This window comes from Equus caballus, chromosome 21 (assembly GCF_041296265.1).
Source record: "Equus caballus isolate H_3958 breed thoroughbred chromosome 21, TB-T2T, whole genome shotgun sequence".
In the NCBI taxonomy this organism is placed as follows: Eukaryota; Metazoa; Chordata; class Mammalia; order Perissodactyla; family Equidae; genus Equus; species Equus caballus.
The window spans coordinates 71,917,215-72,039,079 of NC_091704.1; the positions used below are offsets into that span (position 1 = coordinate 71,917,215).

A 121,865-nucleotide genomic window follows, 5' to 3' on the forward strand; every position below is an offset into this window, starting at 1 on the left:
ATAGGGTCTTTGCCATGCAGACCCCAAACTCAACTCCACCCCACTGGCCATATCTGCTCTGGGCTTGACCCTGCTTGGGATTCTGCCAGGGGACAGAGAGCGGGCACCCGTGCAGGCTGGCGAGGGGCCCCCAGGACAGGCCTCTCAGTGAGGTGCTGGGGAGGTCCCTCTGCCCCGGGTTCCACAGGGTGAGGCCAGGCTGAGCCCCACCCCAGTCTTGGATCCCCTGCTTTCTGGATGGGGATGCGCCTTTCTTGGTGCATGTGGGGGCTCCGAGGGCAGCCTCTGCCACGCCCTGTCCTTCTGCCCCCCACCCCAGGGCAGCCAAGCCCCTCCTGCTTTGAGGCTGGGGCATGGGGCCTGCCCTGGGCAGGAAGTTGAAGGGGACGGTGGGCCGCGTTAAGGGCTTGTGACTGTGCTGAGCTCAGAGACTTGTGGGGGGGGGGGGGTGCACAGAATGAGTTAGAAACACCCTGGACCCAGGGGCAGGGAGATGGGCCACAAGCAGCTGTGACGAGAGCAGTGAGGGGCCTTCGACCTGGGGGACGTTCCCTTGGATGCTCTTTGAGAAACTTCGAGAGATGCTGCTCTCTATTCTAATATAGATGTGAGAGACTGCGTACACAAACAGACAGGATGTGCAACGGCCGGACCACCTGTAACAGCAGAATCTGACCAGGACCGGAAGCCACCAGCCCAGAAGCCAGCCCACCATCGACGGTCACGAGCCAGGAGGCCAAAGCAGAACCCCTGTGGCACTCGGCCTCAAACAGCCAGGACTTGGCCAATAACTGACCACTTCCCTCATTTTTTTCCATTTCCCACTCAGGGCCAAAACACTTCCCTAACCCACCACACCGGCCGCCCCCTTCTAGTGAGCCGGCCCTGCCTCCCCAGGCCCACAGCCCCATCAGGGCACCTGCTCCCCGCTCCGGCCACTGTGACGCTCTCCCCTCCTCGGCCTGCCTGGGGGTCTCTGCCACACGCAGCGCCACAGCCAGCCCTGCGGGCACAGCCTCTGCCCATTCGCACTGGGGGCCTTCGCTTATTCCCACCCCTAGCTTCGTGCCTTTTTGGAGGGCGCCCTTGCTGAGATGGGCCTGGGGTTATAGGAATTTTACAGCCGCTTAAAGGTCTGGTTCCACCTGCCCCGGCGGCACGGGTCCCCAGGGAAAGGCCGGGTGGAGCTGAACTGTGGGAGCCATCAGTGGACACGTCATGCCGGGGGGAGGCTCAGAGGGGGCCGGCTGACCAGCGTCCCTTCCCCATGCCACCTCCGGCCTCAGCCCTACCCCCTGCACACCCCATCTCCCTCACACCCGCTGACCCTGCGGCCTTGGAACCTGGGTGGGGGCCACCTGGCGATGGAGCAGTGATGTCTGAGGTCAGGCTGTTCTGGGGGACGAGGAGGAGACACCGAGGGGGCATCCGGGCAGTTATGGCGCTGGTCTGATCTGGACACGAGGCTCTAGGGTTCGATTTCGATGTTTACTTTTCATCATATGGTAGAGGGGAGATGGTAGCTGGCTTTCCCCATGCTTCCTCTCCATGTGTTGCTGGGTTCACGACGGGCAAGCAGCGCTGTGTGGGAGTCTCATGGCCAAGCAGCAGGCCAACCTTGCTGTGCCGCAACCATCACCTGTGGGCCAAAGGGATGGAGCCGGCGCTGGGGGTCATGTGGTCCACGTGCCAGCCTCGGCTGTGAGGGGAACGGGCTCTCAGGTGCAGGGGCTGCGACCTGTCCCAGGCCAAGGCTGGCAGAGGCAGAGGTGGGGCTGCCGTCAGCCCACTTGGGGACCTGTCGAAGGAGAAAGAGGAGGAAGAGGAGGAGGAAGCCTGCCCAGAGTGATGGGGAGTTGGGCGAGGAGGGGGAGGTGCCTTTAAGATGCAGTCGGTGACAGAGGAGGGTGTCGGGGGCTCCAGGTGCAGATCCCAGGGACACCCCCACATCTGAGTCTGGGGCGCAGGGGCACCAGGCTGGAGACTTGAGAGTGGGGTCATCAGCACACAACGGCACTACTGCTGGGTCACTGGACACGAAGTTCCTGGGGAAGGTGGCCCCGGGGCCCAGCGTGTGGGACACGAGGAGGAAGAGAAACACAGAGGCCAGGGGCCGGCCTGGATGACAATCTGCCTCACGCAGTCGTGGGGAGGGACCCCAAGAGTGTAGAATGGTACAACCACTTTGGAAAGATGTTGGCACTTTTTCAGAAAATTAAAGTCCGTCTACTCCATACGCTGGCCGCTCCACTCCTAGGTATTTACCCAAGAGAAGGAAACACGTTTGCACACGGACACCTGGGCACAAAGGCGCACAGCAGCTTTACCCCAACAGCCCAACATGAAACAGCGTTTCTGTCAGTGGGGGAACTGAGTAAACCCACAGAGGGACACCCCACGGAATGTCGCTCAGCGACAGAAAAGAGCCAGCCGCTGACCCGTCGACGGGACAGACAAGGATCCAGTTTATGAGGAGCTTGAGGACAGGCACACGCTGGCCACCTGTGGGGAGGGGCCAACAGGAAGAGGCAGGAGAGAACTTTCTGGGCCATGGGCACGTCTATACCTGTTCTCGGTGGTGGTTACTCAGGTACACACGGTTCTCTAAACTCTGAACTGAACAGTTAAGTCAGCGCACTTCATCTTGGGTAAATTTTACATCAAAAAGAGTTCAAGGCCCCCAGACCCCAGCCCTGAGGGTGGGGGCAGCCCCCCAGCGCCCACTGGAGAGCATCCCCTGGAAGGCAAATGGCACCGAGTCGCCAGCGTCTGCTCGGGGGGCCGGCCTTCAGTGGCCACACAGGACAGACATTCTAACAGAAAGCTCTGCTCTTGCTTGAGTTGCACCCTGGCCACACCTGCCCCTTCCTCAGAGCCCTGGTGTGTCCGTCCTGCGCCGCAAGCATTTGCTCTGCTAGGAGCCTGGCCTGTGCAAGTGACGGAGTCTCCAGACACAGCTGAGCTGGGTGGGGGTCAGGATGCTCCCAGACAGGAGAACCCACAGACAGCGCAAGGCTGTGGGAGCAACGGGACTGCCCGGAGGAGGGGGAGTGAGGGGAAGCTGGGAATGAGCAAACCCCAAGGGACTCATTGGCTCTGGGGGGCGCGAATGAGGCCACCCAGTGAGAGAGGCCTGTGGGCTCCAGGGAAATCACAGAGGGAGGATGAGACTGGGGTGTGTGCAGAGAAGGGGCAGGAACCACAAGGAGCCCTAAAAGCCACATGGGATTGAGAGTTGGTGACAGGGAGCCACTGAAGTTTCTGGGCGGAGGGCAGCCTTAGCAAAGGAAAAAGAAAGCTCCTGGATCAGGGAAGTTATTCCTTATTTTCATCACCACCCTCTGGACCATAAGTGACAGATGCATAAGATGAAAATATTTTAACAACAACAAAAGAAGCTTCTTTGGCTCAGGAGCCTGATAGGCAAAGTGTGGCCTCGTGTCTTCACTCTGCACCCAGTGTCATTTGTTCCCTGCTCCTGTAGCCTGGGCCTCTCTGCATGAAGGCCTTCTGCCTCCTTTTCCTAACTGCTCTGAACCCCCATCTTTGGCCTGATGGGTAGCGTGACCCCATGCCTCCCCCCGCTCAGAGAGGCAGTAGGTAGGTACTGCCTACCATGTGACTTTACCCTTCTCTGAGCTCCTCACACTTCCCTCCTTACAGCAGGCAGCTCAGGAAAGCCACCACAGGGCCTCCCAGCTCCATGCGACACCTCATTTTCTGCAGTCGCTGTACCATGGATGGATGGATGTATACATGGATGGATGATGGATGATGGATAGTGGAAGGATGATGGGTGGGTGGGTGAATAGATGGATGGATGGATGGATGGATGAATGGATGATGGATGACAGATAGTGGAAGGATGATGGGTGGGTGGGTGGGTGAATGGATGGATGGATGGATGGATGGATGAATGGATGATGGATGACAGATAGTGGAAGGATGATGGATGGGTGGGTGGGTGAATAGATGGATGGATGGATAGATGGATGAATGGATGATGGATGACAGATAGTGGAAGGATGATGGGTGGGTGGGTGGGTGAATAGATGGATGGATGGATGGATGGATGAATGGATGATGGATGACAGATAGTGGAAGGATGATGGATGGGTGGGTGGGTGAATGGATGGACGGATAGATGGATGGATTTATGGATGGATGACAGATGATAGACAGTGGATGGATAGATGCATGTATGGAAGGATGGAGGGAAGGATGGATGGATGGATGGTGATGGGTGGTGAATGGGTGGGTGGACTGGTGGATGGACGGATGAGTGAATGGGTGGGTGGATAGGTGGATGACAGATGATAGATAGTGGATGGATAGATGTATGTATGGAGGGATGGAGGGAAGGATGGATGGATGGATGGCGATGGGTGGTGAATGGGTGGGTGGCTGGGAGAATGAATGAATGGGTGGATGGATGAATCGTTAATGGGAAGTAGACTGCCTGTACTGGGTGTATTCTGTCTTAGACTTTCTCAAGAGCAAGTTGTCTGCGACATAAGAAGCCTTTGAGATTCAGACTGCCCACCTGTGGGCAGTGACCAGGCTCCGCAGCACGGGAGGCAGTTTACTGAGGTGTGTAGCCCCTGGAGGCTGGACACGGGCTCTGACACACTACATGCCCCCAAGCCATGGGAGGCACCTCAGGGAGGCTCGGGGCCAGGGTCATCCCAGGCACCCCTCGCTCGAGCAGGCTGAGACGTCCAACCCAGGAAACCCAACCTCTCAGGGGAGCGAGGGGCCAGAGGAGCCCAGGGGATCCGGTCACTGTGCTGAGTGAGACAGCTGGTCAGGTGGCCCAAGTTTCCATGTTGTGTGTCCAAAGTGGGGCAGGGCTCACCACAGGGAGGGCCCACAGTCGAAGGCTGACTTTGTGACCTGGAAGCAACATGGCCAGCATTGGGACTGGGGCTTCCAGGCAGGAGAGCCACCATGGGGGTTTCTGAGCCTTCTGACCCTGGGATCTCCGAGATTGATTTCAGAACCAGGGCAGACTTGTCTGAGGCTGACCCAGCTGACCCACAGCACCGGACACCACTGCTGAATGAGCCCAGATGAGGCCCTCCCACTGCACTGGCCACAGGGTAACAAGCAGACAGGCCCTATACCCAGGGACGGGGTCCCACATCCCCGCCACAAGCCTGACGAGGAGACTGCCACTCTGACTGGGACCTGCCCGCCTGGCTCTGCAGAAATCATCCCCAGAAATGTCTCCTTTTCCCTCAAAATCGCCCCTCACACCTACCCACACAGCTCATCTGCCAGACCTCTGTCACCCGCCCATACCTAAACCCAGCAGGAGCAAGAGGGCAGCACGACGGAGATGGGCCCAGAGTCTCAGCACCTGCTGGCGTCCTTCCAGAGAGGTGGGCACCTGGGCAAACCTGGGCTCCCCTGGGGGCAGAATGGCACGGGGGACGCCATGGAGATGGAGGGCAATGGCCTACCCCCTGCCACCCCCTGCCTCTCCTGGGATCCTGTGTGGTCTCCTCCAGACCCTTGCTTTGGCTTTCATCCAGCCCTACTAAGTGATGATCCCAGCTAGCCTCCAGGGTCAGCCCACCACTCCTGGGGCCAGTCCTGGTGTCTCCCCAACACGCCCTGCCCCATCCCATTCCCCCATGTGCCTGGATCCTTACCTTTCTCTTTCTCCATCTCCTCATCTAGACTAAACTCCTTGAAGTAGTTGCACAATCCTACCTCTGCATCCTCAGCACACAACTCAAGAGAGAGATGCGGAACTTAAGCCAAACCATCATGAGGGTGTGGGGCAAACAATAGCCATTCCAACACTTTCCAAAGAAAAGAAGAATAAGAATTAACATTTGCTGAGTGTCAGCTGCACCACAAGGAGAGTTCCAGGCATGTATCCCTCCCTCCCTCCTTCTATCCATTTATCCATCCATCCCTTCATCCACCCATCCCTCCATCTGCCCATCTACTATGCATCCATTCACGATCCATCCAGCCACCATTCCACATTAATTTCTGAATGTCAGAGGCACTGCACACCATCCTGGGTGCTGGAGCAAAGCAGGGAATAAGACAGAATTGTCCCCTGGGAGAACCAAGGGCCGTGGGCATCTGCCTCTGCCCAGGAGAAGTGTGGTGGGCTGGTAGGAAACATCCAGTGGGCACACGGGGAAGCTCTTGGTGGGCACTGCTTCAGGGTCACAGGAGGGCATTGTAAACAGGGGGAGGGGCACCAACTGCTCCCCCAGGTCGTCCACAGACCCCAGGATGTGCGCCCAGCTCTGCCCCCTTTGTCAGCACAGCGAGAACCCTCCAGCCAGGATGCATCTTTCAGACGGGGCCCTTCCTGACCCTTCCTCACCACCCGGTCAGTCTTCAGTGTGCATCATGCCCTGGCTGATGTCCAGCTTCCCTGCACACATCCAGCACCTTCCATCACACCCCCACCCCTCCAGGCTCTCCTCCAACCCCCTCTCATTGCAACCCTCCTTTGGGCTCCTGATGGCTCTGCAGAGGCCCACGCTGGCCAGGTTGGCCAGAAAGTGACCTGGGTGCTCCAGAGCCCGGGGAGCATCCGGGACTCAAGGACTGGGGATGGAGTGGCCGCTGTGGGACTGCTGCACGTCTCTGCTCACCCTGGCTCAGGGGAGGCGAGGACTGATGCAGGAGGGAGCTGGTCAGCAGATGCCCCTGCCCTGGGTTGGGGGCATTGACACCCCCAGTGGGGCTTTGTGTCCTGCAGCCAGGGGTCCCCTTTTCCGGAGGCAGCACTCTTACCCAAACACCCTCAGTCCCAAGCCCACCCTTCCCCAGGAAGCATCTCGGAGCCACTAAGAGGGCAAGTCTTCCAGCAAACCACATGGCACAGCGAGCTGAAGCGACCCTCATATTCAGCCGGGTAGAGTGGCTTTTCAAAGCAGGCGGGCATCGCCCCTCGAGACCTGGGGCTGCAAAGGAGGCCAGTCTCCTTTTGAAACCAAAACTGTGAGGTGAGCGTGAGTAAAGGCCTTCCCGACCCAGAGGCAGACGTGTCGGCCTCGGGAGACCAGATCCGCCTGGCAGTGAGCGGATCCTTCTCACAGCAACACACACCTGGGAGCCGAGGACGCGCAAACACCAGCTCCGAGCCCGGAGCGTCAGACAACACTGTACAGCTAGGACACACAGACGGCCCATTGTCTCAGCTGGTGCTGGCCGGCTGTAAACTTGGCGCCAAGAGCAGCATTCATTGGAAGCTCACTGTGGGCCGGCCGTTGTGCAATTAACCTCCACGGCCTGAGTCACTCAGTCCTCCTGCTAGCCCCCACAGGAAGGACCACTGTCACCCCCATTTCATGCAGGAGGGAGCTGGGCTTTGAGAGCTTTGCCTCGGGCACAGAACAGCTGTATCAGTAAACTACTGCCATGTGAGGCTGCATAACAAATCACCCCAAAGCTACAGTGATTATTGCTCATCGGTCATCCCAACTCTCCCAGTGAGGCCATGACAGAGCAGGATGGAAACCAGCCCTCCAGTCACAGAGGGGGAGGGGCAGTGGTGACGTCAGCTCGAGTCAGCCCCACTAACCACTTTGGATCCACCCCCAGCTCCACTCAGGGCCCTTCCACACACAGTTCCAGGCTCCCTGAAAGGAGCCTCCTCCTGGAGTCCTGCCCAGAGCAAAGGGGAGCGGTTGTGTGTCTCCTGAGGAGGAGGATGGGGACCATCGTGGGAGCCATGCTCCAGCTGTCCCTTTACCAGCATCCGGGGCTGGGCTGCCCTACCAGGATCAGGAGGGCCACGCACCCTCGCAGGGGTTGCAGAGCGAAAGCCTTGAGGCAGCAGGGCCCTCCCTCCCTCAGGAAGCACGGGACCTGGTGCACACCTTCCCTGCCCGCGTGTGTGGGGGTCCCCAGTGATGGGCCTGGAGGGCAAGTCCTTCCCTGGGACGGGCCAGTGTGGACGTCACACCCTGTGCCATCTCCTTGTGGCGGTCATTGTCCCCCCCCCCCATAACCAATGGGTCACACATTTGCTGCAGAACTCAAGAAACGAATTGAGAAAAACATGAATCTTCCAGGATGTCATAAGCCAGCTGGTTCATTTCAGTCTTTTAGAATACAAGGTTTTTCCATTTGTTTCATTTTTTTTTAGCTTATAGACTTCGTTTTACAGCAGTTTTAAGATCATGGAAAAGTTTAGTGGAAAGTGCAGACAGTTCCCAAATACCTCGCTCTCCCTACTTTCCCTGTTATGAGCATCCTGTTGGAGCGCCACATTTGTACAACTGATGAGCCAATACTTATACCTTGTTGTTAACTCAAGTCTGTTGTAATGTAATTTTCACTCCTTTGTGAACCTGCCTGCCCTTAGTGAGAGAAGGGGCGGCTCTGGTCCAGGGCTCAGAAGACGGGAGGGAGGGGCCAGCAGAGAGCGGGGCGCTGCCTCGGTGGCCACCCGGGGTGCTGCCTCGGTGGCCCCCCAGCTGGGACCTCACGCTCAGCACCATCCTTGGGGCTTCCCCAGAGGCAGCACTGACAAGACAACTGGAGGAATAGAGGGCGCTTCCCTGTCAAAGGGATCCGAGTGCCACCCTCAGAGTCTGCTGACGCTCCGGCTCTGCTCCGGCTCCCTCTTTCCTCTCCAGTCCTGGTCCTGGTCGCCAACTAGCTGTGGGGGCTCCTGCTCTCACAAGAGGACGCTGCCTTTCTCATGGAGGTGATGCGCTGCCTCTCAGAAGCCTGAAACCCAAGTGGGATCCGGTCACCGTTGAATCTGAGCCCCGGGAAGGTCGACCTGCCGCTGGGCGTCTGAGAGGACCTGGATTTTTGCTAACAGGAGAGGGAGGGGATTGGCTTATTCAGTGAAAGGGATTCTGCGTATTTACAGGCGAAACCCTCTGATGGCTGGGGTTTTGTTCAAAATAACACAGGTGAGGGTGGAGGGGACACGTTGGCACGGGCCTGAGCCACAGGTAGTGTGGGCACTAGACAGGACCCCCACCTCGTGCACATTCGGATCCCAGCATGTGCAGAACCGCAGAGGAAAGCTGTGATGGTCCTGCCTCACTGCGCTCACGCCTGGTCCACGACACGGACCCCCAGCTGCACGGGCCTCCTCGCTGTCCCCCCATGAGTGGACCCCTGCCACAGCGCTTGACCACACAGCTCAGCCCAATGGAGGACGCAGCCGCAGGGCCTGGGCCCATCAGCATTCATGGCTCGAACCCTAGACCACACGTACGGCCACGTGTGTCCTCGTGCTGACTGTGGGGCCAGGGTCAGGTTCAGGGAGCCCCAGACAGGCTTCACACTGCTCCGGGCATCACTGCCCGGGAGTGGCTCGGGTGCTCCTGGCTCCCTGGGGCGGCAGGGTCTGCTCTCCCTCCTGCCTCCAGCCGGTTCTGGATCAACTTGTCTTCCTCTGCAAAGGGGCCTGCAAATGAGGGACCTTCCCCTGGTGTGTCACAGACACAGTCACAGGTGCACAAAGGGACAAATGCATAGACATGAAGCCCTGGCCTGTGGTGAGATGACCAAAGATGCAGCAGAGGTCACCTGAGTCCCAACCTCAGAAGCCCCCTCCCTGGACAGACCAGCCATCCCCAGCCACCCACCCTTGAAGGCAGCCATCCCCCAGGAGGGTGCGCAAGCAGGGACCAGCCCCGCAGACGCTGTGCGCTGGTTGTCACCGATGTCCCGTGTGGAGGGGCCTGGCTTCACACACGCCCACCTCCTCCCCACCATCATCTTCTCCGAAGGACAGGCAGCCCACGAGGGCCCAGGGGTCCCCAGGCCCAGGCCCAGCCGGGTGCAGTACGGGCAGAGCAGAGTCCTAGGGGCAGAGCTAGGCTCGGGGCAGCTGGAGAGGGTCGGCCGGGCCCTGTTCTCTGGTCCCTCTGTCTCCCACTTTCTCTCTCCCTGTCTCTCTGTTTATGCCCCCATCTCTGTCTCTGTCTCTGTCTCTCTCTGTCTCTCCCTCGCCTGCCCCTGCCCTGGGGCCTGTCCCCTGCACCCTCCCAAAGATTCTTCCTGGGATTGGCTCCTGGCAGGAGGGGACATTCCCCAGAGACACCCACCTTCTTGAGCCCCTCACAGGAGGCTGCTGGCAGGGGCCCCCGGCATGTGATGAGTCCCCCAGGGTCTCCCAGCGTGCGGGCTGAGGGAGATTCAGCTGAGCAGTGGAGGTAACCATGGACCTCCCTGACCCGTGCTGGCTGAGCTCCCTGGACACCGTGTGTGTGTGTGTGCATGTGTGTATATGTCTGTACATGTGTGTATTATGGGTATGTGTGTGTGTGCACGTGTGTATATATCTGTATGTGTGTGTAGTGTGGGTATATGTGTATATAGGTGTGTGTGTCTGTATGTGTGTGTATCTGTGTGATGTATATAGGTGTGTGTATGTGTGTATGGTGTCTATATGTGTGTGTATGTGTGTGCCTGTGTGTATATGTGTGTACGTGTGGTGTGTGTAGGTGTGGTATGTGTGGTGTGTGTGTATGTGTGCACATGTGTGTATATGTGTTTGGGTGTGTGTATATGTCTGCACGTGTGTGTGGAGTGGGCAAGTGTGTGTATGTGTGTGTATGTCTATATGTGTGTGTGGTGGGGGTATATATATATATATATATATATACACACACGTGTGTATGTCTGTGTGTGTCTGTATGTGTGTGTGTTTGCATGTGTCTATATGCCTGTGTGTTTGTATGTGTGTATGTGCGGTGTGTGTGTACGTGTGTGTGGGTGTGAGTGTGGTACGTGTGTATGGTGTGTGTGGTGTGTATGCGTGTGTAGGTGTGGTACATGTGTGGTGTGTGTGTGGTATGTGTGTGGTGTGGTGTGTGTGGTAGGCATGTGGTGTGTGTGTGTAGGTGTGACACGTGTGTGGTGTGTGGGTGTGTGTATGTGTGCATATGTGTGTAGGAGTGGTACGTGTGTGGGAGTGTGTGCGGTACTTGTGTGGGAGGTGTGTAAGTGTGGCATTGTGTGGTGTGTGCATAGGTGTGGCACGTGTGTGGTGTGTGAGTGTAGGTGTGTGTATGTGTGCGTATGCGTGTAGTGGTACATGTGTGGTGTGTGGGTTTGGGTGTGTGTACGTGTGCATATGTGTGTGTAGGTGTGGCACGTATGTGGTGTGTGTGTGTGTGTCTGTGTAGGGGGTCGCCGTGCCTCAGGAAGTGTCACAGCTCCATGGTGAGGCTCCGGGACTGGGCCCTTGGCTCCGGCTGCAGGCCCGGCGCTGTCTCATGGGACCAGAGGTCCTGAGTGTCTGTGCACCCAGCCTGCTGATCCCGGCCAGTGTGAGTGCTGACTGAGACATGCCCCAGGGCCCCGGCACATGCAGTGCAGACCTCCAGGCCGGTGCACACTGATGAGGGAGCAGCTTTAGGCCAAGAGAGGGTCCCCGGTTCCAACGTGGACTGCAACTCGCAGGGACCCTCTGGGGCCTTGACCTGCAGGTGGCCTGGTGAGGCCGAGCAGGGTGAGCCTAGGACAGCCGCTCTCGTCCAAAGGTCTGTGCAGCCAGCCCTGGAGTGACCCCCAGGGGGTCAGGTCAGCATGAGGGCAGCAGGGCTCCTGCGCACACCTAGGCAGATGACACAGAGGACCAACAGCTCCCACCTGCTCGTTCCCCCCGTGGGTGTGCTGATTGTACGCTGATCCCCTTGTGGATGCCCTGAGCCCCCGACACACCCACGCACATGCACACACACCCTCCGCTGGGCACCTTCTCTCAGCTAGATGACTGTGAGGCTGTGACTTCCGGGGTCTGCTGAAGAGCCACGCTGTGCCGCCACGCCAGCCTGCGGGCTGGGCCAGCGTTGCCCTCCTGAAAGTCAGCCGTCGTATGAGAGCTTTCCTGAGACGTCTCACAGCCAGGACGGCACTTCCACCACCTGCCTGAAAATCCCAGACTAAGGCTCGAGGCTACGCGCTGGACGATGGATGCCACCACGGGACGCCCAGGAAAGAACGTGGGAGGCCCGACCAGAGCCACTGGGGGCCAGGGGAGGAGGTGACCGTGCTCTGTGTCCTGCTGTCGGCACTCCTCAGGGCCCGTGGAACTCTGCCGAGAATCGGTGGGTCTTCCTGTCTGTACATGAGACCTCCATTAACAATTAATCAATCGTGGATGTGTATGTACATAAATAAAGTTAAACATTGGAGGCTATGGATGGGTTACTAGTTGAAGAGATTAAAATCATAAATACAGACTATGTAGAAAACAACGACATCGAGAGAATGCCCAGGAAAGATCGGCCTCAGAGACAAGGCCAAAGCTATTTTCAGAGGAAAATGTACCATCTTCAATGTTTTCTCCATTTACCGAGACATCACGAAGACGGTTTCTTTAAACTCGGTGATCAGATGAAGATGGTAGAAAGAAAGAGTGAAAAGAAGAAATGTGGGGGTGAAGGCAGAACTGAATGACCCAGACCAGGAGGAAGGCAGGGCCGTGGCTCGTTTATCCCCTGATGCTGTCCCCTGCTGTGTGGGGTCTCGTGTCCCTCTGCATTTCTCCCTTATCCAGGAGTTCCCTCCTCCTCCTGCGACTCAGTCATCACAGCCTTCCATCCATCGTCTCCATTTACTGCACAGAGAACTTACCTGCACCAGGCTGCGTTTTTCTGTTTGGCACACGTTAAAGAAGTAACTCGATATTTTGCATCTTTTCTCTCTTGCACTGTAAGCCCACTGGGCTTCTCACGGGTCACCCCTGCCAGGACAGGGAGAGGGGCCTGAGGCACTGAGAGGCATTCCTCAAGGACCTCCCAGGTTAGACGATGCAACCACTGCCCAGGTGGGGCCGCGCAGGCTGGCAGGTGCAGGGAGCCCATCCATCCAGACCACGGTCAGTGCGGGCAGTGACTTCTCTGCAGCTCCAGAGCCTTCCGGGTTCCTGAGACAGCCACATGCTGAGGGACGGGGTAGGCAGAGGGCAAGCCTGCTCCATCAAGGGTGTGGCTGCATACAGAGATTCAGGCATCTTGAAGGGAAAGCTGGAGATGCCGCTGTCCGCGGACAGAGGTCAGAAGGGACTCCGCCTGACGGAGCCTGAACAGAGAGAAGGTCGAGGGATAGAGCCGAGTCCTGGGAACCTGCCTCCTCAGCATGGCTCCAGGCTCCTTGGTCGAGTCCGTCCACAGATGCCTCCAGGTCGTAGGGTGGTGTCCTGGGGCAGAGCACAGCTCAGTGGCCCTTCACCAGCTCTGTGAACTTGGGGGCTTCTGACGACTGACGATGAGCACCAGCGCTGTCCAGTTCCGGGGCCTGCCCCAGTGCAGCTGAGCAAGAGCGCCCACGGCAGGCCCTCGGCCAGCACCCGGCTGCACGGGAGACGCCATGGCTGCTGCATTTCAGTTCAGACCAGAGGGGGAGCTCTAGCAATTGTGGTATTTCATACTGCCCTGGAATTTCTAGAAAATTCCGAAGTAAGAACAAAAGAGGGAAAAGAAAACAGAAGAGGTAAAAACAGTGAAGAAAGACAAAGCAATCATTCTTTATAGGTAAAAAGATTCTTTGCAAAGCCTAGGAGGTCAAGCAGAAAAAACAGTTAAATAACAGAATTTAGAATTCTGTGAGGTGGCAGGTTACAAAAGAAAAACACGAAAGCCAGTAAGGTTCTGTTCTGTTTTTTTTTTTTACAAATCAGCATAGTTGCAAGATCCATTACAGTGCTCACAAGAAATGTGACTACATATGAATAAACATAATGAAAAAGCCATCAACACCATAAAGATGTCAGTTCTCAGAGAGGTTATTTGTAGATTGGAGGCCTTTCCAATCAAAATATAAATGTATTTGGGGGGAAACTTCCCAAAATGATTCAAATATTCATCTTGGGCAAAAAAAAAAAAAAAAAAAAATCAAGGTTCAAGAATGGCCTAGAAAATATTGAAGAATGGGCTGGAGGAGGGGCGGGGCTGCAGTCCCCATACATCATGGAGACCTGGGGCCTGCGGGGAGCCCTCCCAAGCACCCAGAAGAGCCCAAGAAAGCTGTGCAGGAATGAGAAGGGCATGGCCAGGTGTGAGACTTGTTCCCTCTCCCACCATGCGTGTGTGCTGGGGGGGCCATAATGAGAGGGTGGGCCCAGAAAGGAGGCCTCATCAGCCAGAGCCCTGGACCTCTCCTCCTACGTGCGATGCGGCCCTAACACCTAACCTCTCATTCTTCCTCATTAATGGAGCCCCCAAACATTGATGTGCACATTTCCCAGCGTTCTTCAGAGGCAGGCGTGACCATATGACTCAGTGCTGGTTGAGGGGTCAAGCAAAGGTGCCCTGTGCAACTTCTGGCTCGTGCTCTTGGGAGCGGGACTAATTGCCTTCCCCTGTTTCCTCTCTCCACTGCTGGAACACAAACGTGATGGTTGGACCAGGAGCAGCCATCATGGACCATGGGGTGAGTGAGGGGAAGCCATACAAAGCTGACCACTGGCCTCCTGTAAGTCGTTGCTCAGATGTCACCCTCTGCGGAGGCCCTCCTGGACACCCCGCTTACAAGTTCCCCCCTAGACCCCTTCTTTGCCTCTTAATCAGAGCTCTTACGTCTGCCTCCCTTCTAGAAAGTATGCTTCAAAGAGGCAGGGATTTCTGCCTCCTTTTGTCATCCTCGGGGCAATGAATTCAAATATTCATTGAAAGAATGAACGCACAAAACACGTTGAATATGGTAAAGTGCTACATAAAACGTGAATCGTTAGCAATATTAACGTAAGACGTGGAGGAAGCAGTGATTGAAGAAGAGCTGTGGCTGGTGCGTGTGCTGCAGGGGAGCCCACGGAGGGTGGGCCGGTTCTCGCCCAGGCTTCCCTGCCCTTCGGCCCAGGCCGCCTGGCTCCCCAGCGTCACCTCCTCCTCCTGCCTTCCGCCCTCCTGGGGTGTTTCCACCAGGCAGAAGTCTGAGGCCAGCTGCCTGACCTCCTGGGCCAGCAGGGCTGAACCCCCGGTGGTCAAGAGGCCAGAGCTGGGGGGGGACGGGGGACATCAGGCCAGGGTGTCCGGCCCTCTGAACCCCACAGTCCGGGAGGCGTCCACCCGCACTCACTCCAGAGTCTCTGATAGCCCTCAGTGGGCAATCTCAGAGGTCCCGGGGCCCCTCCTGGTGCTGGGGGGGGGTCACCATCCCCAGACCAGAGTGAGATCTCCAGATCTCCACGGCCTGTGCCTCCACTGGACCAGGCCCTGGGACTCTGACCTCTGCCGCCCAAAGGGGTAGGGTATCTCCGAAGACTCACAGGAGAGCCCGAGGCGGTGCTCTTCTCAAAGATCACGACTGGTTTCGAGATCAGGCCTCGCGTGTCTCACGGCGGGCAGGGGACTCAGCCGAGGTCGGCGGCCACGCCTGCCCGGCTGCCCAACGCCCCCTTCCCGTTGCCTGCGCCCGGTCCCTGGGGCCTGCGCCGTCCTGGCCACCTCCCAGATCCCCGACGGTGCAGAGTCCATCCCTCAGCATCCTCCCCAGGTGCCCGCCCCGCCCCATCTCTGCCCCGCCCCTAGTCCCGCCCCGCCGCGCCCTGCCCCAGCTCACCCGGCCCTCCGGTGGCCGCACTGGCCGGTCGCGTCCTGCAGCCTTCGAAGCGCCTGGGACCCTGGAGGCCGGCGCTGGCATTCGGGCCACCATGTCCCTGCGCTTCGTGGTGACCCCCGCGGCCGGCGGGCTGGGGGACGCGGAGCCCAGGCCTGAGGGCGGCAGCAGCCAGCGCCCCGGTCCTCCCTGGACCCTGGACCCGGACCCCGCCGCTGGCCGGGAGCCGCCGAGGGAGGACGCGCTGCCCATCCTGCGCTACTGCCGCGAGCCGAGCCGCTACGGTAGGAGCGGGCGTCCCCTCGGGGCGCGGAGCCGGGCGCGGGGATCGGGCCGCGCGGGAGTGCTGCGGAGGCGCTGGCCTTGGGGACCGCCGCGTGTCGTCGCTCATTGGCAGCGCTGAGGTCGAGCCGGTGCGGCGCGTCCAGAGCGCGCTCCTGGGCGGACCTTGGCGGCAGGCCGACGCCCACCTCCTCAGAGGTCCCGCCCCGCCGTCGGCGGGACGGGGTGTCAGTCGCTGGGGCATTTTCCGCGAGGATTGGTCAGTGACAGCTCCCTGGAGCCCTGTGACAGCACTGCTCCTGAAGCGCACAGCTCCAAGCCAAGTCACATCCCGGTAGGGGGTTTGGGGGGCTTAGAGACCCCCAAGGTAATGCGCAGCTCCTCCTGAATGGGTGATGCCTCCTGGCCCTCTGGTGCCGGCCCCAGGGTCAGTGAGGCCTCTGGTCAGAGCTGTGCTTCTACAGCCGTCCAGCTCTCTGGCCAGCGGCTTGGTCTGTGTCCTTTCCCCCAGTGAACCCCCATGCTCTACCTTTACCTTCTGACTTCTACAACAGCCTCACCTTCAGTCAAACCCTGAGATGAATGAACTGAAAAATGTTGGCGACCACCTCGGTGACCCCTGCCTTGTCCCTGTATGGGGGGATGGATGGACAGTGTCCCTCCTGGCCACTGGCTGCGCACGCGGGTGGGGCGCCCCACAGCCCTGGGTTGGGGAGGATGGGAGAGCAGGAGGGCGGGGTTTCCTGCCGAAAGGAGGCTGGAGCGGAGTCCTCCACAGCAGTTTCTCCCGGTTTGTGCGGAGCTCTCCAGCCTCAGACCCTACAGCACTGCCCGGCCTGCCCGGGGAAGGGGACGTGCAGAGGCCCAGGGCCGCCCAGGGGCCTGGCTTACACCCCGCCTGCTCCTGGGGGCAGATGACCCTTGGGCGCCCACTCACGTGTGGGACTGAGGCCATACCTGGACCACAGCCTCCACCGCTGGGCCGTTGTTGGTCTGAACCACCTGCAGCTTCTCCAAAGCCCAGTGTCCCCGCAGGCCAGCTTGGGGAGTCTGCTCTCCTGGCAGAAGGGCCTAAGGTCTGGCTCCCAGGGGGAAGCTCTGAGCACACGAGTGTGGTGTGCATGCAAAGAGGGCTGGCTCTGAATGTGAGGGCTGAGAGGCACGGAGCTTTTTGGTTCTTGTTCAACCAGGCTGTGTGCTATTTCCCCGAGGGCGCTCTTTAGCTTGATGAAGTCTGAGTGCGTCTTCCCGTGTGAGCAGCGGGCCTCTGTGGCGGGGTGTGCGTGCGCACGTTTTGGAGATGCCACCCTCTAGGACGGCACGTGGGCACAGACGTGGTGGGCGCTGGGTGCAGGTTGCCATCCCCTCTGCTCTGAGCTCGAGGTCAGGTGTGGACGGGACACTTGTCACCCTGGGGGCGGCCGGCTCTCAGGTCCTGCTCCCTCCCCCACCTCTTAATCCTGGGAGCTGCTTCTCCCAGGAGGGGTGTGTGTGGCCCCTGGTGGTCGGCCTGTGTTCTCTGTCCCAGAACAGGAGCGCCCGCTCCGCCGCAGCCCTCTGACAGCGGGGTGGGCAGCAAGGGGGCCCCGCAGACCGTGCTGAGGTTTCCTGCCTGCCCAGGGCCACGGTGCTTTTGTTTTCCTCTGTGAGCAGGTGATTCTGCAGGTCGCTGATTAGCATCAGTCAGAGCAACTAATTATTTCTCGGGTGTTGCGCCAGGCTTCCGATCTGCTCTGAGGGAAATGGCTGTGACAGAGGAAGTCAGCAGACTTCAGAAAGAGCGTGGGTGAGAAAGAGAGGCCACTCGGCGCGGATAAAGCCTTCCTGTGGTGTGGTCTGCGGCAGTGGGGGTGCTGGTTCCCAGACGGTCCGCACCCCCCGCCCCGGGGGACACGCAGGGTGGCGGTCCGGGTTCCTCCCTGACCCCAGCCTGGCCTTGCTCGGCCCCATGCTCCTCCCCGCAGGAACCGGGGCCTGGGGGGGCCGTGGCCTTGCCTCTTGGCCTGAAGATGGGCTCCCAATGGGCACTGTCCTGGCGTCCTGGCGTGGGGCTGTTCTGACCAGCGGGGCCCAGGCCTCGGCACCCCAGTGGGACATGCCTGGGGTCAGGCTGACCGTCCAGGCCCTCCTTGAGCCTCATTCCCCTTTCTGGCCCCTCTGCCTCAGCACCCAGCCTGCCGGCCTGTGCACCTGGGAAAGGGTCTGGTGCCAGGAGACATGCTCAGGTCTCCACTGTCCTTCTGCACTCCGTTGGGCTGCTGACACTTTCATCCTCATTCTGCTGTGGGAGAAGGGCATTGCCTGAGGGTCCTCGATGTGACAGGTGGGAGACAGGGGGCCATGGGGGCCAGGGGATCCCACCTGACTCAACCCCCGACACACCCGCTCCCACCTTCACCTCTTCCTGTGGGCCGGCTGTCCGGGGCTCAGGCCTCCTTCCTCCCTCCCCCCACCACTCCCCTCAGGGGCTGGAGGACCCAGGCAGGGGCTCGCCCGCCCATCCCTGCCCTCTCCTCAGCCCTCCCGTGTGCCGTGCTCCCACCCGCTGGCTGACTTGTGATTGCTGATCGACAGTTGGCTCCAGTGGTGCGGGAGTTACAGGGGCACAGTTCCGACAATCAATCAAACGGTTTTGTCATGCCCACTATGTGAGAACAAAAGACCTATTATTTGACCCTGCCATTAGGACAATGGAAACTAAGTCTGAAAAAGCAAACGCAGGCTTTATTGGCACACCTTGGGTGCTGGGCCAGGCTGTGAGCACCGCGGGCGCTTGTCCTGGATTGCCCTTCACCTCCAGGCACGCGGTGCGTGATGGAGGGAACTTGCTGATCCTGGAAGACCCCAGCCTCTCCACACACGGGCTCCTAAGGCTGCGTCAGTACCCTCCCCATGCAGCTTACAGCTGGAGTGGGGACTCAGCAGAGTCTAGTCATCGACTTGGCCCCTGAACCCCCTCCCCTGAGTGAGTTTGGTTGGGGGCTTCTGCATAGGGGCACGGTGCAGTGGGGTCTCCCTTCTCTCTGCTGGGGACAGGAGCCCACGGTCACGACGGCTCATGGCTGAGCTGCATTGCTAGCTCTGTGGAGGCCGGCGTGGCTCCACACTGGGACAGGCGCAGCCTGCTGTCCTTCACCCATAGGAGGCAGGTGACACTGTCTCCAGGTGTGATACCTGCCACCCTCGGCGCGGCTGCATCCTGCTGGCCGTGTGCACAGCGAGGGAGCAGAGACGAGATGCCATGTGAGGTCACCCTGGAGGCTTCTGGTCTCATAGGAAGGATCCAGCCCACCACAATGGGGCTGCTGTATCACAAACAGTTTGGGAGGTTCCAGAAGGCGAGCGTGGCTAAACCTTCGCTCTCCCTTCTCTTCCTCATAGAGGGATGCTGGGGAGAGGCCCCGAGGCAGTTCCTCTGGTGGGATCATCAGAGGGCATCCCAGGCCCAGAGTCAAGACTGGAGATGGCTGTGCCCCACAGTGGGAAGGGCGGAGGATCGGGGAGGGTCCCAGCCTGGAAGGGGAGCCTGTACCGGAGGCTGCCCTGAGAACAGCGACACAGCCAGCTCGAGGCCATGGGAGGAGGCAGCCTGAGGAACACAGGCCCTCCCCCTCCCTTCTCCCACACGCCCCCACCCCGAGAGCCACACTCCTCGGAGGTCAGCGTGGCTCCCAGGGTCCCGACTCCCCTCAGCCACCTCTGTATCTCTGTGGCCTGGGGCGGGCTGCACGTGAAGCAGACTCTGAGTGGAAAGATCTGGAAGTGAGGGCAGTGGCAGGGGACTGTGGGTCAGGGTTAGTGAACAGTGGCCTGTCACTTCCATGGGCCGTCTGGGGGGCGTCTCATAGGGCCAGCAGGAGGCCGTCTGCATGGGCCGAGGGAACACGAGGACTAGACAGCTCGTCCACCTGAGCAGCAGGAGCCGAGGGGTCTGGTCTGTCCTGCCTGTCCGGGCCCTGACCCTCCTGGGTCGGAGCCTCACTGTCTCGCTCCTGGTGCCGTGCTGGGTGGGTCTGCGGGCCTCGGGGAGCGGACGGGGTCCTCACGCAGATGGGCTACGGAGAGGTCAGCCTGCTCTGCCTCCCGCCTCCGTGGCCGCCTCTGCCCTGCTCTTGGGGAGGCTGGGGCAGCCCTGGCCGGGTGGACCTCTGACCCCAGCATCTGCCGTGTGCATCTCGGGGTCTCCACGCTGCACTGAGACAGAGGCCAGTGTCCAGCCCCTGATCGGGCGGGGGGTTGGCCCTTGTGTTTCTCTGAAGCCGGTGTTGTTATGGCTGGTGGGGCCGTCAGAGTCCTACAGACCCTCACGATTATCCCTGAGGTTGGTGGTGCAGGCCTCTGGTTCAGAGCGCTCAAGCGAGTGTGTTTCGTGTGTGTGTGTGTTGTATGCATGTGTGTGTGTGTGTGTGTTCTGGTTTGCCGTTGCTCAAGGAGGAGTTGAAGAGTCAACCCCAAGCTTTAGAAACTGCTCCAGCCGGAGGACAATGGTGTGTAGGAGGCACCGGCAGGCGCAGACGTGAAGGGACGCAGCTTCTAGTGAGCTGGGCTCTGGGCACCCGGAACGCTGTCCAGCCTCTGCCAGGAGCCAGAAGTGAGGCCCCAGCTCTGACACTTCTGTCCCTTGGGGAGCTGGCTCCCCAGGTCGCCATCAGTGACGGGCCCTCTGCCCGGTCCATGGACCCCAGGAGAGCCCACCTCCCCTGAGAAGGGGTGACTGCGCATTTTGCACGACTTCACGTGTCGGTCATCACTCCCTTCAGGGAGTCGGGCCACAGGTTTCTGCTCAAGGTAAGTTCCAGAGAGAAGTCCTGTTTTGTGGCTGAATCTGGTGCTCTCTGGTCAGGAACGGGGCTTGGCTCTGCACTGCCTGTTCTGTCTTAGCTGCCCAGGAGGCAGCCGAGCTGAGGTCCAGGATGAGACCGGCCCGGCTCTGGTGTCCGAGAACCGCCTGCTGGGCAGACTCTGTTTTCCCTTTGCTTAAATATTTGATGGAGCACGACCCGTGTGTTAGTCTGTAAGCCGCCTCCAGCTCTCCAGAGCAGTGCTTCTGTCCAACGCTCGCGGGTTTGTCACTCTGCTCCCAGAGAATTCTCTCCTTGCTGGAAGGCATGGCCCTCGTTTCTCTCCTTTGCTCCTTAATGTTCAGTGTGGCTTCGTTTTCCACGGAGGGGTCATGGGTTTTGAGGCACCAACTCCCTTTAGACATCAGAACTTTCTTTAAGTGAAAGCTTTAACATCCAAGTGAGAGAATCGCAGCTCGGTCTGCCCATCCCCATGCGTGGTCAGTTCACAAACAGGGGAACATCTGTGTTCGGGCAGCCACCCCTATGACCTTAGCCCACTGGGCGGCTGTGAGGGCAGGTCAGGATCCCACAGGGGGCTGCCTGGGGCTGTCCTTCTGCCCAGGAGGCCCTCCTGCGCCCTGTGGGTGGCACCCTCCCAGGGCCCCCGCTGCCCTGCCCTGGCCTCCTCCCACCCAGGCTCTGTCCCTGTGAGCAGGGGCTGCGCCGTGCAGGCGTGGGCTCAGGCTGGGGTGCGGCTGTGTGTCCATGGGTGGTGGCTACTACAGGAACATGTTGGGGTGGTAGCAACAAGCACGAGAGTGAAAAATGCAAAGGACACGTGGAAAGACCACCCACAGGAGGGGAGCTAGCATGTGCAGACCACGCATCTGATCAGGATTACGTCCAGAATGTATAGAGAACTCCCACAGCTCAACAGCAAAAAATCTACCCAAATAAAAATAGGCAAACAGGATGGCCCTGGTTGCCTAGTGGTTAGGTTCGGTGCACTGCACTTTGACCGCCCGGGTTCTGTTCTGGGGTGTGGACCTACACCACTCGTGTGTCAGTGGCTGTGCTGTGGCAGTGACTTACACACAAAAAGAAGAAGATTGGCAACAGATGTTAGCTCAGTGAGAATTTTCCTTATCAAAAAAAGAAAAAGGCAAAAGACTTGAATAGACATTTCTCCAGAGAAGACACACGAATGGCCAGTAAGCACATGGAGAGATGCTCAATATAACAGATCATCGGGGAAATGCAAGTCAAAACCACCATGAGATACCCCCTCACACCCGTCTGAGTGGCTGCTATAAGAAAAACATAGACAACAAAGATGTTGATGAGGCTGTGGAGAAATAGGGATCCCCTGCACTCTTGTTGGGAGTGTAGACCAGGGCAGCCGCTGTGGAAAACAGGATGGTGTTTGCTCGGAAGTTAAGGCAGAATTACCACGTGGCCCAGTGATTCCACTCCTGGTATAAACCCAAAGAGACTGGAACAGACATTTGAACAGCCAGGCTCTCAGCAGCAGCAGCAGCAACAGCCAAAAACGTGGAACAACTCAAACGTCCGTTGACAGGAGAATGGATAGAGAAGATGTGGTCCATCCACGCAGTGGAATATTACTCAGCCTTGAAAAGGAAGAAAATTCTGACACTCGCTGCAATGTGGATGGACCCTGAGGACAGGATGCTGAGTGAAATAAGCCAGTCAGAAAAGGGCAAATCCTGTGTGATTCCACTTATGTGAGGTCCTTAGAAGAGTCAAATCCTTAGAGATAGAAAGTGGATGGTGGGACCAGGGGCCGGGGGGGTGGGGGGGGAGTCGTTGTTTGATGGGGACAGTTTCAGTCTGGGAAGATGAAAAGTTCTGGAGACAGACGGTGGGGATGGGTGCACAACAGCGTGAATGTGCTCCAAGCCACTGAACTGTACACTTGGGAATGGCTGAAAATGTTAAGTTTTATGTTACATATATTTTACCACAATACGGAGAAATACCGAAAAAAAAATGCAAACAGGAGAGAAGGGCAGAGGGGGAACTAAATTCGTCCCCTCCCCCGGCCCATTCCCTCTGGAGAAATTAGATTAAATCAGTTCACGCCATGTGGCTCTCCCAGGAGTGGTCATTTTTCATCTGAATTTCTCTCTGCCAGGTGAGGGTTCAGACGAGTTTGGGCCTCTTGCAGAAGGAGTTTCACTCCAGGGACCTTCCCGTTCCAAATAATACCCCAAATAATACTTCCTGGGCTGGTCCTGGGAGGAGAGAGCAAGCCGCCGGCTGGCTTCCTGCCTTAGGATTCTGGGAGGGGGCTCAGGCCCCTGGACTGGCTCCTCCTCTGGAGACCAAGACGGTGTCCTTGGCTCTGTCACCCTCCTGAGTGGGGGGAGGGGCGGCCAAGGCAGCCGTGCCCCCGCCCAGGCCCCCCTCCCTGGACGCCGTGGGGAGGGGTCTTGTGGACTGGCTGTCGTTTGTGCCCAGGGCCGGCTCCCAGCAGGCTGCACAGACCCTGTGTCCTGGCCACTCGGCCTGCGGCCCCCGCCTCGCCCTCTGGGTAGTCTCCTGGGGACCCTGGAGCTGGAGGCCGAGTCCTCCCGTTGGCAGGAAGGGCAGCGCTGGGTGCTCGGGGGCGGCCACTCCCGCCTGCCGGGTGCCTCCTCCTCAGCGTCCCTGGTGCCTGCCCTTTGCTCAGGGTGGGCGGCCCGTCCCAGGAACGGGGAAGGCAGTTGCTGCCCGAGCTTCTCCCTCAGCATGCAAACGCCTTGGCTTCTGCCTCGGGCGTTCGGAGTGGGCCTGGGGGTTGGGGTCCCAGCTTCATGTTGTGGAGGGGCCTGTGCCCCGCATGTGATGTGAGTCCAGCAGCCTGTCATGGTCCCCTTGGTTGACATGCTGTGTCTCGGCCACGGGCAGGGAGCGTGCATGTGTGTGCATGTACGTGTGTGTGCGCGTGTGTGTGTGTGTGTGTGCAAGGCTTCTCCCAACCCTGGAGAGCCACCATCACAGACTCTTCACAAGGGACAGTTTGCAAAACCACGCCCCGTCGTCACCTGGTTCACATCCATGAGCGAGGGACACATGTGCGCCCATGGTTTCCACGGTGTCCTCAGAGCTGGGCAGACATGACCCCAGTCCTCGCCAGGCCCGGGTGGCCGGAGCCTTCCTTCTGTAGCAGCCGACACGACCCACCCCGGGCCAAGTGGGTCCTGTGGGCATCCAGCGCCCCAGAATGTTCCCCAAAGCCATTGGGAGCAGCGTCCCCAGTCCACGGCGCTTGCTGCTGCTCTTGGTGACATGGAGCCCATTTTAGTGGTTGAACAAATATTTTTCTTTTACAAATAACCATGAGCTGCAGAAACTCTGCCATGATTCAGAGACGAGACACAACCAGTGTTCTGTCGCAATATTGCTAAAAATGGACAAAACAGCAGGTTGGGTTCTGTTCCCCATTTATGCAGATGGTCATTTCCAGAAGGCTCCCACCCACGTTCCTCTTCATTTCCTGTCTTTGAGTTTCTGCGCCCACCCTCACCCCGTGACCTGGTGACCTGGGGGCAGCTGCAGGCATGGCCGACAGTGTTTACACTGAGCACCGTGGTGAGGGCCGTGCGTCCGCTCCTTGCTCAGTGTCCTACAGATTCCCACGTTCCTGCCTGTCAGTCAGTCGTCACCCGGCGCGGCCCCCCACCCTGCGCCCCCACCATGGGGGGCTGAAGGCTCCTTTCCATCCTGGTCAACTTCCTGCCTCCGGACTGTGATGATGCTCAGGCCAAGAACCGGCGGGCGGGGCGGGGGAGGGCCTGGCTGCTGGGCCACCGGAAAGTGTGGTCACAACCCAAGACTCCAGAGGGTCTCGCTCAGATGGGCTGCTCCACGGAAGATGGGCTCTGGGCCGGGCCTGGCCCAGCGGCTGGACACGGCCATGAGCAGGTGCCGGCCCGGTGGCAGCGGAGCCTGTCGGACTGGGTGGCCCTGCTCTCCGGCTGCCCAGCGCCACTGGGACTTGTCTGTGGGGCGGGCGCCCTCTGATGTCCCTATGCATGGCGACGGCAGCATGCGGGGCCTGCCCGGGAGTCAGCCTCCCTCCCCTGCAGCCCCCTCCCCTGGGCTCCGCTGCACCCTCCCCCCAGGGCCACCTGAGCCCTCCCCTGGGGCCCCGGCTCCTCATTGCCTCTCGTTGCCTGGAGACCCGAGCGCTCCTGTCCCCCTGGACCGGACGGCGCAGAGCCGGCAGCACCACCATCCTGAGCAAAGGGAGGGCCGGCCACACCGCCTGGGACCAGATGGCGCAGAGCCGGCAGCACCACCATCCTGAGCAAAGGGAGGGCCGGCCACACCGCCTGGGACCAGATGGCGCAGAGCCGGCAGCACCACCATCCTGAGCAAAGGGAGGGCCGGCCACACCGCCTGGGACCAGCCAGGGGAGACCTTCCTCATGAGGAGGACCCGGCCGAGCCCGCACAAGGCGGTGGCCCCCTGCTCCTGGGCAGGGGCTGCAGGCTCCCAGGGGCTGGGGTCTGGCCCGCAGCTGGCACAAAGCAAGACCCCGCCTTCTGTGGACAAGGCACCTCTCGTTGGCCCTCCGGAAAGGGCCGTCGGGCCCCCACAGAGCCAGCGCCCACTCCCACCTGGCCGCCTGCCTGCGGGGTTTGACCCCCCTGCAGATCCGGCCTGGGCTGCGTGACCCTGCGGACTTCACCGAGTCCCACAGAGGAGCGGGCTCAGGTCCTGGTGGCCAGCCCTCCACTGAGGCAGCGATTCCCCAGGGTCTCCGAGCACTGCTGGCTCCTCTGAGGCACCAGCGACAGAGACGCCGTGAGCCGCTGGGTCAGTGCACTTGGAGCGTCTGGGCCGGAAGCAGCTCAGCTGCTGTCGTCCTCGCCTGGCGGCTTCTGTGCATGGAGACAGGGACGTCCTGGGAGGCAGAGGTGCAGGTGGCACATTCCCGCACGTTCCGACAGGTTCCCCATCTGCGATCAGAGGTCTTCTCAGCTGACCGCTTCCTGGGACTGGTGGCCTGAGGCGCACGGGCTATGGGGATGTGGAGAGAGCACTGGACACTCACCATCCGCCCAAGCGTGTGGAGCGTCAGAGTGTGATGCACGCTGGGTGACAGGAAGCGGAGCTCACAGACACACAATAACGTGCCTATGCCCCAGACAAGCCTGCCTGTGGTGGGAGGAGCCTGGATGCCAGTGGTCAAGCGAGGCTGCGCTGCCCACCAGGGAAGGAAGGTCGTGTGGACACCTGCCAGGGCAGCATGATTCTCTACCCTCGGCGCCCACCCCCAGGGACCACCTGTCTCTCTGGGAGCGAGGCGGTCCTGCTGTCCCGAGTCTTGGCCAGACCAGACCCTGCCCCTCCAGTTGGGGGTGGGGGCCTTGTGAGAATGAAGCTGAGCCCCGGCTGCATGGCCTTCCCAGTGGCCTGCCCCATCGTGTGATGCCCTCAGCCCCCGCCCTGGGCGTGTGTGGGGGCCACGGGTCGCAGTCACTGGGACATCCTGTCACCAGCCCAGCTCCCTTCCGTGGGAAGGGAAGCCCGGCCAGGCTCCTGCAGAGGCCAGGGAGGCGCTCTGCCCACCCGCGGACTGAGAGAGTGTGAGGGGGACCGCGTCAGCCAGGCCCACGAGGGTGAGGACGGAGCCCAGCTTTGGGGACCACTGGGGCCTCCTGAGGTGGAGCTGCTCCCATGCCAAGGCCCACCTTAAGGTGGCTGAGGGGCCGTCCCGAGCAGCCCTTCTAAACTGGGGACCGGGGCTGCCCCCTGAAAGGCCGGGACGGTGGGGGTGCCCAGGGGACAGAGCGCAGTGGATCCCCTGCCTGGGAGCCACCCCCTCAGGCACCTGCTTATGACCAAGCGCTGGGAGGAGCTGGCAGGAAGCCGTGCCCTTGGGGGAGTTAATGGAAGTGAACTGTGGCCCGAGGCTCGCCGGCCTGTCTAACCGTCCCAGGCCGCCCCACGGTGTGCAGAAGGCTGCAGGGGGCTGTGGGTGTGGACCCCTGCTGGGACTCCCCTCCCTGGAACCCAGGTTTGGGCCTGAATCCTGTTTTAGTTTTGAGGTGAGTAGTGGGCTGAATGATGGCCCCAAAAGATGTGTCCACGTCCTGACCCCTGGTGCCTGCAAATGGGACCTTATTTGGAAAAAGGGTCTTTGCAGATGAGATTAAGTTAAGGATCTGGAGATGAGGAGGTCGTTCTGGGTCATCCGGGGGGCCCCAAATCCAATGGCAAGTGTCCTTATAAGAGACACACAGAGAGGAAGAAACAGACACACAGAGGAGGCCACGTGATGATGGATGCAGCTGGGCCAGCGCACGCTTCTCTGTGTTCCCCGCCGGTCTGTGGGTCTTGGCCAGCACCTGCAGAGCTCTTGCGTGGGCCCTGGGTGTGAGTGTGGTCGTAGAGGGAGAATGGACACCACACCCCGTCACATCCCCTCGGTGGCCTCTGCGTGCCTGCCGTCCACGGCTCTTGCTTGTGCTGCTGCTCTGGACTGCTGGTCGGCCCCACGGGGCAGCACTACTGTCTGCGTCTATAGGGATGGAGGGAGAGCGGCCCTCAGCCCAGACCCCAGGCCGTCCTGGAGCACCCACCCTGCAGCCCCGGAGCCCGGCATGTCCTCCCGGAGCGCCGGAGGTGCCTGCTCGGAGCCTCGTGGGGAGGAGGAGGAGGCTGGACCCCAGCTCCGCTCCTCGGTGGCCCTGGATCCCAGCAGGATGATCGCTGTGTCCTGGAGGGAGTGGACGGCGGAGAGGGGAGACTGAAGAATGACGGACAGGAGGAGCCTACGGAGGCAGGGACCTGAGCAGGGAGTCCAGCGCCAGGAGCAGACCCAGCGCCAGAGTGTGGGCTGGGCGAGCGGCTGTCACCCACCCGCTGTCCTTCAGCCGCCAGGGAAGAGCAGGGCCGGGCGGGTGCCAGCTCCTCAGCAGCCTGAGAAGCAGCCCGGGAGGAGAGACCCCCATTCGCTTCCCTCGACCAGAGCCCCTCTGGTGCGGACACCTCAGGCAGGCCTCCCTCTGGGGTCCCTCCGCGGAGCCAAGGCCGGCAGCCCTGACTGCGCCTCGCCATGCATCCATGGACGTGGCCGGGCTGCAGGGCACAGGCTACAGGGAGCCTCGGCAGGGCCTTGTGTGCTCGTCAGTCGGTGAGTGCTCTTACAAGAGCAAAGGTGCCCCCGAGCTCCAGCTCAGAGTCAGCGGCGCCCACAGCGTCTTGGCTGTCCGCCTGCATTATCACCGCAGCCCTTTGAACTTTGCTCTCACTTGGTGGCACGATTTGCTTGGAAGCTGGGTTGTGACTTTAAACCCAGCATGGGGTGAATGTTTCACCCGGACAGTTCCTTCAGGGGTGGCCGGACGTTCTTGATTGTGACGTCAGGATCGGGGGCCACAGGGGTCACCCGAGGACGTGGCAACGCGGACCCCTGCCCACGGGGCCGGCTGCTCAGCTCGCGCCATCTCTCCACCCTGGTGCCCACAGCGCGGGTGTGGACTCAGCAGTCTACAGAGCAGGCGGCGTGTCCTGGGGGCAGGGCATTGCTCGTCTCTCCCGCGTTTGTTTGAAGACAGGATTCTAGTGGGTCCAGTTCGATGCCGCTCACTTTGGCTGCTGTGCGATGGTGCTGTTTGGCGGCTCCGGGCTTTTCCTTCCTAATCGGCTGACAGGGCTGGTGGAGGAAGAGGCCTCACCCGCAGCTGGGCCCCTGGGGTGACCCCTCCACCCCCGGCACCCACAGAGCTGTGAGCTCACCCGGTTCTGGGAGCACATTTGCCAAGCGTCCACTGAGCACAGAGGTCTCCAGGAGGAGCGGCCCCGACCTTAGGGAGGATCAGGTCCTCGGACGGGCCCCCCATTTCCATGAAGCCTGCTTGACCCAGTCGGGGCACCTTGACGGGCCACCGAGGCCGGGGGGTTGTGGGGTCAGGAGAGGCCCCTGAGGTGGAGGTTGGCCCGGGGTCGGGGACGGTGATCTGAGGAGGCCAGGCAGGGCCAGTGATGACAGCACGGTGGGTGAGGGCAGTGGGACTCCGGACTGGCTGGGGTTCCGGGAGACCACCCAGCACGCGGAGTCAGCAGCTCCAGGCCGCAGTTTCGTGGCGTCACGTGGAGGTGGTGCCTCTCCCAGGAGTGGAGTCCTGCGTGGGCTCCCTGAGCCCCAACACCTCCCAACCCAGACGAAGGACGTGAGATTTAGTGGGAATGAGCAAGTGTCCCACAGAATCGTCTCAACTATTTCAGAAATGTGTGGGTCACCTCCCATGTGCCAGGCCCTGAACTGGGTGCTGGGAGTAGGCCTGGTTCAGACCTCAGTGCCAGTGTCACCTCCTCCTCAGTCCTGACCGTGGGTTCCAATGACTCACTAGTGTGAGCAGGAAGGGCCTCAACCACAACGGCCACTTTCAGGAAGAAGTGCTCTGAGCTGCCCAGATGCCCAGCCCAGGGACAGCAGTGCAAAGGCCCTGGGGCCGTGCAAATTTCAGGACGGTGCCACAGAGATGAAAGAAGACTCCCCCAGTGTGAACGGGCAGAGGCTGTGCCTGCAGGGCTGGCCGTGGCACTGCGTGTGGCAGAGACCCCCAAGCAGGCCCAGGAGGGGAGCATCACAGTGGCCGGAGCGGGGAGCAGGTGCCCTGATGGGGCTGTGGGCCTGGGGAGGCAGGGCCGGCTCACTAGAGGGCGGTGGCTGGTGTGGTGGGTTAGGGGAGCATTTTGACTTCTGTTTGGCCCTGAGGTGGAAGCCGGGCAGTCGCTGACCAAATCCCGACCCTCTGGACCCGCCATTGCCAGGCTGTGGTCTGTCCTCCAGGCTGTGGCTGCAGAGGTTGTGGGCCAGGCTCTGCTGTCCTCTGTGGTCCGGGGAGGCTACCCAGGGAGCGGGCTCTGGTTGTTGCTGGACTCAGACGTTTCGTTTGTTTGCTTTCAGATTTCTGGGAGGGGACGCACATGGCCATATGTGGAGGGGGTGGGTGACCCTGCAGTGAAGGCAGAGTGAGCTCCACGGGGGGAGCCCCAGGGGAGGTAGTGACCTCACATGGACCTGAGATGTTGCTGGCCGTGCACCATGGGACGTACAGTGGGTGAACTGTGGGGCGTACTGTGTGTGCACCGTGGCACACTGTGTGTGCACTGTGGGGTGTGCTGTGTGTGCACTGTGGTGTACTGTGTGTGCACTGTGGGGCATACTGTGTGTGCACTGTGGCTCACTGTGTGTGTGCTGTGGGGTGTGCTGTGTGTGCACTGTGGTGTACTGTGTGTGCACTGTGGGGCATACTGTGTGTGCACTGTGGCTCACTGTGTGTGTGCTGTGGGGTGTGCTGTGTGTGCACCATGGTGCACGGTGGGGCGTACTGTGTGTGCACTGTGGCACACTGTGTGTGTGCTGTGGGGTGTACTGTGGGGTATACTGTGTGTGCACTGTGGGGTGTACTATGTGTGCACCGTGGTGCACTGTGTGTGTGCTGTGGGGTGTGCTGTGTGTGCACTGTGGGGCATACTGTGTGTGCACCATGGTGCACTGTGTGTGTGCTGTGGGGTGTACTGTGTGTGCACCGTGGTGCACTGTGTGTGTGCTGTGGGGTGTACTGTGTGTGCACTGTGAGGTGTACTGTGGTGTACTACGGGGTGTACTGTGTGTGCACTGTGAGGTGTACTGTGGTGTACTATGGGTGTACTGTGTGTGTACTGTGGGGTGTACTGTGTGTGCACTGTGGTGTACTGTGTGTGCACTGTGAGGTGTACTGTGTGTGCTCTGTGAGGTGTACTGTGTGTGCACTGTGAGGCGTACTGTGGTGTACTGTGGGTGTACTGTGGGGTGTACTGTGTGTGCACTGTGGGGTGTACTGTGTGTGCACTGTGAGGTGTACTGTGTGTGCACTGTGAGGCGTACTGTGGTGTACTGTGAGGCGTACTGTGTGTGCACTGTGGGGTGTACTGTGTGTGCACCGTGAGGTGTACTGTGTGTGCACTGTGGGGTGTACTGTGTGTGCACTGTGAGGTGTACTGTGTGTGCACTGTGAGGCGTACTGTGGTGTACTGTGAGGTGTACTGTGTGTGCACTGTGAGGTGTACTGTGGTGTACTGTGAGGTGTACTGTGGTGTACTGTGGGGTGTACTGTGGTGTACTATGGGTGTACTGTGTGTGCACTGTGAGGTGTACTGTGGTGTACTGTGGGGTGTACTGTGGTGTACTGTGGGGTGTACTGTGGTGTACTATGGGTGTACTGTGTGTGCACTGTGAGGTGTACTGTGGTGTACTGTGAGGTGTACTGTGGTGTACTGTGGGGTGTACTGTGGTGTACTATGGGTGTACTGTGGTGTACTGTGAGGTGTACTGTGGTGTACTGTGGGGTGTACTGTGGTGTACTGTGGGGTGTACTGTGTGTGCACTGTGAGGTGTACTGTGTGTGCACTGTGGGGTGTACTGTGTGTGCACTGTGGGGTGTACTGTGTGTGCACTGTGAGGTGTACTGTGTGTGCACTGTGAGGTGTACTGTGGTGTACTGTGGGGTGTACTGTGGTGTACTGTGAGGTGTACTGTGTGTGCACTGTGAGGTGTACTGTGTGTGCACTGTGGGGTGTACTGTGTGTGCACTGTGAGGTGTACTGTGTGTGCACTGTGAGGTGTACTGTGTGTGCACTGTGAGGTGTACTGTGGTGTACTGTGGGGTGTACTGTGGTGTACTATGGGTGTACTGTGTGTGCACTGTGAGGTGTACTGTGGTGTACTGTGAGGTGTACTGTGGTGTACTGTGGGGTGTACTGTGGTGTACTGTGAGGTGTACTGTGTGTGCACTGTGAGGTGTACTGTGTGTGCACTGTGGGGTGTACTGTGTGTGCACTGTGAGGTGTACTGTGTGTGCACTGTGAGGTGTACTGTGTGTGCACTGTGAGGTGTACTGTGTGTGCACTGTGAGGTGTACTGTGTGTGCACTGTGGGGTGTACTGTGTGTGCACTGTGAGGTGTACTGTGTGTGCACTGTGGGGTGTACTGTGTGTGCACTGTGAGGTGTACTGTGTGTGCACTGTGGGGTGTACTGTGTGTGCACTGTGGGGTGTACTGTGTGTGCACTGTGGGGTGTACTGTGTGTGCACTGTGAGGTGTACTGTGTGTGGAAAATGGTGAACGGTGTGTGCACCGTGGAGTCTTGTCGGGTGCACCGTGGCGTGTGCACTGTGGACTGGCACTGGGTGCACCCGGCCGCGTCCGCAGAGAAGCCCTTGCTCTAGGGCGAGGGCCGCAGCCTCACTCAAGGGAAGGCAGATGTTCGGGCTCGCGGCAGAGCCATGTCAATGGAAACCACATGGACGTGTGGGCAGCGCACGAGGTTTAGAGAATTCCTGCTGGCCGGATGTGGGAAAACACTGGGAAAGACATGTGTGCTGGTTTCCTTGTCACTCTGGGGCCTCGACTGTCCCTCTGTCGGTCACTGGCCTCCTCAGGATGGAGGGTGGAGCTCTGTTCTGGGCAGAGGTCCCTGTGGATGCTGAATCACTTGCCGATGAGCAGCATACCTGGCCAGGCGGCTTCGTCACCAGAGGGGCCCCCTGAGGGTGTGAGGAGCCGCTTTCACCCCGCCAGCCAGGCACACGGCACCACTCGTCACGCAGCTGGGCCCTCGCCGCCGTGGAGAGCCTGCTGGCCTGGAGAATCCTTCCTTCTCTTCCATAGATTTGCCGAAACGATAGAAAAACACACCCAGACAGACGTGCCCTTTGCCCTTGTCCTCGCTCCAGCCCCTCCGGAGCAGGTGGACACTGGGGGCCGTCCAGATCTGCTGCTGCCTCTTCTGTTGCAGGGGGTCCCCCTTCCTCGTCCAAACCCACTGCCCCTCTCTCAGGCCCAGCCTCCAGCTCACCGTGGTCCCAGGTCGCACCAGAGTCACCGTAGGTGAAGCAGCCCCACACCCCCGGCCTGGCCTCCCACCCAGCAGCCCCACACCCCCGGCCTGGTCTCCCACCCTGCAGCCCCACACCCCCGGCCTGGCCTCCCACCCTGCAGCCCCACACCCCCGGCCTGGCCTCCCACCCTGCAGCCCCACACCCCCGGCCTGGCCTCCCACCCTGCAGCCCCACACCCCCGGCCTGGTCTCCCACCCTGCAGCCCCACACCCCCGGCCTGGCCTCCCACCCTGCAGCCCCACACCCCCGGCCTGGTCTCCCACCCTGCAGCCCCACACCCCCGGCCTGGCCTCCCACCCTGCAGGGTCACACTCGTCCCCCTGCACATGGCAGGGACAGGCGTCCAGCAGATGCCCAGGGAGGCCACATACCGTGAGTGGAAGACCAGGACAGTGCCGGGCGCTCCATGTGGGGGCAAGGCCCAGATAAAACGTGTGTGTGTGTGTGTCTGTGTGTGTGTCCATGTGTGTGTCTATGTGTGTGTCTGTCTCTGTGTGTCTATTTGTGTGTCTGTGTGTGTGTGTCTGTCTGTGTGGGTGTGTGTGTCTCTGTGTGTGTCTGTGTGTCTATTTGCGTGTCTGTGTCTGTCTCTGTGTGTGGGTCTGTGTGTGCGTGTGGGGCCGAGTCCTGGGGGCTGACCTGGCCCAGGTGGGGAGCTGGCCGTGCCGCACAGGTTCAGGTGTCAGGAGGGGCTGGAGCCCGAGTGGGCTGATCAGTGGAGGCCGTGGGGCCTCTCGCAGGCGGGGCTCGGGGTGAGGGAGGAAGCAAGGTGCTGGCCTGGCTGAGGCAGGGCGTGAGGGACGTTTAGGAGAGAATCAGGGGTTCCTGGGTGGCCGTGTCGGGGAGAGGAGCCTGGGGTGCTGGGACGCAATGCACCCCCCCTGCACAAGCCCGCCGTGGAGTGGGGATGGGCTGTGGGGACGGGGCCAGGGCAGCTGGCGGACGCGTCCCTGTGGTTGTGGGTGCCAGAGCCGGGCCGAGGCCCCGCTGAGCTCTGGAAGCAGGAAGAACCTCTTCATGGCTGCTCGCTGTCACAGCCAGCTGGACCAGGGGCTGCGCAGCCACAGGGCACTGTGGCCTGTCCCTCTGGCTGCCTGTACAGCACACTCCGTCCATCTCTCGGCCCCTAAGGGCAGCTCTCGTGGCCTTTCTGGACGTGGCTCACACTCGGCCCGGCCTGGCTGTGGACCCCAGGTCCCACTGTCCCCTGCGCTGCTCTGGGCCACCTGTGCACCCTGTCCTGGTCCCTAGCCCATGACAGTGGCCTCTCTGCCATGGTGGCCGTTGCCAAGGACCGTCCCTGGGCCGTGGGAACTGAATGTTTTGTGGACCTGATACCAGAGACGGGCTGGGAGATTCCAGAAGCCCTCGTCTGAGTGACGTGGCCTGTCCCCTCACACGCCCGTGGACCCTGCAGGTGTGTGCTCCCCAACGAACCTCTGTCTGACCGTGGGCGCGTGGGGCACCTTTGCCGTCAGAGCTGGGTCCCCAGGGAAAAGGCGCCTTTCTTCCAGTCCCACCGGTGTGTCCTCTGGAGAGAGAAACTGCAGCAGCCGCAGAGAAGGACGGCCGCTGCTCCTCTCTTCTCCGCAGCTGGTCCGTGCTCCCTTCTCTGGGCTCGGTTGCTTCTCATCAGCGGCTGTTTGCCGAAACGGGATCCGGGACAGAGCTGCTGTGTGGACCGATGAGCCAGGCCTGTGTGTGTCCTTGGGACCCAGGCCAGGCAAGGACATGGCCGACCCCCGCTGTCCTAGTGGGCAGGACCCCATGCCACCCTGCGTGGTGCCAACATGGCCGCCAGGCTGTGGAGGGACGTCCCAAGTCCCCCGTGCTGGCAGGGGTCAGGAGCGGCTCCTCCCGTTTCATCAGCACGGCCGTGACAGAACTGGGAATCAGCCTCGAAGACGTGGGCCCAGTTGTCCAGCCAACACTGTTTTTCATGCATGGAAATATTTACGTGAAAAATCCAACAAAGTTGTAAATTGACGTCACACTTGGGTACATGTTTACAGCCTGGAAACGAGAGAGGCGTCCTGTGTCCTTCCTGTCGCCAGGGAGGGACGGCACAGCACTCAGGACTCAAGAACCGTGGGCACAGCCTGATGCCCCCGACAGGACAGGCGGGAGGGCCATCCATCTGCATAAAGCCGGGACGTGCGCACAGCCCCACGTGCGGCTCCCACTGACGTGTTTGTGGGGGTAAAAGTGCAGGGGCCTTGTGGACAGAGAGACCTCCCGTTCAGGACGGCGGGGTGGCAGAGCCAGAGGGGCCGGAAGTGAGTCTGCAATGTTCCTGTCACTTCTCTAAATGTTGGAAGGTGAGGCGGATGCGAGAGCCCGCACAGGCGGTGTCGTGCGCTGTCACACCAGCACAGGCGAGCGCCCGGGCCTGCAGCTCCGCTTCTCCCACGAGGCTCCAGGAGTGACACATGGCTTTGCTCCCAGGCCCCCGGCACTCCCTCCGCCTCTGATTGTCTCCCAGACCGGCTCTCAGGTATGCTTCCAGCGCTCTTGTGACGAAGGCTCAAGCCTGCACAGCAGGCAACGTTGTCCCCACGTTCCCTCGCCTCCCGTCCCTCCCAGAGGTGGGTCCCATGACCCCCGCTGTGCAGGTGGGCAAACCGAGGCTGCGAAAGGCTGGTGTCATCCCTGAGCTCACCCTAGGAAGTGGCAGCCCCAGCTGGGCTGAGCAGGGCATCCCGAGGGCTCCCACAGCCCGCCTTCTCCCAGACGGGAGCACAGGGTGCAGGGTGGAGGGCGGGCAGCTTGGCCCTTCCTGCTGGTGGCTCACGGAAGGCGCTGTCATGCATGGGGGCGCCAGGGGAGCCCAGAGGAAGAATGTCCTTCCCTCTACCTCCTTTTGTGTGTTCACGTCCCTTCTCAAGGCCACTCTGGGTGTCAGGCTCTGGTCCTGGGGAGGGGTCAGCTGGGTCCTGGGTGAAATGAGAGGCCTGCAGGGTCCACACGCCAGAGACCGGGGGCCACCACACTGACTGCAGATGCTGGACGGCAGGGCCAGCTCAGGGGTGAGGAGGCCAGGCCTCCTCGGAGCCTTGGGGACACCGGACTGACACAGGCCTCTTTCCCCGTGAGCGTCTGGGACACCCTGCCGGCTGTGGGCTGGGCTCTTGCTCCTGTCATTCGATGTCCCCTGCACAGCCCTCTTGGGCTGGGCCAGCCTGTTTCCCTCCGAAGCTGGGGGGCCGTGGCTGTTTTGGGGGCTGTCGTGACTCCCCCAGTGGGGGCTGTGGTTTGCCTGATAATAAGGCAGCTACTCCACCGTCAAGGCTGTGCGCCACCAGCGGGCGACTCGTTTGCAGGCGTTCCAGCACCTCCTGCAACCATGTGTGGGCCTCACTGGCCCCCGCAGACCTCTGGCCTCTTCCTGGCAACACATGTAGCATTGAGCTCCTTTACTGTGGTAACATGCACGCGGCACAAAATTTGCGTTCTTAACCAGGTTCAAGTGCACAGTTCTGCGGCATTCAGCACATTCACACTGTTGTGAGCCGTCCTCTCCAGAACTTTCCGTCTTCCCAAACTGAAACTCCGTCCCCATTAAACACCAGCTCTTCGTTCCCCTCCCCCAGCCCCTGGAAGCCACCATTCCGCTTTCCATCTCTATAGACGTCACTCCTCTGGGGACCTCGCATAAGTGCAATCACACAGGATTTGTCTTTTTGTGACTGGCTTATTCCACTTAGCATAGCGTCCTCAGGTCCATGCATGTAATAGCGTGTGTTAGAATTTCCTGCCTTTTTAAGGCTGGATCATATTCTATGTGTGATTGGACCACACTGTGCTCATCCATCCGTCCGTCAATTCATGGACGCTTGGGTTGCTTCCAAGTTTTAGCTGTTGTGAATAATGCTTCTGTAAACACACGGGTACAAATACCTTTCCGAGACCCTGCTTGCAATTCTTTGGGGTATGTCCCCAGAAGAACTAACGAGCATTCAGGGTTTTTTTAATGCACTAGACGTGTAGCTGGACGGGACTAACAGTCTGGTCTGCCCAAAGCAGCAGCAGCCCAGGAGCTCCAGGGGCGGTGGGGCCTGCTTTAGACTGAGAACACGCCGTGATGCTGAGGCTGAGCAGAGTTGGGGGCCGCCGGCGAGCTGTCTTTCAGCTGCACACGAGCACCCTGAAGTCGGGGGAAGGGCACACAGCAGTCGGAACGGAGCCTTCCCACCGCCACCACAGCCTCCGGCCAGCCTGTCCAGGTAGTTGCTGCCTCGGTTGGTCAGGGGTGTAACTCGGCTCACCTGGGGTCACCTGGAAAAGTAACTACAGAGTACAGCTGGGCGGTGGTCTGCGAAGCCCTCAGTGCTTGCTGGGCCCAGCCCCCAGCTCTGACATCTTTGAGGTCCCACAGCAGAACTAACCCTGAAACCCCAAGCTGAAGCTGGGGAGCCTCGCCAGGCGGCTCTCCAGCCTCCATCACCCTCTTAGGCGTGGCCACTGTGTGGACGCTGGTCAGCGCGTGTCCACAGCCGCAGGCCTGGCTGACTCCTGCGGGCGTCCCTGACTGTCCTTGCACCCCAGAACCTGCCCTGGGGGCACCTTGCCGGGGCGCCCTGGCTTTTCTTGCACGAGGTCCCGTTGACGGTGAAAATGGTGTAAACATGTCCTACTTGCTGTGCCTGGCTCTCGTCTAATTGTCTCCCAGGGGACACGCAGGCTGCAGTCCCAGGGACCCCGTGCCGAGCTGGTGCATCCCTGGGAGAGGCAGGTGTGGGGACTCGACTCTCAGGCTCACCTGGGATCCCGAGGCCACTGCCCCTCAGGAGGTCATGGCGAGCTTTGTCCACACGCACTCCCTGTCTAGGGCAGGGCGGGCAGAGCAGCGAATAGCAACATAGGACACTTGTTAAATTTAAGTATCAGGTACACACAAATAATTCTCAGCACAAGCAATGTTTGGGACACACCATACCAAAATAAAATTCAGTGTTTATCTGAAATTAGAGTTTTACCAAGTGCTCTGGGTTCCCCTGGTGACCGACATCGGGGGGCCCTTAGACCACAGACGCTGCCCTAGAGCCGAGTTTAGGACGTGATGATGGCCCTGGGTCCTGGAGGGGAAGAGGCTGGGGCCACGCCCAGTGGAAGGGACCGGAGGAGACACATGGGGACCTTGGGACAACCTCAGAGAGCTGGGGGGTGGGCCAAGGGTGGTCCAGAGAGCCGACGGGGCTCCTCCCCCGTGGGATCTCCACGGAAGGGGAGGGGAGGGGAGGGGCAGTGAGTGGTGCTGTCTGCACAATGACGGCGCCCGGCCCTGGGCCGGTGAACCCTGGTCCCCGACGTTGCTTTTGGGAATCTGCTCCTGGGGGCTGCACCACCCGTGCCCCCAGGTGATGGTGAAGGGAGCCCCTGCCCACCAGCGCTCCTGGCTTCCTCCCAGCCCTCTGGCATCAGGGTCTGTGGGGTCCCCAGGCTACAGGGCTGCGCCCAATGTCCTGGCCTCCAGGTGACCGTCGAACGAGTGACGGGACGGCCAGTAGGGGGCGGGAGAGGACTGCCGGTCGGCTGTGCCGCGGGACCCACAGGGGAGCAGGCGCGGTCAGACCTGCATGGGTCCCGACCTGCTTCAGCCGGTCTCCTGAAGGGGTGCCCCTCCTAGGTCACCCCTGAGGCCTGGTCCACCATGCTGGACCCTGCTCTCCCCCCTCGCTCCTGTCAGGTCCTGCAGGAGGCCACGGGTTCAGGGGTGGAGTTCCAGAAGCTTCCAGCCCAACCTCACAGCCCCACTCAGAGACCCTCCCCATCCTACCAACCCCCCCAGCCTGGCCCCACCCCCATGCCCCGGGCCTGCAGCAACCCCCAGACCACCCTCCCCAGTCAGAGTCCTGCCAGGGCCCCCCGGCTGCCCTTTGCTGTGCCCCACCAGGTCCCCCCGCCCCCCCGACCCGGGCCGCCCCCTCAGACTGGCCTGGGCGCTTCCATCGGCCAAGGAAGCTGTGGCCTGGGTCCTTCTGAGCTCCACCTCCCCCTCTGCCCGCCTGGGCCCATCCCCGCCTGTCCCCCCTCCCGTCACCCTCAGTGGCCCTTGTCTCCTGCCTCCTGGTCCCCAGGCGGGGTCTCCCCTTGCACTTGTCCAGGTGTGTCTGAGGCTGCCCATTCAGGGAGAGATGGAAACTTGTCTGCGCCCGCCTGCCGGCCCGGCTAAGGGGACACCAAGCCGAAGGCTGGGTGGGGTGGGGGCCCCGGTGTGTCCCTCCTGGGTGGCTGGAGCCTTGAGCTGAGCCCCCTTCTCTCCCTCCTCCAGGCCATCCTCCTGCTCCCCTGCCCAGACCTACAGGGCCCTCTCCCACATGTTGGGGCTCAGTGCCCGGCCCCCCAATTTTGCCCCTGAGGCCACAAAGACCCCTCAGCTGGGCACCCCCGTCCACACTCACCACGGGGCACTTCCTTGCAGCCAACCTCACCCAGGGGACCCACCAGTGACCTGGCCAGAGCAAGTGCTGTGGCTTCCGGAAGATTCTGGAGGGTTCTGGCACTGCCAAGGTTGGCCACCTTGAGGGGGCAGAACAGTCACAGCTGCAGCTGTGACTCCTGTAACCAAACGAGGACAATTTTAGGTGACTTTCGGCATATTTTCTGAACCACATCTGGAAATAAAATCATGGAGGGAACATCGAGGCTTCTTGGGTTTTAACTTCCTTTTTTAGGGGAAAGTGGAGATGTGGGCCTGGGCAGCCCTGCGCGGACGTCCCTCCCTCGTGGGTGGTCTGACCCGGGCCCTCAGCTCAGGCCAGGGATCCGGTGACCGTGAGAGCGCGGTTCCCTGAGAGTGGGCGGTCTCCAGCCTCTGACGACAGCAGGGCCGCTTTTCCTCTTGATTCACCAGATTTCAGCCGTTTTGGCCGAGAAATGACACTACACCTCGCAAGTGTTTGCGAATGTCGTCCCAGCCAAACTGCTTGTTTCTTCGTGTTCACCATGTTGGTCACGCTCACCAGGGTTGTGCCGTCAGCGACTCCTGGGTGTCTGGTGCTCCTTCGCATGGCCAGGCCCCTGACTAAGGCCAGTGGCATGCTGGCCAGTCACCTGGAGGCCACCCCTTCCCTCTGCTGGGGACCCTGGGGCGCTGTGGCTTCTCCGGGTCAGTTGGGGCCCGCATACACAGGAAGGGCTGGAGGGCAGTAGGGGAGCCTAACTCCACCCCTCACGACCTCCTGGGAGTTTCCTGGGCCCCCTGAGCCTGAGGTTTCGGGCTGACTCGCCCCTGGGATGCTGTTGGTGGCCCTCTGTCCCCTCCCCCCGTGCTGGGGTGGGTGCTGAGGCTGCAGGAGACCCCACCCCTGGGGAAGAGAGGCCGTGGGTGTCAGCCCTCAGCTTTCACGGTGTGGCAGCCTCACAACCCGGCAGTCCCTCCCGACCTTGGACTTGCTTGAAAACGTGCAGGCTTTTAAAATTTGGTTTTGTTGTTGTTGTTGTTTCGAGGAAGATTAGCCCTGAGCTAACTGCTGCCAATCCTCCTGTTTTTGCTGAGGAAGACTGGCCCTGAGCTAACATCCGTGCCCATGTTCCTCTTCTTTATATGTGGGACGCCTACCACAGCATGGCTTGACAAGCAGTGCAATGTCGGCACCTGGGATCCGAACTGGCAAACCCTAGGGCACCGAAGCGGAACGTGCGCACTTAACCACTGCGTGACCGGGCTGGCCCCTAAAATTTGTTTTTTAATTGTGGCAGAATATACAGAACATAAAATTTACCATCTTAAGCGTTTGTAAGTGTGCAGGGTGGGGCATTAGGCACATTCACTGTCAAGCAGCCATCACCACTGTCCCCTCCAGAACTTTTCCTCTTCCCAAGTGGAACCGTGTCCCCGTGAGACACCGCCTCCCACCCGCTCCAGCGTCCGGCCTGGCGGGGCCTCAGTCTGCACCGAGTTTACCAGAGAGCTGGAGTCCCGTGGCCTGTCTCAATATTCCTGCAGGCCTCAGTGCTGCTGGTCCCTCCTGCTGCTCTGTCCATCCCCTGCCGTGCCTCCCCCGCCACCCCCCCACAGACCCTCCAGGAACATCTCTGGGACGTTCGCAGCCACCGTCCTGCTCGCTCGCACACACGTGACTCGGCACCTTGTGTCCTTTCCCGCCTCACACGTCCCTGCTCCCCCAGTGCCTCCCGGCTCAAATGTGGGGATTGCTCCCCAAGACACAGGGATTCAGATTCCCTGTCCCTTTGGAAGCACAGGGCTCCGGGACGGCACCCCCGGCCAGTCGGCTGGTGTGGCCGGTGGCCACAGAACCCGGCTGTGGCATGTTGGCCCAACAGACACTTCCAGACCTGCCTGGTGCCACCAGGAGCGTCTGAGCTGGTGCAGGGTCTCTGCCTCATGGAGGAGAAGGCACAGCTTTCCCTGCAGCCTGGGGGGCCCAGGTGGTGTTTGTACCTCCTCCACCCCGAGCCCCCGCACCCCGTGGCCACAGTGTGGCCTGGTGGTGGCTGTGGGAGGCCCCCTGGGGAGCTGCCTTTTATGTTCAGGAGTCATGGCTATACCCCAAGAAAGAGCAGAGCCCTGAGTGGACACACTCACGCGCACACTCACACTCACACACATGCACACTCACACACAGACTCTCACACTCACACACACTCCACTGCAGCTGGGTAGGGATTGACGGGAACCGGTGGGCAGCCCTGTCCACCTCCCGCCTCCCGTCTCCCACCTGCAGCCTCCGGCAGGGCTGATCTCGACAAACCCTTTGTGCTCTCGGCCAGCTCATTATTCGTCAAATACTTACCGAGCACCGACAGCCGCTGTGTCACGCCATAGAGGGCAAGACATGTTTCCTGCATCTGAGAAGGTTTATTCTAGGACCCTCCATCCACGAGATGAGGAAGAAAGAAGACTTTGGGGCGTCCACGCTGAGATGGCTCCAGGGTTGCAAAGACTGGCGGGCGGCGGCTGGCGGGAGGTGCGGGTGTCCCAAAGTGGCCTCACTGGTCCACCTGGGCTTGTCTGCGTGGACTTTCTTCCTCTGGAAGAGATGACGTAGGGTTCCACTCGCCTCTCTGACCCCATGGGTTCTAAGCGGGAGCTACGTTATTCAGGTTTATGTCCTTGCTGTGGACAGCAGAGTTTATTCAGGCAGCTGAGACCAACTGCCTGGGATTTACTGCCTCTGGGTCAGTGCTGACCTGCCCAGTCGAGATCACTGGCATGGCCGTCTTCAGCCGCACTTGGTCCTGTGGTGACGGGACTGACAGCCGGGAACCAAAGCTGCCACCCTCCAACCACTGTGCTCCCCGGTCTTGCCTGGTGGATTCCTCCATTTCTAAGTAAACCTGCACCAGAATACGGCACAAACAGCTGGAAGCACACAGTCCTACGTTTACTGCTGCTCGCGTGATCAGAATGTGGTCACTGGCACGTGACCACCCCCGGGTGAAAAATAGGACATTACAGCCCCCGAGGTCATAGCATTGTAGATCTTTTCATGGGGTGGTCTATCTCATTGTGCTTGTGTCTTTCCCGTCCTTGATGACAAATGCTGATGCTAAAGAATGAGTTAGGAAATATTCCTTCTTTTTTTAATTCTCTGGAACAGTTTAATATAACTGATGTTATTTCTTTCTTAAGCGTTCGGAAAAATTTGCCGGTGAAGCCATCTGGGCCTGAATGCGTGTGTGTGTGTGTGGGTGTCTGTGTGAAGGTTTTAAATCATGGATTCAATTTCTCCATGAGATACAGTACTATTCAGAGCTTCTATTTCTTCTTGTGTAAGTTTTTGTGGATTGTGTTTCCCAAATAATTTATCTGTTTCATCTGTAATTTCAAAATTCTCACAAACTTATTCATAATATCTTCTTACCATCTGTATCAATTTCTTAGAGCTACTGTAACAAATTGTCACAAACTGGTATCTTAAAACAGCAGAAATGTATGATCTCACAGCCTGGAAGCTCCCAGTCCTAAATGAAGGTGTGGGAGCTCCCTCCGAGGCTCTAGGGGACCACCTCTCCTTGATTCTTCAGCTTCTGGGGCCCCAGGCATCCCTGGGCTTGTGGCTGTAGCACTTTAACCTCTGCCTCCATTGTCCCACGACCTCCTCCCTGTATTTCTCCTCTGGGGTCTTCCAAACTCTCTCTCCTTTTCTTTCTTACTTTTGTGAGGAAGATTAGCCCTGAGCTAACATCTATGCCCATCTTCCTCTTTTTTTTTGTACGTGGGACGCCGCCACAGCATGGCTGAGGAGGGAAGTATGTCCAGATCTGGGATCTGAACCGGCGAACCTCAGGCCACTGAAGCAGAGCATATGAACTTAACCACTACACCACCTGGCTGACCCCTCCATCTCTCTCTCCTTTTAAAGCCACCAGTCATATTGGGTCAGGGCCCACCCTCACCCAGTGTGACCTAACCATATCTGGATCACATCTGCAGACACCTTGTCTCCAGGGAAGGTCGTACTCACAGCTACTGGGGTAGCACTTCCCCATATCTTTTGGGGGACACAGTTCGATCCAAAACACCATCTTTGTAATTTTTGCAGGATCCGCTGTGGTGATCCTTTTGTGGTGTGCTTTTTTTTTATCGAGGTCATAATAGTTTACAAAATTGTGAAATTTCAGTTGTACGTTATTATTTATCCGTCACCATATAAATGTGCCCCTGGTAACCACTAATCTGTTCTCTTTGTGTGTTTGTTTATCTTCTGCACATGAGTGAAATCATATGGTGTTTGTCTTTCTCTGTCTGGCTTATTTTGCTTAACATCATACCCTCAAGTTCCATCCGTGTTGTTGCAAATGGCACAATTTTGTCTTTTTTAATGGCTGAGTATATTCCATTGTATAAATATGTCACATCTTCTTTATCCAATCTTCAGTCGATGGGCACTTGGGTTGCTTCCACATCTTGGCTATTGTGAATAGTGCTGCAATGAACATAGGGGTGCATATGTTACTTTGAATTGTTGATTCAAGCTCTTTGGATAGATACCCAGTAGTGGGATAGCTGGGTCATATGGTATTTCTACTTTTAATATTTTGAGAAATCTCAATACTGTTTTCCATAGTGGCTGCCCCAGTTTGCATTCCCACCGGCAGTGTATGAGGGTTCCCTTCTCTCCACACCCTCTCCAATGTTTGCTATTTTTCGTCTTGCTGATTATAGCCATTCTGATGAGTGTAAGGTGATATCTTAGTGTAGTTTTGACTTGCATTTCCCTGTGGTGACTTTTTCCCTATGCACAGTTTTAGCTGCATCTGACGAGTGTTGCTAGGTTGTATTTTCACTATCATTTCCTTCAAACTATTATCCGCTTTCATTTGTGGTTTCTTCTCTGGCCCATTGCTTTCCTGGAATGTGCTGCTTACCTTCCAGACGCCTGGGGGTTTCCTGGTCGTGTCTCTGGTTGATTCTCAGTTTCATTCCTCCGGTCAGAGGTCCAACTCTTTATTATCCCCTTCTTGAACTCGGTTGAGATTTGCTTTATGGCCCAGAATATGGTCAGTTTTGCCCCGCGTTCTATGTGCGTTTGGGAGGAATGAGTTCTCAGTTGTGGTGCGCGATCTGGTGCCTGTCCGGTCAGTCTCGTTGCACGTGGGCTCAAGACTCCTCTCTCTCCTGCTTTGTTTTGTGGACTTGTTCTATCGGTTACCTCGAGAAGTGCCTGAAAGTCTCTGACTATCTGGATGGAAGGCTCTCTACCTCCTTTGGGTTCTGCTGGTGTTTGCCGCGTGGGGTACGTCACAGAGCACAGGGCTTCCAGGTGCTGATCCACCCGTCCAGCCAGTCGGCGTTAGGAGAGTCTCTTTTCTTCTTGCCTCCTCTGGTATGAGCGCGAGTTTTGCGCTATTGGCGTAGATCTGTGTAAACCAGCACTTTCGCTCCTTCCCCCCCAGCACAAGAATCCATGGCTCGCCCTTGGGCAGTGTTACTGCTTGTGTGGGTCCACTGTGTTTCAGGTTTTGCACGTTACTGTCCACGCCACATGGCCTGTGCTGTCTTATCCAGTCAAGTTCTCGCCCACTTACCTGCACCCTTGTCCTCTGGACGATTCTGCGTTTCTGTGCATCGTGCATCTTGCCTTCAGCCTGGGAAGAGTCTCTTAGTCCTGTTGGTGTGGAAATGTGTCTGTCTGTCTGTCTTGCTCTCATTTTCAGTGGCTGTATTGACTGGTGTGGAGCCGAGGTTGCTTGTCATTTTCCTTGTGCTTTTTTTTTTCTATTTTTTTAAAGATTTTATTTTTCCTTATTCTCCCGAAAGCCCCCCAGTACACAGTTGTGTATTTTTAGTTGTGGGTCCTTCTAGTGTGGCATGTGGGATGCCACCTCAACATGGCTTGACGAGCGGTGCCATGGCCACACCCAGGATCCCAACCAGTGAGACCCTGGGCTGCTGAAGCGGAGCGTGCGGACTTAACCACTTGGCCACGGGCCGGCCCCTCCTTATGCTTTCAAGAGGTCGTTTATCATCTCCGGCCTCCACTTCTGTGTGCCCACCTCACACAGGCACTGTCCTGGCCCCAAGCTCAAGCTGCAAATCTTTTCTGTTTCGTTTTCTTAGCATGCCTACCCTTTCTCCCCCAAAACCTCCGAGTATAGCTCTTAGACAGTCCTTTCGACCTGACTTACTTCTCTCTGTGTTCTGTGCTCGTGGGCACCTGTGTGCGACCTGCTTTGGGGCTGTGGCGTGGTCTCTGGAAGGATCAGGCTGTAGATTTGAGACCCCCATGACCTGGGGCTCCTTCAGTGGCGATCACAGCTTAGTTTTTAAATGTACTTTTAACTCACTGCCCGAGGGAATAGAAATTAACGACTTGCTTATTTACACAAAAAGCGTTCTCTGCAGACAGCAGTGGATCTGGCTGCTCTGGAGTCCGACTCTCTCACCAGATCAAGCCAAATATTTAAGGTTTGAATGAGGTAATCACGCCGGGAGCTAGTCGTCCCACTCAGAAACCCTCCATCAACATGCCTCCCCCTCTCTCCTCTTGATGGACTGCAGGAAAGTCAAGAGAAAGAGGCAGATTTCAGTTCAGTTTGCCAAACAGAATGTGAAGTTTAGAACTTGAGGCGATGGCTCAGCCGGGTTGGAGAACGTTTGGCAGAGTCAAGGGCAGCTAAGCCTGCACGCGCCCGCCGGCCACCCCTCCCCAGGTCCACGGCCGATGGACACGCCTGCGTGCGCCCCAGAGACCCGCGCGGGGGCTCAGCCCAGAGGTGCGCGGCCGAGCCTGGCGGTGGGCAGGGCCTCTCCCGGGCCTCGGTCTTCGGCGGTTTGTCAGGACCCGCCGGTGTGACCTTGGGACAGGCCGTTGGTCACCTTATCTGTGCTGTGGGTAATAATAGGATAGAAATCGCCGCCCTGGGCACCAGAGTGACCTGCTTATCTCCGGGCAGCTGTTTAGTTTAAACGATTGTGAAGTATTTTTGTCTCAGCAATGCTGGCACATGCCAGGAGCGTCCCGAGGAAAGTCAGTCTCCCTGCCTTCTACCCGCCCCAGTCCCTACCGAGATGTCTGCTGTCCCCCCAGAGGGGTTTGTGCCTGTGTGTGCACGTGTGTGCACGTGTACGTGATGCTTTACAAAAATGGTAGCATACTTTAAATGCTTTCGTTTCTGACTTAAGTATCTACCCTGGGAATTGTCCCACATCACCCTACACAGAGGGAAATCATTGAGTAAAACAAAAATTCTTCACACTGGCCGAAAGGTGGAAACAACCCAAGTGTCCATCAACGATAAATGGATCCATAAAGTGTGGTCCATCCACACCGTGGAATATTGTTCAGCCTTAAAAAGGAAGGAAATTCTGACACCTGCTGCAGCACGGATGGGCCTCGAGCACATGATGCTGAGTGAATAAGCTGGTCACAAAGGATGAATCCTGTAGGATTCGGCTCATAGGAGCTCCCTGAGCAGTTGGATTCGTAGACAGAAAGAACGGTGCTTCCCAGGGGCTGCAGGGGGATGTTGTCTAATGGGACAGAGTTTCAGTTGGGAAGACAAAAAAAGCTCTGGAGACGATGGGGGTGATGTTGCACAAGAATGTGGTAAAGGTAAACTGAGGCATATTAACATTTTTCAAGAGTTTTTCTGAGCAAACGTGGCGTCGCCGCTGGCAGAGGTGGTTGGGAGGCTGCCCCGCAGGGCGAGGGGAGGGGGTCTTGCAGAGAGGGCTCGGGAGCAAAGCAACAAGGTTATCTGAGGGGCCAGAGCTCCAGCGGCCGGCCTACTGGGGACCACAGCTCGCCGTTCCTAATGGTGCTCTTAGCTCAGTGACTCTGCTCAGGCTCTGGTTTGCTGTTTGGACCGAGGAGCCGCCTCGATTCATTACATTAACAAATGTGAATGTGCTGCATGCCACTGGACTGCACACTTGTAATAATTTCATCTTGTATATATTTTACCACAATTAAAGAAAATTAATTTTTTTGAAAAAGGAAAGCAAAGTCAAAACAAGTCGACAGTTTGTTTTTTGTGTGTGCATGTGTGTAAGATTGGCCCTGAGCTAACATCTGTGCCAATCTTCTTCTGTTCTGTATGTGGGATGCCGCCACAGCATGGCTTGATGAATGGTGTGTAGGTCTGCACCCAGGATCCGAACCCACGAACCCTGGGCTGCTGGAGCTGAGCACATGAACTTAACCGCTGTGCCACTGGGCCAGCCCCCATGAGTAGACAGTTTTTGACGTGCACCTGAGCTTGGTGCTGAGGAAGGCAGGGCAGCCCACAGGGCAACAGTGACCCCAGGGACTGCATCCCACGCACAGGGATGGCAGGGCACTGATGGGTGAGACAACCCCCAGGGAGGTGCTTTCATCCTCACTGACCACGTTGGCCGAGACTCCCACACTCAGCAAGTTTGGAAGCCACATCTCCCCAAATCTCGCCCACTCCTCACCGCAGCCCCTTGAGGTCCCATTCTCAGAGGTGGACGCTGCGGTCAGCCAGGTGACGGATTCCAGGCTGACCCAGTGACCCTTCCCCACGGGGACTCGGGGAGGGTGTGGGGTCTTGGCGGCTCCTGTTCCTAAGGAACCCAGTAGGGACCGTGCTGGGATGAGAGGAGCCAGGACCCGCCCAGGCCCTGGGGCAGTGGTGCCCCACCCTCGGCCTTCCCCAAGACCCCTTCAGGAGCCTGGGGGAAAGCTCGTGACCGCTGGCCTGGGGGCCAAGCTGGTGTGGCGAGGTGGTGGCCCCTGCCCAGGGTTGCCTCGGGGGTTCCCAGGGGTGTCACTCACTGAGCACAGTGAGCCAAGAGAAGGAGCAGGAAATAAGCAAGGGTGGGGGCGGTGGGGGTCTCGCTCCTGAGACAGCTCCAGCCTGGTTCTGGCCCCTGCTGCTGCGGCCAGGCAGCGCCCTCCAGCCGGTCCCCTGGGGGGAGGAGGAGGGGGCTGAGTGGTCATTTCAAGGCCAAACTCAGCTGCCCTGGAGATGAGGATCCAGGGCACAGACCCCTGAGTGACCAGCTGAGACGTCCCGAGCAGACACTGGCCCCAGAGGAAGGAGGCATCCTCCCGACCCCAGTGTCTTCTGTCCACTCGGTGCAGTCCTGTCCTCCCAGCGGCAGCTGTCCAGGGACAACACCTGCAGTCTGCTCCCTCGGGCCTGGTTCCCGAGCCAGCTCCTTGCGGGGGCCTCCCTCCCTCCCTCAACTGCCCTCTCGCCCCGCCCACTGGCTGGGGCCTCCTTCCCCCCAGTGCCCGCCCCTGGCAGCACTGTGCACGGTCTGCCTCTGTCCTCAAGGCCTGGTGACCTTTCTCCTAGACCAGATGGAGGCCTTTGTGTGTCCAGGCTCGGTCACGGTGCCCAGCACGGAGCTGGCGCTCAGGGGTGGAGCCTTGAGGTGATGAAGGAATCGGTCAGTGAAGAAGCCCACCCTTCCCTGGGAGCCGCAGGACCCCCCACCCTCACGCGGTGCCTGCTGGGGACACACTGCCCTCCGGCCATGGGACCACAGCACTAGCGCCCCTTCCCGGGCCGGGAGTGCACACAGCTACACTTTCCCAAGACAGCCTGTGCTGACTGTGAGGTCGGCCCATGGACGCGTGTCCAGGGCTCAACCCTCGGGGCCTGGGTGAGGTTCAGATAGGCAGTAGGCTCCCGTCCCAGGAAAGGCATCACTCCATCCTGGCCCAGGGGACCAAGGACACACCAAGGCTCTCAGGGCTCCTGTCCTGGTCCCAGTCCCACCACTCGCTGGCTGTGTGACATCTAACAGGTTACTTAGCCTCTCTGGGCCCCACAGAATGGGCATCATTCTTGTGCTTAGAGAGGGTTGTCTTTTCCTTTCTTCATGACTAGTGGAGGTGCACACACAAAGACTCAGAATAGCGACTGACAGGGTGGTCATTAGTGACCGTCCTGCTGAGAGGGCTGGGGCCCAGAGTGGGGGATCTGCACACAGAAGCCTGGAAATCAGCTTCCCCTCCCCAGCGAGGCTGTGAGCTACGTGAGGGGAGCAGATGGAGGTGCCCCGGCTCTTCTGTTGGCCTCGGCGCAGCCCCCGTTGGTGCCAGATGCCCGCTGGGTTGAACAGGCCACTGTCTGGAGACAACCTGGTCCCCTGGGCTGGGGACGGGGGCGCCTTGCTGGGGACTGTGTCGGCCAGACGTGGTTCTCTTAGGCCCAGGTGGCTTTATGACTGAAGAGCATTGGCTGGCTTATCCTCCGTCTCTGTGGACAGGAGGCTGTGATAGGTTCGGGAACTGTGGGGGTAACTCAGGGGACGTGGAGGTGCACTGGGGGGCTGGGCCAACTGCGCTGCTCGCCTTCACGAGGCAGGACTGAGCCGTGTGCATGGGGGTCAGCGCGGGCTCACCCCGTGGCAGAGGTCTGCTCCAGCCTCTCCTTCCTGGGAGGTGTGGCCGGCCTCAGTGAGGTGCACACGGCAGTCCACACCCAAGGGTTCTGTGCCCGTGGATGCCGTGCAGCCCCATCCAGGTCAAAGCAGGGCCCCATGTGCACCCAGCCCTGCCTCTTGCTCACCAGGGCCGCCGTCCTGATGTCTGGCCACGGACTGGCTTTGCCTGCCCTGGAGCTTCAGGTGGACAGGATGCACAGTCCCTCCCGCTCACAACAGTTGGGAGCCCAGGTGTGTTGCGTGCGCCCTGGTTTGCCCTTCGTCGTCCTGGGCGGATCCGCGTGACACTCCTGCCCGTTACCCAGTACGAGGATGGGTGTGTGCGTGGTTTCCAGCCCGGCTCACATGAACTTGCTGCCGTGAGCGTCCCCGGGCGCGTCAGCAGTGCGCCTACCCTTGTGTTGGGTGTGAATTGCTGGGTCGTGACAGACGTGCGCGTGGGTTTCCGAGTGACTGTCAGACAGTCTGTGGAGTAGCTGCCCGTTTCCCACGCCTGGCCGTGTGGGGTCCTCACTCCGTGCCCTCGCCCACACCTGGCCAGCTTGCAGTGGTGGGCGTTCCACGTCCCCCTCTGGAGCGTCTGTTCACATCTTCGCTCTTTCTCTCAGGCTTTGGCTTTTCCTTGTCGATCTGTGGGCCGTCTTCATGGACTCCAGATGCCAGCGAGGCTGGCTGTGTGGACGGCAGTGGTCTTGGTGCACTGGGGCCCACTTTCCCGCTCTTCACGGTGTCTTCTGAGGCACAGAAATGTCTACATTAGTGACGACCCTCTGTCAGTTTCCATCTGTGAAGAGTGCGTTTGAGCTACGAAGGAATTCTGCAGCCATCGTTTTTAGTGTAAATCTGTGTTTTGCAGCTGCTGACTGCAGGCTGGGCTCCTGCAAGTGTGGGGCCTCCCGACGGCTTCACGTCACACCCCAGCCCAGCCCAAGGTGCCCACCCACAGGGTGTCCCGTGAGCCTGCCCAGGGGACCCATGGCACTCCGAGGGTGAAATGCGAGACCAGGCCAACACCATCCGTCGGCTGAAAGGCCCCGAGCTGATGTCAGTAACATGCAGTCAGTCCCAAGATGGTGGCCTCTGACAGTCTTTAGGGGGATGGAAGGAGGGAGCAACCTGTATGTCTGCGAGGTCCTGCGGACTGGACTTTGGAGGGGGGATGGAGCAGCAAAGGGGAGCAGCTGGGTCTGAAGGGAGGTCAGAGGCCCCGGAGCCCAAAGCTGGACTATCTGTCCCCACCCCTCCCAACACAGGAGAGCTCGGGGCTGGCCCCTTGTGCCCATTCACTGGAACTCTCAGGGGAACTCCAGAGGGAACAGGGTGTGTTCCCAGCCTGCACCCTGACACAGGGCCTTCCAGAGAAGGGTGGGGCCTGCCCTGCCCACACCGTGAACCACCTTGGGCCCAGGCTGGGGCTGGTGCAGAGGAGGCAGAGCCACGGCAGGGTGGGCAGAGACGTGGCCCGAAGCCCCCTGGCCTGACAGTTACAGCTGTGCCTGACCACTTGCCCCGGGCCCGTGCGCCTCTGGGAGGGGCTGAGGCCCGGTCACTGGCCCGCAGGGCCCTGGACACTTGACTGTGGGTGAGACATGCAGCGTGGTAGCTGTACAGGGTCGGGAGTGGATGGAGAGGTCACACTGTGGCCAGGGCAGCTTCAGACATTTCCAAAGAGGATTTGAAACATCTGCATCCCAAGCAGAGAGGTGCTGGCTCCCAGAGCTTCCTGGGAGATGACAGCCCTTTGAGGGGTCTGGGGAGCACCATGTGGGTGCAGGGAGACAGCGGGTCCCCACCTGTGCCGGGGCTGGCCAACGGGTGAGGGCCTGCCAGGCATCTGGGAAACGGCTGTGGCCCCAGGAGAAGGGGTTTGGGAAGACGGTGTTCCATCCCAGGTTCCTAGTTACATGCTTTCAAAACACTGCGGGTGCTGCAACCATGAAATTCTTTTTTCGATTATTTTATTGAGGTCGTATTGGCTTATAACCTTGTATAATTTCAGGTGCACATTCCTACATATCAGGTTCTGGATAGACGGTTCATGCTCACCACCAATGGTCTAGTTTTCATCCAGCACCATATGTGCACGCCCCTTTCCCCTTTCTCCCTCCCCACCCTCCTCCCATCTGGTAGCCACCAATCTGTTCTCCTTATCCTTGTGTTTATCTTCCACATAAGTGAAATTTTAAAACGTCAGGCTGATGAGGAACGTGTTCTCAGAGCTTACCAGAGACGTCTGCCACCCCCCATGTCTCATGTCCAGAAGACCGTCTTATGTTTTCATAGATGGAACTCTCACATATCAGATTTTGGTTTCACCAAAATAAGGCAGGGCCCTCCTTTCGGGACCAATTATAAAATGCCGCTCCGCCCTCTTCCCTCTCTCTGCAGCCCCGACCTCCCAGTGCAGTCACCACCGGAACATTCCATCAGGCGAGAAGGTCTGGTGCGCTTATCACTGACAACTGTGTAGGCTACTTATCTGTTTAAAATTAAAGCAATTGGTTCTTGCAGTCACCTGGGGCCCCCGGGGAGCTGGGGAGCTTCCAGCGCTGTCCCCGGACAGCTGGGTGCTGGGCCGGCCCCTCCCTGCGCTGGGGACGCTGAGAGCCCACATGGGCTGATCCAGGCCCATCACTCTGCCGGTTCAGCAAAGCAGGCCAGAGGCCCCCCAGCCACCTCCCTCCTGTGGAAGAAATCCCCAGAGCCGTCGGTGTCTTCAGGGAGAGCTGCTTATTCTGAGCGCGGTCGTCTGGGTTTCCCCTTTTCCAGACCACAGCAGTGGACCTGACCAAGCCCCTTCTGGCCGGGTGAGGGCCGGTGTTTTAGCTCCCTCCCTCCTTCTCCTGGTGGGACGACCCCCAGTCTATGGGTGGCAAAGTTACCTGGAAGAGCTTTCTCTGGCCTCACGGTTGAGTTTATCCAGGCTGGCTCTCCGGGCTCAGTTACCTTCCTTGACCACCTCTGTGGTGTCACTGCCCCGAGGATTCTGCTGGGCCCGGTCTGGTCGCTGTTCTGCTTCGTGCTTGGCTTTCCTTTTCTGCATTTTTTGGAAAGGTCTTTGTGGGGTTCTCGGATGGCGCTGAAAGGTTTCTCAGGGTGGGGTCTTCTTATCTCTCATCAGGGTCCCTGGGGCCTCCTGGAGGGGCACCGGCAGGAACCTGCTTCTCTGGTGTTGGCTCCCCAGGCCAAGGCTGCACCCCACCCAACCCCCAGGCCAAGGCTGTGACCCCCTGCCCCCTCCCCAGGCCGGGGCTGCCTGAGCCTCGGAGGGAATGTGAGGGCTCCAGGGCCCGAGTTAGTCCCAGGTTCACCCTCAACTCAGAAGGGTCTGAACCTGTGGGAAGTCTGCACGGCCTTTTCCCTGAGCTGACAGCAAACGTTTGTCCAGGATTTATTTGAAAAGAAGTAAATGTGGATGTAGACCCAGAGCTGGAGGCAGAATGGAGGCGGGTGTCTCCGCTTGAAGGGTTGTGAGGCCTCCAGCAAGTTCTCTGATTCACCAGTGTCCCAACAGTGATGCCAGAGCGTCATCGTGCGGGATTCCCAACCGCACCTGTGGGGACAACGTGAGGGAGGGACGCTGTGCACACACGGCGGGAGACCCCAAGCTGGGGGGTCAGGAATGAGGATGGGGACCCTACAGCCTGCCCCTGAGGGTGTCCAGAGGGCTTTGGCCTAAGACGAGGCTCTGCCATCAAGGATGACAAACCCCTGTGGGCTCGAGTCCTTGCTTTCCAAATTCTGTGTCCTCTTAACATTATTTACTTTTCTCAAATACAGGACAAAGCCCAGCCAGGTTTCTGCTGAGCTTGGCTGGCAGGATCCCACCTTCCTGTCTTCAGATTCAGCCTGTTAAAAACAGGACAGCGGGGCACTTAAGTTGCCACGCTCCCTTTCGGCAGCCCGGAGTTTTGCCGGTTTGGATCCCGGGTGTGGACATGGCACAGCTCACCAGGCCATGCTGAGGAGGCGTCCCACATGCCACAAGTAGAAGGACTCACAACTAGAATATACAACTATGTACTGGGGGGATTTGGGGAGAAAAAGGAAAAACAGATCTTTAAAAAAAACTAAGACGACAGGCCCCAAATGGAGTCGCTTAGGCTGAGCCCTGGGTCACCAAACTGTGGCTTAATACCTAACTTAATTACAGTTCCGACCTCTCCCAGGACTGGAGTCTTAACCCGGTCAGTCGAGGATGACCTGGTCAGCACCAAGGAGGTCAGAGGCCTGACAGACACCCGGCAGCCCCTAAAGGAAGGTGACCTGCACAAATGATCTGCTTTCTGTGAGGATGCCCTCCTCCGTCCCGCTCCCTCCGCCCTTGTCTCATTCTGCAGCTCCTTGGGGCTCCTTTCTGCCTGCTGGACGGGACGCCGCCCGATTCATGAAGCGTTGAGTAAATACAGCCCGTGAGGTCTTTACATTTATTCAGTTCATTTTTGGTTTTTAACAAACCTCACAGGTACCTGAGAGCCGTGTGCACTGGGGGATCTGCTCCCCGCTCATGTGCCCGCCCGGATCCAGGAGGCAGAAGGGCAGGGTGGGCGGCCAGAGACTTGCCAGCCCTGGACGTCCTGAGCTGGGGCCGGGCAGAGCAGGGCCAGCTGGCAGCAGGATGTCAGAATAGCTCACCAGGGGGCATTGAAGGTCGTGGAGACAACAACAGTGTTTTCAAGATATGGATATTTGTCGCTTTGAAACAGGAGCTTTCGCCTAGGGTTGCCAAATGATCTTATTTTGAAAAATTTCAAACCTACAGAAAAGCATGAGAATAGTGCGAGAACGCTTATGTGCCCACGGCCCCATAATGGCCCTGTGGCTGCCCCTCCCCTTCCAGGCTTCTCTTTGGCCCCTTTTATCTGGCAAGTCCTGGGTTTCTGTTTTTGCATTCTCAGGTGACAATGACGTGCCTGAGGAGCCCAGGCCATTGTTCTGCAGAACCACAGGCCCGTTGGGTCCTCAGGGCAGGTGGCCTGCCCGCCCCTCCTCACAGAGGGAGAAGTGTCCCCAGAGCTGGCTGTGGAGGGGCTGGGGGCGGGGCAGGGGGCCGAGGTCAGGTGGGGCCTGGGGCAGAGGGGCTGGATGGGGTCAGGTCCCAGCGGCCTCCCTCCCCTCTGGCGCGGCGGGGGGCATCTGCTGTCCCTGGGGCCACAGCCCCTCTCTGAGCCACTGCACGTGTGGCAGACCTGGGGCCTTCGGAGACCACCCTGGCCCTGACGGGCCAGGAGAGAGTCCAGGTCTCACAGGGCAGGAGAGACTCAGGCCAGTCACCTCCCTTCCCAGGCTTGTTCCCTGCGGGCCTCACACCCCACCCTGCTGGAAAGGGCTTGCTGTGCCCTTTGTTCTAAAAAAACAGCTTTAGCTGTAGGTGATGGGCCGCCTTCCCCTCCTCCTCCTCCTCCCCCTCCCTCTCTTCTTCCCCTCCTCCCGTCCCTCCCCCATCTCTGTCCGTCTCCTTTCTCCCTCTCCCACCATGGGCTCTCCCTGTGGGCTGAGCCCTCAGGGGTCAGAGCAGCAGCAGCCATGGGGGCATCGTCTCCCCTTCATGGTGAGGGTTGGCCAGTTCCCCAGGACGGGCGCCAGGCCAGCAGGAGTGTGCACCTGGGCGGAGCCCAGCCCTTGGAGGCTAAAGGTGGCCAGCTTCCGCTGAGAAGTGGTCTTGGGCCTCTTGGAGCCTGGCCTCGTCCCTGGACCTGGGGCCCTCCACCAGCCCTTGCAAGCTCTGCTCATAACTCCCCCACCCCACCCCCAGTGGCGGCAGTAACTTTGGGTGGCAATCAGTGTCGAGTCTGCAGGAGCCTTTGCGGCTGAGGAGAAGGCCTGCCCCGCACCCACATGGCAGAGGTGCAGGAGAGCCTGTCAGGGCCTCTGCGCCCAGGCCCACCCTTCAGGACACACTCCTGGGGTTTGCAGAGCAACGCAAAGCCAGCCCCTCCCTGGGAAGGACTCCTGGAATCTCTCTTATCTTTTGGGGGGTGGCCTGCCCCCCCTCCATACTGCCTGTTGGGAGAGGCAGCTGACAGCCCTGACTTCCACCATCTGGCACTCCTGCCCCTTCCACGGCCGCGGGTCCCCTGTGGACGGTGGGGTGTGAGGGTGGACAGGTACATTCCCAGCCATGCCCACCTGAGAAGGTGACAGTGCAGAGGGGTAACCCGGCCCACCCTACCTGCTTCTCTTTTGTCTTCACTGGAAATGGCTTTTCTGAATCTGGTTTTACATTGTTTGGTTGTTCACATGAAGACAGTACGGAGCCCAGAGTTAACCATCAGGCGCTCCAGGCCTTTAGGTCTGCAGAAGGACGCACAAATTTTCCAGACTCGATCAGACCGTGTGATCATTCTGCTATCATATCTTGCGACCATCTTTGCCCACACCACCTCTATTTCTGCTTTATTCTTGTAAGACGGCTTTGGGGTGATTCACTGCACCCAGGTGCCATTACATCTTGGGCTGATTTCCCTTTGGTGGATGTCTGGTTGTTCGCTGGTGCTCACGGAACTCACTAGGAGCTGGAAGATGCCAGGCCAGGGCATCCCGTGCGGGCCAGTCGGCAGCCCCGCCTCGCCCCGCCTTCCCTGCGCTCCTCCGCAGCTTCCTTCCCTCCACCCCCTGCCTAACCCCTCTAGCCGACCAGGAGCCAGCGGGGTGGGGGGCAGGGAGCATTCCCCTGAGCGACAGGGATGGGTCTGGGGTCCGCGGTGGGCGGGGGTCCTGTCTCAGAGCCCCGGTGACTTGCGTCTACCGGGTCATGTCCCTGTGGACCGAGCTACCAGAGCAGCAGCGCGCCCCCGCCCCGCCCAGGGCAACCATGGCGCCCTCGTGCAGGAAGCGCCCTCGCTGGGCCACTCGAGGCTGAGCCTCGAGCCGCGCAGGGCGGAGGAGGGACCCGATCCCCGCCCGGGTGGGCAGTCCACTCTCGGGAGGCGGGGCCTGCCCCGTGAGGCGGGGGCGCCTGATCCCCAGGGGGAGGGACAGGACTGGGGTGCTGAGGATCACCGCTGGGGGAGGGGCGACCCTGGGGGCCGGGGGCGCGCGCGGCCCGGCGCAGGCTGGGGGAGGGGCTCCGCGGGAGGAGCCCCGCCTCGCGGCGCGCAAACTTTTCCAGGGCCGCGGGGCCGGCAGGTGAGGTCACGTGGGCCGGCCGGGGCGGGGCGGGGCCGGGCCGGGGGGCGGGCCCGGGGTGGGCGGGCCGCGCGGACCCCGCCCCTGCGCCCAAGTCCGGCGGCGCGGCGGCAGGAGCGGCGGCTGCGCCGGGCCGGAGCGCGGAGCTGGCCGAGCGGCCGGGCGAGTGGCCGGCGCGCCATGCCCACCAACTTCACCGTGGTGCCCGTGGAGGCGCGGACGGACGACGCTCAGGACGAGGCGGCCGAGCAGACCGAGGCGCCGGGCCCCCCCGAGGGCCGCGAGCCCGACTGCCCGAGCCCGGGTGAGCGCGGCCGCACCTGCCCGCCGGACAAAGGCGGAGGCGGGTCTGCGCGGGCCGGGGCCGGGGCGGCCGGAGGCGGAGGGGAGGGCGGCCGGAGGATGGGGCGCCGGGCCGGGGAGGCTGTGGGGCTGCCTTCCACCTTTCCGCACCCTCTCCCCCTCCCCATCCCCTCCCCCTCCCCCGGGGCCCCCCCACCAGTCCGCGCACTCCTCGCCAGTTCTCACCACTCTGCCTCCTGCGGGTCCCCCTCGCCGCCCCGCGTGCCTGGACCCCTCTTGCCTGCAGAGCCTCCTCACCAAACTTAGTCCTGGGGGCGCAGGGCGAGGGGGTCCGCCCCACAGGGGCGCAGGAAGCCCCTTTTTCTCACGGGCAGGGTGGAAAAGTGGGGATGGCTGAGAGGGGGGAGACGCCCAGGGGTGGCTATGGAAACAGGGCGGGGCTCTCCCTCGGCAGGACCCCCGGCCCTGTGCCCCCTGGGTGGTTTCAGCCGGCGGAGCCCTTCCTGCTTCCTCCCAGGCCTGCCCTGCGGTGCTCCCGCGGTGGGGCAAAGGGCCGGCCGGATAAGCCCCGGCTGAGATCCGAGTTCTGTGCGCAGCCTGGCCGGGACAGGCCCGCTCCCTCATGGGGTCATCAGCAGGAAGGACAGTGGGTCCCTGGCGGGGCTGGGGGGGACACGGCCAGCACCCACCAGACCGGTGTTTCAGGCCGGGGTCCTCCTCGTCCTCTGTGTTTCTGGAGTCAGGAGGTCTCTGGCACTTTCGTTTTCTCTGGGGGCCCTTCCCTGGGCCTGTTCCCTCCGTCCTCTCTTATCCAGGCTCCATGCCCCAGCCTCTCTGAGCCAAGGATGGGTCACCCTGAGTGGGCGGCTTCCTCTGCTGTCTCAGCTACCCTCTAAAAATGGGGTACTGAGAGGAAGGAGTCTGGTGTCCCCCGCTGGGACCTACCCACCCCCCTGTGACTTAGGCCTCACTCCAGCGTTTCAGAGGAGGCTCCGGGCCCCAGGCACCTAAGGAAAGGGGGTCAGTGGAGGTGACAGGTCCTGGGGCAGGTCCCGCACAGCCCTCAGATCCTTGGAGCCCACTGCCCTGGCGGGAAAGGCTGCGTCCCCCTGGGGGCACCGTTAGGAGCCCGCTATGAGGGTGCTGTCCTGAGGAGCCTGTTGTGAGGCTCCTGCCCCCTCCGTTGGGTGTCCCTTCCCGTGGGGCGAAGCGCCCACTCCGCTTTCCTCTGCATTTGGGTGCCGGACTGGTCACAGCTGCCGCCTGGCTCGAGAGCTTGAAACCAGGCGGACAAGAAGGCCGAGTGGGAAGTTCAGGCTTTCTCACCACCGCTCTGGTCCTGAGCATCAAGGATGAGCACGCTCTGGGTCTTTCTGGATAAGCCTCGTTCCCAGAGGACGCCCAGCTGCCCTGCCCGGGTGTGCGGCTCCCTCCCTGCTGGCCCCTCCTTGATGGACCACAGTTGATTTCTTTCCAGACCTTGAGTGGCTTGTTTTGAAGCCCAGGATAGCTTACTCTCACTCATTTTCTCGTCCTCCTGGGCCGACCAGCTCAGCTGGGCCCTGTGGCTGCCTGGAGGGCTGTGCATGGCCCAGCAGGTCTGGAGCCCCCAGGCCACTCTCTCTGAGCACTTGGGCTTTCTCAGCCCTGATCCCCAGCAGTCCCTCCTGAGGGTTTGTCCAGAGTCTCTGCCTGTGTGGTCTCAGACGCAGGAGCCGGGAGCGCAGGCAAACGCCAGCTGGGGCCTCCTGCGGGCTTTCTACCCGACCCTCTCCCCTCTGAGCTGAGCTCGGGACGCTGAGCTTGAACCAGGACCAGGATGTTTGTGCTCGACACGCTTCACATCCCCTTGGAAAGAGACGGCAGCAGGGGCCCTCGGGAGCCGGAGCGAGTCGTGGGCGGGTGTGGTGGCGTCTGCCCAGCCACTCTCTCAGTTTTAACACAGTCCGTCAGACCACGGCCGGTGCTCAAGATGCTGTGTGATGAGCGCCTTGTCACCGGGATGACGAGGGGGAGCCTGGGGAAGCAGCCGCACACCCTGCTTGTTGGTGGGACAGCCCCGCAGGAGCCGGAACAGCTAGGCTGGAGCCCCTTCTGAAGGCCTGCTGTGTGGGGTCCCTGCGCCGTGGTCCTAGGCCAGTGACCACACGCTCCCATCACAGCATTTCAGGGGCTCGCTGGAGTTGCTTCCTGACTCCAGGGCTGATCTCAAACCCCACAGGGAGGCACCTGGCTTTCTAGGCAGGCCTCTGGGTGGTGGTGTTGCTGGTGATGAATCAAGTTTAGGGAGACCCTCCCGGGGTGTACCTGGTAGCCCCCAGGCTGTCATGGAAATAGGAATGGGATCCCGGGGTTAGAGGGCAGGACGAGCGTTTTCTTACAGAATGTGTGCTGAGGGTGGGTGGGAGGCGAGGAGGGGGCGGTCCCCTCTGCAGGCCCACCTGGCCTGACCCAGAGCTTAGTAAGACGGGCCTGGTGGCGCGAGGGCCTCATGAACCTGTGGCACGCAGAGCTGGAGTGAGCTGGTCAGCTGTCCTGGGCCTGCCTCTGCCTCCGTGTGCTCCAGGCCAAGGCCTCCCTGGGAGCTGTGTTGTCAAGTGCACTGTGAAGTCAGGTTCATTTCCAGGCCACTGGGGGCCCCAAGCACCGTGGTGGGTGGCAGTGTGGCACTTGGCGATGCGGAGCATTGACTTGGAGCTGCCCCCGCTGCTCTGACCTTGGCTCTGCCCGCTAGCAAGCCTGTGGTTGGCTGGCTTCAGAGGCAAGAAGACCATGGGCCTTTCCCCAGGCGGCGCTGTAGGGAGGCCTGCCTGGAGGAGCTGCTCCCCCTGAGTGAAAATCCATCAGGCAGGGAGCGGGCTGGCGTGGGACATGGAGGCCAGGGCTGCTGGCTTCAGCCATGGACCGGCCCTCAGGCCCTGCTGCCTCCATGCTCCCTGCCCGCGCAGGGGGCTGTATGTTCTGGGGTGACGGGTTCGTAATTCCCGAGGACGGGCGCTACGCCCTGAGTGAGGGCACGCTTCTGCTGTGATGGGGGGAGGGTCTGAGGTGGCAGGACTGTGGGCTCCGTGTCCCTGTGCTCCTTGATTCTTTGTTTCTCCGTGGAAATAGTTAGAGGGGAGGAGGCCGGAGTGGGGACGCCTCCTTCCTGACTTGCGAGCACCCTGGGTTTTTAACTGGCTTCGGGCAGCCCGCCTGTCCTCACTGTCTCTGATCAAGTCTGGGTGGAGCTCCCACGCCAGGCGGTGCTGATGTGTCCAGAGGCCTTGGGCAGCCTGTGTTCGACCCTGGGCTGGGGCTGTAGGAGGTCTGGGTGTCTGGGAAGATGCTGAGGCTCGGTCCCCAAGGGAGGTCCACCTGCAGGGCTCAGTGGGGCGGCCCTGGGGGGTGTACAGGGCCCGCAGCCCTTGGTCTCCCGCCCCCGAGGGAACTGCGTGCGGCTCTGGCTCCAGCTTCCTCTTCCTTCGGTCGCTGACCTTTTGGATTCCTTTCTGTGATTTCACGCTACAGCTCAGCCCCTCTTGGTCACCCAGAGCCTCCTCCCCACCTTCTGTGAAGGGAACCCGCGTCCCCCGGCCCCCTGACCCAGGTAGTCCTAGGGAGCGTCACCTTTGTCCTGCAGGGGTACAGGCATGGGGCAGGCTGGGCAGTGCTTTGTGAGGCCGTTGGCTGGGCCAGCTCAGGGGTCACAGGGACCCCTGAGGCTGTGACCCCAGGCCTTGAACAAGCTTTCTGCTGGTGAGCGTGGCCGCTGCTGCCGCCAGGATGACGAGAGCCTGGGTGCGAAGCTGGCCTGCTGATCCCGGAGCTGGGATGGGATCTGGGGAGCAGTGCGGCTGAAGAGTGGATCGGGCACGCGGTTCCAGGCTCTGTCTTGCTGGGCGAGGACTCAGGGCAACAGCCTCATCCCTGGGTTTCAGGAAGGAGGGGATGCATCACACCAGCACGGGGATGGTCTGAGCAGGAAGCACAGGTGGCACCAACTGTCCCACCAGGTGGACCCTGGAGCTGGAGTCCATGTGGCGCCTTCTCCTCGGGAGTGGCTGCAGGTGGTCTGGCTTGTGGGTGTCGTTATGGGGGACTTGGTGATATCACATGGGGCACAGGGCAGGCTACCAAACGTGTGGTTTGTGGACCAGACTTCACTTTTAAAGGCAAAGGATCAAAAGGTGATTGGACCCACACAGACGGAGTGTGGCCGTGAGTGCTGGGAGACAGCCATGCTCGGCTCTCCCCACACCTGTGGGTCCCAGACCGTCTTGAAGTGGCAGGTCCTTTCTTTAGAAATCTAGTGGAAGTGACTTAAGTCCTGCTGAGCCGTGTGTGCGCGCATGTGTGTGTGTGTGCACATGTGTGTGGGTTCCTGTGTGCCTGTGGGCACTCGTGCATGTGTGTGTACACACATGCCATCGTGGGTGGCAGGGCTCGGTGGTCACCAGCATTGGGTCACGTGCTGTTGGGTGTCAGGGCGTGTGTTCTTTTCCTCTCCGCCCCCCAGTGGATCCTGTCTGGTCACATGGTGGGGCACTTCCTCCTGTGGTGCCCGGCCGTCGTGGGCTGTGTGGGTGGTGGGGAGGTCCGTCTGCCCTCATGTGATGTCTGCTCCTGGCTCACACACCCTTTGATCAGTTGAGGAGCTGCGGCCCTTGGACCCAGCTCTGTGGCCTCTTCTTCTGGAAAGTTTCCCCTCTTCCCGCCCTTGATGCTGTGCTGGGGTGGGTGTCTGAGCTGTGGATGTCAGTGCTGGCAGTTGCTGCTCAGGGGCAGTCGCTGTGAGTTTGGGTGTGGGGGATGCCTCCGAGGGCCCAGCCCCAACGGCAGCCCCCCGACGGCCTGGGTGGGCTCCGGGGCCACTGGGCGCTGGGTACCAGTGGCTGCAGTTTGTCCTATGAAGGTTGTGGAGTGTCCAGCAGGCTGTCCCTCATGATCCTGGGGGGCTTTAGTGAACAGAGCAGTCTGCTCTCCTCCTGGGGGGGCCGGTGGTTGCAGGAGCGAGCACGTGGTTTGTGTGGTGGGGAAAATGGAGCCCCTTGGGGGCCGGTGTCGGGGTGTCCTCAGAAGAGAAGCTTGTGCAGGACTTGACTAGGGACAGTGGTGGCAGAGTGGCGAGGACGTAGGGGTGGGCCTTCAGACGTGAACCCCAGTCCTGTCTACCTGGATGCCATGGGCCTCAGGGCCGTTTGGTTCTGACGCCCCTGGCCGTGCGACCGGCTAGACCGGCGGGCTCTGAGCTGCATCCTCGCGGTGTGGGTGGGGGCACCCTGTCGCTGGGAGGGGTGAATGCTGGAGCTGCTCTGTGAGGGGGAAGCTACTGCCCCCCTGTTTCTGTCCATAAGGCGGCCAGTGGCCTCCACTGGGGAGAGGCTGGCCCTGCAGACAGAGCCCCTGCTCATGCGGCCACCTCTGGTGACAGGGGCATTTGGACCTGTGGCTGTCCCTGTATCGTGTGCTGGGCTTGGCTGTGCGTGTGGACCAGTGGGAGTCAGACTGTCCAATGGTGACAAACTTGAGCAGTCTGCCCCCCCAAAATGCAGCCCCCCACACATTTCATTGAGTGAAATACTGTGGCCTGTGGGTGACCCTGGCCCATGGCGGGGGTGCCTCGGGGCAATGAGTCAGGGCCTGAAGCCATGAGCACTGAGCTGGCCCTGGGGAATTCCACAGCAGCCTGGAGCCAGCTGGGGCTGGGCGCACTGCCCAGTCAGGGGGCAGCACCTGGCTAGCATAGGGGTACTAGGCGGCCCCCAGCAGAGTGGTCGGCCGGGTTCTATCTCTGTTACCAGGGGAGGAGGGGGCCCTGGAGGCCAGCAGGCCTTGGATGTGGAGGGGCAGCTGTGCTGTGTGTCCTTGGGCATGTTAACCCACCTTTCTGTGCTGAGCAGCTCTGTGGGGCCAGGTGGGCCTGTGGAATTCCCTGCTGGTCGCAGTGCCCCGATGGGGCCTGCACGTTGTTGGTGTCCTGTTTGCTGATGGAGAGTGGGGGTCCCCCTTCTCGCTCTTGCCCTGAGACCTGGGAGGGACCGGGAGCCACGTGGCACCATCTGTCCCTCCTTCAGTGGTCGAGGCTCAATTGAATCTCAGGGTATTTCCTTCAAGTAATTGGTACTTAGAGGCTTGGGGCAGGCCTATTCTGTGTCTCTGGGGGGTGTGGATGCAGTTCTTCTGGGGCCATTGGAAAGAGGGGGCTCCAGAGAGGGTGAGGTGCCTTGTGTGGCAGGGAGCTGGTCAGAGCCAAGGCCACTGGGAACCCTGGTGGTGGTGGGCTCGGGGTCTCCATTTGCTGCAGCTCAGGGCATCACAGACCATGCTAGGGACGGCCGGCAGCGGGCAGAGGTGTTGGTGTCAGGTCGGACCCCGCGGGTGAGCAGGCAGCTGTTGTCACCTCTGTGGTCACAGGAGGACCTGGCAGTGGAGGGCAGCCTCTGTCCGGGCCTTTGCCCGGCAGACCTGGGGTTGCGGTCCTGCGCCAACCCAAGCAGGTGCTGGGACCTGACCAGGTGACTCGAGTCGGCCTGGGCTCTGCACTCGGGGAGGGCTGACCTTGGGCAGGGGCACCGTCTGGGGCCGCTGGCCTCGGGTCCAAAATCGAAAGCACACACGTGGGGAGTGATGCGCGACGTCCAGCTGGCGCTCGATTGATTGTGTTTGAGCTGCCAGCCGGCCGCCCAGGTCTCCCGGTATCAGCCATGGTGGGGTATGAACTTTATAAGCGTCCCCCGCTGCCCACGTGAGACTGCAGGGCAGAGTTTGCTGTCGAGCGTTGAGTATTGACTCCCATTCCGCAGCCGGGTGCTTTCCATTTCCACAGGTTCCATGATCCCAGCCTTCCAGTGGGTCCTTGGAGTCATTTGTAGCCACAGCTGCTTGGTGGGGGGATGCAGGCGGCTGCAGGCAGTTCTCGGGTGTGGGCCGCCCGGGGCCTTGAGAGGGAGACTCCTCCGCTGCAGGGCGTGGGAGCCCTCGGGTCGAGGGCCCCGTGACAGTCAGGGGCCCAGCAGGGCCTGGGGGTGTACGGCACCCAGGAATAGATGAGCTGGTCTCTTGGGCAGTGGAAGCTGGGCCTGGCAGGTGGCTGGCTGTGGGCACCTGCTCAGGACTGGCCTGCAGGGGGCCTGGGCTCCCTCCTGGGGGACACTGGGCAGTTTTGCTGAATGGAGAGCACAGATCACAAAGGGTTAACACCTTTCTTTTATGAGAAGGGGGAAACCGCCTCTTCAGGGTAGAGATCTGGTCTGTGCAGATAAGCCCGGAGCCTCAGCAGGACGAGCCGCAGAATGAGGTGTCCCAGCTGCATGTCCATGGCTACTGGTGCTGTGTGGGCCCTTGAACTGCCTGCCAGGAGCCCCGGTGAGTGGGCCCGTCCAGGTGGCCCCCGTGGCAGGTGGGGGGACAAGTGGTGTGCGGGCCCCATCCAGGTGGCCCCCGTGGCAGGTGGGAGTCTGCAGGGCTGTGTCCCTGGCCAGGTAGGGTGTAGACTGTTGGTGCAGGGTCCCCCTGGTGTCTCTGGGCATCTGTGTGGAACACGCCTCTGGCCTCCATCGCTGGGCTCCTGGCCTCGGGTTTGTTTCCTCTTTCTTTCCTCGGGCAGTTTCTTTTTGAGAAACAATTGGGAGGAGGAAGTGCCGTCTTTGAGTTACATGTGAGTCTCGGGTGGATGCTGTGATTGAGGGCAGGTTATTAATTTCCTGCTTTCTGGGTTGTTCTCGAGCGGGGTCCTGCCTGCCCTGGTTCCACGTGACTTATGGGGTCTCCGTCGGGGGTTGGAGAGGAGAGCCTGGCGCCGCCTCGGGCCTGTGTTTACCCCGAGAGTCAGAGTCACTTTCAGTTCTGCACTGAAGCTCCTCTCAGCCATTATGCTGCGTTCTGAAGCCGAGCCCGGGTGGGCGTCCACACGCATGCCTGCACTCGGTCAGTGCAGGGGCCGTGGCCTGGCGCCCTCTGAGGGGGTAGTGCGCATGCGTCCTGTGCACGTCAGCCTCTGCTTGAGTGGACACAGCCACCCCGGGGTGGGGTGAGGCCCCGAGGAGGACCCCAAGGCCCTCCCTCTCCTGGAGCCGGCCTGTCCCAGAGGAGGCTGTGACCTCTTGTATCCGCGGCTCCGTCTGGTTGTGGCGCCTGCGGGGCGGCGCCCAGATGGTCACTGGGGAGGGATCGAGTTGAGTGGAAATCAGAGGAGAGGAGCGCCAGGTTGTTCTTGGGTTTCTTCTTCATCTGACGGGGGGTCTTGACCACAGCCGGACAGGAGCCTGTGTTGGTAACTGGAGCCGCCCCACGAGGCTGGGGGTGCTCCTGCCCCCTGCCCGCCACCTGCCTCCCCGCCTTTGCCCCCAGCCTGGCTGGCCCCGCTGTCCTGAGCCTTGGGTGTTGGGGCACAGCATGGCGGGTCCTAGTTCCTGCCCCCCAGGCTCGGATCCCTGACGAAGGGAGGTCAGCCAGGAGCCGCAGGCAGCCGTGTGACCGTGTGGTGTTGGGGAGTGGGGTTCCCCCGAGCCCACTCAAGGCACGCTTCTCCCAGGAGGGGGCACTTCCTTCAGACGGAAACCCTCGGAAACACGCTCTTCTCTTGCGAAGGAGCTCTCAGAGCTGTGGTCCCCAGAGGTGCCCCGTGTGCATGTGTGTGTGCTCCCTTGTGTTCTCTGTGTCTCTGTGTGCCTGGGGGCATGTTCTGTGTCTGTGTGTCTGCACTCACGTGTGTTCTCACGTGTTCTGTGTGCACTCACGTGTGTTCTGTGTGTGCTCACACGTGTTCCGTGTGTCTGCACTCACGTGCGTTCTCTGTACTCACACGTGTTCCATGTGTCTGCACTCACATGCGTTCTCTATGTGTACTCACGTGTTCTGTGTGCACTCACACATGTTCTGTGTGTGTCTGTACTCACACGTGTTCTGTGTGTGCGCACATGTGTGTGGCTGGCTGCTTTGTGGGGATTCCCGGCCGTTGCTCCTGTTTGCCGTTTCTGTGTTGGTGCTTAGTAGCCGAGTAACTTCTTGTTTTCTGGACTGTGCCAGTGTCAGATTTAAAGAAGATATGCAGCAGGTGTGTTTTTGCCCAGGCTGTTGGGACCGAGGGCCCTTCGCGTGGGTCCTTGCACCTGGTTGGAAGGGGCCGCCTCCCTTCAACGTCGGAGCCTCCCTGCCTCCCTCCTCGGAGTTCCGCAGACTCCCTATGAGTTTCCCGGGGCCGTGAGGCAGTGCGGGTGGTGATGGTGGCCCCCAGGGATGGCCCTGGTTGGTGGGGGAGCCCGGGGGTCGCACCTGCGACCAGGCGGCTTTTACCGCAAGGTGTGCAGCCCCTCAGACCGGCGAGGTGCTCAGGGCATCTGCAGATTTCGGCTCACGCCTGCTGTCGTGGGAGTGCTGGGGACAGAATGCGTGTGATGCTTCTGGAAGCAAGGGCCGTGTCCCTGTGGGAGAGCAGGACCCACCTGCCTCTCCAAGCGGAACGTGCTCCTCTGAGGCGCTCGGCTCTGGGGCCAGCCCGCCGCCAGGCGCACGTGGCCATCGCTCCCGTGTGCGCGTTAGGACACACGCCCATCCCGCATCACAGCCCGGAGCGGAGACTCGACGTCAGCCTTCAGTGGAGGGCTTTGTTGGGGCAGAGGAAGCCAGGCGGGTGGGTGGAAGGTGTGAGTACAGGGGGAAAGGACTTAATTTGTCACTTGAGAGGTTGACACGGAGGAAGGAAGTTGAGGGGTGCCTGTAGGCGTCTAGTCTTCCCCGTGAGGCGGCAGTGTGACCCCGCAGGGCTGCGTGGCAGGCTCTTGGAAGGCACCAGGCGCCCGGGAGCACGTCCCACGTCCCCATCCTGTCTCTGAGTGATCCTGCCACTTTCCTGGAGCCCAGGATGGGAAAGGCTGGTCAGTCCTCCCAGAAGAGAGTCTGGAGGGAAAGACGCCACAGGACGCAAGTGGCCATCAGCTGCGGGGGTTGGCGTGGTTCTCGTTCTCTCAATATTTCCTCTGTTTTTGCCACAGAATGGGTTTCTGTTTCACCGGAAACTTGCTATTGAAGCGTGGGAGCGCTCGGCCCGAGCGTTTGTTTTTTTCCTGGCTGAATGCAGGACTCTCCTCAGCTGTGCCCGCTGGGATCCACTGCCTGGATTGCCAGGTTGCTCAGTTTCAGGTTCCCGCGTTGATCCTGGCTGCAAAGTATGGAGGGCAGAGGGCAAGGGGAAGGGGTCATTAGTTACCCACTATGGTCGTGGAACCTAAAAATGCTTCATTCCCGCACTTACCTACTTCAGAGAGCGCCGGCCGTGGGGAGGTGGCTTTATGGGGTGCTGTGGGCTCCGGCCTGTCAGACCTGCCCTGAGGTCACCGATGGAACTCCGTTCTGCTGGAGGCACCTGGCAGCTCCGGGGAGGATCATGGGCCCCCCGTGGCCAGCGCCTCCGTGCAGGCCCCTCTGTGACCCACGTCTGGTGTCAGCGCTGGTGAGCTGGGCAGACTGCCCGCGCTCGATGGCAGGAAGGGGCGATCGATGGCTGCTGACGTTGGCCTGCCCGGCTGACCCTTGGGAAGGCATCTGGCTCTGAGCCTCAGAGGTCACTGTGTTCCTCCCTCGGGAGCCATTCTGGGAGGGATGGTGGTAAAATCCGAAATGCAGGCCTGGAGGAGGACGGGGTAGGGGCGGAAGCTGGCACCTCTGAGGGAGAGGAGATTGCAGACATGCGGGAGGCTCGCGGAGGCTGTAACTGGAGAGGGAGGGAGGACGTGGGGCACTGGGGGCCACTCAGGGACGCTGCCCTTGGCGGGAACTGGGGCTCTGACCCAGTGTCTGTGGCAGACCACGGGATCCGGGCTCCCAGGCCATGCAGGCTCTGCTTTGGCCTGGAGTCCGGGCAACCTCCGCTGAGTCCTGCAGCCCCGCCTGCTTCTCTGACCCCGGGCCGTCCCCTCCCACCCCACAGAAGATCCTGCTGTGTTTGCTCGGTGACGACAAGGACACTCACGCGTCCTTCAGGGACACCGACCGCAGTGCCCTGGCTTGCCTTCCCCCCCCCGAGTCTCAGTGACTGGAGTCAGGCTGGGCCCTGGGGCAGCCGCTCACTGCTGGGATGGCGCTGTCCCTGGTCACCGCCTGACGGTTGCTGATGTCGGAGTTAAGCTTGCATCTCCGGGGCCAGAAACACGGGCAGCAGAACTGCTGCAGCAAAAACCGATTGAGGGTGAAAAGAGGCTGTTGGCTCCTGGGGGCCGGGGGACCTTTCTGGGCTGGTGGGGTGCTGTGAATTCTGACGGGGTCGGTTCCACAGGGTGTCAGTGGCTGCTGTGCCCTTTGAGATGCGCCAGGCCTCGACTGGACGGGAGGGTCCATGCTTAGAGGGGCAGCCAATGCTGGCAGGGGACCTGGGCTTCGTAGAACATCCGCCAACTTTGCTGTGTGTTGGGACGTTTTTGTAATGAAATGGCGAGGTGAGGAAGGGACCCGTGGCTTTGTCTAGAGCGTGGCCCACCACTGCCTTCAGGGGAGGACGGTGCTGGTCAGGGCCGCCCACGCTGTGCCCACCCTTCCTCCTGTGGTTGCTTCCCGAAGCCCTGGGCTCTCGACTGGCAGACGCCAGCTGTGTGGCCCATTCCTCGGGGGCTCGTCTGTGGTCTCGGGCTGAGGCGTGGCTGCAGCTCTGGCTGGTGATCCTGGAGTGCCCAGCCTGGCCCGGCTGGAGCCGTGACCTTGGGGATGGCTGGGCTTCGGGTGCCGGGTTTAAAGGGTGCCACGAGCAGACATGCTGCTGGAACTTCCCTTATAGACTTGAAGGAGACCGGCAGGTACGTGTGGTCACGGCGACCCTGTCCTGCTGCCTTGAGGAGTCGCCGTGAGGTGCTGGCTTCTGCTCGATTCTCGGGGCTGGAAAGCCAGCGCCCTGTGGGGAGGGGCCTCTTCAGGGAGGGGCTTTACTCAGGCCCTTCCACCTGCCGTGAGATGGGGCAGAAGCGCGATGGCTCCTCAGCTGGGAGGATGCCCATTGGGCCTTCCTGCTCAGAGCCTCCTGGGCTGGCAGGAGACTCGCAGGTAGCCATGTGTGGAGAGCCTGGCTGCTGGGCTTGCTGGGCTCTGCAAGCTGTGTCCGGGGGCCGGCCGCCTACTTTTGTCAATAAAGTTTTATGGGAACGTGGCCCTGCCACTTGTTCACACATTGTCTTTGGCGGCTGTGAGTGGTGGTGACGGGACGCTGTGGTCCTTTACAGAGGAAGCTTGCCCACCTGCCGTCCAGACAGGCGCAGCTCGTGGACGTCGGCCTGTGAGTTAGGCCACCCTTCCAACCAGTGTACCGACCAAGCGATTCGGGCAGGAGTCCGAGAGACCCTGAAACCCCCGGTGAGAGGCCGAGAGGGGCAGGCCCCCGTATATTCATTACAAAGGGGAGGTGACCAGCACTGGGGTCGTCTGGGGTCGCACAGGCGGTCGGACGTCCCCAAGGCATTCCCTCCTCAAAGCGTTTCTCCTGAAAACCACCCCAGGGAAATGGCCGCAGATAAACTCTGTGGCATTCTACCAAACATCTGACCCAGATCCTTGGAGTGAGAGGATATCAGAAAAGATAGCGAGGGAGTTGGAGCCGACGTCCGACCGCCTGTGCGACCCCAGACGACTCCAGCGCCGACATCCGTGAGCTGCGCCTGTCCAGCCCCATGGGTATTTTCCAGGCCTCGATTCTCAAGTTTTCTGTTGGTAGTGCCTCCGAGAGGAAAGTCACTTCTCTCTTTATTTAAGGGACTGTGTGTGTGGCCTAGTCCTGAGTTTGCAGGGCTCCAGGTGCCCCGGGGCTGACGCTGTGCTGACCGTGGTGGTCCCAGCTGAGGGCTGGCCCTGGCCGCCTGCACACTACACCCCAAGTGTCCGCCCCTCGTGTCGTCCCTGGTGAAATGCTCTGTCCCGGGGACCCACCTTGGGGCGTGACAGTTCCTCAGCCCCTCCTCGTTCTGTGGCCTGCACAGTTCGGAGCAGGCCCGTCAGCTGGGCTGAGGTGCCCTCTGCTGGGATCTGTCTGAGGTTTGTCTTGTGATCAGATGGGGCTGTGGGTTTGGGAGGAAGACCGCAGGGGGACGTGACATTCTCCTCCCCTCGGTGCCTTCCCTCACTCTGACTTCTCACTGCCCAGTGGCCTCCTTTGCTCGCTGGCACGTGTGCCAGGTTTCTGTGCCGTAAAGTGGCTCTTATCCTCCTTCTCTGCTTTATTAGTTGGAAACGAGTCGTAAAGTTCAGCCTCCACCCCGCCCCACAGCCTTAAATCTTTTTAAATGAGTAACAGAGTGGCTTTATGGATTCTTTTATTCACTTGTGCCCAGTTGTTGTGATTTGTTTTGCTACTCAGATTACCCCATGTTCAAGTCGGCCGCCTTGTTGCTGTCGAGTTGGGTGACGAGCTGAAACTCCAGCATTTTCACTGTTTAAGCGGTTGGTCTTGGTGCGGTGGCCTCAGACCCCGAATGCCCCTGAGGCTGGAGGCCCTGGGCGGTCAGGGAGCTGGGACCGCTGCTCCCCTGGAGGCTGCAGGCCTGTTAAATATGCATTTTAAAGGGCGTAAAAAGATCAAGTCCATCAGTGGCTGCTGTGTCCCGGGAAAGCAGAAGAGGCGAGAGAGAACATCACGAGTCTGCAACGAGCCGTGTACACGGCAGGAGCAACGCGCTGCCGACGCTCTGCGCCCCGACGCCCACTGTCCTGGCCGTTGCTGAATTCTGAGGCTGTTTCTGCGGATTCACCATGTGTGCGAGCTGCCCTGAGGGCGGCCGTCACAGGCTCTCGGAGGGTCTTTGATGAGGCAACACTGAGCGCATGGTCCCCTTCCCTACGCCGTGTTAGGGTCGCTTTGTGCATCTTCATGACACGTTTCACTCTGTTAAGGGAAGTGCCCCCGGGTCATCGGAGGCCTCCAGATCCCTCTTTCCTGGGGGTGCACCCAGAGCCCGGCCGTCCCAGGGGCACGGCTGGCAGATGGGGGCCCACCTGCCCAGTGCCACCCCCCACCCGCCCGGTGCTGTGTTTCCTGGCCCCCGTCGGTCTTGAGGGGAGGACCTCTAGGAAATTCCAGGTCTTCTTTGTTCTGCCGTAGACAGTGTTGGATGAAGCATCCTTGTTTTAAGACCTAATCAGTCTGTTTCCTCTGTGATATAAGGAGCCAGCACCAGCATTCATGGAGTGAGGTGACGGAGGTTTCGCGGGAACTTCCTGGAACTAACTCCATCTCGGTCCCCCACCCTGGGGTCAGCTTTCAGGGATGGGGCTCGCATCCCGTGAAGGTGCTGTTCCCGCCGCCTCTGTGCTGCGTGTGACTGCACGGCTGTGACGCGTGCTGAGTGTCTCTGCCTCGGCCCTGGAGGGGCCACGGGGGCTCACGTGAGCTGTGACCTCCAGCCACGTCGAGGTGTCGCTCAGGTCCAGTGAGCACCAGCGGTCGGGTCTGTAATGTGAGGTGAGGGGGTTTGAAGCTGTTTCTGTAAACGCGAGGCAGGTGCGCAGTCTCACTCCTTGGCTGAAGGGCCGGAAGAGGAGACGAGTTTTATTGGGGGATGGTGCGGGCTTAATCCCCTGGTCTCCGGCCGTCACTGTGATTGAACATCTGACCTGCCGATCCCGCCGGTCCATTAGAGCAGATTAAGCGGCCTGGCTGTCTGTGCCGCAGGCAGTCAGGCTCAGCAACAGCAGGTGTGGGTCCTGCCCTCCCAGCCTGCGTGGCCCGGGATACCTGCTCCAGCTGTGGGGCCTCCCGCCTCACGCCAGCTGCCCCAGGAGGACGTGGCGGGGCCTGGCGAGGCCGGTGGGCTGCCACCTGCCCTCCAGCACTTGCGCCCCCAGGTTCCCCTCTCAGGCCCACCTTCAGTCCTTGTCATGGATCAGCAGAGTGACGAAGGTGGCGTGACCTCAGGTGAGTGGCCTCATCCGTGAGACACAGGTGGGCCTCGGCCCGGGGGGGCCCCTGCACTCCAGAACTCTGCCGGCCTGGCAGGGTTGTGCTGGTGATGGTGGTGGCCGGGCCACGAGCGGCAGGGTTTTCCTTCTGACTCCCTGGCCCTGCGACCTCTGGGCAGCGCCTCTGCCCTCAGAGCCCTCTGGGTGGGAGGGTCCAGCCCTGGGGTCTTAGGACCACGGTTTCTCTTGTGGGGCTTTAACTGTGACCTGACCCCCCTCAGCAGCTGTGAACTGAGGTTGCGTGTGTCAGAGGTGACGAGTTAGGGGGCTCCAGGTGCCGTTGGTGCTGTTTCCATTTCAGGCCAAGTGAGTGAAGCCTGGGTTCGGGGCAGCAGGTGGTTTTGAGCCAGTGTTTCAACTCCAGCAGATCTGAGGAGAAGTGGGGGTGGGGGCTAAGGGGGCTCCTGCCTCAGGGGCTCCTGCCCCGTGGTGGCCGCCCTGGGAACCACGAGTGGAGGTGCCTGGTGCGCAGAGCGTGGCCTGGACTCGCGTCCCGTCTGGGCCTCAGTTCTGTCTGTGTGTTCTGACCGGGCTCCCGGCTCTGCTTTCCCCATGAGGAAGTGCTCCGGTCTCCTGGTGCCAGTCACATGGGTGCCTTTGAACACAGCCAGAGGACAGACTAACGGACACTCTTCTCAGAGCACGAGGGCAACGTGCTCTTTTCAGGAGATTAAGCATTAAAGTCCTGGTTCATGACTCTGATGACAGTGCTCTCGGTTGGCCGTGAGCCGGGGAGAGGTCAGTGCCGTCCCCGAATTGGAGGACTTGCCAGCTGCCCGGCATGAGCTTCCTGTCCTCCTGCTTACTTTGTGTCTATCTCCCCATTTTCCGTGCCCGTCGTGGGGTGGTTCTGGTTGGCAGCACAATGGGAAACCACAGGTGCAGCTGCCACTCACCCTAACCCCCGCCCGCTGGCCGTTGCTGTGACGCCATCGCCCCGTGAGCTGGTCCCGGCTCGTGCATCCTTCACTGGCTGCGTCAGCTGGGTCTGGTCCCTGTTCGCGTCATTTGCTTCATCGCCTTGCTATTTTCTTGGTTTTCATGGCTGGAGCGTTGATCCTGTGATGTGAGCAGGTTCCCAGACACCTGCCCGCCCGCGTCGTGGCGAGGGTTGTGTTTTCTCCCCTGCCCCCTCGGGCAGCGCTTGCTCTGGGCGCTCCTCGCCGCAGATCCTGTTGAGTCCTGCCGGGATGCCGTGTGAGGTGTTCCTGTCACGTTGCAGAGTGGGGTGTCCGTGCCTCCACTGCCTGCTCCCCTGGACGTCAGGTGCTTGGGGGACGTGCGTTTCCTTGGAGGAGGGGTCGTTGCTGGGGGCACGGTGTTCTCCCTGCACAGCGGCAGTGGTTTCACACGCCCCGGTCGCTTGCAAACAGCTACGGCCCTGGTTGAGAGCCCTCAGCGACCACACCTCTTCCCCGCAGAGCCAGGCCGGGGGGAGCCTGTGAGTGGACGCTCAGATGCTTGGCGATGCCTGGCACCTGCCCCCCTGAGCTGATCAGGGCGGCTCTTCCCATGCTGGCCTGTCCGCCTTTCCCTGGCGAAAGAAACATGAGACCCGGGAGCCATGACTTTGTCCAAGGTCGTGCCCCAGCGCTGGCTCATCGGAGAACTTGAAACCCCAGCTGCGTCTCCTCCCTTCCTCCCGGGGGCGGCTGGCGCCTGGGCCTGTGTGGTCACAGCCGGGCACACAGGCAGAACTTGGCCTGGTGTCCCCCAGAGTCCCATCCACAGGGCTCTTTCCATCCTGTTTACACCAGAAGCATGGTCGGGAGCTGCTGGTCCTATGTCAGCCGCTGGTCCTTATAACCAGAAAAACAGTCATTACGACCAGAAGAGTGCTGTCACTGCCGGGAGAGGATGCTGAGCTGGAGTCCACTTAAAACCCCCAGGGCGGGGCCAGGCCTTGCTTGGGACACCTTCACCGAGACACCGCAGTTCAGGGAGAGGAGTTTTAGAAATTACTCCTTTTTTATGTGAGCATATTTGTATTTTTTTCTTTTAACTTTATTTCAACATAAATTTAGACTTCAGAAAACTCTCAAGAAGAGCACGAAGAATTTCCCGGTATCCTTTGGCCTAATTCCCTAAACGTCAACGTTTTGCCGCATTTTCTTCGTGTTTCTCTCCCTCTGCCTCCCTCCCTTTCTCACTTTGTCTGAACTGAGGAGCGTACGTGGCAGAGAGGTCGCCTTTACGGGTGTATTTCCTGCAAACAAGTGCACTTTCTCTCATAACCTCTGCAGAAGAGGCGCCGAAATCAGGAACGCTTTATCGACTGAAGGTCCCGCTCGGGCTTCCCCAGGCGGCCAGTGACGGCCTTCATCTAAGCGTCGGGTCACGCCGCCTTCCATCTCTGTAGTCCGCTTCCCTCTGGAACTTTCCACGGCCTGTTGGATCTCTGTGATGTCATTTCTGAGGGCCGGTGCTTGAGGCCAACCTTCGTTTCGGTTCGTCTCAGGCTTCCTCATGCTCAGACGTGGGGGCCCCACGTGATGTGCTCTCTCCTCGGGGTGTTGATCAGGGTCGGGTCCTGACCTTCGCCTTGACCTCTTGCTTGGGTCAGCAGATCGGCTTCTCCGCCGGGTGCTACCCTTGGCCGAGTCTCGGTGCTGAGTCAGTGCCTCGTGGGCGGTGTGGGCGGGGTCCACGCCCTGTGCCTCCAGCCTTCGCCCAGGTCCCAGTGTCCACGGATGGTTCTCAGCTGGAGTGGTCACTGACACGAGGGGTCCAGCGGTGACTGGCACTCCCACTCCTTCCGTGTTGACCAGGTGGTCTGCAGTGAGGAGGGCGTCCCTCCCTCCCCGTCCGTCCTGTCGTCACTCAGTGGGCATCTGGGCCTCTGCAGTGGGTCGTGGTTCTTCTCTGTTGTCTTTATTTTGACGCTCAGATTGTTTTGGAGGCAGCCAGTGGGAGGCCCGTCCTCCGGCCGCTCCGTCCTCATGACACGTGGCGCTGTCCTCTGAGCTCTCTTGACCAGAGCCTGGTGCTCCGGGTGCATCCTCTGCCCCAGCCCCGGGTCGCCGTGTCTCCCAGGCGCCCAGTGACATAGGTGACGTCCCTGCTTCTGGGTCCCTCGGCAGGCGGAGCGAGGAAGTGTGTGTGTGTGTGTGTGTGATGTGCACACACCTGGCACATGGACGCGGTTGGTGAGGGAGATGAACCCGGGTTCACACCGGTGCGCCAATTCAGTCCACACCTCAGAGCCCGTTCTGTCCCCTCCCCTCCTGTCGCTGAAACTCACTGCCGGTGGGAGCCCGGCTCCCGTCCTCTGCGGCCTGGTTCTCACCTTTGCTCAGGCTCGCGCCGTGCGCTCACGGACACGCGGAGTCTTCTCAGTTGCTGACCTGTTGCTGGCAGTTCTGGGGTCTCGAGCGCAGTGTCGAGTCTGCTCAGAGCGTGGGCTGCTCCTTTCACCTGCCGCGGGAGTTTGGCGTTTGTTCGGGATATGACTGGTTGTTTGTATTCCCCTCTACATTTTCTCCCATCCTTGTTTTTGTTTCTTCTTCTAAGTGTGTGAGACACAGACGTGGTTGCAAAGCTACGAAGCGAGGCACACCCCTCACAAATGTACGGTTGGATTCAGAAAGTGGCGCGTGACGGCCTGCCTGCTGCTGCTTGCCGTGCGGCCGGCTGAGCGAGGGGTCATGGAGGTTTGGGGGCAGGGGCACCAGGTCGGGGGTGGAGGGCAGATCTGCCTGAGTAGCTCTGGGTGCCATGGGCCGGCCCCTACAGCCTACAGCCGCCTCGGGGCACAGACTGGCAGACGTCTTCCTCTCTGAGCATCCAGGGGTTTAGTGACCCCCCATCTCCTTTTGGGGAATCTGTCAGAAAGTCAGATGGTGGCAGGGTCACCCCGACAGGCCCTGCTGTGCGCAGGCAAGTCCCCCCAAGTTCACACTGAGCCCCAGGTCCTGAGGACGCGTGGGAGCCTGAGGGCAGCCAGTTTTCGGAGCCTTTTCCTGGTGCCCTCCCTCAAGATCCCTCTGATGGACAGTTGGGTCCGAACAACTCGGGAGCCCTCACTGTGTGGCAGGAGCTGGCGGCCTGCGCTCGTGGGTGGGCACGAGGGTCCCCCTCTCCCAGGAAGGAGATCTCCCCGGCCAGGGCTTTCCAGGTGTGACCGCCTGCCGACACCTGGCCCGCGGCCCCCATGGGGCCCACTGGCGGTGGTGACTTGTAGGTGGGCACAGTGCTGGGGGTCGCGGTGGGTATAGACAGGTACAGGCGGCCCCTCACGCTGCTCCCCCCGGCCCTCCGGTGGCCTCTGGGATGGTGCTGCTGTCCCTGCTCAAGTGGGTTGGGGCTCCATATACATGAGGGGTTGCTGCTTAGAATGATGCCAATAGGTTTTTCCCTACATTTTAAATTTAGAGCCACGACCAGGCCCCACGTCTCGGAATCTGGGCGTGAGCTCCCACATTGAATTTGGGGCTCAGCCCTTCACGTCCCTGCGACCTGTCCTCGGTGATGGCCTAGATTTCCTCCACCGTGACTCGGGGCCTGGGTTGGGCTGTCCTGACAAGTAGCCATGGAGATGGCAGTCCACGATCGCCACCTGCCTTTGGGCTCCATGACGCTCCACGGGGAGCCGTGCTCTGGCCTGGGGGCTGGGGTCGGGGCAGGCTGCCGTAATCCATCGGATCTGGGACTCGGAAGCTCAGAGCCGCTGCAAAACAGCACTCACAGAGGCGTGCGCCCGTCAGAGAGCCCTGGCGTCACCGCGGTTACAGGCCAGGCGTTGGTGGAGTCCCCGGTCTTTGGAGACATTTGTCCCCAGGAGGTTCCAGGAAGCACTGTAGGATCTGTGGGGCCAAAAGGGGCCGATCGGGACTTGAAATTCCTGAGCAGAAGGTGACATTCGAAGCTCTTTGCGCATGACACCCTCCTCCTCCTGAGTCCCCCTCCTCCTCCTGAGTCCCCCTCCTCCTCCTGAGTCCCTCCTCCTCCTGAGTCCCTCCTCCTCCTCCTGAGTCCCCCTCCTCCTCCTGAGTCCCCCTCCTCCTCCTGAGTCCCTCCTCCTCCTGAGTCCCTCCTCCTCCTCCTGAGTCTCCGTCCTCCTCCTGAGTCCCCCTCCTCCTCCTGAGTCCCTCCTCCTCCTCCTGAGTCCCCCTCCTCCTCCTGAGTCCCCCTCCTCCTCCTGAGTCCCTCCTCCTCCTCCTGAGTCCACCTCCTCCTCCTGAGTCCCCCTCCTCCTCCTGAGTCCCCCTCCTCCTGAGTCCCTCCTCCTCCTGAGTCTCCGTCCTCCTCCTGAGTCCCCCTCCTCCTCCTGAGTCCCCCTCCTCCTCCTGAGTCCCCCTCCTCCTCCTCCTGAGTCCACCTCCTCCTCCTGAGTCCCCCTCCTCCTCCTGAGTCCCCCTCCTCCTGAGTCCCTCCTCCTCCTGAGTCTCCGTCCTCCTCCTGAGTCCCCCTCCTCCTCCTGAGTCCCCCTCCTCCTCCTGAGTCCCCCTCCTCCTCCTCCTGAGTCCTCCTCCTCCTCCTGAGTCCCCCTCCTCCTCCTGAGTCCCCCTCCTCCTCCTCCTGAGTCCTCCTCCTCCTCCTGAGTCCCCCTCCTCCTCCTGAGTCCCCCTCCTCCTGAGTCCCTCCTCCTTCAAAATCAAAACATCGTGATGAGCCACTGCCTGTGGTCCCAGCACTGCCTCCCTCTCCTGCTGGCCCTTCGGAGGTGGAGCCCTATTGTGCGTGACAGTGCGTTACCCGCTCTTTATCTCGCGTCCCGTGGGCATCACTTCGTGTCTGACGTAGCCCCGTGTCTGTGAAATAAGCGCCCAGCTTTACTGTGTGGCAGGCCATAACTTAAAGCCAGGTTCCCACTGACGGGCCGTCTGGCGATTGAGCAGGTTTATTCATCTTCATAAAAAGTGCTGCGTGTTTGGGTCTGAAAGTGTCTGGTGACTCGTGGGGAGCCTGCAGATGTGCCTGCCTCGGGGCCGCCATGAGCTGCACCCCAGGACCGAGGCATCCGCGTCTCCCGCCCGGGATGGGGTGAAGCGGGGCCTGGCATTGCTTCGCCCTGAACACGTTCCTCGTGAGGTTGCCGTGTTTCATGCCTGTTTGGCATTTGGAATCTTCTTCAGCTGCCTGCTGTGTCCTTGGAGGGGGAGGTGAGTGGTGGGGGCCGTCCCTCCCGCTGGAGGGGGCCTGGGCGTGACCCCGCCCACCCAGGTCGCCGCCTCCTTCGTCCCCAGTGCTGTCGCGTTTGTCTGTGGCCTGTGACGGCTCCACTGGGTGTGCGGGACTGGAGCGCCCAGCGATGGAGGGCCCCTCGCCTCCTAGCGTGGCTCTTGCAGATGGCCGTGGGACAGCAAGGGTGCTCAGGCCACCCCGTGGGGGGATAGGGTGAGCGACCCTGCCCTTGGGGTCCAGGGGACCAGCGGCATCTGTGCGCTGAGATGCGGGCGTGTCCCTCACACACACTGTGGCTGCCAGCCGTGTTCTCAGCTCGTTGGGTGTGTGTTGGTGGAAGGGTCACCTGGCTCTGGGCTGTCACCTCTGTGATGGACGTCAGCCTGGCCCTGCCCCTCAGAGAACCCGGCGCTGGGGAGGGAAACCCAGGACGCCCTTCGTGGCAGCGTCCCCAGTGCCGTCTGTCCCAGGCAGCGTGGTGCCGCAGGGCTGTGCCTGTCTGGGTTCTCAGAGGAGAAAGGCTGTGGCCACACGCAGCTCTCGGAGCCCAGTGCCCACGCTGTCCCCTGGTCACAGGCGCTGGCCTCCCCCCGCCCCGGTGCCCTGTGTCCAGCCCGCATAGCTGAGGGTTCCTGCCTTGTCCTCCCCAGCCCTGGGCCCAGCGGCACCTGCCCTCCACCCGCCCCTCACTGCCTTTGCCTCCTCTCCGTTCCTTCTAAAGCCGACCGAATTGTGTCTGCACAGGAGATGGAAACCCGAGAGAGAGCAGCCCGTTCATTAACAATGTGGAGGTGGACAGAGAGAGCTTCTTTGAAAGGAAGAACATGGCGCTGTTTGAGGTGACCTGTCTCCCACAGAGGAGGGCAGTAAAGTCGCTATAATTGGGACAAGTGGAGAGGCTGTGGCCTTGCGACCCCCAGCCTAATGGTGAACTGAGGCTGCCACCTGACTAGACACTGTGCCGGGAGGGAGCTGGCAGCCGTCCCTGTCCCCACGGCTATTATGTCAGGGCCCCCGTGAGTTGCCTTAGGGAGCCCCTTGGAGTGGCTGAGTCCTGGGCCATCTGGGGCACCCCGGCCCCCTCGCTGGGTGGGTGGCCCTGCTCAGTGTGGCCTGGAGCCCCTGACCCCTGACTTCATGCCTGCCGGGCACGTGTCCAGGGCCTCGCTGGCCCGTTTCAGATCTGGGCTTCGGGACCAGGGGCTGCTGCGGCTCCCGACGGCCCTGAGAGCAGGCCTCCCGGAGTGTCCCCACGGCAGGGAGCTCTGCTGGGCCATTGATCTCATCGGTTTGGGGGCATTTCAGGGGGGATTAGGGTAACTAATTCCATGTCTTGGTCCCAAACAGGAGGAGATGGACAGCAACCCCATGGTGTCTTCCCTCCTCAACAAGCTGGCCAACTACACCAACCTGAGCCAGGGCGCCGTGGAGCACGAGGAGGGCGAGGAGAGCAGGAGGCACGAGGTCAAGGTGTGCCCGCCCCCGGGCCCCTCCCCCACTTTGTTTTCCTATTGTGGGACACGAAGCCTGTTCCTGTTGTCCTAGGGATTTTCTTTTTCAGGGGTTTATTTTTAGGAATCTATCCTTAGAAATAAGCAGAGCTCCGTGAGGATTGGTATAGAAAGATGTTTTTTGGGGAGTTTTTTGTGAGAGGCAGATCTGGGAACCGGAGATGCCCCACGAGGGGTCTGCTGTGTCCTGCAGCCCTCCGCCAGCTGGACGGGACGGCTGAGTGACCCGCAGCCTCTGAGGTCTGACAGAGCGGGGGTCCTACTGGCCGCCTCCCTGCCTGTCTCTCTCCTCTGTGTCCCCCTGCCCATCCGGTCAGCCCCGTGGCTGAGGGGCTGGGAGTCCTGCATCCACAGCTTTGCTCAATCTCTGAGTGCTATGTCTGGCCTGACCTCAGCTCCACCGGCCATCAGGAAGTCAGGCCACAAGGAAGGATCTCTTCCTCGTTTCCTTCCTCTCCCTGTAAACCCAGCAGAGCGAACACTCGTGTCCTTGACACTCGAGTATTTGCTCTCTGTGTTTGAGAAGTGGGCAGGGCAGAAGGGCAGTGGCCCTACCAGCCGCCCGGCCCAGCCCAGCCCAGCTGTCACAGCATAGCCTGTCGCAGCCCAGCCTGTCACAGCCCAGCCCGCCACAGACACAGCTGCAGCCCAGCCCCCTGGTTGTGGCTTCTGTTGAGATGTAACCTAAGTGTCCAGCTGATGTCACATGGCCATGAGTCACAGTACGTGGCCTGGACCTGCTGCCAGGTCAGGACCTAGGATGTCCCCACCAGGACAGGGCAGCTGTGTGGCCCCTGTCCCCTGGAAGCAGGTGCCCAGGCTGACGGGCCTGGGTTTCTGTGCAGGAGGGAGCCAGCTCCCCTGGGACCCTCACTTGGCGCGACCGTCGTGTAGCTGGGTGGGCAGGATTCAGTTGGGACAAATCGGCTGACACACTTAGGACTGAGTGAGGTCCCCAAGGGGGAGGGAGGGAGCTGCCCCTCATGGTCCCTCTGACCCGCCGGTCACAGGAGCTCGTCCCCAGAGATGGGGCTTTGGCTCCTGTAGGGCGCCAGGGCCCACCGCCTCCAGCCTCCTGGGCCTTGTCCCCTCGTCAGTCCTTCTACGTGGCCTCTTATGAGAGCTGGAGGCCCCTCCTGCCCTTTCAGGACGACTCAGGGTTTCCTCGGCCTCGGGTCAGGGGGCTGGCCCTGGACAAGCTGATCAGAGGCTGGGCCTCCGTGGGGCGGGAGCTGGGCTGCGGCTCTGACAGGAGGGGTTCCTTCGCCCGAGTCTTTGTTGGTCATTTCACGGGTTAACCGAGACCGTGAAAGAGAAGGTGGCACTTTGCATTTGTGGTCTCGTTTTTATACAACTGAAAACCCCCTAAACTGTCCTGTGCCCACCGTGGGTGTGCGGTTAAGACCGGTAAACACTTCTTTTATTTACACAAAACCACGGGTGTCCCACGGGTGGGCGGGACTAGGGTGGCGGACGCTGGCCCAGGAGCTGGCCCTGGTGCCAGGTGTTAAAAGCCAGCTGCCTGGTGTCCTGGGACTCCGGGAGCTGTGTCTGCCCCAGCTTCCTGACCCACGGCTTCCCCCTCGCTGGGCTGCCCTCTGCTTTCCCCGGGGGGCTCCCTGGCCCCACGCTGTCTGGCACTGTTGGCAGCCGTTCCCATGTGTCAACTGGTCTGTTTTCACCCTGAGAAGCCCACCTGCTCCCTTTCATGAGGGTTAAGCCCGTTCTCCTTTCGTGCCTGACCTCCGGCCCGGCGAGCGCGCGCACTGTCTCTCTGGACCCAGGGCTCGTTGCCCTCGAGCCTCCACATGGGCCCTCGTATTCATCAGCCTTGTCGTCACTCACAAATCTTCCCAGCTCTATTTTCACCTAAATTCAAGACATTTTCCTTGTCAAGATGTCAATCTTTTCTCTCAGCCAGATGTCCCAAAATCCCGAGTGTGCCACCTGACCATCATGTCGCGCTGGCTGTCAGATAGGACAGGCTGGGGCCCCTCGGTCTGGTCTGTCCTCTGGTGGCTGCGGGGCCCGCTGGGCAGGCTCCTGGCTGCATTGCCGACCTTTCTTCCAGCCTGGTTTGCTCAGCCACGGAGTCTTCCCGGGATCACCACCCTGGGACGTTCCCGCCGGGCGCCCTCCCAGCGCTCCACTGCCTGCAGGGACCATGTGTCGGGGACGCCTCTGCAGTTGCTGTGTCTGCGGCTGCACGGTGGCACGTCCCTCCTCTCTGAGCTCGTGCTGGTGGTCCCGATCACTCCCTCCTGGCGGGTCGGGACACTGCCTATTGCTCCCCGCAGGCAGCGTCACTGTGCTTTTTGTGGTTTTAGGAACAGTGGCCCCTCTCTCATCTCCCCTCCTCTCCGCAGTTTCCTGAGGTTCTAGAACCACGTGCCACTGTCCACTGGACAGAGCCCAGAGCCTCCTGCCCGCTCTGTTCCCCGCCTGACCCACTGCCCCGCCGTTCCCCTGCGGAGGAGGGAGGCGAGGTGCTCCCTGTCTGCTCCCTGGTGATGATAAGGTTTCGGTCCCCTCGCAGAATGCCACCCTGCTCCTGGCGGGCGGGGTCTGCTCTGGGGTTCCCCCGCCCTCATTCCGTACCAGGCCGTGGTCTCACTCCGACCCTTCGTCCAGTTCTTGCAGCTGAAGCCTGCATCCCTTGCTGGCTCCTGTCCTTGTCCTCCTGTTGCCGTGACCTTGTCGCCATCTCCGGGGCTGATGGTGTAGCCTCGCTCCCCGGGGGGGCTGTGGGTCTGGGCCCCCATGCGGTGCCGGCGCTGGCCTCCTTGGAGCCCACTGTGCTCTCTTTCAGGGCCCGCGCATGGGCACCTTCATCGGCGTCTACCTGCCCTGCCTGCAGAACATCCTCGGCGTGATCCTCTTTCTGCGCCTGACGTGGATCGTGGGGGCTGCCGGCGTCCTGGAGTCGTTCCTCATCGTGTCCATGTGCTGCACCTGTGTGAGTGATCAGCTGGGCCCGGCATGGCCTCCCTGCCTTTGGGCCTGTCCGTGTGGACGGCTGGGCCCTCAGGGGCTCGCTGCACTGGGATGCCGAGGGGCCTTGGTAGACGCCACCCCCAGGGGCAGCCTCCTTGCCAGGGCTGGTGTGAGTGCAGGGAAAACGGGCCACGCTGGGCTGTGGGTCCCCACCGGGCTGTTGATTTTCTGGAGGATGTCTTATTTCACTGCACAGGGGGGAGCCTCACAGGGGGGAAGGGGTGGTCGCTGTTACCACTTGCGAGGGTCTTGCATTGTGACAAGGTCCCCTTTCAGTTTGGAAGCATCTCGGCATATTTGGGGATCCCTGTACACAGGAAGGGACCCACCTCGCTGACCCATTCAGCCCCAGACCCACCGCTCAGCCCCCTCGGCACTGCGTCCCTGTCCTTGCCTGTGTTAGTGACAGGAAGTCTCGTCTCCCAGTGCTGTGGCGTCTGGTTCCTTTCGACGCCCCTCGGTGGCTCCTGGACCAGCCACGCCCTTCCTGCTCCCTTGAGTCTTGTTTCGAGGAGGGTCGTGGAGCAGGTTTCATCAGCTGGGTGTCACCTGGAGACATTCTGTCTGAAAGAATTCAGACAACGCAGACGAGCGAGAGTCCCCTGGACCCCACTCCGCCGCCCTGCCCCACCCCTGGCCGTGTCTCTGGCCGCCGTGGGGACTTCCCCATGCCCGACTGTGGCCATGCGGTGGTGTGGATGCCTAAACAGCCTCACTGTGCTCTTCTATTTTTTCACCGGATGACTCTGGCACAATCTTTGGAGTAATTGCCACACACACACAAAAAAGGGCGATAAAAAGCAGGCTAAAGTGTAGGGCCTTATTCAAGCCGTAAACGCACCCTGGTGGGGAGCTGGGTCAGCGGTCACTGAGGCCCTGGGCTTTCCTGCGGCACTGTCCCCTCTGGTCCTGAGGTTGTAAACGAATTGCTCCCCGACTTACGGGTGTGGCCGCTTTCCTGAGCAGGCGGTGAGAGGTGGTGGTGGGCCCCCCCTGGACAGCTCCGGCCGTCCTCCAGCCCCACGTGGGGGCAGGTGCCTCCAGGGTCCCCCACACCCCACAGAGAGGTGGGCGCCAGGCAGAAGCTGGCCTTGCAGCGCGGGACGGGCTCTGAGTGGGTGTTTCCTGGGTGCCCTGCAGGAGCTCAGCTTTGGGGTTCAGTGGGAGAGGATGGGGGCCACCGTCCTGAGTAGCTGGAGCCTCGCCGCCGGTCACTCAGCAGCCCCTTTGCTCTCTGGAGCTGGGGGCGAGGGTGGCGCTGCCCCAGGCCCGAGCCGTCATCTCAGTGCCGGGGCGGCCCTCAGAAGTGCCCTTTACTCTAAAAGGGCCACCTGTCCTTTTGCAGACAATGCTGACCGCCATCTCCATGAGCGCGATTGCAACCAACGGCGTGGTCCCAGGTAAGCGGGTGTCATCTGCAGTGAAGCCTTCTCTCGTGAGCACAACAGCCGAGTCCTGTGCATCCTGGTGCACGCTCTCCTTTCATTTTGACCGTGACCTTGACACTAGCCCTTCACCCACGTTGGCCTCGGGTGAGACAGACAGTGGGCCCGTGTGGACACGCCATTGCCCACCAGGCATCCAGCCTGGAGGGGGCTGCCTGTCACTGGTGTCTGAGGACAGGGGTCTCCACGTCCGGAGGGGGTGGGCGGGCAGGAGAGGGACGCCCTCTCAGCAGGACTCAGCCAGACCCTTCTGGAAGCCTCATCAGTGGTTACCTCGCCTGTGGGCACACGGATGATGAGAGCTGGTGCCCCTGGGTCCTGGCCTCTTCCCCTGTCCCCAGGGCACAGTGGGGCCTTCCTAAGACTGGGGTGGGGGTGCTGCCCTGCACTCTGAGGCTGCCATGAAATTGAGATTCTCCTCAGAGCAGAACCTACGTAAATGCTGCCAGGACTTTTCTCCTTTGTTTGTTGAGGAAGATTAGCACTGAGCTAACATCTGCTGCCAGCGCTCCTCAATCATCCTCTTCTTGAGGAAGACTGGCCCTGAGCTAACATCTGTGCCCATCTTCCTCTACTTTATATGTGGGACACCTGCCACAGCATGGCTTGTCACGCAGTGCCCTGTCCACACCTGGGATCTGAACCGGCGAACCACTTTCTATGGAGAACTTAACCGCTGGGCCACCAAATGTGCAAACTTAGCCACTGCGCCACCAGGCTGTCCCCTGCCAAGACGTTTCTTATTAGAGCCGGCCCCGTGGCTGAGTGGTTAAGTTCGCGCACTCGCTTTGGTGGCCTGGGGTTGCCTGGTTCAGATCCTGGGTGCAGACATGGCACCGCTTATCAAGCCACGGGTTTAGCCCTGACTTCTGCACAAAGGGGCCAGCGTCCCACGAGCATTGCTTCCCTTTGATTCTGAAGTTTAATTTCCCACAAACCGTCACTCTTGTTTAAACCGAGTCATTTCCAAGACTACGCTGGAGCCCCACAGTGGCCGCATTACCTCTAGCACCATCTGACCACAGCGTAGGGATGGAGGGCTCAGCAAGCCGGGAGGTCAGGACGGACTTCCCGGGGCTCCCTGCGGTGCCCTGTGGCCTTTCACTCTGAGACCAGGCCGTTTGCTTCCCCATTTGCAGGATGGTCACTGTCCGGGGGCTGGGCAGGCAGCGCAGGGGAGGGCGGGGCGGTGGGGCCCGAAGCCTCGGTTGCCCCTTAGCCTGCTGTTTATGTCTCGTGAGCGACGTGTGGGCCCAAGGCCCCGTTTCTTTGTGCCCTGTGTTTGAGGAGCTGCAACGATGCCAGTTCTGGTCCCTGAAGTTGGTGCAGCGCATAAACGAGGCCCAGCTTGTGAGCACCCCAAGTTCCTGCCCCTCTGCCCGGGACCCCTGCTACCGAGCGTGGGGCAGTGGTGCTCCCTGGCCCTGTGGACATGGCAACGGCATGGGGAGTGGCCGTCTGCCTGCTCCCAGGAGAGCGCAAGAGGCATCCCTGGTGGGTCTGTCCGCCTGGGAGTGGGGACGCGTCTCGTTCTGCTGTGACGCGTCCAGGAGGAGAGCTCCTTCTCTGGGCTCAAGGCCCAGCTGGGAGGCTGTGACCAGACTGGGTGCTCCAGGAGGGCATGGGGCGTGCTCACCAGGGGACGATCGCAAGGCAGGTTGGCTTGTAAGTTTGCTTTTCAGAAAGTGGGGTGCGCCCTGAGAAGTTCTCCAGTATTTGAGCTCCTGCCACGGTCTGCTGGTTGGTGTCTGAGTGTGGTCTCACCCGACCAGCAGAGTGGCTAAGGACAGAGCTGTGGGGCCGTGGGGTCACCCACACTCTTTGGATGTGAGGCAGAAGTGATGCCTATGCATCTGTTGGTTTCTTAGGCTTTTGGGGCAAAAGTTATCAGAATCGAGGTGCTGAGTCTGACCTCGAATGTGCAGACTCCTCATGGGCGGCTCTCGCACTCATGGCTGTTTTTCACCATGACCCTCATGTAGTCACAACCTCCAGGAGCGCCTGTTTTGTGAAGCCTGGCTGCTCGGTAACCGGTGCGTCCCTGACCTGCTGCTTCTCTGGCATTTTCACAGCTGGCGGCTCGTACTACATGATATCACGGTCTCTGGGGCCTGAGTTCGGAGGGGCCGTGGGCCTCTGCTTCTACCTGGGCACTACGTTCGCAGGGGCCATGTACATTTTGGGGACCATTGAGATTTTTCTGGTAAGTGTTTTGTCTGGGGTGGTTTCCTTGTCTAGGCGCATAGGCCACAGTCAGCTTACAGCGGATCCTGGAAGGGCGCCGTGAGCCCGTCTGTCCCAGAACCCTTGGAATCCACCCCGTGGCACATGGTGTCCCCCTAAACTGTCCTCACCGCGTTGCTCTGGACGCCTGCCTCCTCAAGCTCTCGAAGGCTGGCCCGTCCGTCTCTTGGGCTTGGGCTGTGGCTGGAGCCACCAGGCGATGTCTGTTCGGCAGCGACCCGGTGTCCCTCCCAGCTGCCTTTTGGGGTCAACCCCAGGGTGCTTGCCGAACGGATGTCCGTGTGTGTGATGAGCTGCGGCCTGAGCCCAGGAGTGAGGCCTGAGCCATCTCAGGAGGTGGGGCTGGGGGAAGAGGTTCCTTCGGCCCCGATTCTCGCCCTTTCCTGTGGTCCCTGCTTGGTTTCTCGGTCAGACACGGCTGCCCAGCGGGGTGCTCAGCAGATGGCAACGTAGACTTCCAAATTGCCGGGCTGGCTGAGGTGCGGGTCGTGTGTGGTGTCCTGGAGCCTGCAGGCTGTGAGCTCACAGGGCACGGCCCAGCGGAACAGCTTCTGTGACCTCAACCCCGAGGGCAGCACTTCTTGTAAAGCCTTTCTTCTCCAGTGTTCCTTGTCGGCTGGCAGATTTCTGGGCCCCTCTGCGGGAGGTTTTTCCCCGAAACTGGAAGCTGAAGTATTTACACTTAGTCATTTGGTGTGTTTTAAGTGTAGTTGCCTCCCTGGTTTCCCAGACCCCTCAGAGGTCACTGTGGGAGAGCCCGCTGGTCCCCCTTCCATCCTGCTCCTGCCCCAGTGCCGCGGGGTGGCTGCTGGGAGTGCCAGCGCCACCTGCACTTTGGGTTCCTGATGGCGGGCGATGGGATGACGTGTTCCCCGAACCTGGTAGTCAGGTCCACATGCCTGATCCTGCCTGCGTCTCAGAGGGAGCTAAGTCGCTGGGCCCTCAGTTCCTCCAGCCTCAGTGGGATGCCCTGAGCACCTGTCCTGTGTGGCCAGACTCAGAGCCAGCCCAGCGTGGTTCTCGGGCGGCTGTGCTGGCCTGGCCCTGGGTTCTCCGAGCTGGAATTACATCCCTGTCAGCAGAAGAACGTTGCTTCTCCTTTAAGAGGACAGTGGGGTATCCTCGTTTCTAGAGCTCCTTCACTTTGAAGGGCCCTAAGTTTCGTCTCAAGGGTGTTCTGCTCCTCACCGTTTGATGCCCCTGTTTTGCGCATCCCAGGGTCCGCTCTGAATGCATTCTGGTGGTGAGGGGCTCCCGGGGGAGGAGGCGGCCCGACGGCCGAGCTGCTCCAGAGAGGGGCCGTTCAGACGGTGCTGGAAGCTGTCTGACCCCGTCCACCCCGTGTGATCATATTCCAGGCAGGGGTGGGCGGGCAGCCTCCTGGACCCTGCTTTGTCCCCACAGACTTACATCTCCCCGAGTGCGTCCATCATCCAGGCTGATTCGGTGGACGGCGAGGCGGCGGCCATGCTGCACAACATGCGTGTGTACGGGACGTGCACGCTGGTCTTCATGGCCATGGTGGTCTTCGTGGGCGTCAAGTACGTCAATAAGCTGGCCCTGGTGTTCCTGGCCTGCGTGGTGCTGTCCATCCTCGCCATCTATGCTGGCGTCATCAAGACCGCCTTTGACCCCCCGGACATCCCGTGAGTCCTGGGGCCCGTGGTCGGATGTCTGCTCGAGGTCCTGGCCCGGGTCAGAGAGACACAGCATCTTCCCGCCTGGGGCGTGATTCAGGCTTCATCTGTGGCCGTGTCGGGCGGGCCTGGGGTGGTGGCGCGCTGTGTCCTGCAGTCTCCCTTCTCTCGCTGGGGTCGGGCGTGCGCGGTCAGGAAGCTTTCCCAGCCGTGCCTCCTGCAAGGGTAGGACAGGAGGTTTTGTGAGGTTGGGGGTCATGTAGGGAGGCCGGCGGCCCTGAGGACGGTCAGATAGGACCGAGCTCCTCCCGGGTGTGGCCCCATCCTTGGCAGCTCCCCGTGTCCTCGAGGAAGCTCTGGAGTTCTTTTCTTGTCCCACCTTTGCATGAGGATGCCAAGTTGGAGGGAGGTGGTCCAAGGTCATAGAGTGACTGAGGGAGTCTGCCCGAGTGGGCCCGCCGCCCGCAGGTCGGATCAGGAGGAACCTGGGTGGACTGGGCGCGCCTGGTGCTGAGCCCCCTCCCGGCTCCTGTGTTTGCCGTCACCACGTGGAGGAAGCCACCCGTGGTGGGAGCGGCCGCGTTCATACTTGCGTCAGACACCCCAGAACAGAGAGCGGCCGAGCGGGCTGTGGCTCAGCCCCACGCTACCTACGAGCCTGCGATCGGGGAAGTGCAGTGTGTCCATAAAAATAACCCATAACCAATCTATCAATGAAAATTGGGTGAGTTTATTCTGAGCCACATCTGAAGACTAGCTTAGCCCAGGGCTTTCCTTCCCCAAGGAAGGAGGGGCACCAAAGAAGTGGGGTGCACAGTGTGGTTATATACCCCAAAGAGGATGTTTCACATATGATTGAAATACCCCTTTTACAATAGTCACGAGACTGCTCTGTGGGCACAGTGATTGATGGATACAGTGGGTAGTAGGTCTGCTGTCTTGGTGGACACAGCAGAGAGCAGGTCTGTTGTCTGGAGCAGGCTGGTCACAGGTGAGCACAGCAATCAATTCCTGGCCTAGGGAGAGATGCTTATCCTTAAGGAGATGCCAATGTGGGAGAAGTTGCATCATTATCTTAAGGCCATTTGTTCTTGTCTTTGGGACACAGCAAATGCTTAAAGCAGATACACAGTGCGTGCTCAACGGCCACGTCAGGCCCTTTTGGAAAGACAAGGTCACCAATGGCTTCCTCGTGTACTCCAGTACATCCTATTGCTTGCCATTTGTTTGTCAGGCCTCAAGGGGCTGCTGGAATCCTGCTTAGATGTTGATCTCTAGCAGCTCACGCGGCTGTTCTGTCACGCTGAGTGGAGTGTGTCAGAAGCTACTTAGAGGGGACCCGCACACCTCCATTTGGTCCCCTGAGAAAAGCAGAGGGAGCAGCTTCACGAGGGAGTTGCGTGTCTCATTGCGTCCCTGTTTCTGCCCCAGGGTCTGTCTGCTGGGGAACCGCACGTTGTCAAGACGCGGCTTCGACCTCTGCGCCAAAGTCCACACTATCAATAACAGCACGGCCACCACCGCGCTCTGGGGCCTCTTCTGCAACAGCTCCATGCCCAATGCCACCTGCGACGAGTACTTTGCCCAGAACAACGTCACGGAGATCCAGGGCATCCCCGGGGTGGCCAGCGGCGTCCTCCTGGGTAAGGGCCTGGTGGGTTTCGGCCAGGGCCGTGTCGTGTGAGCATGAGTCCCTGGGTCCCGTCCTTCTGCCCAGCCCCCGCCTGCACTGCCCCCTCCACCACTGCTGACCCCCCCAGGGCCCGTGATTGGTATCGTGGAGGCCAGCCGGTCAGGTGCCTCCCTGAAGTGTTTTAGAATTTCATAGCACTGTGCATGGGGAACTTACTCTCTTAACGAGAAAAGTAATTAATAGACTGCGATTAGGTTTTTTCCTGTTTCTGCATTCTTCTGTGATAAGAAGTTGGGCCAGCTCCTCCACTGCCCCAGGGAGATGCCTGACCTCTTAGGGAAAAGGAAGAGAATGATCCTGAGACCTGAGCTGGTCCTTGGCTGCCCTGGGGTAGATGGGCAGAGTCTGTTCTTCTGAGGCTGTGACAACAGTGGGTGTTGGGGGCAGGCAGGGCCATGCTGAGTCGAGATGGGGAGATTGGGGGACGGCTACAGTGACCACCACTCAGCGTCCCTGGGAGCATGGGGGTCCTGACGCTCAGAGGTCCTGACTCCTGAGCCCAGCCCACCACTTCTGAGTTCAGGTTCTCAGCCAAAGTCGCAGAGCAAGACTCCTGGAGGGGGTGGCCGTTGACAGGTCACACTGGGGCAAAGATGAGGAGGCAGAGGGAGGATGCCATGTTCTGAGGGGCAGGAAGGGAAGTGAGGTGTGTGGAGAGCTGCAGAATGGGGCGTCCCTGTGAGGAGAGGGGCCCTGTGAGGAGAGGGGCCCCGTGAAGAGAGGGTTCCCCGTGAGGAGTGGGTTCCCAGTGAGGAGAGTGTCCTGGTGAGGAGAGGGGTCCCCGTAAGGAGAGGGTCCCCGTGAGGAGAGAGGTCCCCGTGAGGAGAGGGTCACCCTGAGGAGAGGGGTCCCCGTGAGGAGAGGGTCCCGGTGAGGAGAGGGTCCCCGTGAGGAGAGGGGTCCCCGTGAGGAGTGGGTTCCCAGTGAGGAGAGTGTCCTGGTGAGGAGAGGGGTCCCCGTAAGGAGAGGGTCCCCGTGAGGAGAGGGTCCCCGTGAGGAGAGAGGTCCCCGTGAGGAGAGGGTCACCCTGAGGAGAGGGGTCCCCATGAGGAGAGAGGTCCCCGTGAGGAGAGGGTAACCCTGAGGAGAGGGGTCCCCATGAGGAGAGGGTCCCCATGAGGAGAGGGTCCCCGTGAGGAGAGGGGTCCCGGTGAGGAGAGGGTCCCCGTGAGGAGAGGGTCCCCATGAGGAGAGGGTCCCCGTGAGGAGAGGGGTCCCGGTGAGGAGAGGGTCACCCTGAGGAGAGGTGTCCCTGTGAGGAGAGGGGTCCCGGTGAGGAGAGGGTCCCGGTGAGGAGAGGGTCACCCTGAGGAGAGGGTCACCCTGAGGAGAGGTGTCCCCGTGAGGAGAGGGGTCCCGGTGAGGAGAGGGTCCCGGTGAGGAGAGGGTCACCCTGAGGAGAGGTGTCCCTGTGAGGAGAGGGGTCCCGGTGAGGAGAGGGTCCCGGTGAGGAGAGGGTCACCCTGAGGAGAGGGGTCCCCGTGAGGAGAGGGTCCCCTGTGAGGAGAGGGTCACCCTGAGGAGAGGGGTCCCCGTGAGGAGAGGGGTCCCCGTGAGGAGAGGGTCCCGGTGAGGAGAGGGTCCCCGTGAGGAGAGGGTCACCCTGAGGAGAGGTGTCCCCGTGAGGAGAGGGGTCCCCTGTGAGGAGAGGGTCACCCTGAGGAGAGGTGTCCCCATGAGGAGAGGGGTCCCGGTGAGGAGAGGGTCCCGGTGAGGAGAGGGTCCCCGTGAGGAGAGGGGTCCCCGTGAGGAGAGGGTCCCCTGTGAGGAGAGGGTCACCCTGAGGAGAGGTGTCCCCGTGAGGAGAGGGTCCCCTGTGAGGAGAGGGTCACCCTGAGGAGAGGTGTCCCTGTGAGGAGAGGGTCCCCTGTGAGGAGAGGGTCACCCTGAGGAGAGGTGTCCCCATGAGGAGAGGTGTCCCTGTGAGGAGAGGGTCCCCTGTGAGGAGAGGGTCACCCTGAGGAGAGGTGTCCCGGTGAGGAGAGGGTCCCCGTGAGGAGAGGGTCCCTGTGAGGAGAGGGTCACCCTGAGGAGAGGTGTCCCTGTGAGGAGAGGGTCCCCTGTGAGGAGAGGGTCACCCTGAGGAGAGGTGTCCCGGTGAGGAGAGGGTCCCCGTGAGGAGAGCGTCCCCCTGAGGAGAGGGATCTCTGTGAGAAGAGGGTTCCCTGTGAGGAGAGGGACCCTGTGAAGAGGAAGGGAGTCCTTGGTGGGAGGGGGGCTAGAGTCTGCACGGGGGGTCTGCATAGGTGGAAGGTGGGCCCGGGTGCTCGCCTGGATTGTGTGTGAAGGTTGCCCCTCCATCTCGTGAAGTGATGGCTGACTGGCCTCCTCCAAATGGAGCCCTTCACTTCGAGCTCAGGCAGCTTGTCAGGGACACCTTCCTCATTCCAGTAAAGTTTCTTCTTCGAATTTGCCTTTAGGACCCAAATCTTCCCCTCAGGTTGGGTGGAAGTCCTTTCCTCAGAGATCGGTTTCTTTGAGGTAGATGTCCTTGTCCTCCCGTGAAGTGGGAGCCCACAGGGGAGCACGAGCTGCATTAACGTTTCACCACCAGTGTCGTTTGCTGGGGCTGCCCAAGCATGTGAGCCCTGATGGAAGGTTCTGGAGTCCCGTTACCACGTCTACTCTTACCCCCAGATAACCTGTGGAGTGCATACTCAGACAAGGGGGCGTTTGTGGAGAAGAAGGGTGCATCTTCCATGGCTGTGCCGGAGGAGAGCAGAGCCAGCGGGCTGCCCTACGTCCTCACGGACATCATGACCTACTTCACCATGCTGGTCGGCATCTACTTCCCCTCGGTGACCGGTGAGCCCCCCAAGCTCTAACGCACTCATTGCTCCCCTTTCTTTCCCGTTTGGCTCAAGAAACGAGCCTGAGGGTGTCAGCCCCCGGGCTGTGCTGACTGGGGTGTGGGACGTTGCGGGGTCTACAGCAGCCTGTTCCGTGCTCTCCTGAGAGGCCTGTGTTTTTAGAAGCAGCCCTGTGGCTGTGGCGGTTAGGAGTGGACGTGAGGGCTGTCAGGCCAGGAGCCCGGCTGTCCTTGTCCTAATGAGAAAGTGGCACGTGTCTGTCCCTCTGGTCCTCGCCTGGGTCTGCTCCTGCTCCCCACTCGGAGCCTGTCCCCGTGGAAGGTCCACTCGCCCGCCGCTAGACTTCCTCTCAGCTCTCCCGGGGCAGTGGCCGCGGGAAGGCGTTGCTGAGCGTTTCTCTTTAGTCTCAGCCTCCCCGCGCCTCGCAGCCGAGGTTCCTCCTTCCCCTGCCTCACCTCCTCCGCTTCCAAAGGTATCATGGCGGGCTCAAACCGGTCCGGGGACCTCAAGGACGCCCAGAAGTCGATCCCCACGGGGACCATCTTGGCCATCGTGACCACGTCTTTTATTTGTATCCTTGAAGGAGTGTGGGAGGTGCAGGCACCAGGGAAAGTGTGGCCCCCAGCGCTCTACTCAGCTCACTGTGGTGCGGGCCCCAGCGTTGGGTGGGCTTCCCTGGTTCGGACGAGTTCTGACCTCACATCCGTCCCTTAGAGGGGGCGCTGGGCTGGCGTGGGTACCATGCGAGGAAGTAAAAGACGAGGCCTCTGGACTCGAGTCTTCACAGTCGGTTATGGAATGTGACGTTGTATGTAAATTATATGTAGTAAGCCTGTTATTAGGAGTAACGGGTAATGTGTATTAGTAACGTGTAACTGCACACATATTATACAATAGCTGTGCACATGTGTGCTCGTCACCATGTTTCAAGCTGGGTCACAGTTTGAGGTGCCAGCAGAGCCTTTTCTCGCTCAGTGAGGTTTGTCCCTTCTAACCGAGTGAGCGTCTCCGGCCTGGTCCCTGTGGGGGTCATGCTGCAGGTCAGCCCATCCTGACTGACCGACGCCCCGTTCTGTGGAGCCAGGACGGAGTGGTGAGGAAGGGACCGGGTCACAGGGACACAGTGGTGCGGGCAGTTGGGTGCCGGGTTGGTCCAGGCCCTGCTGCCAGCGCATCGTGCCCACTGATTCCTTGACACGAGCTACAGACCTCTCCTGCATCGTGCTTTTTGGGGCCTGCGTCGAGGGCGTGATCTTACGAGATAAGTATGTTGATTTTCATTTGCAACTTCTAGAAAGTTCTGAGGTCAACGTTGGTTTACTTGAAGATGACTTTAGTTTTGCAACTGGGAGCATCCTAGGATTTCAAGCTTCCTGTGTGGAACAGGAAGCCACATGTTCCCCTTGTTGGGGTCCATTTGGTCTGATGTGTTCTTCTCTCTGCTGCTTCAGCCTGGAGCTGGGGAACCACAGAGTAACTTGGGACCCTGATAGAACTGGGGTGCGGGGCTCTCAATAGAGACCTGGGAGACTCTGACAGAGCCGGGAGCATGGGGCTCTCGATGGAGACCTGGGAGACTTTGATAGAGCCGGGAACATGGGGCTCTCGATGGAGACCTTGAGAGACTCTGATAGAGCCAGGGGTGCAGGGCTCTCAATAGAGACCTCAGAGACTCTGATAGAGCCGGGGATGTGGGGTTCTTGATAGAGACCTGGGAGACTCTGATAGAGCCGGGGGCGTGGGGTTCTTGATAGAGACCTGGGAGACTCTGATAGAGCCGGGGGCGTGGGGTTCTTGATAGAGACCTGGGAGACTCCATCAGCCCTGCCGCTCACTGGAGGAGTGGCCAGTGCTCCAGGCCATCCTTCACCAACCCAGCTTCCTGGTGGGTGCAGGTCCGTCAGCCCCTGGGAGCATGAGGGTCCTGCGTGGTCCCTGACAGTCCATGCTTGTGCCATCTGTCCACTGCAGTGTGCAGGAGTGGCAGTGGCTGTGTGGACAGGGGCTGGGCCGTGGCTCCCCTGCTCCTGACAAGGACCCTGGGTTGGGGCAGGATCCATCTGTTCACTTGGAGTGGGAGTGGCCTTATTCCTATGAGACGTGGGAGGACATTTTACATCTTCAGCTCATGTTTTGAACACGCCCTCCCCGTGCCCCTCACAGGTTTGGGGAGGCCCTGCAGGGGAATCTCGTCATTGGCATGCTGGCCTGGCCGTCTCCGTGGGTCATTGTCATCGGCTCCTTCTTCTCGACCTGTGGCGCCGGCCTGCAGAGCCTGACTGGGGCGCCGCGCCTGCTGCAGGCTATCGCTCGGGACGGCATCATCCCTTTCCTCCAGGTGAGCACGCGGTTGCCCGCTGGCCCTGGGACTGTTCCCCTTTGGAGAGCAGGGGACCGTCCCCAAGGGTCTGTCCCCAGGGCACCATCTTTGTGGTTAAAGATGGAGGGACGTACGTCCCGCCTCCAGCCTGGCCCCCGACCTGGTGCCCACTGGGCTGAGGGCTCTAGTGCCATGGGTGGAGGCAGCCCCTTTCCTCCCTTGGCTGTGGCAACCGTTCAGAGGAGTGACCGTGGGCGCCTCCCCTTCCCATGGTGTCGGCAGCCGTCCTGCTGTGGCCCTGCAGGATGCTGCGCCCAGGACTGTCCCACCATGACAATGACAAGGGACACAGTGTCCAGGGGCCGTCCTTCCTCCAGTTAGGGCTCACGCTTTCTGGAATGCACTTGTGGCCATAGATGCATTCGTGTCCTGGAATGAATGCATAGCCCAGGTGGCTTCAACACTACAAGCTCATTTTCTCACAGCTCTGGAGGCTGACATCCAGATCTGGGTGTGGGCAGGGCTGGTTCCTCCTGAGGCCTCTCTCCTCGGGTGTAGACGGCTGTCGTCTCCCTGTGTCCTGACACAGTCGTCCCTCTGTATGTGTGTGTCCTGATCTCTTTCAGTAATGAGACCGGTCAGGTTGGGTGAGGGTCCTCCCCAAGAGCTCTGTGCAGGCTCTGTGTCCAAACATGGTCGCCTTCTGAGGTGCTGGGGTCAAGACTTCACCCGTGAATCTTGGGGGAAGCGACGCACCTTTGTGTTTGTTGATTGAGTATCTGAGGCCTGAGGCTGATGAACGTGGCAGTCATGGTCTGGTCCTCGCGGCTCCAGCGATCTGTCCTTTTCACCTTTGTTTCCTGAAACTGATTCTGGCCGCCTCTGGTTTCTTCACCTTTTGTGGCTTCTGTCTGTTGGCTCAGCTGCTGGTGAGGTCGTGGAGCGTGCGCTGACACACAGAGCCCATGCTGGATTGTGTATAACAGTCAGGAGCATGGGCGCATGTGTTGGGGCAGGTGGCCTCATGGGCAGCCCCCATGCCTGTCCCCCGACTCCCCCTGAGCCTCTGCTGGGTGGCACCGCATCATGGAGTCTGTTCATGCTTTATTCTGTGTCTGCAACGTGCTCTGAGTGTCCCCTCCCGGGACCACTGCCAGCAGACAGTGTGGCAGAGCAAGCTTTTAAAAGCCTGGTGTGCCTGGGGCGGAGTGTGGCCTTCTGGAAATTGCTGCCCCACGTGGCTGTGGTGAAGGCTCCAGGTGCCCTGCTGTGAGGTCCTTGCGGGGTTCTCCCTGCAGGTGTGCGCTGTGGGGACCCGCTCCTCCCCCCTCGAGGCTGCCCTCAGGATCCCAGGAGCCCCTGGTCTAACACATGGGGGTGTCGCCCTGCACCCCGGCTGGTGCTCTGCGTGGGTCCTGGGTCTGAGGTACGGGGGCACTGTTGGCCCTCATAGGTTCTGGGTGTCGGGTTTTCTTTGCAGACCCGGCCAATAAGGTCCAGGATGTGCCATGAAAGCCTGTTTCTGCTGGTTGCATCTCTGAGACCTCTGTTGGGTTGGACCCGACTGGCGTGGCTTCTCACCCGAATGTGAGATGTCCCTGTGGCTCCCTGCCGCTCGGCCACCAGCCCACGTGCTGTCCTCCCTGCAGGTGTTCGGCCATGGGAAGTCCAACGGGGAGCCCACGTGGGCCCTGCTGCTCACGGCCCTCATCTGCGAGACCGGCATCCTCATTGCCTCCCTGGACAGCGTGGCCCCGATCCTCTCCATGTGAGTGGCCGCGGGCGCTGGGGGGGCGTGTGGGGACCAGGCTGTGGGAGTGTGGCTGCCGCTTGTCAGCCTCCAGGGGGACGTGAGGCCTGTGCTCCGGGGCTGGCCGTGTGCTCAGAGGACAAGTAATAGACAGGAACGGGCATGGGTGGCCAAGTCACTTGTGGGACAGTGACATGGATGAGAGGGGGACAGGGAGACCCCACGGGAGGGGACAGTGACATGGATGAAGGGGCAGGGAGACCCCACGGGAGGGGACGGTGACATGGATGAAGGGGGCAGGGAGACCCCACGGGAGGGGACGGTGACATGGATGAAGGGGGCAGGGAGACCCCACGGGAGGGGACGGTGACATGGATGAAGGGGGCAGGGAGAGTCCGTGGAAGGGGACAGTGACATGGATGAAGGGGACAGGGAGACCCCACTGGAGGGGATGGTGACGTGGATGAGGGGGGCAGGGAGACCCCACAGGAGGGGAGGATGACGTGGACGAGTGGGCTCACTGGGAGGTGGAGGGCTGGGGCTCCCACAGGACGGGCAGCTTGCTGGGCCCACCGTGGGGCCTGGCCAGCTCCTGACGCTGCTCCCTGTGTCCCCAGGTTCTTTCTCATGTGCTACATGTTTGTGAACCTGGCTTGCGCTGTGCAGACCCTGCTGCGCACACCCAACTGGCGTCCGCGCTTCAAGTACTACCACTGGTGAGCGCCCCCGAGGGCGGCCCCCTGGGTCCCAGTGCGCACAAGTACTACCACTGTTGAGCCCCCCGAGGGCGGCCCCCTGGGTCCCAGCACACACAGCAGGTCTGCAAGGCAGCTGCCCCTGAGTCCCCAGGCCACATGGGGCCCTGATCGTCCTCCAGAATGAGCCCGGCCAAGCTGACGAGGGCTGTGTGTCTGTTTGTCAGCCTGGGGCACCTAGGCATCCCGAGCCACGTGGATCCCACCTTCAGTCAGCCTCGGCTCTCCTGGATCCGAGCGTGGGATCTCGGGCTGCGGGCCGTCCGTGTTCCCAGTGCGTCGGGTGCTCTGGGGGGACACACGAAGCCCATTTTGTTCCAGGTCCAGAGGGGAGCCGAGCAGGGGGTCAGCGTAGTCGTGGGGTCATCTCGGCCCTTGGAGACGGTTGGGGGCAGAGGACCTGGTTGCCAGTTGTCATTGCTGTTTTCTCAGAGTAGCTGAAGGATTTTCACTAAGGGACCAGTAACGTTTCTGAGGCAGCTGTTCACATGCCAGTTTGAGGCCCTGGGTGCGGGGCTGGTGGGTGAGTTGTGGGGCCACATGGGGGCCGGTGCGTGAGCTGCGTGTCCCGCAGGACGCTGTCCTTCCTCGGCATGAGCCTGTGCCTCGCGCTGATGTTCATCTGCTCCTGGTACTACGCCCTCTTTGCCATGCTCATAGCCGGCTGCATCTACAAGTACATCGAGTACCGAGGGTGAGCACTGTGGGCCGTGCCCCCCCGCCGCCTCTGCGAGTGCGTGGCGAACCCGCGCTCCCTGCAGTGGGGCCTCCCCGGGTCTCGTATCCGGGGCTGTTGGGCCCCTCGGCTCGCGCGCGTCGGGGTCCCTCTCCCCACGGACAGGCGCATGGGGAGCTCCAGCAGCCGAGCTGTGAAGCCCAGGTTCCCCTCGGGAGCTGCACGCGGGCGGAGCCAGGTTCTGCCTGTGAGCTTGTCTGCCGCAGGCCACTGTGCTGACGGGCAAGAGCCGCGTGGTCACTGTTTTCTGCAGGTTCTGTGTTTGTTAGGATACGTCCTGAGATTTATCTGTGTCCTTGTATAGTAGCCTTAATTTTTTATGCTGCGATTTTTGGCAATTTTGAAATCCATCTGACGATGGCACTGACTTGATGGATTCAGAATTTCCAAAAGCCTACCACAGACAATCAAACCATGGCTGCAATAGCACGTCACCTTGCCCGGCCCCCCAGTGGGGCATCTCCTGCAGCCGCCCGGGCCCCTCCAGTGGGGGCGGTGGGGCCTTGTAGGGCGGGCTGGGGGTGGGTGAGACCCCCAGGTTGGCTGCCTGCAGTCCCCTCAGCTCTTACTCGTGGTTTGGAAGGAGGGTCTGGGGTCCCTGTGCTACTGCTGGTGAGGCTGGGCCTCGTGGAGCCGCCTCTGCCCAGGCCCCCGCCGCCCTGCAGGGTCTCCTCCCCACGTGCTCTCCTCCATGTCCCCATCTGCCTCCCACCGCGGTCCCACACACAGGTGCCAGTGCCGCACCCGCCTCCCCGTCCCGCCCCCTCCCCACATCCTGCCCCTTCCAGCGCTCGGCCGGCCTGGGAAGCCCCCTCCTGTCACAGAAGCACTGCAGAGACCCAGCGTTGACCCCCGGGGCTGCCCAGTGGTCCCGGTGGGTGTGCTGCAGGTGGACCTCACTGCTGCTTCCTCGCAGGGCCGAGAAGGAGTGGGGTGACGGCATCAGGGGGCTGTCACTGAACGCTGCCCGCTACGCCCTGCTGCGTGTGGAGCAAGGGCCCCCCCACACCAAGAACTGGAGGTGAGTGCCGGGGCCCCCAGACCCACCTCATGCCGTGTGACCCACGGAGTGCCCCTTTCCAAAGGCAGACTTTAGGGGAGAAACCGCGGCCCCGTTACTAGGAGACGACTGTCTGAGAAGCTTCCAGCGCCTTGTCAGTCCACAGTGGGGCGGCCTGGACATGATCAGCTCGAATCTGACCACCCGCTAATGAGCGATCAAGAGGGTGGGCTGGGCCCTGAGCCGGGCCTGGGGTGCAGTGGGTGGGGACGGGGTGGACTCAGCTGCTGGGGTCCTGCCGCAGATGCCGTGGACCGAGGATGTCTGTCTGTGACGGTCGGCTCTCCGTCCTCTCACTGCTGGGAGGAGGTTGGGGAGGGGCTGCCTCAGAGAAATGGAATTTTATCTGCGCTGGAACCCCCTCGGCCCCCGCCCCACACGCACCCAGAGGTGGCGCCTGGCCAGCAGGTGCCCACCATGCCTCTTGGTCCCTGGCAGGCAGCTCGCGGTTGGCCCGTCCCGCCGTCAGTAAGTGTGTGATGTGTTGCCTTGGTGACCGTTGTCCCCTCACAGGCCCCAGGTGCTAGTGATGCTGAACCTGGACGCGGAGCAGCAGGTCAAGCACCCGCGCCTGCTGTCCTTCACCACGCAGCTCAAGGCTGGCAAGGGGCTGACCATCGTGGGCTCCGTGCTGGAGGGCACCTACCTGGACAAGCGTGCTGAAGCCCAGCAGGCTGAGGAGGTGGGACCGGTGGCAGATGTGGGCTATGGGGACTGGGTCTGCGGCCTGGGCCGCTCGCGAAGGTGAAACCAGCATGTCTTCGTCCCTGACTCCCTGAAACGTGTTTTGTTTGCTGTGTCCCTGCCTCCTATCCTTGCGTCCTGAGCTGGGTCCAGATCTGTCTCTGAAACAGGAGTTTCTCGTCGTTGGACCTTCTGACCACAGCTCTTCGACACCTTCAGCATCGGCTGTGCCAGGCAGTGTCCTGCCTCCCCGTTGTGTCACATCTTCTCTTCCCTTCCTTGTCGGCCAGCATGTGTGGGACTCACGCAGGCCTCCCCGTCCAGCTATGCGTGTCTCCAGGCCTCTTGCTCCATAGGTGGCTCTTTCCCCCTGGCTTGCGGGTTGAGCGGCGGCTCCTTTGCCTGCCGTGTGCATGTCTGGGTTGACCGAGTGTCCTGGAACAACCCCTCTGCCGTCCGTGTGTCTGTAAACCGGGGCTGCCCCCAGCCCCCCCAGATTCAGGCCATTCACTGGGGGAGAGGGCACGGCTCGGGGCGGGCCTCGATCAGCCAGAGAGCTGCCCTCCTGGGCCTTCAGCGTCTCTGGGTTCAGCGTGAGCTGGAAGGCAGGAGGCAGGCGGGCCCCTTTACTTCCCGTCTCCAAGGGCACCAGCGGTCCTCTTTTGGTGGCATTGTAAACCCTCGGGCTCGGGCTTGACCGCTGTTGATCGTGAACCCCTGGTTTAGACTCTGCAGGGTTGACTGTAAGCTGTGGACTTAGGTGTTGCGTCATTGTCCTTGGGGATATCAAACTCAAAACAAATAGTCTGTATTCAATCAAAGTGCAGTGGAGTCAGGCAGGGAGAGAGGCTCCCATTGTGCGAGGCAGAAATCCAGGAGTCAAAGGTCGCTGTCCCGAGCGAGTTTGAAATCCAGCAGGACGGTTCCACCTGGTGTCTGGCTGCAAGGCTCCTGTGGTTCATGGCTCTGCCAAAGGGGCCCCCAGCCTCGGCCCCCCAGGGCTGGTCAGCGTGGCCACAGAGAAGCCCAGTGTCCACAAGTGGCATCACTTTCATGAAAGGCGTATCGTTGGTCACTGTGTGTCAGCCTCCCCTTGAAACCGAGCCACCCCCGTCCAAGACCTGGCGCAAGGCAGAGAGGGCAGTGACTGCCCGTGGCAGGGCGTGTGGCCCGTGCCTGTGTTCCTTTCCTGAGCGCACGAGGGGCCACAGCCCTTGGAAGAGTTGTTAGATTGGACATGTTCTAGCAAAGCTTTCAAGGAGCAGGCATATAGCCCAGGGTCTGAGATGTCCGAGTGAGGTGGCAGGGCCTGTGATGGTGGAGATCCTGTATAGGGGACCGCCTCGTGCCGTGTCCCGAGGGCCTTCACCTTGCTCTCCTGCACACGTGTGTCTGCATGCACACCAGGCAGCCTGTCCACTCAAGCACCAGGCCCACGGCCTAAATTTCAGGGACCAAAGGCCACGCCCCTGTCAACCCTGTGGCCTCTGTGTGAGGCAGTGATGTGGGTGTGGGGCCTGCCCGTCGCCGCCCCAGCAGCCTCGTGGTGGGTGGGTAGGTCCTGGCATTGCTGCTCCCAGCCTGCTCCTTGGTGCAGTGGCACCGACCCCCTGACCTGTCCCCCCAGAACATCCGGTCTCTGATGGGAACCGAGAAGACCAAAGGCTTCTGCCAGCTGGTGGTGTCCTCCAACCTGCGGGATGGCATGTCCCACCTCATCCAGTCGGCCGGTCTGGGGGGCATGAAGCACAACACGGTGCTCATGGCCTGGCCCGCGTCCTGGAAGCAGGAGGACAACCCTTTCTCCTGGAAGAACTTCGTCGGTGAGCAGCATCCCCAGGCCTGTGTGCGGGGTCCACAGGCCTGCTGGGTCTCAGGGTCACCGGCCCAAGGGCCGGCTCTAGGAGACCATTGGAGGCCCCGACTGAGCTGTTTTGCTTGAGAAGCAAACGGCCATTTGAAAACCTTGAGACACCCTCGGTCCTCCCAGCCCTGCCCCTAGTTTGGCACTTCCTGGGGAGGTACCGCTGGCCGGGCAGCGGAGTCGCTGATGGAGCGAGGGCTGCCCTCGGCGCCTGGCCGAGGGTGGGGGCTCTGCGGGGACCTGCGGCCTCGCCCATGGCTGCCTCCCTCGCTCGCTGGTGCCTGGCGAGTCCACGGGGCCTGTGGTTCTGCCGAGGCCCCAGTGACCACCCCTGCCTCCCACAGACACCGTCCGTGACACCACGGCCGCGCATCAGGCTCTACTGGTGGCCAAGAACGTGGATCTGTTTCCACAAAACCAGGAGCGGTTCAGCGATGGGAACATCGACGTGTGGTGGATCGTGCACGACGGGGGCCTGCTCATGCTGCTGCCCTTCCTGCTGCGGCAGCACAAGGTGGGGCGCACAGGGGCAGAGTCCATGGGGGGCCAGGGCTCAGGTGGGGGCAGGGGTCACAAGGGGCTGGGTCACACCAGGGTGGGGGGTCACATGGGAGGCTGGGGGTCATCAGGGTCTTGGGTCATGGGGGTCAGGGGTTAGGTGGGGGCGGGGGTCACAAGGGGATAGGTCACATGGGGACGGGGGGTCACATGGGGGGCCAGGGGTCATCGAGGTCTCAAGTCATGGGGGGTCAGGGGTTAGGTGGGGGCAGGGGTCACAAGGGGCTGGGTCACACCAGGGTGGGGGGTCACATGGGAGGCTGGGGGTCATCAGGGTCTTGGGTCATGGGGGTCAGGGGTTAGGTGGGGGCAAGGGTCATGAGGGGATGGGTCACACAGGGGCGCGGGGGGTCGCATGAGGGGCCAGGGGTCATGGGGGCTGGGGGTCACACAGGGGCACTGGGGGGGTCTCTGTGACGAGGTGGGCAGTGGGGGACAGTGGTGCCGGGAGCACCATGCCGGGCAGCTGGGGCCTCACGGCGTCACCCCGCCCCCAGGTGTGGAGGAAGTGCCGGATGCGCATCTTCACGGTGGCCCAGGTGGACGACAACAGCATCCAGATGAAGAAGGACCTGCAGATGTTCCTGTACCACCTCAGGATCAGCGCGGAGGTGGAGGTGGTGGAGATGGTGAGGGTGTGCGGGCACGGGGGCGACCGCGGGCCATCGTGTTCCAACAAAGTTGTGCCGCATTGTCGATTTGCGGAGGCCGTCTCGGCTCCCGCGTGCCCTGTGCTGACCTTGCACTAACCGCGGTGGTCGCAGCGGTGGGCTGCACCCCAGAGTGTTAGCGTCGTGCAGTGTCCCCGGGGTCCCGCTGCCCTGGCTCCCGTCCAGGACCCACCCTGATTTAGCCGCCGTGTGCCCTCAGGCCCTCTGGGCTGTGACAGTCTCTGACTTTCTTCTTTTTGTCACTCTGACAGTTTCGAGGAGGTTGGGTTTTTGTAGAATGTCCCTCGGTTTAGGTTTTCTGATGTTTTTCTCATGACTGTATTTACGGGTTTACGGGAGGAAGCCGTCAGAGTGAGCCCTCCCCAGCGTGTCCTGTAAGGGGGACATGATGGTCAACCCGTCACAGGTGCGTGAACCTGCGGTCCAGCCGCCTCGCTGTGAAATCACGGCATTTCCGTGTTCACACGTGTGTCCCAAGGCCAGCTTCCCTCGGGCGTGGGGTGGGGGTCAGGCTCCGCTTCCTGTGGGGGAGCAGCGTTCCCTGTTGGACGCCCCCCCCAGGTGTGGTCACCTCCCTGTGTGCGTCTGCAGGGTGGCCTCTCGTGCTGCTCTGCACGCATGCTGTACCGCGCTGTTTATCTTACTAGTCGTGTCCTTCCGACCTCGGCCACTGGGAGGTCCCCAGGCAGCTCCCACCTCCGTTTGCTGTCTCCCATCCTCGCTGTCAGCGTCCATCGGCCTAGCCTGTCTGTGTTTGGGATTTCACGCAGTTTAAGGCATCTGGGTTAGGACGGCGGATGCCCTGGCCATGCGCTCGAGGAGGGCCCTGGACAGCAGGGCCACGTCCGTGAGATGTGGCATCGGTGTCACGACTGGGCAGTAACTGTGGTTCTTAGGTTTCACAGCCGCTGGTCGGATTCCACTTTCTAAGCGGGCAGTGGGTGTGGTTGGTTTGACAATAACGTTGTTACAATCACAGCCCTGCCTAGTTCAGTCGCGAAGGCAGATCAGGTTTAAGTACAAAGGTCGAGGTGTTAGGAGCCTGATTGCATAGCCTTTGTGGAGTGAGAGCAGACCCCTGTCCCTGCCTGATGCCGACCCTGCTTGACCTTGAGTGGAGGGCGGGCCTTGCCCTGTGAGCAGACCAGCTACAATTGGGTCAGTTAGGTCCCCCCTCCCCATCCTGCTGTTCCTGGGGGGTTCGCCAGGCCAGCCCCCCTCCAGGGCCCCCCAGGATGGAACCGGTCCAGGATCCCTCTCTTGCGTGGGCTTCTGTGAGTCAGGGGCCCTCTTCATAGAGAGCGAGGGTATCACCCGTGGCCCCCGGAGCCAGGGTCTCTAGGGCACTGTCCGCAGGAAGCGGGGAGCTCCACTGCGGGGGATGTGAAAATTAATGAGGGGGGGAAGCCAGGGGCAGAGGCTGAAGTCTTGCGGGAAGAAATCGGGTCACCGTGAAGGAAGACGGTGCCCCATCTGTGAAGCTTAGAAAGACTGTGTCAGGGGCATGGACCACCAAGTGTTGGTGCCAGAGGGTTGGGGTTTCTGCTAAAACTTTCCTTTAAAATGAATCAGTTGCATAGTGAACTCAGGGAAGAATACACAGACACTTGGTCAATGGAGTGAGAGCACCCGCGCCAGAACCAGCTCCCCATGACCACGGGGCCAGTGTGTCCCACGGCTTCCACGGGCGGGGCATCCCCAGCCACCCTGTTTTCTGGAAGTTGATGTTGGAGCCTTAAGTATTGGAAGTGGGCATGATTTTTTTCTGTGTATGATTTAAATATCTGGAAAACCAAAAAAATAGAACTTAGTAAATTTAGTCAACTGGCCTGAGGCAGAAATAATGCGTAAAAGCTGATTTCCCCACACGGCAAGTCGTTGGGAGTTTGGGGGAATGGGACCCGCTCGCAGGAGCAGTGAGCCGGTACCCTGGCCCTGCCAGACGGGCACGCAGACCCCACGGAAGGCGCACGGGCTGCTCGCCCCTCAGAGCCTGTGAGGGCCGGCAGTGCTGTAGCCGGCATCGCGGCCCTGACCCATGCAGGCAGGGCCCAGTGCTGCCTGCCGAGGGACAGGCCTGTGGTCAGGGGAGGAGCCGAGCTCCGCGGTCAGCGGACGAGTTACGGTCCCGTCCTGCGCAGACGTCAGCTCCCTTCTGGGCACAGAGAGCGACTCCTGTTACTTGTGCATGTGTCCCTGGTGCCCGGGTCTGTGCAGTTGGGGCCACCGCTGGGCAGTGCCCTGACCAGACACCACGTGTGCTGGGTTAGCTCGTGGGGGCCACGTTTTCCTCCTCGCGGGCCGTCCTGCATGTAAGTGAACGGCGGCCCTGCAGGGCGTGGGGCCGAGGCGGGAGCGTGTTCAGTGTGACAGCTGCTTGCACTTGCACACGCTCGCCTGCACACACACTTACACGCTCATACTCACACATGCTCATGGCGGCTCCTGGGGGCTCGGAATTCTGAGGCGGCGGAGGGCAGGACCGTGACGTGAGGAGCGGCGCCCGGGACACACGCTCGGGTTGTTTCAGCCCTCGCTCAAACACCGAGTGAGACAGGTGGCGTTCAGTGAACACACGCCATTTTTGTATACGTGGTATTTACTTCTGGGCTCTGGAACCTTCCAGGTTGAAAACGACATTTCGGCGTTCACGTATGAGAAGACCCTGATGATGGAGCAGAGGTCCCAGATGCTGAAGCAGATGCAGCTGTCCAAGACGGAGCGGCAGAGGGAGGTGCGCGCGGACACACTGACCCCTCGTGCAGGCGCCCGTGATGTGGTGGGAGTGGTCGGTCTCATGGGGATCACGCGGGACCCTGTGACAAGGTGCAGTGTGTCCATCTGTGTTGCACTGGCCTGTGCGCCTCCAGGCCCTGTGTGCCACCCAGGGCCTTTGTCACTCGGAGCACGTCTTCTCCACATCGGGTTTCACAAAGAGCCAGGTGGCGTGACTTCCACTTCCACGTCCTGTCCCCAACACGGCTCAAGGTCACGCCTAGGCTGGGGTCAGCGGCTGTGTTGCCCCTGGTCTCGTACACCCAGGTCTGCGCAGAGCCAGCATCCACCCGGCCGTCGTAGCCACGCGTGGTCCCTCTTGTACCATCTCCTGCCAGGACCCCCGTGGAGGCCCAGCTGGCCACCCTCCACCTGTGCCCGCCACCCTCAACCAGCAGCCACAGCGAGTGCCCAGAGCCAACTCGTACCCTCCCCAGGCTCCGCCCCGTCTCCACGCGGCCCTGCAGCCCCGCAGTCTGACCCTGTCACCGCCTGGGTGACCTCTACACTCGCCACATAGACCTCTGCCCTGAGCGCCCCTCCTCCCACAGGCCTACCCCGCCTCTCTCTGGCCATCAGTCAGTGCCTTCTCGGTACACGGGCTTCCTGGGTGCCTTGTGTGGCCCTGTAGCTCCTTCTCTCTGCACCCTGTTCCTCCCCAAACCCCATGGGTTCATTGCCCCACCCCAAGAATGTGGGCTCCCAGCAACCCCTGTGCTGTTGATGAGTGGAAGTATGCATGAATGAATAGGTGAGTGGGTGAGGGAATGAGTGAGTGGATGTATGCATGAATGGATGAATGAATAGGTGAGTGGGTGAGTGAATGAGTGAGAGGATGGATGAATGGATGAATTAATGGGTGAGTGAATGAGGAGATGGATGGAGGAATGAATGAATGAACAGGTGAGCCATGAGTGACAGGATGGATGGATGAATCAATGGATGAGTGAATGGCTGAATGAATATGTAAATGATGGATGAACAAAGCAATGAATGAATGAGGAAGGGTGGATGGATGGGTGAGTGAGTGGATGGACAGATGAGGGGATGGATAAGTGAGTGGACAGATGGATGAGCCGGTCGGGGGTGGAGGCCGTATGTGTGGAGCTAGGTCAAGTGTGGAGACTTTGGGGCCTGAACGTCCCCTCGCATCAATGTGGGGTCCTGGGTCCTTTCTCAGTGCTCTCAGAGCCAGGGCAGGAACCGATGGGTTTGGTCTGGAAGCTCAGGAGCAGGGGACCAGTGGGGTGGGCGTGGCACTGGGGTGACATGCGGAGGGCGGGTGCGGGGTCCCCGGGTCTGGGGTCATACAGCCCTCTCGGTGTCGTGGGGCCAGCGTGGCTCTTCTTGTGCTCCTCTCCTCCCTGGGGACTTTGGAGACCACCTGCTGGGCTGCTGAGTCGGTTGCTGCCCCTGCTCTCCTGCCAGGCTCAGCTCATCCACGACAGGAACACCGCCTCCCACTCTGCGGCAGCCGGCAAGACGCAGCCGCCGTCCACGCCAGACAAGGTGCAGATGACCTGGACGAAGGAGAAGCTGATTGCTGAGAAGTCCAAGAACAGAGACCCCGGTGTGTCCGGGTTCAAAGACCTCTTCACTCTGAAGCCGTGAGTGTCGCCCACAGGCCCACGTGGCAGGTCCTGCTGCACCGGCCCAGCAGTGGGCACAGGCCCCCTTCACTGCCCGATAAAGTGCCACAGGCCCACACCTGCGGATCAGCAGGCCTGTGGGAGAACAGAACTGGGCAAGGGCTAGCCTGCTTCAGGCCAGTCAGCCAGCCCCGGTCAGCGAGTCAGCTGTGCAGTTGGCTTGTCTGGGTTCTCGGTGGGTCTCAGGGCAGCCGGAAGTCAGGGCTTCTGGATGGACGCACGCTCCCAGCCTTGATCCCCCATAGGGTAGGCTGCCCGTCAGGGCTGTGGCCTTGGCTCCACCCGTGGCGTTGAGCTGAGCCCCCACCGGGCTGCCAGAGGTGCCGTGGGGGAGGTGATGTAGCTGGGCCCCAGGGAGGGGTCCCAAGCTGAGTCACATTTAGCAGCTCCCTCGGGTCCCAGGATGGGGGAGCTCACGGGGGCTTCAGTGGTGGGGCTGGACCAAAAACCCCGACTTGTCAGGAAGGGCTGGGGGCTTCCTTGGGCCCCGAGCAGCAGACCCCTGGTCGAGGAGGACCAAGGTTGGCCGGAAGAGGGTGGCCTCGATGAGCCCAGTGTTGTTTCCAAGTGCGCGTTGTGTGCTCTCCTGCAGTGACGTCTTCTCTGTGTTTTCTCTCCCTTGTAGAGAATGGGGAAACCTGTAAGTCTGCTCGCTTTACTGGGACGCCTCTCAGGCTTGGTCGCCTCGCACGCCGGGCAGTGTAGCCTGTGAACCGCGTGTGCATGGCCGCGTGTGTGCATGTGTCCCCGTGTGTGCATGCCTGGCCCCGTGCGTGTGCACGCATGTGTGTGTGCAGGGCCCTGTGTGTCCGTGTCTGTGTGCAGGCGGAGCTTGCCTGCCCCGTTGCAGCTCTCAGTAGTCTAGTTCGCTCTCCTCCATGCAGAGTGGCTCATGGCACACCCCTGAAATTTGTTCTCTAAATGATGTGTAAACCCGGGGCCTGGGAGGGTCTGTCCTGAGCCCGCTCTGGAGTGGAGGGGAGCCTTGCTTCGGTGGCTGTCAGCTAGTTCATCCACGTCTCTCGAGGTCGAGGCGCAGACACAGAACCTCAGCGTGTCCCCGACCCCCAACAGATGCCGTCTCAGTTGGAGGAGGCCGCGTCCTCAGCCCCGTGTGGGAAGGGACGTGGATGATCCCTGTGCCTGGTCTGACCTGCGTGGCTTAGGCGTACTGCCAGGGGTCCAGGGCTGGTCGGAAGGCGTCCTGGGGACCTGCCCCGAGGCCATGTTGTCCGTCTGTCCATCTCGCCCTCCCCACTCCTCCCTCACTAACTTTCTGGGTGCTTCCCCTGCGGCGGCCGCAGCTGGGGCAACACTCACGGCCGAGCGAGGGACCAGGTGGTTTAGCCCCTGAGTTAATCCCACCCTGCGGGAGATGGGCAGGTGTTGGTCTGCTGAGGGGCAGAAGGTGTAGATGTGTCAGGAAGCTGCTGGGAGAGGAGGGGTACGTGGGACTCGGTGCCTTCTGCTGTGTTCTTCCGTAACTTAAAAATGTTCCCCAAATAAAGTGTATTAATTGAAAAAACACACAGACACAGGAATAGGGTTTCTCCCCTAGACTCTGTTGAGTCGGGGCCTCTGAGATCTCATCCCCTACGTGCCGCACGGGCTTGCGGTCAGGGCCCCCACGTCTCCCGTGTGTTGGCTGCGCACTCACGTGAGGTCATGGGTTGGACCCCAGCAGACCTGGAGAGTCAGGAGAAAGTGAACTAGCAGGAGGCTGTCTTATGGGCGTGAACTGAGTGTGAGGTTGAGGTTCCACTCAGGAGCTGAGTGCTGGGGACAGGACCTTACTTCTCTGACTTGTCCTCGTGGGTTAGAGTGGGAGCCTCTGGAACGTGCTCAGGTCAGCCCCTCGGTGACACGTGCGTGACTCACCGTGTGGTCCCCAGGGTGGGGGCACTTCAGGTGTCGCCAGGCCCCTGGCTGTGTCGTGTGCGTCTTTCCCGTCTGTGTCTGTTTCGTCAGCTGTCCTCGAGTGTTGCCACCAGCAGCCGAGGGACAGAAATCTCACTTTGCCCACCTGCTGGCCATGGGCACATTAGCCACGGCCCTTCCTCTGCCCGGCCCTCACCCCCCTGGCCCCACGGACTCTAATTCCCAGCCTCAGGGAACCCTGTCTTGAGGGTCTTTTCCGCCAGAGGCAGCAGAGTTATGAACATTTCCTTGCTTTGAGGACTCAGGACTGGCTGTCGGGGAACAGAGGCAGGTTTCTACTAGCTTCTGGAAACGCGAGACCACCCTGGGCCCCCGTCCCTGTCTCTCTGACCTCCATGGGGCACGTCACCCTGGAGCCAGGCCTTACCAGACCCAGACCTCGGATTTAAGATTATAGGTGTTTTCAAACTCTTACTCCTAAGAGATCCTTTAATATCACACACATGCGTTTCTAGAATTGCTGTTGTCCCCAGACTCACTGGTAATTGTGGTGTATCCAGGCAACTGACTCATGGTTCTTGTGATGAAAGACCCCGATTATGCCGTGGCCGGAGACCAGTCTGTAATTTATCTGATGAAATTGGAGAGGGAAAATGAAGAATTCCTTTCCCCGTCTTCCTTCTCTGACTGGTGGTTACAATCGGATTTGTTTGGCTTAAGTATTGAGTTGATCAAAGGCTGTGGCCAGGCGTCCATCCTGCAGGCCGTTCCCTGACCCCTCATGTGGCCGCCTCTGTCCATCTGCCTGTTCTTCTCGTGTCCGGGGCCCAGGTGACCTGCTCTGAGAAGGGCTGCAGCCGAAGCGCCAGGCTGCCGTCCCTGTGGCTGGCCGGGATTCCGTCGTGTGTGACCCGAGAATTGGCCCCTGTGCAGAGTGTTCTGACGCAGAGGGAGGCGTGGTCCTCTGAGGCCTTCATGTCTCCTGGTCCAGTGTCCACAGCACGCTTGCTGGGATGCAGTTTGCTGGAGAAGGGACCCGCGGCCACCTGACTGGGGACACATGGGCTAAACGAGGAGGACAGGAGACCTGGGGGTGCCCAGGCGTACCGGTGGGCGCAGGTCTGCAGCACCCGCATCTTACCTGGTGGGGACCCTCCCTTGGGGCCGCTGCTGGACCTGGGCTGCCCGGGACATTTGGGGGAGCGACTCAGTGCACAGTGGGCGCCCCGCCTGCTTCGTGGAGTGTGGAGAACCGGGTGGTTAGCGAGGATGCAGACATGAGGTCTGTGTCACTGAAGGTTGGAAGGTCTTGTTCAGCCGCCGGCCATGAGCAGCAGTGTCCGGGGGCGCGGAGGGATGGGTGGACCCTCTTAGTGGCTGCCTGAGCGCCTGCCCCATGAGCCGCATTCCCGGCCAGAATCTCCAGCTCGGTTCCAGGACCTCAGACGGCAGTGGCCGGATGGAGGGGCCTGGGCCTTCCTTTCCGCACGTGGCTGAGGTCCCCTCCGTCCCCAGCCTGAGTCAGGAAGCATGAGAGCTGCCGCGTGCGCTCCGTTAGCAGACCCATCGCAAAGCAGCATCTGGAGCAGGTTCGGCTGCGATGCCCAGGGTTTCAAAGGAGAACATTTCTGGGCCTGTCCGCGTGTGAGCGCCTTTCTGCGCCCGGATGGCGAGCTCCGCCAGGGAGGCCCCCGTTTCCGTGTGGAGAACTGCGCATAGATGTGGAAGCTTGGCGGCTTAGTGATGCTCCGTCTAGAACGTGTGGAGGCAAAGCCGCCTCCTTCCTGCGTGACTTGCCCCGGCCTGCGTCACGATTCTCACGTGGACTCACTCCCTGTGTGTTCTCTGCGGGTGACTCCGTCAGAATCCTGACTGTTTTCGCCTGACCCTTCCTAACAAGGGGGAGGTGCATGGGTCGGGGCTCACGCGGCTTCGGCCCAGAGTCGCGGGTGGTTGGTGCCCTGTGACCGGCTCCCTCCCACAGGAACCAGTGCAACGTCAGGAGGATGCACACGGCCGTGAAGCTCAACGATGTCCTGCTCAACAAGTCCCAGGACGCCCAGCTGGTCCTACTGAACATGCCGGGGCCCCCCAAAAACCGGCAGGGGGACGAGAACTGTATCCTTTCTGGGTGCTGCCTGCTGGGGCGGGTGAGTGGTAGGGTCGTTACGTTTCCCTGTGATAAGGTGGCAGCTGGCTCTCTTTTTGTTTGTGGGGCCCCCTCGAGCTGGGAGCACTGGTTCCTGAATCCTACCTGACGTTAGTGTGCACACAGGGCCCAGCCTGGGGTCACCTGGATGACAGCCTCCACGCCTGGGCTGCCTGTGGGGGCCGTGGGCAGACAGGCACCGAGGCAGAGGAGCAGACCCCACTCCGCTCTGTCCCTCTGTGGCCGGTAGTGGTGCATCTGGGAGCTGGCAGGTGTCGGGGGGTGGTCTCTGTCTCAGTGTTTGAAGAAACGAGGCCGCGTTTGAGCCAGGCCTGCGAACCTCAGTGAACAGCCCGGTTGACTTTGGGGTGTCAGCGTGGGGGCTGAAGGGGCAGCATAGATGACACTGCAGTGCACGCAGAAGCAGGTGGTAAATGCACCTGGCGTTCCCGGTGCTGAGCCCTTCATGCGGCACGTAGGGACGCCCCAGGAATTAGGGTGGTGAGTGGGGTGGACACAGGCATGGAGACCAGACCCCAAACACCCAGAGGAGAAGGGCAGCCGCCACATCACTGACCCCCGACCCTGCCTCTGTGGGGTGGTCCCAGGGCACCGGCTCCAGGACCCTGGGCCCTGGGCTCTGAGCTCCTGCCAGCTGACTCCCATCCTGGGCGTTTTCCCACGGCTGTGGGGCGCCCTGTGTGTTTACTCCATTGCCAGGACTGGACAGAGCTGGGGCGCCTCTGCTGGTGGTTCCACTCTGAGCCTGTCTCCGCGTGTGCCCTGGCTGCACCTTGTCCCCACATGGGCCCCCGGCCCCTCCTGGTCAATTGGGGCGGGAGGCTGCCAGGCATGATCCTGAGAGTCATAGGTCAGCCCCTGAACACATGCCTGCTGCCCTGGGGTGCAGGAGACAGGTCCCTGTGCTGCTGGGGTATATGCAGCCTGGAACCCGTCCTCCTGGGCACAGCCCCCGCCCTCCCCTCGGGGCAGGAGAAAGCATGCAGTTGGGAGGTGGTGAGCAGCCAGCCTGGTTTTAAACCTCAAGCTGACCACACGCTTTAGGAATCTGTGCTTTGTTGGTGACCAGGACTTCCTGGCCCATCTGGGTGTCTCTGTGGACAGTGGCCACATCATCCAGGGGTCCCTCCTGCTGGGTCTGTGCCCAGAGCCCCTGGGTGGGGGCAGGGGACTGCTCAGTTCCTGGTCCTGCTGCCTGCAGGTGTGGGCTGAGCGAGCCTGGCTGAGGCCTTGTGTAGGGTGGGGTCCCTGGGTCTCTCCCTTCTCCCCCAGAACCTGGGCCCGGCTTCCCTGCCTCAGCCTTGCTCCTCCTCAGTCCCAGTCCTAACTGGACACGGGATCTGAGTAGATACAGTCACTTCCCTCCTGTTTCAGCCACACACCCAGTGGGATCAGCTGTGTCCTTAACCCAGCCCCCCAGACATGGAGTTCCTCGAGGTCCTGACCGAGGGGCTCAACAGGGTCCTCCTCGTCAGGGGCAGTGGCCGGGAGGTGATCACCATCTACTCCTAACGCTCGGCTTCCCGGGCACTGCCAGGCCGGCAGGACGGTGCCACAGCATCCACTGGCCAGCTGCCTGACCTGCGGCGTGGCTTCCTACAGAAGTTTCTAGAACACCCCCGGGGGCTCTCCTGTCCAGGCCGAGAACTAGCGTGTGACTGAGAAGGGAAGATGTGGGCGCCTTCCGTGCTCCGTGTGCTCCTGAGGGCGGCTCGAGTGCCCTGGGCACAGCCGGCCATCTGGTTCCAGCAGAGTGAGCCCAGGGGCAGTGGCCACGTGCTCTGCCTTTGGATTCTGGAATTAACGTCCCTGGTTGGACCTGCCGGCTCGTCGGTGGTTCCGTCTCAGTTCTTCCCCGTCCGGGATGTTCACAGGAAACCACGCTATGTTTGCAGCCGGGACCCAGCCGCATCCCTTCACAAGCACTGATGGCTGGCTCGGCAGGCACCCTGGGCCATCAGCACCTCAAGCAGATGGGTATGCCAGGACCCAGGGCGCCACACAGAAATGGTAGATGCCGAGATGTCCCCACGCCAAGCAGTTCAGCGTCCGACACGACCCCAGGGCCCCGCTGCACACTCCGGGAGAGGGCAGGCCTGCCACATGGTGGTTCTGGAGTGTCAGCAGTGCCCAGCACTGACCTGTCCGGCTGAAGCCTGCGCGTCGCCTCCCACTGGCCCAAGGCGACGGTGGCGGCCGGCTCAGGGCGCTGACAGACCCTTTCCATGATCCGTAGGTGTTTTGCACTTTACCTTTCGGTCTCTGCTTTCTGGGTCGCGATCACGTTCCGTGTAGATGGTGCCGTGATTGGCGCCTCGTGCTCTGTGTGGCCTATTTATTTATTTAAACACCTGGCATCTCAGTGATAATCGAAAAGTACCCCAGATGCCAGGCCCTCCGCCTCCTCTGGCCCTCACGGACTCCTGAGGGAATCAGCCCCGTCCCCAGGTTTCAGTTCAGGCCGGAGGCTGAGCCTGTGCTTCCAGACGCCTCTGAGGAGCAGTCGGGCAGCGTAGAGGGTCAGCATCGCCCTCGGAGCGACCGCTGGCCAGAGTGTGTGCCAAACAGCCGCAGCCGGGTGGGGCAGGCTGCTCTTGGCACTGTGCTGTTTCCTTCAGTGCTGACCTGGCAGCCGAAACGCCTCCCTTGCAACTTGGTCCCCTTCCCGTGCCTGGGGAGGGGCCACCAGCCCCGGGTCCCTGAGCCGAGAGGAGAGCAGCGTCCGCACTGGCTGGAATGTTGGTCAGCGGCTGGAAAGCGGGGCCGTTCGCGCCCTCACCCTTGCTCACACAAAGCCAAGCTGGCTGCATGGATGGAGGTGGGGCTGCGGTCTGGGCCCCCCGCCTGCCCGCAGCACCCATGTCAGCACCGCGACCCCCACTGTGGACTGTGAGATCCTGACCGCAGCTGTGTAAAGCGATGGCATGTGCTCCTTTTTTAGGTTCCTGTCTTTGTATGATTTTGTTAGTAGAATAATAAAATTGTATAAAATCTGAGTATGTTGAAGAATCTCCTGTGTCTCATTTGGCATAAAAATTAGACAGTTGGGGAAATGAACCCATCCCTCCATGTTTTTGGAGTTGTTTATTTTAGGTCAGGTCAGCCAAGGCAGACTCACATGGCTGAAGAGTTATAATGTGAATCGGCCAAGAGAATTAAAAAAAAAACCACTAGTTTAATTGACAAGGACCTGTCTTGGGCCCCGTGTTTGGCCGTGCAGTGCAGGAACGTAATATTGCTGTTTGCGGGACGACTCTGTCTGTAGGTTCCGTAAGCGTGGAATCAGCAGAGAAAGCCTATACTCAGAGGGGACCCCTTACTCAGCATGCTCACACTGAGACGGCGCTTCACGCCTGCCAGGACTTGGGTGTAGCCAGAGGAACGGGGAAGAGCAGGTGCTGGGGGACGGGGCCCTCGGAGCCCTCCCATGGTGCGGGGGATGCAGAAGGGCCCAGCCGTGTGGGAACTTGCGACTCCTAAATTCGCCAAACGTGGAGTTGCCCTATGACCAGGCAGTCCCGTTCCTGGAGTTACAGGCAGTGCAAATACCTGTGCACAAAAACCCACACACATGTTCGTATCGGTGCCGGTCACAACGGCCAGAGCGTGGGAGCAGCCCGATGTCCCCCAGCCAGCGATGGGGAGCAGAGTGTTGCAGATGTCCAGCGGGCTGTGACCAGCCTTTGGAGGGACAAGGCACCAAATGCGGGCGTCCAGAGGAGCCTTGAGGACGTTATGCCACGTGCAATAAGCCAGTCACGGACGGGCATGCGTGTGATTCCTCAGGAAACGCCCAGAATCGGCAAGTCTGGACAGGAAGTAGATTAGCAGTTGTTCCCGGGGTGGGGGAGGGGAGAAGGAGCGACTGTTAACGGCACGTGGCTTCTTTTTGGGGTGATGGGAACGTTCAAAATAGGTTGTAGTGTTTGCATGATCTGTGGAAATGCTGAAACACGTGAGTGGACACCACGACGGGAGGACTGGGAGGTGTGTGAAGCCGTCAGTTACTGTGGCTCCCATGGGCCTGGACACTGGCGGAGCAGCACCCGGGAGAGTGACCGCGAGAGGGGAGCCGTCCTTCAGGCCCCCTGGGTGAGCGCCCACTAGCCCAGGGCATCCACACCCCTGACTGGAGCACAGAGCCCGGCCTTTGGGACATTGTGACCAGATGGGCAGAGCCCCTGGGTGGCAGGAGTGAGGGTGTCGGGCAGTGGAAGGACCAGGCCCAGGGACGGTTGGAGGCTGGCAGAGTCTGGGGGAAGGACTTGGAGTCTGTGGGTCCTGACTCGCTCGTGCCCCGTGGGCACCTGCACAGTGGCTTCCGTGGCCCAGCCAGTTGGGGAGCTGAGGTGACGCAGGGAGCCGCTCCTGGTCTGCCCGTGGACCTCCAGACTCAGCGACACGCCTTCTTCACGCAGGTTAGTGAGCGTGGCCAACTGCTAACCGGAAGTCAACGTGACGCCTCCCAGATGGATGAAACCACAGACCCCCCACCCCCATCCCCCACCGCCTTTGCGGCTTCGTGCTGCCGGGACACGAATGCTTGGGAGGAGGAAGGGGCCGCACATATAGGTGGGGGGGGATGGTGCCCGCGATGTTACCCCTTCTGCACGGCTATGGGCTGTGACCCTTCCATCCACTCTCCAGGAGACGGTGTCAACTAGGACTCCATGCGAGTGTCCGGGGAGCTGTGGCCAGATGGCCTGGCTGCACTGAGAGGGGAGGAGCGTGAGGGTCAGTCAGGGAGCGGAGGGGCCCTTCCAGGGCCAGGAGCAGGTGCAGAGGCCCTGAGGCAGGGATGCCCCGCGGGCGGGAGGGGGCAGGCCCCACATGGGGGAGCCACAGGAAGCCCCGCCTCTGTGTGGATGGTGGAGGCGGAGGCTGCGGGGCGGTTGGTGAGGAGCGAGAGGGATGGGGCTGGCTGGATCTCGGAGGTGAGGTCGCAGGACGAGGCTGTGGCCGGGGAAGGCAGGCTCCAGGGAGGCATCAGGTGTGACAGGACCTCCTGGCGTCGCGGGCAAGGTCAGAGGAGAGTCAAGGCTCCAGGGTGTGTGCCCAAATGCTTAGGGCTGTCCCTCCAGGCGAGCCTTCTACCTGTGGTTCCAGGCAGGGGGAGGGGCGGGACGCGAGGAGGGGACGGTCAGCGGGCAGTGGCCTACAAGGGAGGCCGGTCCAGCAGACAGCCCTGGAAAGGGGTGCAGAAGTGTGAGACACAGAGCACCCCCACGTCATACGAAAGGAAAACTTGTCTAGGGGACCAAGGGTTGCACAGAACCACTGGTGTGAGACACAACAGCAGCCACTCGTCCAGAGGTGCACCGCCCAACTCCTGCAGGGTGCAGGGGACCCCGACCCCTCCTGAGACCCCCTCAAACTCCTCTCGCAGGGCGCAGGGGACCCCGACCCCTCCTGAGACCCCCTCCAACTCCTCTCGCAGGGCGCAGGGGACCCCGACCCCTCCTGAGACCCCTCCACCTCTCGCAGGGCGCAGGGGACCCCGACCCCTCCTGAGACCCCCTCCACCTCTCGCAGGGTGCAGGGGACCCCGACCCCTCCTGAGACCCCCTCCTCCTCTGCAGGGCGCGGGCGACCCTGACCCCTCCTGAGACCCCCTCCACCTCTCGCAGGGCGCGGGCGACCCTGACCCCTCCTGAGACCCCCTCCACCTCCTCTCGCAGGGCGCAGGCGACCCCGACCCCTCCTGAGACCCCCCTCCACCTCCTCTCGCAGGGCGCAGGGGACCCCGACCCCTCCTGAGAACCCCTCCACCTCCTCTCGCAGGACGCAGGGGACCCCGACCCCTCCTGAGACCCCCTCCACCTCCTCTCGCAGGGCGCAGGCGACCCTGACCCCTCCTGAGACCCCCTCCACCTCCTCTCGCAGGACGCGGGCGACCCTGACCCCTCCTGAGACCCCCTCCACCTCCTCTCGCAGGACGCGGGCGACCCCGACCCCTCCTGAGACCCCCTCCACCTCCTCTCGCAGGACGCGGGCGACCCCGACCCCTCCTGAGACCCCCTCCACCTCCTCTCGCAGGACGCGGGCGACCCCGACCCCTCCTGAGACCCCCTCCACCTCCTCTCGCAGGGCGCAGGGGACCCCGACCCCTCCTGAGACCCCCTCCACCTCTCGCAGGGCGCAGGGGACCCCGACCCCTCCTGAGACCCCCTCCACCTCTCGCAGGGCGCAGGGGACCCCGACCCCTCCTGAGACCCCCTCCACCTCCTCTCGCAGGACGCAGGTGACCCTGACCCCTCCTGAGAACCCCTCCACCTCCTCTCTCAGGACGCGGGCGACCCTGACCCCTCCTGAGACCCCCTCCACCTCTCTCAGGACGCGGGCGACCCTGACCCCTCCTGAGACCCCCTCCACCTCTCGCAGGGCGCGGGCGACCCTGACCCCTCCTGAGACCCCCTCCACCTCCTCTCGCAGGGCGCGGGCGACCCTGACCCCTCCTGAGACCCCCTCCACCTCTCGCAGGGCGCGGGCGACCCTGACCCCTCCTGAGAACCCCTCCACCTCCTCTCGCAGGACGCGGGCGACCCTGACCCCTCCTGAGACCCCCTCCACCTCTCGCAGGGCGCGGGCGACCCTGACCCCTCCTGAGACCCCCTCCACCTCCTCTCTCAGGACGCGGGCGACCCTGACCCCTCCTGAGACCCCCTCCACCTCCTCTCGCAGGACGCGGGCGACCCTGACCCCTCCTGAGACCCCCTCCACCTCCTCTCTCAGGGCGCGGGTGACCCTGACCCCTCCTGAGACCCCCTCCACCTCCTCTGCAGGGCGCAGGTGACCCCTGACCCCTCCTGAGAACCCCTCCACCTCCTCTGCAGGGCGCAGGCGACCCCTGACCCCTCCACAGGGTGCAGATGACCCCGAGGGGCAGACAACCCGCCTCCTCCTGTGGGTGGGCAGGAGAGACTCTGCACAGCCCTGTGTATAGCGTCTCCATTGAAAGAAACAAGTACGTGAGCAGGACAGGAGGGAGACTGATGGGAACTCTAACTTCTCACAAACTGTTGGTGGAGAGGAGGGGCCACCTTCCCCTGGGAAATGCCGTGGGTGCGTGTGGTGAGGTCGCTCACATGTGCACGCGGGTTCATAGAAGGCTGCCGAGTGCTGGGACCGCGGCGGCAGAGCTGCACGCTGGCGGCTGGCCTGGCGGTGGCTCCCTGGGTGGATGAGGACAGGACTGAGTGCTGTGTCTCGCAGAAACTTAAGACCCATGTGTGTGACTTCGCACGATGCAGGGACAGTGAAAATGTGACTTCCTTCTGTGGCGGGAGTCGTCCGTGTGGAAAGGGGAAGTTGTCCCATCGCAGGTCCCGTCAGGGTTCACTTAGGGGTTTGAGGTATCCTCGCCTGGGGGGGCTTGGAGACGAGCCCCCAGGGGCTCCCACCGCCCTCGCCCTGGGTGGCTCCCCTTCCCACTGGGCGAGAGGGACGGCCCCTCGGCACTGCTGCCTCCCCCTGCACCCTGCACCCCCGCGGCCCCTTCCGGCCTGGGGTGCTTTCCCTGCGGCAGCTGACCTGGCCCCACCGGCCTCAGCCACAATCAGGCACCCCTCCACTCCCACACGCAGGCTAGCGTCCCCGGCATGCCGGCCACTCGGGCCCGTCCAGGCCCTCCCCACGCCCTGGGCAATGCTGGTCCCTACTGGCCGGCAAGCCTCGTCAGCAGGTCCTCGGCACTCGGGACAAGCGGCTGCTCTGCCTTTCCTTTCCTTGTCTTTGCTGCTCTGCGCTGGCTCCATCCCCCGAGTGACAGGCAGGGATGAAGATGAGGGGACGGGGAACCGAGAGGTCTCGGGACGGTTCCTCACGACTTCTGCCACCACGATCGTGACTCTGTGCGACCGACGAGATGCCGTCTGCTCCGGAGTGAAGACCCATGGCGGAGCCCAGCGTCCCGTCTACACCGTCCTGAGCGGTCGTCTCCCCCGTGTCGTCCAGGCACTGACGGCTCTGTGTGGGACACGAGCTTCTGCTCAGGGGCTGGGTATTGTGGTCTCTGTCCCTCACGGCGGGATGTCAGAAAGTGCCACCGCAAGTCCCTGAGGGAGCGAGGCCCGAGCAGCCCAGCAGGCTGCACCTCGGCCCCTGCCCGCCAGGGGTCGCCACTGTCCTGACTGTCCCTCCCCGCCCACCCAGGGGAACCTGTGCGAAGGGACTCGCTCCGCTGGCGGTGCTGCGGCCATGGGCCAGTTCCGTCGCTGGTCATCCTGTGCTGTGTGAGCCAAGGGCACGTGCGTGGTGGCAGGCTGAGGCTTCCAGGAACGAGGCCATGTGGGACCGCGTGCGTCGGCAGGTGTATTCCCAGGAGGAGCTGCCGGGTCAGAGGGCGCAGGACACCTGCCCGTGGAGGAGCGTGCTCAGCACTCTCCAGGTGCTCCTTCCAGAGCACACGCCCACCGTCAGCACCTGTGCGTGTCCTCTCGGCCACACCAGGTGCTGGGCGTCCGGTCACTCCGCCACCCGGGAGTGGCAAGGTCTCCTCATCCTTGTAGTTTGCATTTGCGTGACTCCAAACGAGGGGACCACTGCTTCCCGCCATACCTTGATGTCCTGCTGGTGAGGCACCTGTTCCGTGTTCCTGTGTGGTTCGCTGTTCCTCCTTCCTGAGTCGGGTGTATGTGTGTGCCTGATGCCAGCTCCCTGTGGTCCGTGTGCTGCAGGTCTCCCACCCACTCACCTGCTGGCCTCTCCACGCTCGTCCGGTGCCTTTTGATGGACAGAAGTCCTTCATTTTCATGTCATTTCCTTTCACTTGCTGCCGGCTGTGTCCGGCAAGAGGTCCCGCCCTGGGCTGAGGTCATGGCCGTCTTCCACATCGCCCGCTGGAGGGCTAGTGCGTGTGTCAGCTGCATTGTGTTCAACCGAGCGGAGTGAGGTGTTGGTCAGGGGTCCATTTGCCCATGGGGACCCAGCGACCCATCTCCATTTAGAGAAAGACTGTCCTTTGGGCCCTGCTCCCTGGGGTCACCCCTGTCACAATCTAGTGACTGTGTTTGGGGGCAGTGCCTGGACTCTGATCCTGTTCCGTGGGTCGCTTTGCCTGGCCTCACACGCTGAGTGAATTTCTGTGGCCACCACGTGCCAGGACGGTCAGGGGTGTTTTCCCACCTTGCTTTTTCTATTCTGAGCCGCTGGTGTTTCCATACATGTTAGCGTCAGTCAATTGCTACAGAAAGAATCCTGCTGAGGTTGTGACTGAGATCTCAAGGCCTCTCTGCACCGCCACCACCGTCGTCACCGCGCGAGGGGCCAGTTGCGCACAGGCCGCCTCCGCTGGGCGCTTCCCGAGTGCTCCTGACACGGTGCCGGCTGCCGTGCTGAGGTCCTGTACGTCTCTCTAGGATTCTTGGTGGCATTCGATGTTTGGACCACTACTGTAAGTGGTATCTGCACTAGTCAGCGTTGTCCGGAGAAACAGGACTGATGACACACAGGCAGACAGAAAAGGAGATTTGTTACCGGAACCGGCTCACGGGATTATGGAGGCCGAGAGAGCCCGCAAACCGCTGTCTGCTGGCTGGAGAGCCAGGAAAGCCGCTGGGGTGGTTCGTCCGAGCCCCGAGGCTGGGAGCAGAGATGGACGTCCCAGCTCAAGAAGAGAGGGCGGCGGCCTCCATCTCCTTTTTGCGCCGTCTGGGCCCCGGTGGATTGGGTGCCGCTCCCTGAGTTGGTAGGGCCATCTTCCCCACCCCGTGTACTGAATCGGATGCCAGTCCCTCCCAGACGCGCCCGGAAATAACGCCTCAGCAGCCGTCGGACTCCCTCAGCCGTCAAGCGGTCACACACCGTTAACCACCACAGCTTCTGCTGAGAATTACCCGGGACCCACTGGCTGCCGTGTAGAAATACAGGGGCTCTCTGGACATGAACCTTCTCTCTGACGCTTTGTGAGACTAAGTTATCCATGGATGCGCCTGGATTGCCACCCTGTCCCACCTTGGGGTGACCCTGGCGGATCCTGTGAGCCGTCAGAAAGCCTTATGTCTGGCCTCGTGGCAGTGAGGGCGCCGGGCTGATTCCCGCTCTCACAGTGGCGCGGGCTGGGGCATTTGTTGCCGGGTTTCGCTTGGTCGTCTGGCTGGCAGACACCCTTTGCAACGTCAGGGAGCTCTCCTCCGTCCTCAGCCTGCTGGGCCCCTCCTCTGTGTCAGCCAGGGACACAGCCTGAACAAGGCTCCCGCTGGACGGGTGCTGGGGGCTGTCCCTTCCGCTCGGCGCAGCAAGGCGCATCATGGGAGGAGCCTGGAGGTCTGGAACTCCATGTAGGAATGGGTCTCTCCAGGGCTCCGGAGCCGGGTGTTTTCCTAAAAACCTGGCTCTTCCCACAGTCTCGGGCCCAAAGCCCCGCCCAGCACCCATTCCCTTCAGGGCATTCCCGGCTGCGGTCACACCCACCCCTGCCCGTGGCTCCCAACCCAGCCCAGAGCTGTGCCCAGCACACTCACCTGCCCCCCGCCCCAGCACCGCCTGCCTCCCGGCTCTGAGGGGCCTGTGTCCCAGGGATCTCGGCCCCGGTGCTGGTCCCAGCCGGGAGGTGTGGGTGAGGCCCCCAGGCCCGAGTGCACTCAGTGGCAGGAGGCCCACGGCCGCAGCCCGCCTCCCCCGACCCATGGCCCCGCCACCCACAGATCAGGGAAAGGTCACCCGGGGCCGCCTCCCACCTCCATGGGCGCCTGGGCGGGTCAGTGGGGGAGGGGCACTGACGCGGCTGCGTTCATGCACTGGGATTCATGCGTTCACTAGCTCACCCACTCACACACGTGCACACTCACACGCTCATTCACTCACTCACCACTCATTCAGTCACTCACTCACTCCTCACTCACTCCTCACCCACTCACTCTCACACTTGCTCACACACGTGCTCACTCACATGCTCA

General features: G+C 61.0%; 1 protein-coding gene across 16 annotated transcripts; it reads left to right on the top strand.

The window, feature by feature from the left end:
• The first annotated feature begins 15,529 nt into the window (after positions 1–15,529).
• Positions 15,530–113,966, top strand: SLC12A7 (solute carrier family 12 member 7). Of its 16 annotated transcripts, none has more exons than XM_023625887.2 (25): positions 15,584–15,788; positions 78,511–78,605; positions 79,114–79,236; positions 82,087–82,233; positions 83,617–83,671; positions 85,789–85,919; positions 87,365–87,606; positions 89,029–89,240; positions 91,928–92,095; positions 92,573–92,671; positions 93,308–93,365; positions 94,264–94,438; positions 96,070–96,188; positions 96,788–96,886; positions 97,500–97,619; positions 98,578–98,682; positions 99,235–99,403; positions 101,033–101,228; positions 101,614–101,783; positions 102,325–102,456; positions 105,125–105,232; positions 106,702–106,880; positions 107,548–107,562; positions 110,785–110,918; positions 112,391–113,966. In XM_023625887.2, exons 1-25 carry the CDS (start codon positions 15,599–15,601, stop codon positions 112,480–112,482), a joined length of 3,333 nt encoding a protein of 1,110 aa, XP_023481655.2. In that variant the 5' UTR covers positions 15,584–15,598; the 3' UTR covers positions 112,483–113,966. The 16 variants fall into 16 exon arrangements, with proteins under 16 accessions (XP_023481656.2, XP_023481655.2, XP_070102237.1 ...); XM_023625889.2 differs by lacking the exon at positions 15,584–15,788 and adding an exon at positions 56,511–56,731; XM_005604363.4 differs by lacking the exon at positions 15,584–15,788 and adding an exon at positions 63,466–64,077.
• Positions 113,967–121,865: the final 7,899 nt, after the last annotated feature.

Excerpts from the sequence above, each read along its gene's own strand:
- SLC12A7 (XM_023625887.2), top strand. The coding sequence starts at position 15,599 with ATGTCCCTGCGCTTCGTGGTGACCCCCGCGGCCGGCGGGCTGGGGGAC. Across the intron at positions 83,672-85,788 it reads AACCAACGGCGTGGTCCCAG|CTGGCGGCTCGTACTACATG; the intron begins GTAAGCGGGTGT and ends GCATTTTCACAG. Across the intron at positions 98,683-99,234 it reads CCCCACACCAAGAACTGGAG|GCCCCAGGTGCTAGTGATGC; the intron begins GTGAGTGCCGGG and ends GTCCCCTCACAG.